The sequence below is a fragment of the Solea senegalensis genome, linkage group LG20 (genome assembly GCF_019176455.1).
Source record: "Solea senegalensis isolate Sse05_10M linkage group LG20, IFAPA_SoseM_1, whole genome shotgun sequence".
NCBI lineage: Eukaryota > Metazoa > Chordata > Actinopteri > Pleuronectiformes > Soleidae > Solea > Solea senegalensis.
Window position 1 is genome coordinate 8,587,750 of NC_058039.1, and position 141,905 is coordinate 8,729,654.

At 41.0% G+C, this 141,905-nt stretch overlaps 9 protein-coding genes across 23 annotated transcripts in view; 7 read left to right on the top strand and 2 right to left on the bottom strand.

Annotated features, from left to right (window-relative positions):
* Positions 1–232: 232 nt before the first annotated feature.
* Positions 233–7,190, bottom strand: LOC122786401 (cartilage associated protein). Its single transcript, XM_044052683.1, has 7 exons — positions 6,375–7,190; positions 4,535–4,684; positions 3,030–3,201; positions 2,812–2,940; positions 2,542–2,687; positions 1,208–1,291; positions 233–669 (listed from the first exon to the last, which is right to left on the bottom strand). Exons 1-7 carry the CDS (start codon positions 6,831–6,833, stop codon positions 622–624), a joined length of 1,188 nt encoding a protein of 395 aa, XP_043908618.1. The 5' UTR covers positions 6,834–7,190; the 3' UTR covers positions 233–621.
* Positions 7,191–8,363: 1,173 nt separating this feature from the next.
* On the top strand, positions 8,364–20,029 carry fkbp9 (FKBP prolyl isomerase 9). The gene is made up of 10 exons (XM_044052682.1): positions 8,364–8,779; positions 10,207–10,352; positions 12,743–12,932; positions 13,009–13,154; positions 14,363–14,552; positions 16,529–16,674; positions 16,844–17,033; positions 17,988–18,133; positions 18,361–18,524; positions 18,628–20,029. Exons 1-10 carry the CDS (start codon positions 8,577–8,579, stop codon positions 18,805–18,807), a joined length of 1,701 nt encoding a protein of 566 aa, XP_043908617.1. The 5' UTR covers positions 8,364–8,576; the 3' UTR covers positions 18,808–20,029.
* A 2,158-nt stretch (positions 20,030–22,187) lies between these two features.
* LOC122786776 lies at positions 22,188–43,680 on the top strand. 3 transcript variants are annotated; one of them, XM_044053251.1, is made up of 47 exons: positions 22,188–22,430; positions 26,687–26,755; positions 27,299–27,323; positions 27,417–27,434; positions 28,046–28,102; positions 28,479–28,615; positions 28,699–28,815; positions 29,968–30,025; positions 30,111–30,158; positions 30,281–30,349; positions 30,805–30,944; positions 31,546–31,674; positions 31,752–31,809; positions 31,919–31,975; positions 32,520–32,575; positions 32,662–32,730; positions 32,823–32,844; positions 32,936–32,965; positions 33,242–33,313; positions 33,413–33,552; positions 33,867–33,986; positions 34,172–34,229; positions 34,472–34,516; positions 34,621–34,677; positions 34,767–34,897; positions 35,389–35,397; positions 35,522–35,623; positions 35,713–35,761; positions 35,841–35,921; positions 36,000–36,710; positions 36,791–36,868; positions 37,001–37,107; positions 37,381–38,056; positions 38,141–38,262; positions 38,340–38,438; positions 38,707–38,776; positions 39,460–39,591; positions 39,785–39,880; positions 39,958–40,131; positions 40,201–40,287; positions 40,451–40,681; positions 40,816–40,866; positions 40,939–41,069; positions 41,170–41,292; positions 41,689–41,746; positions 41,831–41,883; positions 42,450–43,680. In XM_044053251.1, the coding sequence occupies exons 1-46, from the start codon at positions 22,404–22,406 to the stop codon at positions 41,878–41,880; spliced, it is 5,046 nt and encodes a 1,681-aa protein (XP_043909186.1). In that variant the 5' UTR covers positions 22,188–22,403; the 3' UTR covers positions 41,881–41,883; positions 42,450–43,680. The 3 variants fall into 3 exon arrangements, with proteins under 3 accessions (XP_043909186.1, XP_043909187.1, XP_043909188.1); XM_044053252.1 differs by lacking the exon at positions 35,389–35,397; XM_044053253.1 differs by lacking the exons at positions 22,188–22,430; positions 26,687–26,755; positions 27,299–27,323; ... (7 more) ...; positions 31,546–31,674; positions 31,752–31,809 and having other exon boundaries at positions 30,881–30,944.
* A 3,019-nt stretch (positions 43,681–46,699) lies between these two features.
* si:ch211-199g17.2 lies at positions 46,700–54,050 on the top strand. Of its 4 annotated transcripts, none has more exons than XM_044053401.1 (13): positions 46,700–46,834; positions 47,114–47,220; positions 47,838–47,992; positions 48,760–48,837; positions 48,915–49,057; positions 49,135–49,257; positions 49,352–49,409; positions 49,538–49,828; positions 50,705–50,841; positions 50,951–51,067; positions 51,186–51,243; positions 51,669–51,734; positions 51,852–54,050. In XM_044053401.1, exons 3-13 carry the CDS (start codon positions 47,881–47,883, stop codon positions 53,006–53,008), a joined length of 2,340 nt encoding a protein of 779 aa, XP_043909336.1. In that variant the 5' UTR covers positions 46,700–46,834; positions 47,114–47,220; positions 47,838–47,880; the 3' UTR covers positions 53,009–54,050. The 4 variants fall into 4 exon arrangements, with proteins under 4 accessions (XP_043909336.1, XP_043909335.1, XP_043909338.1 ...); XM_044053400.1 differs by having other exon boundaries at positions 47,114–47,187; XM_044053403.1 differs by having other exon boundaries at positions 47,114–47,992; positions 48,763–48,837.
* A 331-nt stretch (positions 54,051–54,381) lies between these two features.
* LOC122786850 (regulation of nuclear pre-mRNA domain-containing protein 1A-like) lies at positions 54,382–61,952 on the top strand. 2 transcript variants are annotated; one of them, XM_044053353.1, is made up of 7 exons: positions 54,382–54,759; positions 56,429–56,558; positions 56,668–56,774; positions 57,877–57,968; positions 58,147–58,273; positions 59,382–59,557; positions 60,802–61,952. In XM_044053353.1, exons 1-7 carry the CDS (start codon positions 54,609–54,611, stop codon positions 60,907–60,909), a joined length of 891 nt encoding a protein of 296 aa, XP_043909288.1. In that variant the 5' UTR covers positions 54,382–54,608; the 3' UTR covers positions 60,910–61,952. The 2 variants fall into 2 exon arrangements, with proteins under 2 accessions (XP_043909288.1, XP_043909287.1); XM_044053352.1 differs by lacking the exon at positions 60,802–61,952 and having other exon boundaries at positions 59,382–60,026.
* A 294-nt stretch (positions 61,953–62,246) lies between these two features.
* On the top strand, positions 62,247–71,053 carry si:ch211-13c6.2 (uncharacterized protein LOC100000125 homolog). 2 transcript variants are annotated; one of them, XM_044052855.1, is made up of 13 exons: positions 62,247–62,479; positions 62,838–62,906; positions 64,430–64,454; positions 66,640–66,726; positions 66,824–66,963; positions 67,073–67,192; positions 67,293–67,338; positions 67,920–68,805; positions 68,918–69,035; positions 69,487–69,546; positions 69,764–69,865; positions 69,976–70,228; positions 70,596–71,053. In XM_044052855.1, exons 1-13 carry the CDS (start codon positions 62,426–62,428, stop codon positions 70,850–70,852), a joined length of 2,217 nt encoding a protein of 738 aa, XP_043908790.1. In that variant the 5' UTR covers positions 62,247–62,425; the 3' UTR covers positions 70,853–71,053. The 2 variants fall into 2 exon arrangements, with proteins under 2 accessions (XP_043908790.1, XP_043908791.1); XM_044052856.1 differs by having other exon boundaries at positions 70,647–71,053.
* A 310-nt stretch (positions 71,054–71,363) lies between these two features.
* Positions 71,364–90,779, top strand: nfyc (nuclear transcription factor Y, gamma). 4 transcript variants are annotated; one of them, XM_044052497.1, is made up of 11 exons: positions 71,364–71,453; positions 82,542–82,651; positions 82,811–82,879; positions 83,789–83,902; positions 85,433–85,528; positions 86,477–86,650; positions 88,015–88,083; positions 88,534–88,686; positions 89,041–89,145; positions 89,236–89,295; positions 89,705–90,779. In XM_044052497.1, exons 2-11 carry the CDS (start codon positions 82,553–82,555, stop codon positions 89,822–89,824), a joined length of 1,059 nt encoding a protein of 352 aa, XP_043908432.1. In that variant the 5' UTR covers positions 71,364–71,453; positions 82,542–82,552; the 3' UTR covers positions 89,825–90,779. The 4 variants fall into 4 exon arrangements, with proteins under 4 accessions (XP_043908432.1, XP_043908434.1, XP_043908431.1 ...); XM_044052496.1 differs by having other exon boundaries at positions 71,365–71,453; positions 82,808–82,879; XM_044052499.1 differs by lacking the exon at positions 88,015–88,083.
* A 5,816-nt stretch (positions 90,780–96,595) lies between these two features.
* On the top strand, positions 96,596–139,593 carry LOC122786444 (potassium voltage-gated channel subfamily KQT member 4). Of its 4 annotated transcripts, XM_044052745.1 has the most exons (15): positions 96,596–97,775; positions 123,774–123,864; positions 125,298–125,424; positions 125,909–126,084; positions 126,548–126,673; positions 127,219–127,329; positions 127,426–127,521; positions 127,620–127,708; positions 128,701–128,826; positions 129,807–129,863; positions 131,300–131,529; positions 131,617–131,713; positions 137,244–137,375; positions 137,647–137,785; positions 138,001–139,593. In XM_044052745.1, the coding sequence occupies exons 1-15, from the start codon at positions 97,474–97,476 to the stop codon at positions 138,208–138,210; spliced, it is 2,109 nt and encodes a 702-aa protein (XP_043908680.1). In that variant the 5' UTR covers positions 96,596–97,473; the 3' UTR covers positions 138,211–139,593. The 4 variants fall into 4 exon arrangements, with proteins under 4 accessions (XP_043908680.1, XP_043908681.1, XP_043908682.1 ...); XM_044052746.1 differs by lacking the exon at positions 129,807–129,863; XM_044052747.1 differs by lacking the exon at positions 128,701–128,826.
* Positions 139,594–141,624: 2,031 nt separating this feature from the next.
* Positions 141,625–141,905, bottom strand: part of cfap300 (cilia and flagella associated protein 300) — a 2,963-nt gene continuing 2,682 nt past the window's right edge. For both annotated transcript variants that reach the window (XM_044052751.1, XM_044052750.1), the window contains one exon: positions 141,625–141,884. In XM_044052751.1, the coding sequence (XP_043908686.1) occupies positions 141,753–141,884 (132 nt within the window). In that variant the 3' untranslated portion in view covers positions 141,625–141,752. The remainder of the gene's footprint in view (positions 141,885–141,905) is intronic.

Here is a 141,905-nt window from a genome sequence, read left to right on the forward strand (position 1 = left end):
GCCTGTAATACTTCTGCACTTTCTTTTTCACACTCTTAATAACCTCCTTTTAACTTTTGCATTCTGTTGTGAGTTTTATATCTGAAATTGTCTTGTTTCTATTCGTACTATTTGTCTATGCTGCTATCTTGAACAGGACTCCCTGGAAGAAGAGATCTTGTATCTCAATGGCACATTCCTGGATAAATAAAGGATAACAACAAAAACAAATGAAGCCTGAGGGGAAACTGCATCATGTAATAATTTTATGACATTTTTTATTGACCAGAACATTAACTGTATGACAGCATTAATTGTAAAATTACACTTTTTGAAAGACAACATCACTATTAGTCACAGTAGAGGAGAGGAATTCATTAACTTAACAGTAAAAAATACTCTAATGTCTCTGTTTTCAGTATTGCCTTTAAATCATTCAACCACTGTGTGTGTATCCCTCTGAAATGGATGATCCCAAATTGTGGACAATTCAGGATTAATATTCAGGACGTGAAGCTGCAGGTTCAAACCACAGTGACCAAACAGAGCCTTTTACAAAAAAATAACAATAAATACAAACTGGTGCTGCTTGATTTTCTTTTGTGTGTGTGTGTGTTTGTTCTTCAGTGTTTCCAACGCCGACTATTTATCCTCATCCAGGAACTCATCTATAAACTCGACCACCTCCCCCTGCAGACACACAAAAACAGAGATGGCTCAGGACGGTCTGTGACATGTCACACTGTGTGGATGTGAATAAATAAACCCGTCTGTGCTTTGTCTTTCTCTGCCTTATGACACAGGTCACAATCAAAGTGTACTAAACATTTGTGTTCCATGTAGTGTACTGTATAATCCTATCTATCTAATGTTGGGTCGCCCTGAAGTCCTTGTGCTGCACCAGAATAATGTTAAGAAATGCAATGTGATGCTGCCACCCCGTGGCTGTCTGTGACACTGCAGTCGCGTAAAGACAGGGCACACGTTGTACTACTGCAGGACATCATGTGACCACACTGAAGTAGGTTTTTTTCACAAGTTACCGGAGGACACAGCCCACGGGATCTGCAGACGACCTAATCCACACTTCAACAGACTCCATGGGAATTTACTGACTGATCCTAGTGGGCTAGAAGCTTTCTGTCATGTCATATTTTTACATATGTTGTCTATGTGTGATGCAGTGACACACAAGCATCTGTAAACACACACACACACACACACATACCTCATCATCACTTGTCAGACGCTGTCTGGAGAACTCCAGCATCTGTAGCTGCATGGTGGTCTGATTGTAGTACCGCACTCCCTCCTGCAGCAGACACACACGCACACAAACACAATAATAATGTAACGTCAAACAAAGACACAATGGAGAAAGCACACGTCAAATCAGTTCAATCAATCCTTGCAGAAATAGTAACAGGGAAACATGCCGAAAGTAAGATTTGTGTTGTTGTTGTTGCTGTTATTTTTCTGCCTCAGTTTGGTCATTGTGAGCAGAAATGATGTAACATTATGGCAACATCTTGCATAATGAGTGCTTCAGCCAAACGTCTCCAGTCTTTGGAGTTCGTATTTGGTCGTACTTGGTTGTAGTCGCCTCACACACCACTGTGAACTATATCTTACACCTGGCTGGCCTTCATTGTTTTTCTGCAAAGAAGTACAAGCCCTCACGCTGCTTCACACGTTCAGACTGAACTGGGGGAGAAGAGCGTTCAGTTTTGCCGCCACCTCTGCTTGGAGTATTCTCTGAACTCAAAATGACAAAACATTTATTCAACTTGTGTTGCTTTCTGTTTTATTTTGAAGTTTTTCTCTTGTACCTTGTGCGTAGTTCTGCTTCCTGTCCTGTCTTCCCTGATTGCCTGCCCCACCCTAATGTGTTTCACCTGTGTCTTTTTGGTCACACCTGTGATTGATTGTCCCTGCCTCCCTGGAGGATAATGCCGCTCTTCCACTACACCTCACCTCAATTATTGAGATTTTAGACAATTCCGTGCTAAATGTTGGAGATTAACGCAAGTTTTCGGGATTTTTAAGAGCTTTTAACTGATCTACAGTTTGGCATTGTTCGGTTTCATGACTCGTCCAGTGATGACTGACCAATCGGTGAACAGCAGTCTGATGATGTCACACATAGTATCGGCTCAGCTTGGCTCAGCTCGTTTGGAATTTCACCAGAGTAGGTACTAAAAAAAAATACCAGGTACTATCGCCAATGGAAAAGCAAAATAACTGCCTGTCTTGGGTCATTTGGTTTGGTTTGCTCTGGTTTGGTTTATCAGTTAGTCTTTGGTTGTGATTCAGTCCTGTGTGTTTCTCCAGTTTTTTGTGTGCTCCATGTTGTTTTCCAGCTTAAGTTTCACTCTTTACATCCTGTCACGCAAATTCTTTGCGTGACAGGATGGACATTTATTTATAAGCTACATGCTATACATTGCCACATTTTCCCACTTTGTTTTTTAAGATGGATAGATGGATGCAAAAAAACAAAATCAAGGCTTTTTTTGTGCTTGATTTTGAGTGTATAAAGTGCATTTTATGAACATGTCTCACTGATCTGGGCAGGAAGTCCTCTTCTGTCAGCTGCCACTTGTTTTGGTGAAACTTGTAATAGGCAACGTTGTTCTTCATAACTTCATCATTGGGGTCAAACAGGAGGTAGCTGACCGCACATGGTACTGCATTCTTCAGGTCGTTTACTGCAAACACAAAACACAAGGACCTCGTTCCAGGGATTTTCTTAAAAGTTAGACACGAACACTACTGACCTTCCACTGAGATCCTGAAGAATAACTATGTTGCGGTCACAGGTGGAGTACTCACATTTGTAATAAGCAAACTGCAGGTAGTGGTACATGGTGGCCACAAACTTCTCAACAACAAATCCTCCGACAACTGGCGTCAGGTCACTTTCACAATTCACTTTCCTCTCGAGGACTTCAATGTAGTGATCTGGGTTGAAAAGAAATCAATAATGAACAAATAATGTTAAAGAGAGACACAGAGAGAGCCTGGAGGAGGGTCTTTCTATCAGTACTGACCAGCTATGGAGGGATAGAAGTCTTTGAAGTCCTTGACATCGCGTGGACCCTCTGATGCAGCCAGACACTCATCGTAGACTTTGAAGAAGTCCCTCAGTGCGAGCTCCATGTCCGATACTGAGGTACGGAAGTTTTCTCCATTATACGCCCTCACTGCGCGCACAAACAGCGTCTGCGATACAACGTGACAAAACAGACTGCTCAGTTTTTAACTGTCGTACGATCGAAAGATTCACACCTTGAACATTGGGGTCCTACAGTATAATAGTGGCTAACATTGTTGCCTCACAGCAAGAAGGTCACCAGTTTGAATCCCCCATCTACCGAGGGCCTTTCTGTGCAGACTGACAATTGAGTTAATTGAACACTAAACTGACCACAGGCGTGAATGTGAGAGTAAAGGGTTGTTTCGTCTCTGTATGTTGGACCTGCGATGGACTGGCAACCTGTCCAGGATCTTCCGTCTTTCGCCCCTCATGTGGAGGATAAAGCGATAGAATGAGTAAGTGAGAATATGATGGTTGTTTTTTTACTATTATCATCTTTATCACTTTCTGCAGAGACGTCTAATGAGTTGACATCAGTGTCTGTACAATCTGGAGCCGCTCCTTCACAAAAAGCGAGTCGCCTGTGCTCTGTTTTCCTCATGAATAAATGGCTCCTGACGTAGGGAGTGGGGGGAGTTGAATGCTACAGCAGACGTTAGGAAGTTAAGTGACCCAAAAGTTAGTCAAACACTGACCTCGCTGACAGCCGTTTTAAATAATGAGATGTAAGCCGTGTATTCATAGCATCCACAGTTCAATTCCAGCTGGACTGGTTTGCTGGACCTTTCTCTGGCCATGGTTCCTGTCTGTAACTACTCACTTACTGTTTCAAAAATTGAATATAGCAAGAAGGAAATATCACCAATCCAAGCAATAAAAGGTGTGCGTGGGTTTCTCTGCTTTCCTCCCACAGTCCAAAAAAACATATCAAATTGGACACTCTAAATTGTATGAGAGTGAATGGTTGTTTGTCTCTATGTGTCCCTGTGATGGACTGGCGACATGTCCAGGTTGTGACCCTGCCTTTCAACGGCACCGTTGCCCCCCCCGCGACCCTCATCCTTTATCCTGGAGGATAAAGCATGATTGAATGAATGATAAATTACCAGGATGTGGATTGACAACCTTTTTTTGTGCTAGTTATGAAATGTTTTGTCTTCTTATGTCTGCAATGTGATGTTTTACATGTGCTGATGCATGTATTGGTGAAGTGTCATATCTGTGAGACAATGAAGGTGGTAAGAGAACCTCCATGATCTCCACCTCTTTAATCCCTGCCAGCCCTTGATAATCCCGGGGAAGCACAACCTCAGTATTACCCTTCCCATGACAGCGTCCACGTCAGCAGCCACAGAGCCATTCATAGGATGGTTTGTGTGTATGTTCACACACACAGAGACATGTGGATTTATGGGTATAACCTCTCATGTGTATTTCTCACAGTATAATGTATAATACCTCGTAGGAGTTTGTCTCCAGGTCTTTGAGATGTTCCTCAGCACCGGGCAGGCTCTTGTAGTACGCCATGTTCCTCTGCATCATCTCATCGTCTGGGTGTTTGAGCAGGAAGGTGTGGGCCGCAGACACGGCCTTGGCCAGGTTGTTCGACTGAGACAAACACATATTATTGTTGATTATTTTGTTTGTGTGTGTGTGTGTGTGTGCTTCTCATTACAGTAAACTATACAAATGCTGTACTAACCCAATGTTATGCCAGATAATATGACCAAGAACTGCCAATTTATGCCAAATTACTGGATAATCTGAGGTGCCAAAATCAAACTACTACCTTAGTAGAGATTAGCTCATTTCCCAGTGCTACATTTAGAGGAGTGTTTTGATGATGGTGCCAGCCAACAAAGTGATCCTTAGTTATTATCAGTTCACTATGCTTCTTAACGGGCAGGTGGGATCACGTAAAACTGAATAAACTGAAATTATTCTCCAAATCCCGTTGGAGAGAGTTATTTACATTCTTCTTCTACTGTCTGTGTGCAAAGGGGACTTTAAAAATTTGCTTTTGTTCCTTAAATATCTTTACACATTAATAACTTAGCGATAAATGAATTCAAACCAGAATCCCACCAATGCATGGTGGGATGCAAAATGCATGAATCCCACCAATGTGGTAGCATTTGCATTTGTTAAATGTCTCATTTCATTTCATTTCATTATGATCTGCCTTTTCCCTTTGATTTAACTCATCTGTCTGTGTATTATAAGTTAATTTTACCTCAACCTCAACAACTACAAACCTCTAAATCTAATATTCCCACTTTTTGCCTGATTTAAATCTAATCCAACTGTGATCCCAAACTTTATTCCTCCACAAACCACTTGCAGACATGAGGAGGAGCTTGTACAGTCTTTACACTTTGACGATGATTAATAATTAGATATATACACATAACCAAATTCATTTAGGAGCTAGTGTAGCATGTATAGATTTATACTGATGCCTCTATTTTTGATTGATTCATTTTTACTTATTGTCTCTACCTACGTGTATTTTGATGCAGTATTATTTACATTAAGGATGCATGAATATATGCACACTTTTATTTCATACCCAGTTGTCAATAACCCTCAGTCCTAATGATAATCATCATGAACATTTGTTGATAACTTCTAAGTGGTGTTGTTACATTGTATTGTTGGTTTATCGCACATTATTTTCATTTTTATATTTACAGTTTTCATGATGTTATCTGATTTCTTTTGATCCTGGGGCTGCTTTCATCTTATCTTGTTGTTATGTTTGTTGTTTTTTGTTATAATACTGTTTGGTAAAACCTACTTCACATATGAAACTGGTGAACAAACATGTAAAACCAATACAACTTTTATTGGTATATTTCTAGCAACTTGTACTTTTACTCCACTACATTTCCTCTAACTATCTTTGTTACTTGTTACTATAAAACCAGAAGAAGAAGAAGAGTTGGTAATGGTCTGTATTTATATGGCACTTGTCTAGTCTTGATGAGCTGCTTTACACTACAGCTTTATCATTCACACTTTGCAACGTGGTGTTAAGTGTCTTGCTCAAGGACACGTATATAGAATCGAACCTACAACCTCACATTTGATAAACAGCTCGCCCTACCATGAGATACAGTTTATGTCATATAATTTAAGCCTTTTACTTGAGTAATATTATATAAAAAAAAACTGACTTCAACTTCTACCAACGTCTGGAAAGATACCTTAAGGTACATTTAAGATACCTTAATGTACGTTTTAAGGTGCTTTATACAAGACTGCCTGAGGATCCACATGCACTGGAAAGTCTGCTTACTTTGAAGTAGGCATACTGCAGATATTTGTAAGGCTCTCTCTTCTCAAACTCTTCGAGGGTGTCCCGGCTCGGCATGGTCTGTCTGAACGCGGGCAGCCCCTGTTTGCAGCGCTTCAGGCACTGCGCTCTCTTCACGACGTTCCCGAACGCACGCAGCTCTGGAAACTCCGCGAACTTCTGCTCGTCGTCCAGGCGCACGGAGCTGCAGTTGAGGTTGCAGAAGGCCTCGCTGTCCCGCAGCAGCCGGTAGAGACGCAGAGACACCTCCATGTAGTCCACCGTGTCCTTCCACTTCTCCCCGGTGTACTGGTCCAGCGCGTACTTGTACGCGGACTCCAGCGGCATCAGCTCGTGTCGGGGGAAACTCCTGAAGCTGTATTTCTCATACTGGGAGTTCACGACTGAGGTGGAAAACACGATGACAAGCGCGCACAAGACTTGTGAAGAGGACGGGGCCATTTTTTTTTTTTTAAAGTTTGGTAAATGGTGGACAGGGAGCTGCTGGGTGGGATGATCCCGGACTATCTGTGTGCGTGGGACTCAAGGACCGCCTCAAGTTCCACCACGTATCCGGACAAAGCCTTCCCTCCCCCGGGCGCTGGGTAGAATCATTCGGGCCGGCGGGTGGGGGCTGCGTGAGCTCCTCCTCCCAAAACACACACACATAAGAATCCTGTGCTAAATCAGTGCTACTGCTCTGTATTTACAGTGAAACTTTAACGTCATCATTCATCATAACTCTTGGATACTTGCGCTACACTCCGTGGTAGGAGCCACACGCCTGATGTTGTTATTTAGTTTGATTTTTGGGACCAGAAAGTGTCATAAAACACGTCCCTTTAAAGTTTAAATCTACTTCCGCTCACTCACTAATTGGACCCCGGGTGAGAGTGGATTGTTCCTCCTCCTCCTCCCACTGCCACGTAGAAACATTCCTGCTCGCGCTACCCCCTTTCAAAACACGACCCGTACACTACAAACACAACAGACTCCATGTTCAGCATCATGTTCAGGATGAACTTTTATGTGCTGTGCCAGTGGTTAGAGTCTCTGAATGTCATTAGGCGTGACTCGATGTGTGTGGGTGTGGGTGCGTGTGTGTGTGTGTGCGTGTGTGTGAGAGAGGAGTGGAGACCCCAGTGTTACCACGTTGACACATCTGAGGGGCTGCACTGCGCAAGAGCGATACGTGGTGCCAAACTATCCCATTCAATCCCCAAATCCCACAGTGCGTCAAGTTAGCGAGGGAGGTAGAGACACAGGCAGGAAGTATTTCAAAATAAGAGCACCACAACGTACGTTTTGACTGAAGTTTATTTCATACTTTTAAAGAATTAAACATAAACATGACTTCTCTAACGAAGATAACAATATAAAAAAGGAATATATAAAGGAGAAAATATTAAAATATCTGCCTTTCCTTCACAGTAATTCTGTTCACAATACACACAATATATGTTTATACAAAAAAGAGAGCTTAATTACGTCATATTTATTCAAGATGTGAATCTTAATAACGTTTTTAAATATTTTAATTGATTGTGATCCCTTTTTTTTACTAATCTCAATTTGTCTTGACTTCCTACACCGTGGCACTGTTCCTTGAAACTGGTTTTGATTCTTGGTTTTTTAAAAAGATATCTGTTCTGTTAATGTTGTAAGGACTTTAATTTATTTACATTTTCTTTAAGTTGCTTGAAATAATTATCTTGTGTGCCTTATACAGTATTTGCAGAATGAGATAATCTACTAGATCATCAAATTTCAGCTATTTCAATCTGACAAATCTTAAATATTTGTGTTGCTCAAGGTTCATTCCACATTCTCTGTATAGCTGTGGTGTGTATATCCTTATATTTTATGAATGTTATATTCCAATATTTTCCTAATATTTGTATTGCTGTGGATTGTTTAGAACCTATTTATTCACATTTCATCAATCTATCTATCTATCTATCTATCTATCTGTTATGATTTTTAATCTTTGCACTGTAACCGGATGTTGTGTTTTCTTGATTGTAGCTTGACACTCAGTCCTTCCTGTGCTGTAACGCTGGGAGGGAGTTCAATCCAAGTCGCCGTAAAGGGAACTGAGGTACCGTGGAGCAGGAAGGCCACACATACACACTCTCACACACTCTCACACACACAGGTCGTGCTCAGGCTCATCTCCATCGGTTCCGTGGTTCGTCGATAGTGAAAATGATCCAGTGCTTGCAGGTCATGTTCTTTCTGTCAATTCTGGTGGCGTTCGCCGCCTGCGACGCTCCCCCGGTACCGTTAGACGACATCCTCATTGAGAAAACTTTCGTGCCGGAGCAGTGCGTGCGCGCCGTCAAAGTGGGAGACTTCGTGAGGTATCACTACAACGGCATGTTTCCAGACGGGAAGAAGTTCGACTCCAGGTGAGTAGCACGCAAAAAAAACTCCTCTATCTCTCTCTATCGCTCTCTATCTCTACCTCTGCAGAGCAGAGCGGCTGCACGGTGCGAACAGCGTGCGCGATGCGTAAAAGTGCGCGTGAAGTGGTTCGCCCCTGAGAGCCACGCAGGCAAGTATTGGACTGAGCTGTGGAGCCACATATGATCAACTCCAGCTCTCCCAGACTTTGTTCTTGGGACGGGCTTTACAACAATGATATACCGTGATATCATTTTCGTTAATATTATAATATTAAAAAAAAGATGTTAAGAATGTTAAGATTAAAACAAAATTTGAGATAGAACACAGTTCCCATGAATGTTTTGCCTCAGATACTCAACAGTTGTGTTTAATGTTCTCTGACCATAAAGACGTTTAAAACCAACCTGAGCAAAATCTGTCTCTGAAATGTGTCTCGTGTTCAGATTTTCAATCTTCAGAGTTTTAGATCATTGCTCACTAATGTGATCATATTAGTCCTTATCTCAACTGTTAGAGTCTGCTTTCAGTCGTTCATAGGGGTGATTTAATCCTCAGTGGTACATCTGGTCGGCTGAATCAGAAAAATGGTCAAAGTGGGACCTTCACTGGTTCAGGAAGAAATTCCAGGAACATTTGCACATTCCTAAGAAAGTCAGAATGATCACTTCATCACCCCAGGACACTGATAACAAATTATGTAAATCGTGCTCCCCAAATATTATACTCTGAATATGTGCACCTATTGACCTCACCCAAATTATCAGTACTGATATCACAGTCATGGCGATCTACCAATACTGATATCAGTCCGATACAGCAGCCTTGTCTTTCTTTCTTTCTGAACTTTTTCCTTATTTTATCTCAAAATATGATCACTGCATCCCCTACTCACTCTGGTCACACAACTTTAGTGATGTATGTCAAAGTGAACAGCCTGGACTTAACTATTTAGCTGATATGTAAGGATTACAAAGGTGAAAAATAATAGTTCTTCCCACATCCAACCTCATTGAGCTCAATCGCAAGGCCTTTAAACGCATCGCAGTGTCAATGAACCAGGAGACGTCACACACCCGGAGGTTCAGGTGCAGGTCTTTGAGGTGCAGCAGGGCCCACTTTGGACTGAACCTGATTCCCTCAAACTATCACATCCCTTGACAATCAGAACTGTCTTATGTGTAAGGGTGGATGGATGTTGGTAAAGTATGTTGAATCTATTAAACAAGTGCAGTGCTGTGAAAAAGCAAAGTCTATTTACTAATATGCCATCCAGTGATTTTGACCAGTATTGAACCAATACCAACACTGAATATTGTATTGTCCCATTCCTAATTGTTACTTTCATACAAGCAATGAAACTAATATGTGTACTTCCATGTCCTTATATAATGTGCTTATATATATGTGTGTGTGTGTGTGTGTGTTTCAGTTATGATCGCGGCAGCACCTACAACGTGTTTGTGGGTAAGAAGCAGCTGATCGAGGGGATGGACAAAGCTCTGGTGGGGATGTGTGTCAATGAGAGAAGGCTGGTCAAAATCCCACCTCAGCTGGCCTATGGGAAGCGGGGATACGGTGTGTATATACAAATGCCACAGGCTGAATGAAACATGTCCTCTGCACGCTGCTTAGAGTCGTCACGATAGATTGTCAGAGGAGGGAGCACCCGGCTGGCACCGCTCGCTGCAACAATAAGAAACTTTAGTAGCAGTAATTACGGTTTTGGAGTATCAGAGTCTTTCAGGCTGTTCCTGAAAGTCCTTTAGGGAATGATGTCAGAGGGACATCACACAGGACGTAGATCAGCTGTGTTGTTATGTAACAAGGTACAAATACTTTGTTACTGTACAAACTTCACATACTTACTTATGTACTTTACTTTGTTATTTATATTTCAAGCAACTTTTACTTTTACTCCGCTACATTTCCTCTAACTATCTTTGTTACTCATTACTACCAAATCAAATCAGAAGGAATTGAACCCACAACCTTCCAGTTGAAAGACAACTCGCCTGGTCAATGAGCCACCATGGCTCAAGCCTAACTCCTAACTTCTAAAGCTTAAGTACGTTTTATATCAGAAAATGACTTTTGAAACTTAAGTGGAGTTGTCATACACTTTTAGATTTTTACTTAAGTAATATTATAAAAAAAGTGACTTCAACTTCTACCAAAATCATTTTCTGGTAAGCTACTTTACTACTCAATGTAAAGTATCCCATTTAGGTACTTTATACAAGACTGCAGATGGCTGAGCTGCTCTGACTGAGTCTAGATTTTCAGCCATTTCAAATGCCTTAACATTAGAGGCAGGCAGATAAACATTCCCATCATGATTTATATGGAAATAAAAAAGTCTGTCGGTGTGTTTGTGTCAGAACATAAGACGAAAGTGGTTTAAATAGCTGTAGGAACAAGAGAAAATAATGTCATGGCAGTGTTTTTATTTAGAGACCTGTGTGCGTGTGTATTTGTTACCTCTTATGGACATTTTCTGGAATAAACACTGACCTTGTCAGGACCAGTAGTCGTCACAGAGACCAAAACCTGGCCTCATTTCATGAGGAAGTGGTTAAGTTAAGGGCTAAGATCTGAAATGTTTTTGTTTAGACTGTCCAAATAAATTCATTGCAGTGCCCGAAGAATGTGTGTTTCGGCGTGTGCATGAGAAATACTTAGATAATGGGAGAAAGAGGGGCATGTGTGGACAGGTAAAAGCTCAGGCTGTCTGAATGTCCTCTGTATAAGACAGAACATGAGAAAAGAAAATAGAGAAATAAGATGGAGGAGGAAGAAGAGGTGGAGAGAGAGTTTTAACCAGAAAGTAGTAAAGGTTTACTGTGCTGTCTCTCACACACACACCCACTCACATACACACAGCTGCTGCACTCCTCATGCAAGAGAAGAGCAGAGAGGTTATTTTATGCCAGGGTTGGCCCGCGGGCCTCTGTCCATCCGTAACCAATTTAAACCTTTTTTCAAAGTTTCATTTTCAGTGAATCTGAAACCTTGTGACTTACAACTTCCTTCCTCACCTTCCTCGGGTGAGGAGCATTATACCAAATGAACCACACCCTCACCACACATTCGGCTTTTCTCTATTGACTGGGTAGAAACTACTTACCATGTAGTGACAGTGATTTGTTACAGGTTTCACTTTCATTCACAAAACCACATTCACATTTGTAAACTATCATTTTATCCTCTATCCTCTTTAACTATTGCCAAACCTTGAAATCACTCGGACCATGGACCTTCTGATGTATGTTTTTTTACATGGTTTGATTGGCAGTATGGATAAGGATGCACAATTTAGTTTTGGTTGAACTTATTTGATACTTGCATGGTGAAAAGAAGGCAGTGTGTGTTTTTTGATATGTCAAACTAAGTGATGCACAAATGCTCTGGAGAACTGTTAAGACAGGCGAACAGAAGTAAGATAATTCAGCTCAAATGTTAGTTTTGTGTTGATTCTGACTTTCCCATACTCACAGTAAGAAAGAAAGAAAGATGCATACAATCTCTTACCTTCCATCTCACCTTGTTACTGTAAATCCAAATAATGTCTTAACAAATGCATCGATAAACCCTGTATAATCATAAAATCACACAAGAAAGGAAAGTAATAAAGGAATTAGGAAATGAGTGCATTTTATTTAGACCTGAGTACGAACGATTTCTTTAAATGAGCTCTAAACAAACGTTAATGGTCCAGTTCTCTTGAAGTTCTTGGGATAGAGCTGATCTTTTTGCCATTTTTTTAATAATCAACCCATAAAAGATATTGACAGTTTACTAACATACGTGTGACAAAGACAGTCGTCAACGTCTCACGTTTGACAGTTGAATTTGACTGGAGCTGATATCAGAGCAGCTCAATGTAGAGCTGTATCTTCTGTGACCGGGACTGAGGAACGTGAAGACCTCTGGACTGACCTGTTTTCGTTTTTCTCTCCTCTCTGCAGCTGACATCATCCCCCCCGACTCCATCCTCCACTTTGACGTCCTGCTGCTCGACGTGTGGAACTCCGAAGACGGCGTCCAGATCAACACTTACCACACACCGTCCACCTGCTCCAGAAAGGTGGAGGTCTCTGACTACGTCCGCTACCACTACAACGGCACACTGCTGGACGGGACGCTCTTTGACTCCAGGTTTGTTCCCCACAATCTGTTATAGAAAAAAGAAAAAAAACTCGCACTCGCACTCACAAACCTCTCTCCTCCATAGTCACACACGTATGCGTACGTATGACACGTATGTTGGGATCGGCTGGCTGATCGCTGGTATGGACCAGGGGCTTCTGGGAATGTGTGTCGGAGAGAGACGCATTGTCACGATGCCTCCGTCACTTGGATATGGAGAGAATGGAGATGGTGAGTGTTCACTATTTCTTCTTAATTAATTACACAGTCGGGAAGTGGCGAGCACTGTTGCCTCACAGCAAAAAGGTCCAGGTTCGTGACCCAGGCTGACGTGTGTGCATGGGTTTTCTCTGGGTTCTCCTTTCCTTCCACAGTCCAAAAACATGCTGATTGAACATTGACCATAGGTGTGAGTATAAGAGTAAATGGTTGCAGTAAATGAATGAATGAATGAATGAATAGATAGTCACCAGTCCTTAAAACCCTCCACTTATTTGAAAGTCAATGGAAATCAGTGATAGGAGTGGGATACAACAGGTGCTGCAGTCATAGGGCACATTCAGTGGAGGAGTGTTGATTGATCGAATACACTGCTCTTTATTAAAAACTTCATTTTATGATCAAAGTTATTTGTGAAAACCTTGTGAAAAGGTTTTCACAAATTACTTTGTTTGTGTATACAGGCCGGTCATGTGCAGTAAAACACATTCAACAATTACAACAAAGAATCAAGGTCGAAAGGCTCAGAGATAAATAATATACTATTTTGACAAATAGAATTGTCAAAATGATCACTACTCAGTCGTACTTGCTTGTCTCCTAGTGCAGCATTTCCAACATTTACTGTCACACTCTAGTGACATCATGCATGGTTACCACAGTAACAGGTTGCATTGAACAATCATTTTAAGAATGACATTTATTTACTCACCAGACACGGACTAATATATATATATATATGTATGTATATATATATACATATATATACATACATATACATTTACATTGATTGTTTCTTTACATTCCAATCCAATTCAACTTCATTTATAAAGCACAAAGTGCTGTTCACCGACATGACGACAAATACAAAAGTAAAAACAATAAAAGACAAGTAAAAGCCAACACATTGAACTAAGTTAAATGTGTTTTCAGAGAGGACTTAAAACTCTCCAGTTTTGGAGCAGCAACTGAAAATGCACCTCTAAACTTCATCTTAAGGACGACCAACAGTGACTGATCTGTCGATCTGAGAGAGCGTGAGAGAGTGTGAGGCTTAAGCATGTCGCACAGATGCTGTGGGGATAGACCATGAAGACATTTAAAAGCAAATAAAAAAATGTTTAAATCAATCCAAAAATGAACTGGTAGCCAATGAAGTGACGCACAAAATTGGATTAATGTGCTCTCGTTAACCTTTTTTTTCTGTCCCGTTTCTCCAGGCAGTGACATCCCAGGACAGGCGTCTCTGGTGTTTGACGTCATTCTCCTGGACCTGCACAACCCCAGAGATGGAATCGCAGTGACCAATCAGAAAGTGCCCGAGTCCTGCACAAGGAAGTCCGTCGCGGGTGACTTTGTGCGTTACCACTACAATGGCAGCCTCCTCGATGGAACGTTCTTTGATTCCAGGTGTGTGAACTTGTTCAGTGTTCATCATCACACTCAAACAGTGAGGCTTTACATAGATGTTTGTGTTCAAATATCAGACCAGGCTTTATACAGCACGTACATTCACTTCCGCTTTGATGCCTGCTGTTCCTACATCAGTCTCAAGGAGGCAGCATTTCTCTATGCACTGAAGACACACTGTGAGCTGAATAGAAACCTAAAAACCACCCTGTGACATTTCCTGCTTACGAACCACAATAATAATGCTTTTTCACCTTATGTCAATTCAAATGACTAGTTACGGTTTTTAACATCATTTCTCATAAAGTCTCATAAAAGAGCAAAAAAAACAAACATTGCTCACATTTAAGAAGCTAAAAGAAAAAAACGGATTTACTATCAAATTATAGCTGTTGCAGGTCTAGTGTGCAGGTGTCGCATGTTGATGTGTGTTAAAAGTAAAAACGTTGCCAGTGACCAGGAGTTTTGACAAAGTTTTAATCTTGCAAGAAGGGAGCAGTTAGAGTGCAACAACACATGTTTGAATGCTACAGAGAAGTGCTGGAAATGTTACAGTTGAAGGCCCCCCCAGACATACTTCTGTAATGTCCCTCTCACATGATTATTGTATAAACAAAGTACAGAAAGTACTGAGCTCAGAGCAGTCTGCAAAAGAGCATTTCTTCTGCTAAGAGGGCAAATGTGTGGCTGTGTTTCCTGTCAGGTACAGACAAGCAGGAGAAAACAAGGCCATAGGGTGTCTAACATCAGACTGCAGTTATATTTGAACAGGCACATAATGTTGTAACATACATAGAGATGTTAGGACCAGGTCTAGGGGGAAACCTGATCGCAACAAGAATGTGGAGACTTCCTCTTCTTCCCAAGAAACTGCCAGCAGCACACTAAATAAACAATGTTAAAGGTTTACGACCAAAATTGTCACGTAAATAATCCTTGTAATCAGGATCAATCAGCTCCCAGGATCCACCTGGACTCTCTCAAACACTTATACCTGCAACCCATCACACACTCACATACAGGCACATAGGAAATTTTGGTTGTTGTTACTTTCAATCATTGAACTGACAGTAGGATTTAAGTAAGTAGTACATTTGTAAATAATTCTTAGAGAGTGAGTGAGAGCAGTCACAGAACGACCACCTTTCTGTTCCTCAGTATTATCACTTTAAGTGGGAGTCGTCCTTATCTCAAGGTCTAAAGTGTGTGTATGTGTGTGTCTGCATCTATGGGGCGATGTGTGCCTGGGAATCCACAAGTCACACAGGAAATGATGGTCTTTCCTGTGTTTCATGAGAAACCTTTTGTTGGTACACATGAGTTATAAAGCACTATCTTATCTTGCACTGACAGTTACAGCTAATAACCTCCCCCGCATCGCTGTGGTCCTAAGTTTCTTTAGTCTTTCTTTGCAGGAAGGATTTACTGCAAACACCAGGAAAACTGGGACATGATCTAAAATAAATGATGGGTTGAATGTCTCAAACCTTCATTAGCATTTTTTATATTTTCACCAACAAATTGTATTTTGCAAATGTGTATACAAAAAGTGAAACACACTCAAAAACGTTGGGACTGTTTGCAAGACTGAGTAAGTTCCACAATAAGCCGGCGACAAGTGAGTGTGAAAGGAGCGTCCACCAGAGGCTTAGGCCACGTCCAGACAGAGGAAATAAAGGGCAAATAATGTCTGTTTGTTTACGTTTGGTGCCATTTCTCTGCACACATTTAGCGACTTTACAGGCAGTTTTGAAAGCAGTTGGTTTGTTGGCCACCATTTTGTGTCAATCCTTGTGAGAACATGGTATCGTGAAAAGAACGAGGGAATCGAACGCAAAAACCGCCGCTGAATGTGTATGAACATCGAGCCCTCAGGAGGTATACTGTGTGGGATGAGTGGTCTTATGGTCTTATGAGTAGTATTTCTTCATGGCCGTATGACAATAGTTGAGTAAACGGACTTTTCTGCTCCACAGCTACTCTCGCAACAGAACCTACGACACCTACATTGGCCGAGGCTACGTGATCGCCGGCATGGACGAGGGTCTGATTGGAGTCTGTGTTGGAGAGCGACGCACCATCACCATCCCCCCACATCTCGCCTATGGAGAAGAGGGCACAGGTAGATTACATCTGCCTTGGATCTCACATATTTAATACTATTCTTCTTCTATTATTTTTACCTTTAACTCCGTTTCCAGTGTTGATTCTTTCCTGCATCCCATCACATTTGATCTACACTTTTCAATGTTTAATGAGTGTTTTTCTTTTTCATACCATGTCTCTCTTAGGTACCAAGATTCCCGGTTCTGCCGTGTTGGTGTTTGACATTGACATCATCGACTTCCACAACCCGTCAGACAGCACCGAGATCACTGTCACGCACAAGCCTGAAGAATGTAATAAACAAACAAAGAAGGGAGACTTTGTCAAATATCACTACAACGCTACCCTGATGGACGGCACATCCATCGATTCCACGTGAGTAGATGTGTTACTGTTTTGTGTTTCTACGTAAATTTTAATGACGGTTAATGTGCACCTACATACAGATGTCAATAATAATAATATTTTTAAGAGTAGCCAAAGCACAAGACACACATCATGTGAAAAATGGGTCAAATCCATTCACATGAGACATCTGTACGTCAATATCCCTACTCTCTTTACATTTGACCTAATAATATGAAACAAAAGCGGTTGCACTTCTAGATCCTGTCAACAGGGACGAGGTGTTTTGATGAATATTCAGCATCATCATGGAACTTCACCACTAGATGTTGCTCAATACTACACGTGGTACTTGAAGGGTCATCTGGTCAGTGCAGATTGCAGAACTGTGATTTAGGAGTATTTCTGCTCTACTTCCCCTCTGGATGGAAAACCTCCTCCCCCACACCTCCCTTTTTAAGCTGACTGTTTCTCATAGGTTAGAACTGCCGACCCCTCACTTCAGAGGTGACCCCCTGTTATCTCAAGGCCATCAGACTTTTTCAATAAATTCCATGTTGTTAGTTTACTAAAATAATGTTTGCTTAGCAAATGATTTAATGGAAGCTATAGCCATGGAAAAGAGGCTCGGTGTGAGTCCTTTTACTGCCGGTTGGGCACAAACATGGGGCGGTAGACTTGTTTTCATGAGCATCGGCTGTACCCACAATCAAGTGAACATATTAATATACACACGGTATGCTAAATATGAATCTTTTAAGATAGGCTTCAAAGACTTCAGGTGTGATTTACAACAGTATCATTCCCATAAAACCATTGCTCCTGGAATTATCAACAACAGGTGTTGAGTGTCTCACAAGAAATAATAGAACACGAGACCGACTATGCAAATGCTAAAGATGCTGACAGTGTCACAGCATGTTACCCTTGCCTCAGGAGAATCAGGAGGCCATGTGTTAACGTATGTGACCTCATTTGTTTCAGGCACAATTATGGGAAGACATACAACATTGTCCTGGGTGCCAACCAGGTGGTTCCAGGGATGGAGGATGGACTGTTGGACATGTGTGTGGGAGAGACGAGGCACGTTATTATTCCCCCTCACCTGGGCTATGGAGAGCGAGGAGTCAGTAAGTCAAACACAACGTCCCGTTGTCCTTGTCGAGCAGTCAAAAAACGTACTCAGAGAATAAAGAGCCCACACTGAAATTTAGCCTTTCTATGTAACATGCTATTTTCATTGGTTCCACTATTAGCATTTACTTGTAAATTGTAATAAACCCCAAACATTCATTTTTGCAGTAATGTTGTAGAACGTTGTTCAGTAGGCCATGTGTGTGTGTGTGTGGTTTTGCAGCTGATGAAGTCCCAGGGAGCGCGGTGCTGGTGTTTGACATCGAGCTGGTTGACATGGAGGAAGGACTTCCCGACGGCTACATGTTCATCTGGAATGACGACGTGTCACCTGACCTCTTTGCAGAGATGGACAAAGACCAAAACAAGCAGGTGGAGCCCTCTGAGGTACGAGATGACCTGTTGTTCGTGATGTAACACTTTTTCTTTTTTTTTAAACATGGAAACCTGTCTTATTTCACCCTCTGTGATTTCTCCTTTGCCTCCACAGTTTACGGACTACATCATGCAGCAGGTGAGCGAGGGCAAAGGTCGCCTGGCGCCTGGCTTCGATCCCTACCGCATCATCGACAACATGTTCTCCAACCAGGACCGTAACGGAGATGGAAAAATCACAGAGGCAGAGTTCAAACTTAAAGCAGATGAATCTGCCACACACGACGAACTATGACGGGAGTGAATGTAAAACTCGGATGAGGATACAGGAGGGGAGGGTCAGACAGTTTGGGAAATGTGGGTGATATAGTCGAAAAAGGGCGGGGTTGTATGTGTAAGTTAAGCAAGTGTGGAGTGATGGTTTTATTTTGAGGACTGACATGATAGTAGACTCATGTCTTGTCCTTTTAGACACAGTTTAAGAGTCAAATGTTGCAAAGAAAAGACCTAATATGAGGACTATGAAGACAGCAAATGACTTAATTCTCTTCTTCCAGCAACTTTTTTTTTTTATGTTGTGTTTTAGCTGGTATGTTTTTCGAAGGGTATAAAAGCACTCCTGTGTGATAGAACAAACCTCACTCCATTCAGTCTTGACATCTGTTGTCATTACCTCTGCTACGGAGGTTGTGTTTTTATTTGTCTTTTTGTACGTAAAGAGCAGATTTGGATCAGGTTATGGTCTAAGGAAGAAACTAGAACATTTTGTTGGAGATCTGGATCCAGATTCAGGATTGAAAAGAAAAAAAATGGGTCTTGGTGGAGATTTTGCGCTCTCTGAGTACTTTCTCTACTTAATAACATGTTGTTGTTGTTGTTGTTGTGTGAAACTTCTTTCTCTGGGTATTGTATTGCCTCTTTTCCCTGATATTGGACAGTCTTGTCTTACAGAAGCATCACTCACAGTGATATACTGTACTTATTTATAGGTGAGAATAAGTGATAATGTGAAGTGAGAGCTTTCTGTTAGAATGACATTTCTTTTTACACCATGTACATTTTAAGAACGTCAGAGGAAATCAGGATTATTGAGAAAAGCAACCAAACAATTCTGAAAAGACATGACATTATATATTTGATTTCTCACAGAGGAATCGTGATGCAATAACACATATCCTAACTCTTTCCTTTCTTATATTTAATCAACTTTACTGCCTCTCCACATCTTGTTGATTAAATTCTTAGTGGTGAAATTTACAGGGTCCAATATGAGTATTTGCCACCATTTCCAATCTAGAAGCCTATTGGTGAATGACTTCACCAGACACACGTTTACTGTTATTTGTCGTGGTTATTCCATCTCTTGTTTTTGTCTGCATCCAAGTGTCAGAGTGAGTGAATGAGTGTGAACGTAGTTTATGTTTTACTTTTTTTTTTATTCAGGAAACTGCTGAGGCTTGACGATTTCAATGTAAGCAGCTCAACCTCTAATTAAATGACCTGACCTACAGAAAACACCTTTGGATTGTGTTTATTTGTCCTTTTGTTGAGTGTCATGTCTTTATGTTCCCTTTTCCTGGGATTGGCTCGATCTTCTGAAAAGGTTAATAATCAGCAGTAGCTTGCGAGAGTACATTCATGCCGAAATCTCCGAACAACTGCCCGCCGAGGAGCAGGTCCATACTTTTAAAGGTTATCTGACATCATCACATTTGCCCATTTTCGGTATTCTATCTTAGTATAGAAGCCACCTGGTGATAGAGAAGACCAAAATGGTCCCCCTCTGTCTCCCATTGTCTAGGTGACACGTCCCATTGTCTAGGTGACACGTCCAAATAAGGCATTGTCCAGGCCTGACCTATAGACCTCTATTGTAAACCTGTTGTAAAACTGTCGATACATCTAAACCCTGTGACATCACCTGTTTGCTTCTCAATGCAATGAAATGCACATCTTTAACACATTCAAGACAAAACTTAGCTGTGTTAATGTGTTCATCTGAATCAGATACTTCAATACCTCCAAATGTTTCCCTGTTATTGTGATAAAACAGCTGAAACTCCTCCATTTACATCCTCCGTTAAGGTCTTCATGTTCTTGGCTCATGTTCATGGTCAAAACATTATCTTCCTGGCTCTGTCGTGGTGGGGTTTCTTGGGAAAAAGTTTTTATCTTGATAAATCAGCTATTTGTTGCAGCAAAAATAATAAAGAGTCTGGATCCACAATCAAACACCTAGGTGAGCACACAGCAGGACGCTGTGACACTGACTTTACAGTCGCTGAGCATCCCTCATTTATACACTGAAAGTATCCCCCTCACTTCCCCATCTTTTCCCCACCTTTTTTTTACATCATGGCTCTCAGTAAACTTTCTGTGACTTCACACACGAACATAGTCACTCAGTGACCTCTTTTAGATGCGCCTCTTTGCGGCATACCAATTTAATGTGGAGAAATACAAAAGCAGTTTACATTTATAAAGATATACAAAACAGAGTACATTTATAAGAATATAGATTATTATTAACTTGATTTCTTCATCAGCTCCTTGTTTGGTTCTTTGACCTTTGTCGTTTCTGCAAACACTGAAACACTGATTCTTTTTATCAGCAGAAGTATTAAGCTTCTGCATGTTTTTCAATTTTAGTGACCTTCAGCACAAACATCTGTTTTCCATGCTCATTAGTAGTGGCCTTGAGTTTTATCATCAAGGCCACTCGCTCTTGAGCTGTCCTTAGGTTTGTGTTAGTGTGAGAAAATGATTCACTCATAACAGACTGAGTGGCTATGCATTTCTCTCAAACTATATTCAAACTCTTATTCTTATTGAATATGTCAACTCTGCAGAAACTCTCCCTCTACATTCTCATGCCCCGTTTGAACACACAGTACATGTTCTAATGCATGACAGCAAATGTGACAACATGTTTGTCGGCTCTCCCATACTCCAGAAAACACCTGGGTTCTCTCCCATCAGATTTAAGCATCACTTTGTTAACTTCCATTTTGGCTTTTGTTTGGACTCTAATACATTTCATATATGTGTATGTGAGGGCCTCCAATTCAACTCCTCTGGTGCTTTCCTTCCTCAGAATGATGGATTCCGGACCGCATTCTCAGCGTACTCCACGTACTGTCTTCCCAGCCTCATAACAGGATACAAAAAAACGAATTAGCTGTGTTAACGTGTTCATCTTGTTCATACCACATCACCCAAAACACCGCAACTCAGTCCAACATTTCCACTACATGAGACACGTGGTTTATTGCAAGTTACGCCCAAACCACACCTATGATTAATGTAGCTACTTCAGATCAACCCATTTTAGCAAAGAGTCCATTTATACATTGCAAACCTCAAATATTAAACCCATGCCTTACATATTCTGGTTACTCATTAAAGTATTGCATATACAATTATATTATGATTTCAATAAATACAATACAATACAAAGCACATTTACTCTCAGGTTCACTTTCAGCTCACAGTCACCCCCAAACTACTTTCGAACACGATAGCAAATGATTTGAGTGTATTTCATTGTAGTCACGCGCCTCTCTCCTGTGGTTTCCTGATGCTGACTGATGAAGACACAGAGAAGAGGAGAAGGAGGAGATGAGAAGAGAGGAGAAGGGGAGGGGAGGGGAGGGGAGGAGGGGCGATGATAGAACACAGGCAGCTGCAGCTCGTTTGATTAAAGTGGAGGTGCGCGTGTGACAAAGTGATAAACCAAACGCAGCTGGCAATTTTTTAGACTTCTACGCTCGACGTCTCTTCAGTCCTGTCCTGAATAGGGGCCATGGACCAGCTCGTGTTGTACTCTCTCTAGTTCAAGAGACATTTTTCTGCCTGCAGACTTTTCGCTTCCTCAGTTTTTGTCTTCTAACCATGGACTACGTCAATCTGAGCTGCCTGGTGAGTTGAACATGTCTTTTCCCGCTTTAACAACCGAGAAATAAGATGAAGGAGAGAAAAAGAACCGTTTTTACACGTTATCTCTCCGTGTTAAGTTAATTAGTTAATGGCAAGACACACTTGAGGAAACGGTATATGGGAAAACGGTATACTACTTGCATAGGCGAGGCAGAGAGCAGAACATATTTTAAAATGGGTTCAAGAATACAAATCTATTAAAAAATAACAATTAAAAACAAGAAATTCTATGCTATTTTCTTAATTTATATTTTGCTATTAAAGTACCCTCCAATAGCAAAATATAAATTAAGAAAATTGTTGCTAAAGGAGTGCATTTCTAGTGCAGAAAAGTGATGCAGTGCCCTAAAAGATGTACTTTGTTTGCTATGGATGCACTTCCAATCAAGTGCATAACATGTTAAAAGTCAAATTTCAGTAGGACTAAGACACTAATTTGGTTTTCTTAATGTGAACAAATTAGTCTGACTAAAATTGAGCTAGTTTTAGTTGGACTAAAGTATTTGGATAATGCGATTCATAGTCCGATTACTCCTGCATGTGTACGCTTAGTCAGACTGGAGTTGGACCACGCTCTGAGCATACACCAAATTTTCTTCCCCGGTCTTTGACCCGGAAGTAAGGGGCATCATATAAACTGCAGTATTGTTGCCGGAAATCCTACAGCAACATGGTAACCACAAGAGCCATGCTCCATCTAATTTGTATCACGATTTAACATGTACAACAGGTACCATACATACAGAACTACAGCACCATCCATCTGGTCGTTCACTGTTTGTTTCTCTGATTCAATAGAAAACTGATTCAGTATGTACCAGCTGATAGAGAGATACAGCGCCACCTACAGAGGCGAAGTCAGATGGCCAATAAATCACTGACACTATGGAGATTAACCGAAAGTTTAAAACAAGTTGTAAATTGACATTGCAGGTGGTTGGATACATTCCTGTTGTAAATGTCCAGACATTACACTGCTCTGCACCAGTAAAAACAGTTATTGGTTTCAATGTTGTGGTTGATCAGTATTAGGGCTGGGTGATGTGGAACAAGTCTCTATTCATAGATTCTGAAGTGTAGTTTCTAAGCTTTCTACCTGATGATTTGGCCATTAGAATGTTGGCACTCTAATTATGTATCTGAGAAATAAAGCCTGAAGGTTTCTGTAAGATTTGGGGAGCTCAGATGTGCTGCAGTCACAAAAGCTGTCTGTTTGTATCAGATTTATATTAACCCTGCCAAAACCAACCCCCATGGTTCTGGCTGCTTAGCCCACTGGACAGCCACTATTGTAGTATCAAAAGGAGTTCTGTCAACCCCCAGGGGTCCTTGAGGAGGTACCACTGGGTCCCCAGTAGGAAAAAGTATTTAATGATGTTGGAAGTTATTTGCCTTAAGCACTTTAGGCGACAGATAAGGGAGAGTCAGGCGCCATTGCGCTTGGTCAGGCCACAGGCGAGACCCTAACCCATTTATTCATAAATGCTCACACCTGATTACATGCATATCTACAGTATGTCACCCCACATTCTTCCAATCCTGGAGGAAATTGTAAACAACATGACATGGGCCGTGACAGAGGCATAGAAGATCCAATATCACACCCACATCCTCTTCTGTGTACTCTTCTGTGCTGTGATTATTGATGCCGGGTATGTGATGTCTCGTCAGAACAGAGCAGCCTGATCTTTTCATTAGAGGTGGGCTATATATATTGTTTGTGATAGTACCGTCATTTGTGTTTTAACGATGTGCAAATTGACACTATAGAGTATGTAAATGACTTTGCAAAAGCCGATTTGCATTTTCATTCAATTTTTTCTCACTTATGGGTAATGGGTGAACATTTTTTTTTTATTATTATTTTTGTTTTACCTTACTCAGGTTTGTACCTTTTACCACCAATAGGTGGTTGGTTGCAGCACTACAACGAGTGTTATTAGAGTGACAAGGGGGTTTGTTGTCATGTCCACATGTGTCTAAACTTTTCAGCATAAAGTTGCAGTCATGATATTTTAGAATTAGAATTGTGATGTGAAGAGTGTGGTAAAAGAATTGTTTCAATAAGGTCAAGGGCAGAATAGTTGGGCGTTGTTGAGGAGATATTTGAGGTAAATTTTTTTTATGTGTTTTGAAGGATGAAGGAGACGGTGTTAAAAGATTGTGAGGGACAGTGGAGATGGTACAGGTGAAGTTCCTGTGCTGTGGTGTGCTACGATTTTGAAGCAACCAAATTACGACATTAAACTGTCATCTTTTGGATCTGTAGTAGTCCAGGTTTTTATTGGTGTGTGTGTCACATGTAAGAAGATGATTTGGAGTTTGCACTGTGAATGAGTTGTATATTGCTGAACCAGTGGCGTTTAGGAGAAGTCATGGTGTAGAAGGGGAGGTGAAGAGAGAGGTGTCTGATGCAATTGAATACTTGCAGTGTAACATTCTGAAAAGCATGCAGTAAAAGATGCTTACAGACAGTTAATGAGCAGTACTGAATAATGTCTGGGTTTCCCTTTTTGTTATTTGGCAATGTATTCTGTGTGAATGATCTGATTTAGTAAAGGAGGAGCATATCATGAATTTTGGGAGTAGATTAAGTTTTAGTGCCATGCAAGATCTGGAAATAGATGTCTGCCCCAAAATTGACTGGGAAATAATTATGCTAATTGAATTCCTCCACTCACATAAATGGAGGATTATAAGGCGATACATTTCTAAATATATCATGTGTTCCTGAAACACCTAGAAACACTATATTTTGAGGTTGCTGACAGAGGTAGATATGGACTGCTTATGTTGGAGATATGGAGGCATCCATATCTGCATTGGCTCACACTTCAGAGGTGGTGAGTGAGCAGAAAGCTGCAGAAGCAGGTGAGTGTGAACTAGCTGATTTACTTCTACTGGTGGTCTTCAGCCACAACAACAACAAAGTTTTGTTTAAATGCCAAGCATGTTGTTGTAGGCACGATCAATTGTGTACGTTCTCATGATTTAGAAATTGGTTATCGGAATCAAATCCGTGGTGAGGAAGGAGCCTCAGTGGACTACGTTGTTTGCAGGTGATATTGTAACCAGAAGTGAGAGTAGGGGACAGGTCAAAGAGAGCCTGGAGAGGTGGAGGTATGCACTGGAGAGAAGACAGTATACCTGCATCTGAATGACAGTGATACGTGATTTGGTGAAGGTGCAACGTGAATGAGTTTAAATACCTGAGGTCAAGTGCACAAGAGGGGTGAAGAGGACAGTGCTGGCAGGGTGTTGTGGATGGAGATGAGTGTTGGGGGCCAATGTGTGACAGAAGAATAGCAGTGAAAGGGGAGGTCTATTAGATGGTAGTGAGACCTGCTATTATGTATGGCTTTGAAACAGTGGCACTGTCTCATAGACAAGAGGCAGAGCTGAAGATGCTGAGATTTCATTGGGAGTGACCAGAATGGACAGGATGTCGTGGTGGGGTTTCTGAGAGAATCATTTCGTCATTGTTTTCCATTTTGATACATCAGCTATTGAAGAAGCAAAAATAATAAAGTTATTTTAAAGAGTTGAGGCAGTTGTCTTCAGATCAAAAGGTATTTATTTTCTGGATCCAAAAATCAAACACCATGGTGAGAGTACAGAAGTACACTGAAACACTGTTCATTGAGCATCTCTATCCTCTGGGTTGGGGGCCGCCTCTACATTAACACATGAACACTGACAATATAGACCAGAGTGTATTTATAAGATTTTCAGTATTTGCTTGATTTTCCCCAACAAGGATCAGAAATAAGCAAATTCATGGGACAGGAAGGTGTGAAACGGCAGAATAACAGAACTTAGAATTCTACATTAAAAAAAAATAATGGGGATAATGCTAATGCTGAAGAAGCAAAAGCCCAAACCAAAATGACTCTGTGACACACTCGTAGTCCTATTAATTTATGCACCTTTCTAATAAGCTGAAGAAATGGCTTTGCAAAGAGGTCACTGACACCGACCTAACAGTTTGCAGGCTGTGGCAGTAAATGTTTTTGAGGCCGTTTACCTATGTGACGGTCCTTATTGTAAGAGCATGTGGGTGATGTCCATTGAAACCTTGTAGGAGGTGTGAAATTACCATCGGAACAATAAGTTAAGGTTTACTGGCTAGAACAAGATTTGCAGAGAAATATGTTTTACTAATCTTGGTTAATTTAAAAAAAAAAAAAAAACACTCTTATATTGCTGATGTCTTTTTATTTTTGTCCATTCTTTTGTAGATCTGTCTCAACAAATACAGCAAGTTTTTTGAGATAAAGAACCATGTATGCACAGGGCAACATCGACAGGTGAGCATTATACTTGTACTATGTCTCTTCGGAGTGGAACCTTTTCACCAGGCACAACTGATGTCTCATTGATGGTGGATGGTGTCTCAATCAGTAACTAGGGGTGTGCCCTCCCATTTTAGTGCAGCACTTCCAGTATTCGCTTCCTTCACCTATATGGGAACGGAGAGAGTTTGGTTTCTTAACAATATTCAACGTTGACATGGTCATAAAAAGTCGCCTTGGATCGGCGTGCCATAGCCCAGCTGCTTCTCCGTTACCTGACAGTACACAAATAAAATGCATTGGTGGCTACTATAAAATTAAGGGTTTTAGCAACAGGCAAAGCATTTCATTGTTCCTCAGAGGAATGTGTTTGCTCAGGCTGTCTGCTCAGGTGAGGTCAGTCAGTAAGTCTCACTTTGAAATAAGTTTCAGTATGCAGCCATAAGCCGTTGATGTTGAAGACATTTTCACCTCTTATCCAAGAGGCTATTTAGTTCCGTAGTGAAGTAGCCCTGTGGAAGTAACCTCCCTCCGCATGTTTCCTTTGTCTACTCACAGAAATTCAAAGCAGTCTTTCAGGAAGGTAATATTTTTGTTTACAGTTAAATTCTTGTTTCTTTGCACATTAATCACACTTAATGTCCAGCTCATTAATAATGTCTTTCTTTAATTGTAGAACAGTCCTATTCTAAAGGTAAGTGCCTTTCTCTTTTCTCTTTTGTGGTGATGATACTTTAAAACAGTGCCCCTGTGTAAGTTGTTACCAAAATACTATATCTTGTCATTGAAGCCTAAAGGCTCTGGTATACTTCTGCACACGTGGACCCAACGTGCACCGTGCGCATGACAACGTGCAGGCAGGTTTTGGAACTGCGCGCAAAGAGCATGTTAGGTGCGCGTGGACAGTGGGGTCGTAGTCATAAAGGATAGTTGTCCGAGCCTTGACCTGGCGACCCTCAAACCAGCTGACACCCCCGACTCCCCTGCCTGACGGACCTTTCAGCTGTTAGCCGCTCTAACCAGACATGTCCGAGGGAGCTGTAGCATTGTTCTCTTCCGCCACCTGATGGTGAAGTGGGATACTACAGGACCCTGACGGGCGACGATATGTGCCATGTGCGTGTCGCATACTGTGGGCTTTAACCTGATTTAATCTTGCATACAGTGGGCTCTTTAGCTATAGATATCTAAGGTAACAACTATTTTATTACCGTAATGAGGAAAGCACAACTTCTGCAATGCGGCACTACCAGCGGTCTCACCCAAGTCCTTCATTATTCGTCGTCTCTTATGTTGTCTTCACAGCATGGGTTCCCTACATAGGTTTTTTGAACCCGCAGAACCTCAACCAACTCAAAGTAGGTGAGTAAAAATGTTATTAATGAAAATATTTCGCAGAAGCGATCTGCCTCCATCTTATCCATTGTGTCCTTCTATTACACCTACTTTCATGTCTTTCATGACATCCTCAAACCTTCTCTGTGATCTTCATCCTTTGTCCAATATAATCACTATCTCTCCTCTGCATGTGACCAAACCATACTTTTTTTTTTTTCCATAATCTAGACCAACAGGTTTGGAGTGCCATTGCTTGAATAACAAAAACAAAAAATATTTATTTTCTCTGCTTGTTTTAATTAACTATTTGGATTTAGGCCAAAGATATGGTGTTAAAGATGCATTATGTTTTGAAGTAATCATACAATTGTAATGTGCTTTAAAATATACTTCCTTCCAGGCGTGTCTCTACTGACGGTGTATTACTGTACAGAGTCAGAGACTTTTTTTTACCTGTGCCATGTGTGTGAGGAGAAGTGTGGACCAGTTGGGATTTTTTCCCACCTCTTTTCTACTGACCATTGTACCAAATACTTTGTAAGCACTGAACATTATTAAAATTTACCAATTTTTTAAATCTGTCAACACGATTCAAATTATGTTTCCGTGTATGTTTTCAGTCCTACACAGACCCCAATTTACTGAGTTTCTCCTGGATGCCCAGCATGGATATTAGTTCCATATTGAGGCCTTGGATCATAAAGGAATCGATTAAAAAGGAGTCTGGAACTTTGCAGGTTTGTACTCTAAACACTGCAGGTTTGTACTTTCATTAAAATCGTGTAATTAAACCTTGAAGACCTATGTAAGGGGTCACTCAAAGAGGAACAGAATATTTATCACTAGTTTCACAACCAGTGGAAGTTTATAGAATCCACCATGCAACTGTAATGTAGTGGGTTGGTGTTCAGAGAGCTTTAAATGCATCCATGCTTTCATTACATCACGCCTGGACGACTGCAACGCCATCCTGTTTGGGGGGTCCCCAAGAAAACCCCGGATAGGCTCCAACATGTCCAGAACACTTCACATCACCCCCACGCAGAAACAACGTCACTGGCTCCCCGTTAAGTTCTGGAGGTCCCAGTTTCTCCTCCTCTGCTACAAGTCTCTCCATTCACTTGCTCCACATTATCTCCTCCACGTGCACCGTCCCTCCCGGAACCTGTGGTCTGCTGACCTCAGTCTCCTCTCCATCCCCCACACCTTTAGGCAAAACCTTGGCAACAAGGCTTTCAGTGTCGCTGCTCCAACCCTCTGGAACTCGCTCCCTCTGGCTATGTGCTAGGTTATTTGCCGTTTAATTCAGTGTTGAAGCAACACTTGTTAGTGATAGTTAGTGTTTTTTGTTCTGATCTGTGTTTTTTTTTTTTTCCCACTTGTACAGCGACCTTGTGTTTTGTGCTTTATAAATCAAAGTTATCATGTATCTTGTTCTAAAGCAACATGGACCCTCATATTTTCAGATGTGATCTTGTAGAATCTACTGTACTCAGAAACCCCCACCTTGCTGGTCATCATAGTGGCACATTACACTCAGAGCTTGATGTTTGTAGCAGTTGGTGAAGACTTGAAGTAGAGCTAAAGGGGGTTGAATACTGGACTTAGATTTATCAGGTGTCCACAAACACGATTCCATATAAATGGTGATGTTGCTTTTGTAACTTGTTTTGCGAAGGTAGTGACAAAAATCAGCTACTTCCTTTTAGTTGAAGTTTGAGTGGCTGAACTGAAACCAATTACATGGTCATGGAGTTTTCCCTTATTGTCTAAAACCCGCTGCAACTGCAGTATTTCACTTCATAGCATGAATTGTGATGATCAATAGTGATTGATTTTTAAATCATGAAGGATGATGGGCTTTTTCAACACATTTTCTTTCTCTGTAGTTTTTGAACATACCTGAAAATCTGAAAAAGAAGTTTGACACTTGTTCTTACTCTGAAGGTATATTCTAAAAATTAATCAATGAAATATTTCTTAAACAAATTCTTTCAATTGTCATTGAAAATGCTGTGTTCCATATCCCCAGTGATGGACACTCTCAGAGAAAATTGCAGGCTCCTCAAGATCTTTGAAGGTATGTGCACCTCAAGGTCTGATTATGGTTGAGAGTTGAAAGTGCTTGGAAAATATGCAAATGTAAATTTTGGTGTATTTAATTGTCTTTTCTTTGTGATTATTTTTTCTTTTTCCATCTAGCTGTCAAACCACAGAGGATGATGATCCAAACATACCAGAAAGATGGCAACCGAGCGCACCAACTCCTTGGTGAGTAAATGTACTAAACCGCTCTATATATCTCTATATTGTGCAAAAGTCTCAGGTCACCACCCACTTCATTGGCATTTGGATTGAAATGATGAAAGTTGAGCCGTCAATGAGTTTAACTCGTAGGTCATGATTAAGCATGTTTTAATTCAACCTTTTTTTTTTATAGCAGTGTTGAACCCGTTCAATTCCCTGTTATTATTATTATTGTTATTATTATTATTGTTGTTGTTGGTTATTTCCACAACCAACTATTCAACCATTATTTTAGAGTTTTGAATAAAAACACAATCGTTATTCTTCCATCATGAATACAAACTCCCATTGTGATGAGTTACAAATGTCATCGTGTTCTGTTGAAGACCTGAAGTGTCCTTGATGGAGATGATGAAGATTTAAGCTGTTGTCCTACCTCCTGTTTTTTTAATTTTAAGTAAAATGTCTTGCTCTTCTAGGCTTGCAACAACTTGTTGAATGCATTTGTGTGGGGCAGACGGACAAGCGGTACTACCTTTGCACGCTCTGCAAACAAACTGTGGCCACCAACATGATCATCGCTCACGTCCTGAGCTTTGACCACATCCATAGTTATTTTGTAAGTAGTTATGATGATACAACACATTCATCAAACAAACACGAGTCCTAAAAAGTATCTGGCAATAATAACTGATGTGTTTTAGGCCATGACTGTAGCGTCTTGAAATGATGAATCCTACATTATCAAAGAATGGAATGGTTGGGGCCAACTATTTTGTTACGTTTCCTGATAGAAACGGAAAAAAAACCCAAACCCAACCGAACCATTCCATGGCATTATATACAAATAACATCTTAAAATCGGTTCTGGGCTCACTTGTTAGAGGTTACAGTCCTCACTGCAGGCGACTCCGGTTCGAATCCTGCATGGGACGGTCCTTTCCTGTCGTTCCCCTTCTCTGCCTCCCCATTTCCTGTCTCTCTGCACTATACTATCAATTTAAAAGCCACAAAAAAAAAAAAACGATTCTGTAGTGCACTGGGATCCCATGAAGGGATGCCAGAATGAGATTAAAGGAATACTTCACCGATTTGCATTTAGCTTTGTATTACTAGAATAGGGGTAGTATTTTGAAGAATCGTGCTTCTCCACCTCAGTTTCCCCTGAGTCGAGAAATATCTTCCTTTTTTTTTTTTTGGTTCGAATTTAATATTTGCAGGAAGTGAAGTTTCCCTCTACTCTGCTGCCAAAAGAGAGCTACAGTTACTCCAACTCCCTCGTCAACACAATGATTGATCTCGCAAAGCGGACAGTAGATATGGATGGAACCGCAAACGCTGAAATGAAGGTGAAATAATTAAAAGTAATGTGTGCATGTACAATGGGTGCACTTTTAACGTGAACGTGTACGACTTTGTGTTGTAGCAAGTGAGCCTGGATCCTGCTGAATTTGCGTCAGTGAATTTCACTTGTTATGAAGAAGGTGGATACTTTTCTTTTTTCCTCTTCCTTTGCCGTTTTCTATTTCTGTGAATGTGCTGAACCTTTAGTGGAATTCATAATAACGTTATACTGAGTCTTTGGCTTTTTAGCTTTGCAGAAGCTAGAATCCATCACCATGGAAAAGAATGGAAGAATGATTACACACAGTGAGTATTATTTCATGGTGATTTTGGTGAAGTTGTGAGAACATTATTGCTCATCTGTTACTTGCTCAATGTTTCCTGTTAGTCTAGAGTTAAATGTAGTGTTAAATGTAAAAACAGGAGGGACTTTTTGTAGAAATCAGTAATGCTCTTTCTTCTTTCAGTAAGCAGATAACTTTTAAGTAAGTAGGGAGGAACATATGCTTTAATGCAAAAAATATGTAAACAAACAAACAAAAATACAGGCACTTTTGAACAAATGCACTGTTGGAATTTTATAATATAATTTTTTCAATTTCTCTGTTAAAATAAAAAGCCATTAAATGGTCTGTATTTATGTAACACTTGTCTTGATGACCACTCAAAGCTCTGGCATGTAGACTAGCAGAGCTGGGAATCGTATCCACAACCCTTCGAGTCAACTTGCTCTACCAGCTCCTGTCGCCTTTATGTACCAATTTTATTTTCATTACAACTAAATCTTCTTTTTTTTAACTTGGAAATATTTAAAATTCATGGAATTGACACGTTTCATCTGTTTTTCTAGAATGTTGCAGCGTGTCGGTAAAGTCTGAAGCACCACTGTACAAACTGCATTGCCAGGTGATTCATTAATCTATGAACTTTTTTATTGTACCACATGTATAATTTGAGCTTTTTCCACACAGTGAACTTTTCTATTGTTGCAGAACTGCAAAGTCCTCTTTGAAACAGAGTCCAAGTATATGAAACATTTGTCGGAGCAGACACACACTCGGGTATCAAAGCAAATTTCACATTGTCCTACAGACTTTTATTGTTCATGATATGCTACTTGATATATTTCTAATGTTGTTTTTTTTTCTTACAGATGTGGGAGAAACTCAAAGAAGGTATTTTTTTAATTTATTTTTTTTAAACTAATTTCTGTGCAATGTTAACCTCATTTAAATATGATATGTGAATATCTGCTCTCTGTTTCAGCTGTAGGCTCTCAATGTTACGAGCAAAGAGGTACAATTTTCTCTCCTGAAAACACAAAAACCAAACCCATAATAAATCTTTTTTTTATACACCATACTAATAAACTTAATAAAATCTATGAAATATGGCTTCATAGAGCAGCCTGTGCATTTAAACATTTAATGTTCATGAATATGGTCTAAGCATTTATTTTTGAAAATATCCATGAAATGATTAAATGCCAGTCGTTAAAAGAAACAAACGAATGTACAAAGCAATAAACCTTGTTGATTTTTATTCTGCTTCTAAACCCTTATTTGTCTCTAGTAACTGTCAAATTCAATCTGGACTTGTGCTTGTATCTCCGAGAGAGTATGAAACAAAATGAACCAGTTGTTGGTGAGTTGACTCACTTGTCATCAGTGTGGTTTTTTTTTTATGTGTGTTTGACACCTTAAACATCTTAAACATGTTAAACTTCTGTTTTTGTTCATGCAGGTGTGTCCCTGGTCGTGGCATGTGTGAGCTCTCGAGTCCATGTCGAGCCCATCTATATTTGCTTTGCCTGTCAGAACTGTTTCCCAGAGTCTTTTCTCCGGCAACACTTTAAATCACAGAAACATGTCATTCTTACCTTGGTGAGTTACTGTATGTACTGGATTGTGTTTGTGATGGAACTTTGTAACGCTGGGATGTGAAACCCTCATTAAATCAGGCAAACTACAATGAACAGAAATAGTTTTAGTTTCCATTTAAAACAATTTAATATGAACACAAAATTGTCCAAGTCTTGAATGAAAAGGCGCAGAAAGAAGAATAATCTTATTTACTCTGTGTGTGTGTGTGTGTGTGTGTCAGTCAAAATTACAATAATATACACAAAATGTAAAACTCTTCTTGTGAGTTGTATAAAACACAACAAAATAACCATATATTGCATTCATCCTTTCAGCTCTACCAGAATCCCTGGCGGCTTCCTTTTGCCTGGAAGAGTCCTCAGGATTTGAAAGCCCTGAAGACGATGGCCTGGGAAGAGGCAAAGGCAAGAGGACCAGATGACATGATTCTCAAGGTAAAGTCATTTTTAAAGAACTTTAACCTTCATGTGTTTTTTTTATTTATTTTTTTAAATCCTAATGTTGGCGTTGACGCCATAATAAAAAAAAAAACACAAATAAATTAGCCCTAAAAGACAGGAACTAACAGTTAAAGTGTTGTTCATATAATACAGTATTATACATTTATTTCCCTTTTCAGGCTTTTGATATCCCATACTCGGTATTTCACTGCCTCATCCCACCAAATTACGAAAAAGGTGGGTCGTTTTGGAGATATTTGATCTATTTGAAGATAGATGAAGATGAATCGTATTTATTTTATTCAGTGATGAGACAAATCAGAGGAATATTCCCTCTGATTTGTGTGTGTGTGTGTGTGTGTGAAAATATAATAAACTAAGATTTCAGTGTATTTAGCACTTGTATAGTTGTATTAACTTAACTAATTTAACAAAATTAAAAATAGTGACTGTCTCTTTTTATTTTTTTTTGTCTGCAGTGATGAAGGCACTTGTATTATTCCACGTTTACTTGATGAATAAAGGTTTGTTTTATTGTTAAATTACGTAATGGTGTATAAAGAGGTACCGTATACGTCTACATCATTTTTATCTGACCCTGTGCACGTTTATTTTTATTCCTGCACAGTTCCACAGTGTGAGACGTACAGCCGACTCCAGCAAAATGAGAGATTTCCTCTCCTCGGTGAGTATTACTGAGAGAAAAACAAAGGTTTCCTTTGTCTAAAATCATGTGTGCTCTGTGAGTGACATGGATGTACTTACTTATTGTAGGCAAACAGTTCCTGGTCATTCATGCATGTGGGACTAAAGTGGGGTTTGTGTGCTTACTGTGCGAGCAAACAATGATGGATGATGAATTTTACGCCCATGTGTTCAGCTGGAAACATGTTGCAACATTTCTGGTGAGTATTTTTGCTTGCAACCTTTTACTTTTTGGTTTTGTCCTGACATTTTTCAATATGTTAAGTCATTTACATAGGGGTTGTGCAGTTATTACAGAATTGTAATGCAATTAACACAGGGAGCTCTTTTTTGTGCCACATAAAACTAAATAAATATGATTCCAGACTTTAATTATTTCTAAAATAAAAACAAAAACACACGGTACAGACTTGCTGAAGACCTGAGGGCAGCAGAAATTAACAATATTTTTAAAGGTAAAGTTGAAACTGCCGCTTGCCTCTCAAATTTTTAAATGGTTTGTTTATTTTTGAATAATCTATTATTTTCTCTCCTTTTTTTTATACATTTTATATATTGTATTTTCTGTTTAAACCTTATTTTCTCTTTTTTATTCTACTGACTTCTGTTCAGTCATTAGTTCTTTGAATCTCCAGTGTCTCCTCGTCTTACAGTTCTGTCTCTGCTCCTTTATCTATTTAACATGCTGCAGGAGTGGGTGGTGAGTGAGTGACCGATGCACTACTATGGCTTTGTTTTATCGTTTATATTGTGATACACTTTGAATTGTGTAAAGAGAGTCTGACTGACTGACTGATTAATTAATTGTGTGTTTGTGAATTCAGAACCGTTTCCACCCAGGTTCGCTGAGTGGAAACACTGACGCTGCAACCTTACTGGACTTGGCAAAACAGGCGGCAAATCTTCACCCCACATCTAATGAACAGGTATCCTACTGTAGGAATGAAGCCTCTTCATCGTCTTCATGTCACAACTCCTCTTTAGGTGTTTAAATGTAATATTTTGGCTTTTGAAGGGGATCAATTTGGACACGCCCATCTGCATGCCATGCCCCTATGAAACAGGTGAGTGTATTTTCATGTATGTTATCTGTATCTTATAAAAATAGAAGTCTCCTGATAATTTTTGCTGTTTTGTTTCCAGTGGTAGAAATTCTGGAAGCTGCAAAAAGACGACATGGGGGAGGACAGCTTGAACCCACCATAGCCCCTCGCTACAAGCTGTGTAAGCACTTTGACAGTTTTATCAAGGGCCAGATTTCCATTTGTTTTGTCTCATCAAGCATTTTCTCTGATTTCTCAGCCCCCAGACAATCTCTGAAACAGGTGGACAACAACACACAGGAAAACAGTGGGGCTGTGGTGGAATTGGAGAAAAAGAACTGCATTAAATCAACTGACAAGGAAAACACCATAGAAAAGGTGTCAGTTGAACCCAGTTCTAAAATCATCATAAAATGCAGCCTGAAAAGTGATGGAGCTAGCAAGGAGGCTCCCACGCCATGTGGTGCACAACCAGAAAAGACAAAAGAAGTGTATTCAAAACCGTGTCCAGATGGAGTTCAGAATGCAGTCAAGGAGACAAGCCAGCGGTTAAAGGAAGAGATAGCAGAAGACACAAAGGTACAGATGAAAATGGACATAAAGAAGGAAGTAACGGAGGAGTGTATAACAAGAGAACACATTTCAGAGGTCCCACTAAGCTGCCAGAACACAGTCGGCAGTGAACGCACGGTGGGTGAACAAGAAAGTAGCATAACTAGCAAGGACGTCCCAACACTGAGGAATGTCGTGTACAGCAACAACGAAAGAAAGAGGCCACACAGCTCGTCTGACAAATCCCCAGAAGTCACATCTCCTAACGAGGGTCTGGAGGGAGAGATTGCACTTAAAAGACAAAGAATGAATGCTGAAGAAGACTCCCCTTTTAAAAAATCAACACAACAGACACTCACAGCCACCATCAACCAGAGAGAGAATATCGAACTATGTCAGAAGACTGCCGGGACCCAAGGTACAGTATCTGAATGTAGATTTTCTCATTTTGTGTTAGAATGTTTAAGTCTGTGGCTGAAAAAGATGATTCTCTCACAGTGTCTTCGGACAAGGAAGTGCTCCGACCAAGTCTACTGTGGAATTATATCAAGAACATGAACCGGGAGCCTGTGATTGGTCAGTGTTTTCTCTCCCCTCCCGCCTGTTTTGAAATGCTTGACATTGACCTGACCTCCATTTTGAGCATTCTTTTTCTGTTCTTGGTTGAATTTAACGTAGTGTGCAATTGTCTTTATTATTCTGTATCAGCCATACAGACTGTCAAGGCGGTTCAGGCTCAACGGGACAGCAAACATGTTTTCCCTTTAACTCCAGCTCTGCAAGATACTCATTCTCACGCTGAGGTCAACTTCCTGGTCAGTTAATTAAGCGTTTCTTGTTTTGTGAAAAATATTTCCATTTCAGTCTCAGCCAGTTCTGATAGTATTGCTTGACACAGTCTGTTTTCAGATGAAGGACGTAGCATACAAATAAGACCAAACAGAGGCTGAAAATTAGCATCAACTATTTAAAAAACACTAGAACTATGCACTGCAACTTTAATTGAGCTTCATATAGTATATTAGTGTAGATATTATGTTTTGGGGTGCACCAATAAACCGTGTCTAATGTGTTTTTTCATTTTCAAGGTGGAGGAGATGGATTCAAGTGATTCAAACTCTGAGACAAAACCATCCTCCGTAACTGCACCCATGTCTGTCCCTCCTGAATCAAAATCAATAGTTTCTGTTTCCAAAAGTGTTCAAGATGCATCCAGTGTTCATGTGTCCAAAAGCAGGACAACCATGGCCAGGTTGCATTCTGACTCCACAGAAAATAACAGTCAGAATAAAATCACTCAGAATACAACTTTCAAACCTTTAGTAACAGAAACTACTTCCAATATGTTGGGGATATCTCCAACTCGAGCCATGTGTCCTCAAAACACTACAATGACAGTAAGTGCACGTCAAGAAGCCTCAAGTAAACCTGTACGCATTACTCAAACTGGATCCACTGCGTTCCATGAAACTGCTCGTATGTCTACACACTCTGAAAAAGCATCTCAAACTAAAGTGACACACTCTAAGGCTAAAACATCAGTGACAAGTGAAAATAATAAAGCCTGTGCCAAGGCCGTGCGCATGAAGACTGTGAATGATCCAAGTGCTGACATTGCACCACGTGCTTGTGTGAGTAATCCACCTGCTGCTCCCCTCGAAGCCCCGGCCACTTCTGTCAAGTCAGGACTCGTCAGTCCATCCGTGGAGCCGTCACATACCCACACAACGAAGATTAAGCCAAAAGAAAACCGACGTACAGTTGGTAAGTATTTTTTTATATATATATATATATATATATATATATATACCTACACATAATTTCATCTACTGTTCATTTATCTTCCAGGCTTTTATGAGCTGATCTTGGTGAATTGTGAAAAGAGGCGACAGGTGTACTGTAAACTGTGTTCCAAGCGGATGACTGACTCCGCACATACCTCTACTTTGACCCACCAATCTAATTATGTGGTACGTACATGATGAGTCTTGTGGAAGGAAATGTTAAAGTCTTAACAGAGTTGACTGTTCTGAATTTCTCCTACAAGAATAAGCTGTACGGGCCCAATATTGAGACGACTCATTTTGAGAAGATCATCGCGCACTTGGCTGAAGCTGAAAAGTATGCTGGAAATCGAAAGGACCAGGTGATATGGCATGAACTGGAATAAACATTTTGTACTGTATGTGTAAATATTCCCTCCCAGGACATGCTCAACCAATGAAGAACATGTTAAATAGGCCACAAATATAGAGCCTAGGTTAAAAGCAAATGCCGACTTGATCAAGGATTTTAGCAATATGCAGTGCATTTAATGTGTTATTTGGAGGTGATAATTTGATAAACTGGAAAAAGAACTGCAGATTATGTTTGGCAGACAAAAAGAAATTTATATTTTTCAACCTTTCAACCAGATTAACAGTCAGAGCGTGGAAGTAAAGAATGATGTGTACCTAGAGCTGGCTGCTCTCCCTGATGACAAAGGTAAGATGTTCTAATATCCTTAAAAGAGTCGTCAAAGTCTTTGGGTCTTACTGTTTTTGTTGGCAGTTAGCAGTTATTTTGGCTAAATAACTTTCCTTTATTTTTTTTTTAAATAGAGCATACTACCATGTTTTTGCTGTAGTTGCGTCTAGATGTCTGAGAAAATAAAAGCCAGTATCAAACGGGGAATTAATCAGTTTTGTGTGAATGTCTAAACTAGGTTGTTGCCGGGGTTAAATGTCTAAACTAAACTGTGCATAGGTGTTTAGACAAGTGTCTGGAATGTCTGTTTATGTTTATGTTATGTGGATGTCCGTATATGTTGAAACTAAGCTATGAAAGCATATACAAGCACTATAAGAAGTAAGTGTTATTGTCCATTACAGTCCCCGATCAGACCTGCTCGTCAGCACTACGCACAGATCTGAATGCTCCCATTATTTCCTCACATCTGATCACAACAACCATATGTAGATGTACCTTCAATGCTTTTTCTGAAAGTGTTTGAATATCAAACAACGGGTTATGTCAGTCTGCCCATCTGTGCTGGTTCCAAATCCGGATCTTGCTCTTGGCATAGAGAATGTCCAGCTTCAAGAGCACCTGTGCTGTGTATTCAGTCTGGTGGAAGTGGACAGTTAAATGTATACATGTGGTCATTATTTCTCTCTCTTTATTCTCAGCCATAGAAAAACTGCAAGACATTCTAAGACAGAAGGCCTTGCAGGTGCCATCAGTCTCCACAACTGATAATGCACAGGTGAAACTGCAAGTTGTCGGTTCCAGTCGGTGTGAGGTTTCAAGCCCAGATGATGGTAAATACTAGTTTTTGAAGATGTTGTTATTCCAGTCATTATGCAAATTATTATTTTGTGCTTACTTGTCAAGATGACACAAATGTTTTTGAAATTGTCTAACAAAGCTTCGGTTCACATTGTTATTTTATCGAATCTTTACTATTGATTACTGTTCTTGCGTTTCACAAATGCTTCAATTTCTGAATTTCAGGGACTTGTGTGCCACTGAATCAAACGTCTGGACTTTCTGTGACGAATCAGCCAGTGCAGGAGAACATACGTGTGGCGGAATCACTCTGCACATCGGGTAATAACACACATTCAAAAAAATTATTATTTTTTTTTTATTCTCAAATGTTTAACGTATCACTGCTCTTAATTCAGAATTGAGATCAAATTTGAAAGAGCAGGATGATCATTCAGGTGGAGCTCCGAGCGGGACTGAAAAAGGCCCAGGACCCAGTGACCTGACTCCAGACCAGGTTCAGCCTTTTTTGCTATTTAAAAGTGATCCAGACCCCATCCCACCTCCTAGCATTCAAGAGGCAGACACAACAGGTATAATCTAACGACATAAGGACGTAATGCGCCAATTAACAGCTGCACTAATGAATCATTTCTGCTCAGTTTCAGTCACAGTCAAACAGGAAAGGTTTGATCCATTTTTTGATGCCCCGGCTCATATTGAAGTCATGCCTGCTGTTCAGAGACCTGGTAAATATCAGTCCAGTGTCATCACTGATATGTTATTTGTGTTTTAATGTCAAATGAATTAATTGCAAATTCCACTGCACAAGTCAAATATGAAATGAGCCATTGTGTGTCATCATTCATTCACTCTTATCTGCTGCTGTTTCTTATCCCGATCTCCCCACAGTCCCAGGGGCACAACCTCAATGTTGTGCACACTCTGTTGCCGCTCACTCTACACACACATCACTGGTAACGTCCATCAAACAAGAGCCACTCTCTTTAGATCTGCTAAGAACAGAGCGGGAGAACGAACGGAGGCCCAGCCTCACAGAGGAACATGTACCAGCCATGTTCGTCCCAAGAGCTGAGCAGCACAGTGCATCAGTGCATCAGGTGCTCCCAAGGTCATCAGAAGGTAAGCAAAATGGATTTACACCATATGAATTGGTTGCCTTTTTTTATTTCACCCATCAAGATTATTGCTGCAATGCTTCCCCAACAGAATCATCAACAGTTCTATATATTTGTTATTTCTTGTTGGTGTCACAGGGGATACGAATCAGAGCTACATGGAAGGACTGGACCCTGAACCAGTGATAGGTAGGTGTGGGATCCTCCTTGAATGACCATCCGATTGTGAAAATTATGTCATCAATAATGTGTCCTCATCAGGTCTAGGTTTTGTGTGGAAGTGTCGAGGAACGTCTGGGAATACGTTCTGCTTGTGTGAGAGCTGCGAGGAGACGTTCTCCACCAGTCACATCGCACATGCGTCGAGTCCTAATCACTGGTATAAATACATTGTGAGTATTTTCTCAGTAAAGAAAATCGAAAACCTCTGAATAGCAAATCTCTTAACATTTGTTCCCTGGGTTTTAATGACATGACATCTGTGTCTTTCAGCGATGGCAGCACCCCGGTTTTATGAACTACTGGGAAGGTGATCATCCTCTCGAGAGGAAATTGAAAGCTTTGAGGGCCACTGCTGTTTGCTTATCACTGCGTGAGAGTGATGTAACTGTGCAGGTATTCTTTAAAGTCACATCATTGTTGTGCTTTTTTTTTTCATTGTTTCATCATTTGCTGATGCATATATACACGTGAACTGTGCATGTAAAGTCTCTTCTGACCCCACAGAAAAATGTTTTAAAAGTAGTTTTAAATTCAGCAACATTCTCTGCTCTGACAGACGATATACACTTTAGTGGTGACCAAAACAGATGAGCACCACTGAACACAATAGAACAAACTTCAGCGGTTACAAACCACAAAAGAATTTTCCCCATTTTGGTCACAGTTTAGCGGTGCACTGTGCTGTCCTGTCTTCCTTTGCTCTCTGTTCTTTCCTAAAAATGAGTTCATGCACTATTACTCCTTCAATACTCTAAAAGTGTCACGTTTGATGCGTTTTCTCCCACAAAGGATGTTCCTCTGGGGCCTGAGCTGTATGAACATGTGCACCGCGCTCCGTTCAGTGAAGGTAGCAGTGGGTTAAATTTAAAGTTGTTGCAGACTTTTGTGGGAATATACAATAATCAACCATGCTGATTTTTTGTCTTTCCAGCTTTACAAATCACACAACATATTAAGAAAGAAGATGGGAGCAGCATTTAGACTGTAAGTCGCTTTCCTCACATTACATGTCATGTAGCAGACACTTTTATCCAACGCGACTTACAAGGGAATTGAGTGCAACCACCCCATAGACAATCTGAAGCGGATATATGTAAAACATGAACAACAGCGACCTTTAAAATTGGGATTGCAGTGACCATTTTTAAAGTGTTAAACAGCATGGGCCACTATTAAAGATTTGATGAACTTTGAATCTATTGGCAAAGTGAGTCTGCTTTGGAGTCACAGATGCAGGGAAATATGTGATGAGAGGAGATGGCAAGGAGACAGTAACGGGCTGTAAAACATTTTATATGTTAAATACCCATCGATAAATCATGTGAGGCAGAGGGGAGAAAGAGGTTTATCACAATTTGGCTGAAGCTTCCTGCGGTTTCCTGCACTCCTTATTTGACCAGTCCAGCCTCTCTAAAGAGCAGAGCCATCAGTGCCAAGACTAACTGTATTTCCAGTTGTTGCAATAAATGGTTAGTTATGATGAGTGTCCTTGAGTGAATTTAAGCTTTTCCCTTGTGTTCCCTCATTGCTTTCTTTATTGTCTCTCTTAGAAGCAAGACAAACTACAGAAACACATCAAGAGATGGTGAAGGCTGGAGATGTGTCCAGAATCTCCTCAAAGGTGGACCTCCACTTGTATCTCCATATATCTCATGGTCCTGGCACCAGTCTAGAAGCCCATAGGAGCCATATTTCACTGCCACAGCTCAGACCAGTCTTCTCACAACAAAACCCTCATGCCATGTTTGCAAATGAAACACAGTGGGGTGAACTCAGCACCCCAGACTTTTCATACCACAAGCATTCAAACCCCATCATTGTCTCTCGCTGATTAATTTCATCCAAACGGAAAAGGCCAGTTGATGCTTCTGTTGAAACAGTAGATGGACCGTGCCCCAATAACTCCCAACACAAGGGTCCAGTGCCGCCAAGACCAAAAACGACATCTGAGTCCACTTCTGTATGTTCTGCTGCAACCTCTGTCCCTTTGCCTCCAGAGAAGAAAGACGAGGGACCTGGATCTGAAGATGACGATGCATCTATTGTGGACATGACACCGTTGGATGAGGGCTAATATTAAAATGCCAGAAAAAAACCCAACAACGTTGCATTCAAAGTCTCAGCCAATGAATGACTCTTAATAAGCTCTTGTTACTAACAAGACCATGTTTTGGTCTGTTAACTCATATCAACAAAGGTGCATTGTTCCTTTTGGATTTTATCTGGAAGATGAAGGAGATGACGCACATCTGTTATCTCTTAACTGCTGAAACTGCCATTGGAACAAAGTCTTTCTTTTCCTCAAAACTCATTTTGCGTTTTCATAATAGTCTCGTCAGGGCAATTCTAATTTATTACATGGGATGGTGACGATCTAGTTTTGTTTTAGAATTTTGTTAATATTTGTCTTTTAATTTATCAATCCTTTTTAGTTAATGGTTTATCACTTGAATGATAAAGGAATTTACTGATGTCACCATCTAGTTTTCACTGTGTTCATATGTATAGAGTTGTTTACATATGTCGTTCTGCTGTCTGTTACAGTTAAGAAGATGCATTCAGTACAAACTCCCTAAGGAAGTGACTTTTTAAAATTATTTTTGATAAATTTCCCGTTGTAGTGTGGTCTTGAAATCAGTTTAAAACTATTGTTGACTGAATAGGAAGCCAATATTTGGGGGTTTTTGTGAATTTTCACGTCACATTTTCAGCATTTATGTACTGTGCTTTTGGATGTAGTTTTATATTTGTCTTCAATTAAATAAAAGAAAATTGAGATTTTTTTTTTGTCTTGCCAAACTTTTTGCTGAATCACTACATAGCCAATGAACATAGAACCTTTTGTAGTTCTGCACCAAAGCAGGTACTTTTACTTATCTTTATTGAGTTGATACTTATGTGAATTATATTATACCCCGTCGTTATAGTCAGGCTTCCTCCTCCTTAGGTGATGAGTTGATGGTGTAGAAGGGAACCCCTCTGACACAGGACTTGTACCCAATAAAGGGATTTATTAAGTCGGGCATCAGACCAAGCGCTGCAGCAGCTTGTGAGAGTATATTCATGCCGAAATCTCCCAACAACTCTGCCCGCAGAAGAGCAGATCCATGCTTTTTAATGGTTCTCTGACATCCTTATCTTAAACCTTACATTCGTCGCCACTTTCTCTTTTTTAGGGCCCCCTTTTCCTGGAAAACAAGTTGTGGCAGCCCATTCTTTAGGGTGCACAACAAGGTTTTGACATTGGTGCCATTTGGTCAACACAGGAAGCATCTGTGCTTCTTTGTTGTAACCAGATTGTAGGTGATGCGTCTAAAGTCAACCCTCAAGCAGGAATCTTCTTTTAAATAGTTAGGACTAATGACTGATGACCTGTTGTCTGTGAAAGATCACAGAATGTATTTGCTTTAGGTTGAAGCTGAGATTTCCTTCGCTGTCGTCGATCATTTGCATCTTTCTTTTGTAATTGTGAGCATTGTCCAGTATTGTAATATAATTTGGTACATTATGTCCACTACATTAAAAGCTTGTCAAAGATTGCAGGTCAACTTCAAAAACCTTTTAATCAGCCTAATGTAAGAATGGCTACAGCTCTTGGATCAGATTGAATCTTGCTTTTGTCCAATCTTTTGAAAAGTCAAACCTATGCAGAACCTTTGTCGTTTATTCAGGCCTTCTTCAAATCACAACAGGTGATGATGGTGCAGGGAAAGACTCCGCTGATACGAGCTCGTATGGACATGGAGAACTTTTATTTTGCAAGCCAGTATCAGTTCCTGACTCTTGAACGTAAATATCTGATAGATCTGACAGCGGCACCATCAAGTCAGCGCTTTGGTACCTCTGCCCAAACAGAAAACATCTGGATTGTCACCAAGTAGAGTCAAGAATCCTCCTGAAAATCCCCCAGAGGAATCACCTCAGCTGACCGTTGGCCTAAGGATCACTGCTTTGTCCTGTCAGAAGGATGGATTCCTTTTAACATAACAGTGCATAACTTGGAGGTCTGAGTGGACTTGAAAAGCAACTAACATATATGAAGAACTCTCTGTATTAATATGCATTTTAAGGCAGACACCTCAACCTACTCTGCACTTATTCATTCATTCATCTTCTACCAATTTATCCTCCACATGAGCAGGAGCGCAGGAGCGCAGGTGCCAATCCCTGACGTAGGGTGAGAAGTGGGTGACAGACAAACAACCATGCTCATGCCTAAGGTCAATTTATAGTGTCCAATTTGCCTTATCCCCAAATCTGCATGTTTTTGGACTGTGGGAGGAAACCGGAGAACCAGAAGAAAACCATGCACACTCAGGGACAACATGCAAACTCCATGCATCCTTAATTTCTGCCAAATGAAAATAATGTCACATCACATAGACTGGGTTCACATTACTTGCATAAAGTTTCTCATATCTGATTTTTTGTTTCTGTTGATGTGATCAGAACTGGGAGGTTATTTCAGAGTTCAGTCATCCATTCTGATTGTGTTGTGAATAAAATGAGAACCACGACTGGGAGAGAGTCAAGAAAATGGACAACAGCTCAGAGGCACGTCAAAAATGGCTCTGGGGCACGGAGAGAGTTTACATAGTCATGAGCTCATCTGTGCTGCAGGGAAAGATGGCCTTGGTTCTGTTGTGGTAGACTTGATAAAAACAATACAGTCGTCTTATCTATGTACTTGGGCTGCCAATGATACAAGAACTCACACTGAAAAAATAACAAAGAGTTGAGGCAGCTGGTCTTCATGCCAAACAGATGTTTATTGTAGATCTACAAGTCAACACCAAGTGAGGGTACTGAAGTAAACACTGAAAACTTGCCCTCTAGCTCTCATCTTTTATATCTTATTACACATTACGTCATTATTTTCCACTATTAGACATGTGTATTGTATTTTACCTGTGGCAGTACTTTCCCATGTTCCTTTTTTTAAAACATGATGAGAGGCCCAGTGTGACATTGTGGGAAATAGCTGGTTTTCTTCTTGTTTCCTGTAATGTTCTAAGACAACAATTAACAGTCAAGCTGTGAATGAATGCTGGGGTGATTATATGATAGGGAAAGGTCACCAGAAAAGGTCAACGTGAGGGTTGCACATGATGGCATCTGGTAAAACATCAGATAACATTTACTGGGGTCATAAACACTAGGTATGGTGTTTGGTCTGTTTGTAACGTTGATGTTTGTGTATAAGTGGTGAAGCTTTTTGGAGGAAGGGGAGAGACAATTAGGACCTGGTTTTGGTTTATGAGGACTTCTGGCCCTGACAAGGTCAGTGTTTTTGCCAGAAAAGTCCTAACCTGTAACAGTTAGACACACATGCAAACTTGTTTCTATATTTTGGTGAGGACACATCATAGACATAATTAATTTTCGAGCCCTTTATCAGAACCATAACCATCACAACCAAGTACCTAACCCTAAAAGCAGGTCTTAACCCTGAAAAAGCACTTGTTGTTTTAAAAAGCTTTTAAAGTCAAAATGTCTTCACAAAGGTAGTTAAAAAAAAAAAAGTCTTTTGGACCTCACAAGGACACACGTTTGCAGTGTTGATAGTGGGGACACTCACTCAGAGATAAGCCCCTTACCCATAGCTTAACCATCACTACTAAGTGCCTAACCCTAAACCTTACCCTAACAATAACTTAAACTAAATTATAATCCTAAAACCAGGTGGTAGCCCAGAAAAAGCCCTTTAAGGATGTGAGGACCAGCCAAACACACACACAGGCACGTTGAGAGGGCCAAAGGAGAAAACCCACTACAGCCCACTACGCATGCGCCGCTCACTCACGACACTCGCTGTGGGGCAAACTTTGGCTTCGCTTGTCTTGATTACACGCCACACTAACGAGGTGTACTCGCGTGACTGGATTCACCAGCACAAAATAACACTTAGGAGGATTTTCACGGTTTCTCTGTGTCGGTGAGTGAGTGTTTTCTTTAGTTTGTTAAACTGTTAAATGAGCTTAATCCAGCTGAAGCTTGTTGGTCGTGGTGAAGATTCGACTGTCGGCCAGTGACTGAGCGCAGCTGTGGTGATTGGCAGCAGACATCACTTGTTTGACATGACGCCGCTAACATCACTAGAAAATTGCCTTCAGTTTTCTGACATTACTAATAATGCTTATAATTATATAATAATAAGTTATACTTTGTTGGAAAAAAGTGTTTACTTTGCCATTTGTGTTCGTTAATTCCTCAGTGACACAGAACAGCCCAAGAACTCGAACGCCACTGACTGTTTGTCCAATGTCCCTGCAGCGCCATCTGGTGGTGGTTAGTTCAACCTGCAGCCACAATACATTTACAGTATAAGTATTGTCTGTTGGTCTTTGATTTACATGCAGTGTTGAATTTGAGGTTTAAATAAGTGCGTACGTGAATAATATACTAGTTGCACTCCACATTATTGTACAGGGTAAACAAACTATTATCTTATTAAATGGTTAATGTAATGATAATCTGTAATCAGTTTTATCTAATATTTACTTTGTATGATCATTATGTTTGTCTTAGGTTGGTAAGGTTTAGGGCTGAAACAATTACTCTATTTTTTAATATAAAATTAATCATTAACTGTTTTTATAATCGATAAATTGGTTTGAGGATTTTTTTGAACACTACAAGTTTTCAAATTTTCTAATAGGTAACGAAATAGAAAGAATGTATACGTAATCAGTGTAAACAAACATGTAGGATATACATTATACTGGGAATATTTGGCGTTTAAAATTGTGTTTTCGTTTAACTATATAAATGAATATGTACAATGTCAGTGTCATCCTTCACCCTCTCCATGACCTGAACAACCTCTGCATCAGATAAACAGATTTCCCTTTAGAGGCCTTAACATTTCAGGATACCTATGTCCCCTTAAGGACATTAAGGGACACCCTCCTCTGTTCTTGGCTCATTTGCTCTTTCAGGCTCCTCCAACCCTATTCCGCTGTATGCTGAGTCCGTGTGCAGATGCTGGATTCAAATTTACAGCAAGACCCATCATTTGCCCCTTTGCTTAATTGCAACGGAATTGCAGCCACGTTCTACAACTGCAGCATGCAGTCGAGTGAAGCACAAAAAGGTATGTCTTTCAGTGTGTCTGTGTGTGTGCACCACTACCCCAGATTGACCAGATGTTAACACATGACCTGAGTGATCTGATCACTGGTGTGCAGATTCTAATGCACCCCTCTCTGACCTCAGTGTGTTTCTTAAACAACCCAAGCTTGTCTTTGACACACATGCTACACCTAAATGCAAATTGGACACTCTAAATTGACTGTAGGTGTCAGAGTGAGAGTGGATGGTTGTTTGTCTCTATGTGGCCCTGTGATGGTCTGGCGACCTGTCCAGGTTGTACCCCGCCTTTCGCCCTATGTCAGCTGGGATTGGAACCAGCGACCCGTGTGACCCTCATGTGGAGCATAAAGTGGTAGAAAATGAATGAAAGTTCCCATTTAGAGGAAGAGAGATCATGAAACCTTGCCACATATGATTGGACACCAGTGTTAATTGCTAGTACTGTCCAATAGGTGCCTGGTTGGGGTGATGTTTGTGTGAACTTTAAATTGTAAATACTGACGTGGTTCTGATCAAATCGCACATTTTGAGGCTTTAAAACTGGAGTGAATTTTGCAACTGGAAGATCATGTCCATTTTTAAATAAAGTCTATGTTGTTCACACAGGATGCATTTTGATGTCAGGTGTAGACACTTAAATTAGAGTTGTTCACGTGTGACAAAATCTCTCTGGACCTATGTTTAACACCTGGTCTGAACAGCTCTAATTGTGTTTAGGGGATTTAAGCATGTAATTATTATTGACTGATGCTTTCTTTCGTTGTTTAGCAGTTTCCAGCAAAAGTGAACTGTTTGAATCTTTGAAGGTGTATCTGACCAACAGGAAGAGACTACAACCTATTATTGGTAAATGGAAACAAATATCTACATGTATCTTTGTTTGTGGTGGTGTGAAAATACTCTGTCCTCTCATGTACATTTAGGCCTCGGCAGCATCGTAGAATGTGTGAAGGTGGGAGCGCACAGCAGAGAAGTGCTGTACCTGTGTGCGGTGTGTGTGTGTCGACTCGGCAAAGCTGACATGCGGAACCACATCATGGGAAGTCTCCACAGATATAACTACATTGTAAGCAGTGCTGTAATGATGGCTACTTTTGAAGGCCATGTGTCCTGTAGTTTATTAACAGATGTGTTGTTTGACAGAAAGCTTGGCACCCTCATTTATTGTCTGAATGGAAGGAAAACTCTGACTTGTCTAAACTGGCCTGGCCTCTGATGGAGATAGCCAAGAAAATCGAGGGAAAAGAAGGAGTTGGAGAAGTGCAGGTATTTCTAACTCATATGTGCATAAGTTTGTTTTCATTTGCACAAACAAGTGTTTTGGATATAAGAGCTCATATTTTTGCACCTTAATATAAAGTTATTTGAGGTTGAAGGAGCAGTATTCCAGAGGATGGCAACACTAAGCGAGAGAGATGGTCAGTGACTCGTCTTGATCTCATTTCCTTTATCTGTCACCATGTTGTTGTTTTTTTTTCTTGGCATGCTTTTCACATTTACATTTTTATTTTTTAACATGGGTCTCTTTGTCTCATAAACACTGCAGCAGTAACTTTCTTAAGAGATTGTCAGGGTCAACCAGAAAGAAATGCAGAGACTCCGCCTGTTCAGCTGAAGGAATCTCCCATTCAATCACAAAGGATTGTGTTGCTTGGTCAGAATCAACAGCAGTGGACTGAAAAATCCATCAAAGCTGAATTCATGCATGACCCACCTCTAATGCAGTCAGCTGTAGCTCCTCATATGAAGACAGAAGGCTGTTTAAGAAACACCTCAGCACCACAGTTAGACAGCTGCAGCTTTCTCAATGTCTATACAGGAACCAAGCCTATTATTGGTGAGTATACTGTAGATGGAGAGTAGTAACAATGTGCTCAGATTACAGAACATTTTAATTTATTAATGCAATATCCTTAAAACATGGGTCATGCCTCATGGGTCATGTGAGTCAGCATGTCCATTATTCTGCCCCTCTGCTGCTCAGCTTCAAGAAGCATTTATATTCCACCAAACAGCTGAACGTTTCTTTGCAGTAAAATTCACTTCTGAAACTTGTTGTGGGACTTTCAGTGTGCAGTGTGGGAATCTCGCTTAGGGATAAGAGATTCAAAACAAACACGGAGTTGCATGATAGGCTTAAAAGGCAGTTTCACCCATTTTTTTCACTTGAAGAAGAAACCTAAAAGCATTATGATGCTGCTGTGTTTGTTTAATTTGACCCAATTTGTCCAGTTTTTATTTATTTATCCATTTATTTTTACTCAAAATTTGACAATGACTTTGCCGTTGAATTTTCGTCAACTTCCTGTGTTGTGGGAATGAGACATATCTCAGATCCACTGTCTGATGATCAAATAACACATTTATCTCTGTAAATTAGTAAAAAAAAATGTTTTGGGTGAAGTGGCCCTTCACAACTGTGTGAACTCATCTGGCAGTAGAGTTAATATAATGGACATTAATTATTATTCAAAAGTTACACACTCAACAGTTTTAAATGAACATTACATTAAATTTCCCCAGAATTAGGCTTTTCTATTTACTGTATACCAACACTGTGTTTTTACAGTAGCCCACAGTGGACAAACTAAAAACCTTTTTGATTTTTTTAACGATAAAACCTATTTGGAAGGAAGGGTGAGGTGCAAAATATTCAGCTGCAACTTAACCTGTAGATGTTACTAAATCCTACTCTTGTATATGTCTACAACAGGTCTTTTCTGTGTGGTTGAGTGTAGGAGTGACAATGGCCACACATGTGTTTTCTTATGCCACTGCTGCCGCATCCGATTCAACAAAAAGGACATCAATGTTCACCTGACAAGCTCTTCCCATCTCAACAACTACTTGGTCAGTTTTTGACATACATGAGCAATTGAAATGAAGCATTGTTCCTTCAGAGGCTGTGAAGAACATGCTAAGAATCAGGTTGAAGTTCATTGAATACATTTTTGTGTAGATGGAAACTCATCCTGAGCAGGTGGAAATATTGTTGGAAGATAATTATGAGCCCAGTGAGTTTCTCCAGTCACTGGCCAGGAAAGTGGAGCGAGAGGAGGGTAGAGGAGAGCTGAAGGTATCATACTATCTTTTATGTTATTGAACTTGCTTTGGTTATTCTGTATGTGAAAGGAACTCTTGTGTCCTTCACCAGGAACATTTTGAATACACGTGTACTTGTCTTATGTTCCCAGGTGATAAACGTACCAGAATCACTCTGTATCCAAATGACTGGCAAAAGTTATCACTGGTGTAAGTACAGAACTGTGTGTTTTTATGTTCATAGTTTCTTTTAATGGAGTAACTTAACAAATAACATGTATTTTATTTGTAATCACATTATTAGTCAATGGACTTATGTCTTGTAAGGAGGCAGTGTAGTACTGTACATTAAAGCAATACGTTCTCAAGGTTTGAATCATAAACAATAATGCCTGCAGTAAAGGTGGCAACCTCTGCCACAATTGCTGTATAGGAAGTGATTCTTCAATTGTTTGGAGCTTAAAACGCTCCAAAAAAAATTATAAATTGCCTGTTTTTTTTCTTCAGTCCATGTTCTCTTTGTACTTAATAACCTAATTTCACTATCTATTAATATACCTTTTGGTTTGCCTCTTCAGTCTGCTCTTTCAACCAATGTAATTGCAAAGACTTAAGTATTTTAATTTAATTTTCAGGTATCAAGATGTTGTGTAGCAGCGGGACACAAACTAGCAGCCAAACAAACAAAATAACTCTCCAAGGTGTGCCTTTCAACTATAAACTAAACTTGAATGGGCCAAAACGTATGTTTCTCTCTTGACAATGAAATATTTCCTGTTGCTTTTCAACTTCTGTGTCCCAACACTTTTTTTTAATAGATGGAGACATGCCAGACAAACATGCTGTAATGCTGTCAAAGTGGGCACAAAAAGGGAAGAAGACCAATACTGTATTCAAGGTAAGCCTGCCTCTCAAAAGAGGTGCATTGCTGCTGGAGAGGATGTCTTTCTGTGAGGACGACTTCCCTATGGTACAATCACCGGCCTCAGGTGTATCTCCATCCTTGGAGAACCTGACAGAAGACAAGTTGGACTATGATGCTGGATCTTTTGAAATCACCCACACTGAACACAACATAACAACTTTACCTCAACCAGACTTGTATAGTCGAGACACCCATCAATACATGGAAGCAGAGATAAACAACACAGACACTTGGTATCAAGAGGTGGACAGTTACTTTGCTAACAATGAATACTTAAGCCAGTCTGAAGACAAAACATGGACTGATCAAAAGGCTTATCAGGAAAGCAACAACACCAGACAATATGGTTCTCAAGAAACATCAGGTATAAAGTTAGAGAAAGACTTGAAAAATGAAAACCCACAGAATGTGGGGTGGTCACATGCTTTGTCCCACACTCAGGACTGGTCCTCTTACAACTTTCCCCACGGACAAGAGGGGGTTTACACTCAGCAGTGGTATGGCTCAGCTTCACAGAATACCGTTGGCACTAGTCAGAAAGTGTCAAGAGACGATTGCTGGATGGAGATGAGCTCAGATGCACCTCAACTTTACCAACAACTGCCCCAGAATCAGTACATGGCACCAGATCACAACAATTATCAGACGGGTTGTGTGGGGCATCACGGCTCATCTGCTGAAGTCGCTCCTCCTTATGTAGATTCTGCAAGGATTAACATGTGTCCTTATTTGGGAGCTGTCCCTGCTCAAATTGCACCAGAGATTATACCACATGCTCCTGAAACCGAACAGAGACAAATGTATATGGCTTTTATGACGAGCCATGTCCAGACAACTCCACAAAGTTATATGATGCAACCTGTGGCCTGTCAAGCCATTCAAATAGACCATAGGGGTATGCATAACCCTAACTACTATCATGAACCCACCTGGCACGTCCCCGATCCACACAACAATAGCAGTAGCGGTGGCGGTGGTTGGGATTTGCCCCAGTCAAGTACTTTAATCCCACCTGTGCAGAGTACATATTATGGATCTTATTTTGAGTAAGTCCAGAGACACTGGGTAATCAGGGTTGGTGATTTCAAGAAGTGTAGCTGAAACTACTCCATTTGTGTGTATTCCACCCATTTAATTCTGCATTTATTGCCACTATGTTAATTGCAGTTATTAATACAGTTCCACTTAAGGGAATGCTGTCCCTACTGAAAGACCCCGTTGGTCTGGCATGGCCTCTAAGCATGCTGCTTTGTTACATTCTTTCAAAAATAAATGCTTTCTGGTTTCTGTCAGAAATGCGATTGTTGATGGAGATTGGAGGTTCCATTACTCATGTTCATGAATGTTTTTGAATGTAGTGACACTACTAGCATAGACTCTGAGATCATTATTGTTTTGTTTCAGTTTTTTTACGACTTTAGGTTTAAATTTAGTTTGTATCATTTTGACATTTCTTTTTTTTCATCTATCTGAAACTGATGGGGGTTTCATTTGCATCCATGTCTAGATGAAATTAGTCTCTACTTTGACATTTTCCTTTGGACATGGATACAACTGGTTACAACAAAAACTAAAGTAGATTTTTAATAACTTATATTTTTCTTTAAGAAAGTGACTCAGGCTATGCAGAGAATTTGAGATAATTTAAAGTCTAAAGTGCTGGAATCTATTTACCTGCAGTATTTCTTGGTTTTGTGTGTAAACCAAGTGGAGTAATGTGACACGAGCAATATTTTCACTGATTTATTATTTCACATTGAATGGGATGCAGGGGTTAGTTGGTTTGTGCTTCAGTGAATTTGTTTTGAGTACAAAAAATGGTATTATTTACCCCCTTTGCTGCTGCTTGCACTGTAGAGGACCAACAGTATTTGTTGAATGTATATCCAAATGACATGATATAAACTACTGATTTTCATTTTTGTTTTTGTTTGAGAGAGTTTCAAGTGCCTTCAGTTCAGCTAATGGGATGTGTTTGGACTCTGTATCCATATTTCCTGGCACGGCAGCATCTCTGAAGCCTTTTGTTCAGTTGTTTGAAACGTTGACCAAATCTGCGATGTAACTGTGTTGAATTAAAGGGTGAACCAGTCTCCATTAATATGTCATTACATACATGTCCAATTAAAGATGGGAATTTTGTTCATACATTGCTACCTATACTACTACTACTACTACTACTAGTAACAGAATGAAATGAACACAGTCAATAACCAAAATGTGAAAGATTGAACATACAGCTGAGATAAAAATACAAAATAGACTATACCTTTGGATCAGTCCAAAAATGACTGTAATCATGTACTTTTTTAAGACACTTTGATGCCACGTGTGTAAAAAAATATCTCAAAGATGTAGAAAAGTCAAAAAGAAAAGTGGCAAATTGCACTAACTGTAACTTCCGGCAGACATGAACGCAGCATAGCTGTCGTCGTACGGAAGCGACTGTAGTGGCTTTTCCCGATCAGAGCATTGCAACTGTTCTAGCTAGTTCCGCGTAAACAGTTTTTTTTACGCACAAACGAGGTGGCGTGCGTCATTTATTTTTGTATGGCTAAAACTCTGCAGTGACTGGTTTATTTGCTCGACATTACACGTTAACTGAGGGGAACATTGAAGCTGCTGGTGTCCCACTCCTCTCTTCGTCGAGATGTCAGCTTTCTCTGAAGTGGCTCTAGAAAAGAAACTGTCCGAGCTCAGCAACTCTCAACAAAGTGTTCAAACGCTGTCGCTGTGGCTCATTCATCATAGAAAACACTCGAAGACCATTGTCAACGTGTGGTTCAGCGAACTGAAGAAAGGTAAGGGTGGAACGAGCAAGCTAGCTCCTCGACAAACACTGCCTGCTAACATGCTATAACAACCTGGATGTAGCATCTGGCTACAGAAGCTGGTCAAGTTTTGCCTTAAGGTTATTGTGAATTTAAATATAAACGTGTTTAAACTTTAGCCGACCGTAGCGAGTTAAACAAATGCCCAAACTGTTCACATAGATTAGAACTGAATACATTCGAATTTGCCGTTTTGATTTGACCCATTTTTCCTCCAAATGAGATGCACAACAGGGATTAGGATACATGGAAACAGTGCAGGGTGAGTTTATTAAAAGTTTATTAAAGCCTTCACTTAAATGTGAACTTCCACACGTTAATCAGAAAACAATATGCACTTTGTTTCAAAAATCAGTCACCAAAATACACTGATAATTTCTTGTAAAATCTCAACGAAGCTGTAAAATGTATTTATGTGTGCACATTTGCACGGACAACAATTATGCTATTAGATGGTTTTTTTTATGGCAGGGGTCTCACACTTAAACGACCTGGGGGCCAATGAGTGTCCAGTCTGGTTATGAGGGGGCCATTCATGTGAAAAACAATTAAACTATGTGGGAAATTAGCTTAAAATCACATCACAGTATTCCATCATGATAACGCAATAACGGAATGAATGATGATATTTAAAAGTAAACGTTTTTTTATGATAAGGAACTATGCACCAATGTAAAAATTTAATTGTAACATATGGACAATTGTAATAAAAATACTTAACATGCTCATGTATTTGCAATTTTACATTAAATACATATACAAATTCGATGAATATTACCTTAGGTATTATTATTATTATAAAAATACTGCTCACTGTATAATATTCTATCTATAATCTAGCTACAGGTCATGGAGATTGTGGGACAGTTGTCATTATAACTTGATATTAAGGGACCTGCCGCATAAAATCGAGTGTGGGTTTGATACCTCTGTTTTTATTTCCTCTGTAAGTGAGACATTTAGATCTACCATACATTGAAGGCATGGTAAGAATCTGACTCAACAGCATTGATGGATGAACTTGGCATTTAACTGTGCACTCAAACACACTTTTGTTTTTGTGTTCGCTGGATAAGTTATAAATGACTGATATACAACATGCAATTTAACTCCTATTTTTTACACACTCGCCTCTCATTTGTGTTCTTAGTTGTATAAAGGGAAAAAAAGAAAGTGCAGTTACCTGTATTGTATTAGACAGTCAAATGTTACATTACGTACTGTATGCAAGTATGTAATTGCGCTGTAGGGAAGATTTCTGTAGCTTTTAATACTAGCTCACTTTTCCTTAGGGTGCTACTCTACAACCTAATGACATCTCAAGTGGATGTTGTATTTTAGGAGCCATTTTAAGGACTCAAAGCAGTGTGCAGTGGGAATACAGATGGCACAGTTCTCTGGGGCTCAATGTTTAGTTCAGTGTAGACTGGAACCTGTGTAAAAATATTACGCAATCATTGTTACATGTATGTGTGATAGTCTATGTTGGTGGATAAACTCAAAATTGAAAATGAGTACAAAAGAAATTTGATTAAAGCTCAGTTGTGTTCATTATTGTTTTTGCTCAGTGAGATTCAGTTTTGTATATGATAACAAATGCCCCACTGTAATATGTGTGTGTACATTTGAATACATCCAGCTCAGGTATCACGCAAGTTGACCTTCCTTTACTTGGCCAATGACGTCATTCAGAACAGCAAGAAAAAAGGACCAGAGTTTACCCAAGACTTTGCACCGATCATCGTCGATGCATTCAAACATGTATACAGGTCAGATTTACATAACACTACCTAATTGTGTTGTTTATTTATTAAGTAATATGTCCATTTCTAGACAATGCACAAACCTTTCAACATGAGTGTATTGTTTCCTGTGTAGAGAGGGCGAGGACGGCTTTAAGAAGCAGCTGGGTCGGGTTTTGTCCATCTGGCAGGAGAGAGCTGTGTATGAAAACAACCTGCTGAATCAGCTGTCACAAGTCCTATGTAAGTTCATGCAACAGGAAATTTGTATCTGTACATGCCAGTAAGTAGTGCTCACCATCCAGTACCATCCAATAATGTCCACATATTTTTTCATCACAACAATCTATAATTGTCTAACCTGCCAGTTTGAACCTGCCAGTTTGAAGGTGCAAGCCTTGCTTCAGGCCTTTCTTGCAAAGAAAAGTTTAGTCATGAATATTTTAGATGGAAAAATACATTTCAAATACATTCAGGAGCTAATTGCTTTATTCTTATGTCAGTCATCATCTACCGCTTTATCCTCGCGGGGGGTGCTGTGCCAATCTCAGCTACATTGGGCGATAGGCGGGGTACACACTGGACAGTTCGCCAGTCCATCGCCACACACAGATAGAGACAAACAACCATTTAGTCTCACACTCACTCCTTTGGTTAATTTAGAGAGTCCAATTTACATAATCCCCACATTGCATGTTTTTGGACTTTTGGAGGAAGCCGGAGAACCCGGAGAGAACCCACGCACACACGGGGAGAACATGCAAACTCCATGCAGAAAGGCCCTTGTTCCAACCGGGGCTTGAACCCGGGTTAGCACTCTTGATGCAAGGCGAGAGTGCTAACCACTACACCCCTGTGGGACCCGCTTTATTCTTATGTTTTTATTTAATTAATTTAAAAGGACATTATACAGATAAAGCATAAATGTTACCATTTGATGTACTGAACCAGAATATACTGTACATTAGAGTAAATTCACATCTGCATTCCCTCAGCTATTCAGAACAATGCAAAGAGTACACCAACAGCAACAATAACACTAAAAACAACAACAACATACAATACACGGTAAATAAACAAAATTGTACAGCACAATCTAGTGTAGATGATGTTCTGGAGGATCTATTGAAATTTACTGGATGAGTGTGTACAAAAATCACATAGTGGAGGCAGGGCCAAACCATTTCAAACAAAATTCTCAATGCTGAGATAAATTCATCAACATTTTTGTTTTCAAAGTTTGTTTATACAGAGTCTGGAGAGATCTTATGGCTGTTTCACCCACACAGGGACTGTGTAGTGTGTTTAGTTTCTTCATGCTCTCTTCCTGTACTGTACATCGCAGATGGAGAAAAGAAGGCTAAGAAGAGGTCATATGAGGAAATCCGACCAGAGGAGGACTTCGCCTCACAGAGTTCCCCTACTGAACCCCCACAGGTGATGTTCAGGAAACACAATGTAGTCATAAATATGGGAAGTAAATGAAATTATACTTTTAACTACATTTAAGCATTATGTTTACTGTTGAAACTGATGCATACTTATTCCCACTTATTATTGTTGATGCATTTTGGTCCTCCTCTCATCCTCTTGGCTATTTCACCTCTAACCTCAGACAGCAGAGTTAATCCGAGCTCTGCAGGAATTGGAAAACGCAGCCTCTGGTGACTCAGTGCTCCGTCAGCGAATCTCCTCCCTTCCTGCCGAGGTGCAGGACACATCACTGCTTCACAGGATCACAGGTAGGTGATAGGAGTCTTCATTGATTCAGTGTGAGTGACAAAGTACAAGTACACTGGTTCTCCAAAACAGCAAGATTTGCGATTTAGCTAGCATGAAATAATCCACTTGTCACCTTGTTAGTTTTGGTGGTCTCATATTGCTGTTCTTGGATGTTAATAACAATGATAATACCTCTGCTTTCTATAGCCCTTTTCAGGTCACTCAAAGACACTTAACAAAATGGCAAAAGAAAAGAGAACAGTAGAAATAAATTCATAAATAAAATTAAATAAATTATGGAAGTCTCAAGCTGTTGTAACTTAATCCACTTCAAGGCTGAGCATATTATTACCTCCACCGAAGATGTTATATATATGTCGTTTTACTGAAATGAAAAATACTGAACCATTACATCTTTGTTAAGGGTTGAGACATGACCACGGAAGAAACTGTTAATCTGCGTGCGTGCGCGTGCGTGCATGCGTGTGTGTGTGTTAAAATCACAGGAAATCAATAGTTTGAGAGATGCTTAGAGGAGCCTGTCTGGCATCAATGTGGGCTCTTTGCACAGCAGCCATTTTGACAGGTCACAGTAGGAAAACCTTAGGTGTGAATACAGAAATTGATAATGTGCCATTTAGCTTCCTCAGTTTCAGGGTGCATACTGATTCACTGTCCTGACATACATGAGCTGAGCAGAGCTGTCATTAATGTGGTCAGTCACATCTGTGTGTTTCCTGCTAAAACATGTCAAAATGGCTGCTGTGCAAAAAGCCCATTAATCCCACACTAGCTCTGTCCTAATCCATGGGCTGGATCCTCCTGAAAAGAGACAGTCTAGCCCATAGAGAACTTACCAGTTCTGTCACCAATTCTTCCCCTGGTGTGTGTAAATGTTGGCACCATTTGAAGGATCCAGCTCATGGATTGGGACATCACTGATGATTGAACGCTTTATTACCAATTTCACTTGTTGTACAACATAGCACTCGTCATCTTAACGAACACTGCAGAGTGAAATTCCTTTGAGCAACAGTGTTGTAAAACCAAACAATCTTAAAGTTAAAAAGTTACCTGGTTCTGTTTAAGCACACTGCCCTGTTCTTTCTGTCACTGTGTGTGATTTAGATAAAGAATCGGGGGAGCGGCTTTCCCGGCTGGTGGAGGAGGCCTGCATGCTGTTGGCAGACTACAGTGGTCGCTTGGCAGCAGAAATAGACGATAGGAGGCAGCTCACACGTACACTCACCGTCTTCCTGCAAAGCCAGAAGGACGGCTTGGCCCAGAATGAGCAGAAACTTGAAGTGCGTATCACACTTTCTTTCTTTATTTCACTTATTTCATACATGTCTGTCTTGTTTCCTTCAACTGTAGTGTCATTACCATTCGTCCCTTGTCATTCATCTGTTTTTGAAGCTGTGTACTCACAAGTCGTGTTTGCCCACATTTCAAATAACACTTTTTCCCATGTATTGCTGCAGCAGTCACAAACTGCTGAGTTTCTGTTTGGGTGTGGTGTCCTAAATAGATGCACACCTGAAGGCTCAGGTTACTCAGTCCCATGCCTCCAAATGTAAATATCATCCAAATTAGTGTGAGGAGATTCTGACCTAAAAAAAAAGTAACCACAGATTTTCTTTCACAGATGATCATTATTTTATTGTTCTGACAATAACTGTCCAGCCTTTTTTCACAGGATGCCAAGAGGATAAAGTATCTTATGTTTGTATCTTTTTGTAATAAAAAAACTGAAAATAAAAAAAATGGAAATAATTTTGTGAGTGCTTTTATTTTACTTTAACAATTGCGGTGTGAATATTCAATGCCAATGTTTCAATAAGTCAATTTTAAAGGCATTTCCACCTTCTTTGTGGTATTGACACTTAATTCTAGCTACAACTGAATTAAGGTCAATATGATCATATAGAGGGAAACTCATGTTAGTACTGGTCAAACCAAATTGTAAGAAAAGAGACATTAAGTATCTTGATTCGGACACAAATTCACATTTTTGTTTGGAAATCTGTGATTCATACTGTTGTGCTTGCATGACACATGTAGATGTCAGCAGATCCACAATTACACACAAAATGCTCTTGAAAGTGACAAAGTGAGCAACACGGGTAGAGCAGAGACGATACATTTCCTCTTTAAGGTGTCAAAATAATTGTCTATACAGTATTTGGCTCAAATAAAATCATGTGGTTGGCACACTGGTGATGTGTAATGACGTATCAAAACGTGTTAACTGCTATTTTGTTCTCCTAACTTAATTATATATGAAATAAATAGCTAAACACACACATGTAACTAATTGTCCAGGCGCTTAGAAAGAGGAAAGAGTTGAATGTGAAACAACATTTTTTGTCCCATTCAATAGAAGTTGACTGACTATGGATTCACAACAAAATTACCATATTATTTACTGATGTTATCTACATTTTTATGCAGGCAGTATATACTTGGATTATTTTTTTCTAAATATATATATGTGGTATTTATTACCGTACACTTGCTAAAGTATTTGTTCTTATGTGGACTTTTTCAGGAGTACAAACGCAAACTGGTGAGAGTAACCCAGGTCCGAAAGGAGCTGCGTGCCCGACTTAACAATCTCCCGGGAGGAATCTACAATTCTTCTGATTTCACCTCCTGAGCTCACGTCTGACCTCCGTCTTGCTGAGACATCTCGACCCGTCACTCAGATATTGGATGAGAGACTTTGCCATAGCCTTCTGTTTATGAAAGTGTATGTGTGTTCCTCTGTATGGTGACCTGTGGTTCTTATTCTGTCTCAACTTATTTATCAACATGTTTTTCGTTAATAGGAATGTATTTCTTTTGAGTTTGTGAACTCATCTCTTAGTGCTGTGTGTTATCAGTACACTACATGAACAAATATTGTCCATCACACACACACCTGCCGTGCTTTGGCCCCTTGCTCATTTAACTCTTACAGCTTTAAACTGTCATGGGTGATGCTGGTGTGATATTTTTGAGAGATTTAGACTTTTGAAGATACTGCAACGGAGTTTACGCTTATCATTAGTCTATAATATAAGTCTTCAGTATTTTTGATTGCTGTCAAAACTGTTCTATTTTGATCCTTTGTAGTTATCGGTTCTAGAGTTTTGGAGCAGTTTTTCATTCTGGGATCTCTTTCTTTTTGTTATGTTGTGCGATATGATCTCCAAAGAGTATTGTGTACTTTGTGACATTATTAGGAAACCACATTCTGAAGCTGAAACCTATGTAATAATAATTTACATAAAGCCTCTTTGTGAGAGGGCTGTATAAATCATTGTTAAGTGTACATATTAAAAATTGCATGTAAATATGATGGAGTTATACCTTAAAGTGCTCATGGTTTATATCCATGTGAAAAAGGCCACTGGACATGGTTCAGACAAAGTACAGATTTATCTCTGTGTAATGTCACAGTTGCCCGTTCGTACACAACAATGACACAATGACTAAACGGGTCTGTTGCCCCGTTTACTTGTTAAATATTCTACTTCACAGTTTTATCCTCAAGTCGACGTACTGCTGCTGTGCTTAAGCCTCTCACAGTTTAATAAGTGCCGCAGTTTACTATAAGGCAGACGTGAAAGCAGCTGTTTGTTTTTATAGCTTTGGAGCAAATTATTCTAAGAAGCAAATAGACAAAATAAAAAATAAACAAATCTATGCAGTCCTGTCTGTAGTATGCCACATTGTGTTTTACTGCAATGACAAGCTTGTTCAACAGGTAGCATAAATGGATGTCCATCTTTAGGTGCACTTAAAGTTTTGAATTTAGTGATAATTTCTAATTATGGAGATGATCATTACTGTTGTTGTTACTATTGTTGTTGCTAAACAATAATAATCATAATCATAGTTCTGTGAATGTAGTGCTATTTTCCTGCCAAGTTTCCTGATACACACGCCAGTAGGTTCACACAGTCCAGTAGGTGGCGGTAATGGGCCTTTAACCTGGTTAATAACCGCTAACAACCAAAAGAGGAAGTAAAGCAAATTGCTAGCAAAGAGCTAAACACGTTACTTTTGTTTAAAAAACAACAACACAGGCGTGTTTTTACACAGTCGTGGTTCGCCAGATAAAACGTTTTGTGAACAACTGACGGTTTCCCGAGGCGGCAGCGGTCACGCAACTGTCCCAAAACACAACAATGGATAATTTCGAAACGCCTTACGAGGTTGAGGATGAATTCATTGAATGCACGGTAAACTGTGTGATATTATTTTGGATTGTGTATATAAGGGTTCAGTTTGACTGTATGTGTTTTAATGTGAGTTCAAACTCCGATGTACACCATCGAGTTGAACCTAATGTTGTTAAATATGTAACAACAAAATTTATTAATCCATATAAAACCCTAAATCGCCTTTATCTTTCTATCTATCCACGGACTCGATTCACAGATTAACGTTGCGTTTGTAGTTCTGTTGTATTGTGAAGTACTTCAGTTTCGCTGTATCTACCCAACACAACAAACTAGTAACTGAATGTTTCACATTCTATGTAGCTATGACACTGCTAGTTAAAGGTGTTCTTGTTTGTCTTGTATGTTTTTACTACAGGTCTGTGAAAAATCCATAAGAGGAGAAACCTTGTATAAGATACACCTGACTACGCTTGGACACATTAAGGTACACAGCTCCATGTCCTGGTGCAGAAAGCAGTGCAACCTAAATGTTGTGTGAACCAGTGCAGAGCCAAAGCATCCAGTCACTAACATCACAGGTCTTCCACTGTTGTGTAACAGTAAACGAGGAGTGATATTTCACTATCTATCCAGGGTGTTGGAAACATCAGTGGATTGTTGGTTGGTTTATTTATTTTTTTCTTTTAGTGTATTTTTTGTGCCCTGTGATCTTCTGGTACACTTATCCCTCCAATGACGGCAAGAAGCATCGGATTTCTACTGCTTGAAGCTGAAAATCTGCAGATTTTTCTATGCAATGTTTTGCATTCTTGCCATCATGACTTAATATCTGCAAAATGTGCACTCCCTTCTTTAGCACGAAGAAGCAACAAGACAGATAAGTACTTCCCAGTTTTTTTTTTTCAATGGCCATCTTAAGAATGGCACATTTATCAAAGACTGACTTGCAGGATTTCCTCCATCTTTCACTCATGTAGTCTGAAATGGACAGTTGTGATGGACACAACTATTTTTTTCAAGAACCACAGATCCTTTCGTGGTTTGTTACATACAGAAGATATTCTTGAGCCACTTTCTCACAGTAACTTGCATACATTTTCTGACCTTTTTCTTCTTGGCTTTCATATGGAAAAAATATTTTCCAAAGCATCTGTAAACCTAGGGTTGGAAGATTCCTGGAAACCTTATGCCATAAACGTTGCTTTGACCAAAATTGAAACATGTCATGGTGAAGCACATGTTGTTACATATCATGGTTATGTTTTGAACAATAGCCAATGATGACACTCTGAAGTTTTGTTTTTACAACTGACTTCATTCTCAGTGTTTTTGCATTCTGTACCACTGGAATATCTACACTGGAGATCAATAATAAACAAAAAAATACAGATGCAAAGATGTCTTCTACACTGGCATGGTGGCAAAAGAGCCACTTCAGTCAGTGTTCAGTGTTTATTTACACTTCTGCTGTGTAATGAGCTGCACTATGGCAGAGCATACAGTTGACGTGTGCTTCTCTAATTTTATAAATAAACCTCAGTTTGGAGACATTCAAGTCTTACATGAGTAAGACTTATTTCATCTGGAAGGATAAGTTTTGATTTGACAACAAAATGTTGTGGTATGGAAGACCAATGCACCTCTGCAAAGCAATTTTCACATTGAATTTAGTCTTTCATTGTTATTCTCACCTCTTGGTTAGCTGTCCTAATACTTAACATGCTGTTACTTGCAGGAGGATGTGCCCCCTTCACTGTAAACTGCTTTCTTCCCCTAATGTAGCTGTTATTAAAGAAACGTAACTTTTAGAAGGCAGGTAAGGATATGTACATTCACAGCACATCCAGTGAGCTGTAGTTTTTGGTCAACAATTAAGTGCAGAAAGTATGTTTGTGTACATGATATAACCTGTTCTCTTTTTTTAGTAGTGGTGAACTCTAATCAGTGACCTGTTCACGCTACACTGATTGACTGATTGAATAATTGCTCTCCTTTCATTTCTGGCAGAAAGAGGAGGGCTTTGTCACAGGGGGTAAGTAGAAATCATCTTTAGCTTTGTAATTTTGTTCTATTCTGGCTCTAAGTATTACGTTTTCAGAGTTTGCTCTCTGCTCACGTTAAGCTACTTTGTGTAGAATGTTTTATGAACTCAAAGCAAATCAGAGGAAATACCAGGACCATGTTACAGCGTCACGAAGACAGGTATGGAAACCTGTTCCCTTTCGGTGTCAATAAGGGGAATCTTGACACAAAACCCAGACCTTGTCCCTTTGAAAACCATTGGGATGAATGGAATCCCCAAGCTCAACAGCAAATCACTGACAGGTTAAAAAATATTGTGGGGAGCTTTTCCAGAGGAGCGGATGGGGCTGTAGCAGCAGATATATGCCATGGCCTGGGAATCTCACAAACATAACATTGTGTACAGTATGTTGGACGAAGCTGAAGAAGCCTTTTGGATCAGAGGTGAAATGTCTTCAAGAAATCTACAAATCCAAATTCAGCGATATTTGAGAACTACAGAGTGACCTGGATGAACGAGAATCTACACGGACATTGTGTTGGGCAATAATTCATCATTGTTTTTTTGCCAATTTGGCTTAACAGCTGAATAAATCCAACCCACCTGATGACCTGATTAATGCAGATCTTGTAATAAATAGTGTGCCAGAATTGGCATAGTTACACTGGTTTGTTACTGGGTACTGAAATTGGTCAAAGCTTGCCAGAGTTTCTAACTGGAGCTGTCTGATCAATCCATTCTGCATGCCCAAAACAGTGGACAAGAGGTGTTGTGCTGTGATCACACTTCACTTCATCCTCAGTGACTGATGTATTGGGGTGCACTCCTTTCGTTGTGGTGCAGAAAATCAGTCAAAATGGCCTCAATTTAGGCTGACAGGCTCTCCCATATACAAGCAATGGAGCACTTGCGGGATACCACTGGATCCAGCATCGGATGGAGTGTTATCAGGGACCTGGTTGGCAGATAAAGTTGCCTTCATGTGTCATGAGTGGTGCAGAATGGAAGCTTTGTTTGCTCTGCCTCTGTGCTTTCAACGGGCAATGCAGGAGTCTGTTTTCACATTGTCCCTCTGTCCACCAATCCATCTTATTTTCAAAACTGCATTTTGTTTGTTGAAGTATTGTTCTCTTGGACTCAAAGATATAGTCGACGTTTGAAGTGACGAGTTTTCCAATCACCAACATCCTTCAAATGGATGACCATCCACACTTACACGGCTGCACCGAAATCTAGTGTAGCATTCAGTTACTCTGTGGCATCAGTGACTGCACCAAAACTGATCTGATATCATCCTCACTCGACTGGTGACTGGCTACGTAATTAAATGAAATGTAAGAAGATTTCTCTGATAGTCTGTACAGTGAAGTGTACTGGGGAATTCTCGGTGGAAGAGACTTGGATGGGAGACGATTTTTACCCTAAATGTCAGAAATATATCATGCGTCCTGCACAACAAACAAGCTGTTTGATCGACTATCGGATGAGTTCAGAGTCAAAAGGAAAAAAACATACATCAATGTTCCCTGTATTAACCCTAAAAGAAGCATCCTGCGGAAGTCCCCTGTGCATGTTAGTAAACATGCAGCCCGGAGAAGCGTGTTCCAGAGATAAAGATGATGGTGTACACTCAAATGCTTACCAGAAGACTACTACAGGGCAAAATCAAAGATGCAGGAGGCTCGATCCTATTTTTGTTTTTAAAGGTGTCTCTTACTTGCTGATGTAAGTAGAACATAATTTGAGCTCAGAAGAGTTCAATGCTGTACCAATAGCTAATTTTCAACGGTCAGTTTTCTTTTTATGCCAACGTGTAAACAGGTGAAATCAACTCTTATTACTGTAGTTACAGTACTCAGGCTTCACTTATTACTTCTCGCACACATGCTGGCCTGTTGTATGCATAGAATATGAGATTATCCTCAAAGAAGGCTAAAGGGGGCCACATGCACATTGAATGCTCAGTTCACAGCAAATCTCATGTAACGATGCCTCCATTCTAAGCTTTTGGTGAACGCACATCAAGTGCAGAAGATACTGTGGTACTGTTGCAGGTATAACAGAGTTACAATAAAAATAAGGAGCAGCACACTAAATGCATTCTACATTTAAGTTGAAAGCATCCTATTTTCATGTTCTGTATCTTTAAAAACACAGGTGTTGTTTGCTAACTACCAGTGATTTGGTTTCTTAGGGCGTGGATTCAGAAAACGTGCCATACCGGATTTCAAGGACATTTCAGAATATCTGGATTACTTGAAGCTTGATGAGCCCATCATTGGTGAATAGCCTGTTCTATTTCAAATTGTTTCCCTCAGATCCACATTTAATCTTTTCTCCTTTTGTTTTTTTCTTTTCCTTCTGCTTTTGTTTCTTAGGTTTACACTATCTGGAACAAGTGACAGCTACTGACCCGCAATCAGGTCCCAGATATTTATGTAAGCCATGTCATCTGACTGCAAACCTGGCGGAAATGGTCCACCATGTGATTGGACGTAAACACAGACAGAAATATGTGGTAAATCGTGTGAACATCTTTAAGTAAACATCAGCTGAACTGGTGTTTTTGCTTTTTGATAAAGAGGGATTAAATAAATCAAAAAGCCTTAATTCTTTTTTTTATGTAGGAAGTGCAACGGCCAGATTTGGTGACCTGGGATAAACAATCTTTAACAAACCAAGGAGGAAAGATCATGCGAGCCAAAGCAGAAATAATAGAGAGACAGGATGGACGAGGACAACCAGTGGTGGGACATTAAAATATCATTCACAAGACATGATGAATATTATAATGTGCTGTTTAAATTAAGAGAATTTTGCTAATGTATGTTGTTTTTTCTGTTGCAGCCAATAGCAAGCAGAGGGAGTGAAGGCAGGTTAAACATGTCAAGAGGTACATATATATTATATTCATGTCCAATTCACGGTTTTGTATTTAAAAGGTTAAAAGGGCTAGTTTTGTCTTTCATTGCACAGTTGTTTAAAGACAGAGTGAAAAAAAAACTTTATTCTGTCCTTAAAAGTATGACTTTTAGTGCTTTTTAGGTAATCTACTTTAATGTGCCCTAATTAAAAACAGCTTGCATGTTATGGTTAACAACATTCTAGTTGCCTTCTCTGTTTCATACATGCCATGTATTAATGTTGGGTAGATGAACAAACCGGACGGCAGGGTTAACATTGAGTATTTCACTTCCTGACAAAGCGATTGATCTGGAGTCTTTTTCCTGAAGTCACATTCTGTTTCAGGTTTTTCTAGTTGCATCCATCTCCCATCCTCTGAGTGAACAGCTGCAACACACACTGTGTGTGTACAATATTAGCGCGAGACACATGATTATGCAATTGGCCAACAAAAGCCACTCCATCTTTAAAGAAGCTATTTTTTTTTGTTTTCTTTTTTTTAAATACTATTCAATTGCACCTGTATTGGTTTTTATTGATGTATTAACTTTGTGCATTCCTCTTCCATAGCTCTGCCAAAGCAGTATAAAAATAGGGACCAAAGATTTTTACAGACCCGACAAGATGTTCCATCACGCTTAACAGGACCCAAGGACTATGAGAATGAATATGGCCATCAAGAATTCTCAGACACACCACAATTCCACCAAGAGGAACCTTACAGGGAGACAGACAGAATGGTCTACCAATCGGAGGATGATCGCAGTGATGCCCACATGGAGGAGGAGCGGGGCAGGGTTGATTACAGAAGAAATAATTACGGAGGAGAATATGTTGAAGATCCTCAAGGAAGCACCGAATATGAGCCAGGTGGTGATGCATGTTATTATCCTCAGGAGAAAGTGCCAATGCCGCATGGCCATAAACCGCATGTAGAGTATTACCCAGAGAAGGCTGCTTCTTATAGAAGACCCAACACAGAAAGCGATCCTCTAAAGGAATTCTACTCGGAGGAAGTTCGGCGCCAGCAAATTCGCTCTGAGCATCAGCGCACACAGCGGATCTACCCAGAAGAGCAACGGCAGTGGTCTCTGGACAGGGAATCTGTTAGACATACGAGTAAGAATAGAGCGAGTATGCAGGGATTTAGTGAACCGGAGGCTAAAAGGCACTGCATTGCTCCAATGGAGAATGACCAATCACATCATCATTTGTTTAATGTCATCAAAGATTATCAGCACACATTGAGAGAACCGCTTGAAGAGCCAGGGCCAAGTATAAATGCCCTTCCTTCCTCCGAGAGAAAGATGCATATTACTAAAAGCATGTCTGGTATCCCTGAGCCCTTTAGACGTTTTTTGACAGGTGCCACAGGTGAAGAACAACATGGCAAAAGAAGGAGAAAAAGTCGCTTCTCTGATGCCACAGCAGAGGAGGTGGAATTGACACAGGAAATGTAAGTGATAATGTAACTGATCTTTCAACAGCAATACTCCAGAAATGCCAATATTTCATGTTTTTGTCATGCTTTACACATGACTTTTCTCAACATGTGTAATTCCTCAAAGGATCAGGAATGAATTTGGACCTCCAAATCCAAAGTTTGCCAGACCCTCTAGACTAAATGTGCCACTGAGACCCGAAACCCATGCAACACATAATGCTGAACTCTACACAGAATCACAGGTAGCTTGCTGCAAAATCACATTTTTTCTTCTTTCCTAGTTAATTTACAGCAGTGGTTCTCAAATGTGAAAATATTGAGCTCTCAAAGTAACACCACTATCACCAAAAATAAAATACAGTGGTGTAAATAGGTCGAGCAAAGTCTGCCACGGACTGTACGGGCAGATTTATTCCCAATGAGATAATTTGCTCTCTCATCATCCTCCTCTTCCTCACATATACAGTACAGTGAACTTAGATTAGGATGGAGCAAGAGATAAATTGACTCTATTATTATTTTATTTTTATTGTCATTGGTCAAAATCCCTAAGCTCCTCTCCGATCACATACCCTACAGTAGAACAGTATTCGTACCACATGGGGAAGCTCCCAGTTTGAGAACCATGCTGTTACAGTGATCAGAACCAAGTACTACTTTAGTATAATGGATAACAAACCTTTTGCTTTCCAGACCCCACATCATTCTGAAGACTACCATGGAGGGGGCTCAGAGAATGTGTTTGATATGCTGGTAAAACCATTCACTTTAATTTTACTTGTGAGACTTTGACAAGTGTCCTAGTGTCTTTTGTTGCTTTATATGTTCGGCATGCACACTGTTGGTTCACCTTTTTTCAATGTGCTCTATAAATATAATTATTATTAGACCAGTGAGGTGTTTTTTAGCCTTAAATCTAGTCTTAAATCAATCCCTAACTCTTTTCCCTCTTCACTTTTACCCCTTCCAGAAAGGCCTTGAAATTGAGAATGCAGAAGATGCCAACTTCCTGAAGAGCAAACTTTGCAACCTTTTGAAAGAATTTAAGGCCAAAAAATCAGAGAAAACTGTGGTATGTGTCACCCTGCACAGGCCACATTGTCTAATAGATACATACTTTATATTCTCTACCTGCAAAATCATATTAAAAAGGGATCATCTTTCTTCTTTTTTTAACAAAAGACCCAAGGCGGCACAGTTTTCAGCAGGGATTACAACAGGTTAAACACTGATCCACAGCTGTCTTCAGGACTCCAGTATGATAGACCCCTTGATGAAGATTTAGACCTTAGACGGCCACAAGACTTGAGCTTCAAAGATGACCACAGAAGACAAAGCTGGAAGCAGCAGGAGTATACACCTGATGAACAGCTTCAAGAACACCATCATTCTGTACGCAGGGAACCTGAACACAACTACAGGGGCCGTTATGAAGGTAAACTGTAATATACAATACTGAACTCTGTTTACTATTGAGATTTTCTATGTGCTAAGAACCAGGCATTAATGGGTCAGATCATACATACCTTAATAGGTTTTTAGTTTTAGTGTTTGTTAATATTTAACACATTTTTTATTGAAATTATTCTATGGAATAACTTCTTATACTGCAAGAAAATTCTCTGCTCTTATATTTTTTTACTTTAATCATTTCTATTTGAGGTTATGTGTAATCATGAAAGCACTGTGAAGAGTGTGCACAGTTTATGTTCACGATGTGATTTTTTTATGATGTGATAAATACTGCATATTCTCATTCCTTTGTTGCATCAGTGCTCTTTTCACAATATTTTTTGTTGCAGACGTTTTTGGGTGCCCTGGAATGTCTCATACCTTTCCTGCTACTTGTTCAGATGAGACGGTACAGTATACTGAAAGGTTGGAAGAACCCATGCACCCCATTGACCACCGACCTGCTGCTAAGAGATACTTCGACTCCCACTCTCCTTCACCTTCCCGACACATGGAAGAAGGACGCAGGATGCACAGGATCCCTCGTTACTCCAACAACCTGGATAAAATAACCTCCACTCTTCTGGAACTTGTGGCGAGGAAATAATGACTTATCAGAACATCTTCTGTAAAATACATATCCATAATGTATATGGAGTACGTATTTGTATCACCAGTATTTGATTATTAATTTTATTCTTTTACTTAGCAGTTTGATTTAGACTTGCTTTAGTTTGCCATAGATTTTAGACCATTCGATGCAGGCATTTTGTGAATAATTCCATTAAAGGGTGTCCTGAATATTGAATGTGTCAAACTGCCACTTAATTACATTAGTGAATGCATTAATATATAAATATCACTTATTATAATACTGTTACACACACGGATATGTATATAAAAGACTTTATTTAATCGTCAAGTGTGCATGCGTTTAATATATGATTGAGAAAATGATTGGTAACAGATTATCATATATATATATGTATGTGTATATATGTATATATATTGAGTTTTAAAACATTTTTATTGCAAAAAGATTAGATTCATACATTTGAACTGCCGCTCGAGGAACCTATAACGTCATCACGTTCATACGTGCAGCTCCTTCCGGTTCCAACAGCAGCAGCCATCTTGTTTCCCAGTGCTAGCTAAATAAATTAATTATTACGCCGAGTCGAGACTTCTCTTCGAACCCGTAAAACAGAGTGAGTAAGACATTCAAATTCATATTGTTTGTAAAACGTTTACGTAAATTGGCCGGTGCCGTGTCAAAGTAGAGGCAATCACGGTCACTTCATTTCATTTGCCGTTCTTGACCAATAGACGATTGTTTTGGAAGATGAACATAGGCGCCATTTCCCTCCCCGCTGTCTGAGGCGCTTATTGGTGGCCCGCTGAAGGGATCACGGGTGGTCAGGAAACCGATGCATACTGTCCACCATGTTGGCTCTTGTCGGTGTGATAGTTGGATGGAGTGGCCACTTTGACTGGGCCCCGAATGGCGTCAGTTGCAGAACGAACTTAGCCCTAAAAACCTTGATTGGTGGAATCTAGTTCGAGGTTTGATTGGTCTGAAGGACAGATCCAAACGTTGTCTTTATTGGTTAGACTGGTTCTTCCAAGCTCTGGAAAGCTTTGCAAACTTTCATTAGGTGTCAGGACGCATTGTCTAGGGTGTGATTGTAATTACCTACATTACCTGCACGGCAGTCGGCAATGTGCATCACTAGCAAGCTAACAATAACTTAACAACGTCAGCACCGATCCACAGTCAGTATTACTACCGTGACGCTAAATGTATGCTTTTCGGGTAGATGTCAAAAGTGTTACTTGGCCGTTATGTTACAAGGCTAAAGTGCATTTCAGTGTTTTACCTTTTAGCGACAGCTGTCTGAGTAATGATTAAACATGATCTCGCTTCCACTTGATACCCTGGGAATGTTACGTTGGTTCCGTTGTCATCAGCTAGCCACTTTGTTATCCTTGATTTGAAATTTAGCGACCTAATCAGCGTGCGACACAGTCTGGTACGTCCAAGTTGTCCCATGCCTAGTAAATTATTAATGGATATTATTAATATCAATCGTGTCTTTGTTTTCTCACACGGCTAAGTATTGGCAAATCTCCTCACCTTGATAAACCTTGATGTACATATCCTATGACGCTTAAATAATGAAATATTATACCGCAGACGGGACAGTCACCAAGCTGCACTCAAGTGCTTTGACTGCATTTTCTTCCTGATATGTACGTAATATTAAATGCATTGGGCCTATTCTCATTCAATCAAAAAACACATCTGTTAATATCCCCCTGTGAACATGAGGTTCAAAGATGCAGCCTCTTATACAACTACATTTACATCAGGATTGTTTTATATTTGATTTGAATTAATATTCCAATGTTCTTCATTTATTTGATTGAGGATTGTTATAATCTTTTAATATGAATAGCAAATTATATTTAAATGACTGAATGAGTTGCATTTATAACACAGGGAAAACCAGTCAGATAACAGGTCACGTATTTATGTATGCACACAAAGCAGCCAGATTACCCAGAGGGTGCGCTGTATTTATGAAACTCATGGTAGAGGTTTATCTCTAAACAAGCATCAGAGTGAGCAAACATGTCCCTGCTACGGGCAGTGTGGGTCATGGGAAGGTCTCATTTGTATGGTGACCTTGTCAGGTGTCATTACTGAAGCATTTTGGGTAGCCAGAATGCACCTACAGAGAGAGAACTGTTCTGGCCTAGTGCCACACCGAAGTGATGGATCTTTGTGCTATTCCACTGTAATCATTAACTGGATAGCTGTAGTATGCCTGCTCTAGTCCCAATGCTCCCTTCTAAAATAGAAAAGGGAACATTTAGCTTTGTTTCTCGAGTCTCTATCCTGTTCTTGTGCCTCACTCCACTTGTTCCTCCCCTCCCATCCTGTAACAACTCTCCTCTCTGTCCTTCTCCATCCTTCCGGTTCCCCTCCCACTCTTGGTTTTTCATTGATGGGGCTCTCTTTTCCTCTCTCAGAAGCCTGTTGTATTTCTCACTACCTTTTGATATTTGCAGTAATTTTCAACATGAAGCTTTAGGTCATGCAACCATACTTTGTACAAAGTAGCGGCTACAGAAAGGTACTAATTACAAAATGTGTTCACACCATAAAGTTCTATTCCTTGTCCACACCATTGCCTTAGACTTGTCTTGTGAAATTAATAATATGGTAATGATGCCTCAAAACGACGGATGTTTCACATGAGCAGCACATTGGTACTCCGTCTTGGTATTCCAGAGTTGGTGTTAACTCACCTTATAACCTTTACTATCTTGTAAGGCAACCTTGAACAAGAAGGTCATTGTTTGTTATTGTTGACTTTTCTTGAAAAATGTATTTTTAATATTAGAAGTTGCTATGAGTGAGGTTCTGGAGTCAAAACAACAGTGTCTTTGTTAATAGACTTTTACCCTTATCTCTTAAGCTGTGTTTATCCACAAATAGGATGACAATCAAATACGTTTTGTTTTTTTTGTTCTGACTCCTCCTTGCCATTCAACTCATGCTTTTTAATTTTTCGCAAATATCTGTTTAGCACTGTTTTGTTTGACACCACAATATTGCAGTAAGGTTTCTAAGTTCCATGTTGACTAAAATGTGATCCAACTAATTCATATTCTAAACAAGTAATGAGTAACCATAAATGGAGTGTGTTTTTGTTGTTCCTGTGTTAGCTCATGAATATCATTATAACAAGTAGGTTGGTTAAAGGCTAGATGCCTCTCACGTGTACCAGTGGCTGAGAGCAAGGATGAATGTGAAAGCAAGGACAAAAGGTGCATGTGTGTGGATGGGCTTGTATGCTGGTGCACACGTATGAGACAGCTAGTCTGCCTAGGATGCTTTTGTACTTTAAATCATGTGGATGCAACATGCAGCATCCATTCTGGCACTTCTTTCAGCCAGTGAGAGCCTGCGTGGCTGCCTGCATCACTGTGCTGTCAGCCTGTCGCGGCAGAGAGAAGGCGGGGAGGAGGGAGACATTTAGTTTGACATTGTAAATAAGCAGAGAGCAGTTGTCAGAGAGCAGCCCGTGGAGCCTTTCTCATCTGTTCAGCCACAGAAGAGCCAGGGATCGTGAGAGGACAAACCATGCTGAGGCAAGCCACTATGAGCACACCCGCACATACCTTTCCACAACTTTATTTGCTCTTTTTCATCTACTCTCCCCGCTTCTCTCTCTTCCTCTTTTCTTTTCCCTGACCCCTATCCTGCAGCTCAAGGTAACTTAGAGCAGGAAGTTGGCTGTCTGTAAAAGGGGGTTGGGAGGAGGAAATGGGAGGAGCAGGGGATGTGTCAGAGTTGATTGGTGTGTGCAGTATCCAATAGTATAGAAGGACCCTCTCTCATTAGTGGTTGCAAGTGTAGGACAGAGGTGGGAGCTGGGTGGGAGGCGGGGTTTGAGTATCATGTAGCATGCTAGATTGATTACTCTTGAATGTTAAAGGGGAAGGAGGCTAGAGAATTTAGTCTGAAATACGGGAGTGCAGTTGTACTGTTTGCCTGCTGTTGCTCTGTTGCCTGCCGCTGTGCTAGCTTTCTATCCCCCCCATGCCAATTTCTCTGTGCTGGGCCAGGGGTCAGCTGAAAGACAAATGCACAGGTCACTTGTTGTAGAGCAAGGGACAGGAGTTACAAGGGTAAAAAAGACAGAGGTCAGCGAGTTGAGGATACTTGCTCAGAAAAGAAACGGGACAGACGGGGCTGTGTGTTTATGCAGGAGGAGGACACAGGGGGCTGCTGAAGGAGACAGGGCAATGTGTAAAGGGAGAGAGGGAGAGAGAAGGGGGAGGGTAAAAGAGGGGAGGGGGGTGCTCTTCTCTGTTTGTCCGGCTGAGAACCTTTTTAAAGCCATCCAGTGGAGCCAAAGTGCCTTTTGTCTGTTGATACTATCAGGGGACTAGAGGAAGTGAAGGAGCTTGAGAGAGTTTTTCTGTCAGTCTCTGTGCCTCTTCTTCCTGCTGCTGCTCCCAAGGAGACTCGGACAGTGCTATTCGTTTCCCTGTGTACTGCTCTGCTCCAACAGGGTAGACCACTCACCATGAAGGGCACAGGGGTAAGTCCAATTCCTAAAAACACACACAGTTAAAGAGACTTGTCAAGTTGGTTTAGTGCAGATTTTCTGAATAAAGTCCTCTCCACTGTTCACTTTTTGATGTCTCTCTCCATCATGGTCTGCAGTGATGAGGCAGTGTCTGTCCTTACAGCCCCGTTCTGTAGTACTCTCCTTGGAAGACAGAAGTTGAGCTTTTTGTCTTTGTGTGTTTACATCTCATCCATGCCCTTCTGTTGTCACTTTGCAACAACATTGATGCTGTTAACAGAACATTTGAAATATTATCAGCATTTTTGTCACATGTTTTTTATCCTCAAAGAAACAATATCGTATGGTCTCTCTGCCTATGATGGTCATTGTATTTTGACACATACTTGAGCACTCATCCCGTCATTGGGCACATGTAAGTACATAGCTGCCAGACGTCAGCTTTTTCTTAGTTGTGCTTCACTGCCTTGGTGATATTGATCTCTTGAAGGCCACTGTACCTCAGGATGCTCACATAGCCCTTGCTTTTTTCAATATGACGTCAATGTTTATATGTTAGCTTCCGACAGTAATGCAGATCTCAGCAGTGAAGTATGTATCGGTGTTTGAAAAGAGATTTGATTTATGTGGAGGATATTTCTCCGTGTTGGTGTCATTGTTGGTGTCAGGGGTCTCCAGGGGTGGAGGTGCAGCTGGTTGCAATGACCTCAGGACCCTTCCCTTCCCTGACAGGGCCAGATGCCCAGATGGGACATACTGCGAGTCTGTCAACTTCAGGGCCAGAGGAGGCTAATGGTTTGATCTGATCTCTTCTGATGGAATCTTTGGAGGGTGCTCTGTTCTCACTTGCCTCTGACTAATTTTCTTTCTCTCCCTTCTCTTGCTTCTTCATTGAAAGTTTCCATTGGTCCCTTTTGACAAAACAAAGTCCCATTGGGGATAAAGAGTGAGAGAGTGTGTTTGAGAGAGACAGAGAGGGAGACTAAAAATAAACTTAAGTTGAAGCCCTTGCTGCCAAATCCCAGGCCTGGCTGCTGCATGAGATTTGAATATAATTTGTGCCCTCTCTCGTACCGTAGCTTGTGGGGGGGACACACGAAATGCGCAAACCACTCAGCCATAACTAGGCATTTATTCTTATCACTAAAGTGACCACAACTGCCGGTGTGCGCTTTTGTCCTTGCCTCCTGTCTGTTTTTACATGTGTCCCATTGTCACCAAGGACAGTGTGTGGGGGGGTGAGTCAGATGTATTCCAGTATGTAATATGCAGGTAGCTTTAAGCCCTGCCTACTTAGACGTTAGGGACTGGGCTTAGCAGTGGATGAAGGTCACAGGAATGTGATATTGGCTCCCTGCAGTCTCTCTGTCAGCACTGAGAAGAAAATGTTGCAGGAGATGAGAAGCAAAACTCAAACTGGGATACAGAACACATCTAATATGTTAAGTATGTGATGTTTTCACTAAGCTTCTTACAAAGTACATAGCCTGAACCGCTGGGGTCACTTAAGTGGTGCAGTGAAAGTTGAAAAACCTGTCCTTTTCTATCGCCCCCTTTCCCTCCCCGTTTCTCTTTCATCTGGTGCGCGCTCTCTCTCTCCCTCTCTCCCTCTCTCCCTCCCTCCTCCCTTTCTGTTCTCTCTCTCTTTCTCCTCTGTTGAATGACCTTGGGAGATCAGTGACTAGCACTTCCTGGAGTTGGCTTGAAGCAGAACCAAGGGCAAAGTTTGCAGCTCTGGTTGGTTGGCTGGGTCAGTTCTTCTCCAGCCAAAAGGATGTTACACTGCAGGTCACAAGAGAGCACATCTGTCATTATAAACCTGTCTGTATGCTTTTAATCCCAAAACATTTGTAATGGCCTCTGTGAAAATGTGCATTTTGCAGTAGTTAATCTGTAATTCCTGGCTGGGAAATTCTAGTTTTTTGTTTTGCCTGAGTAAATCATTTACACTGTATGATGTAACCATGCCAGTGTGTGGCATTTGTGATTGGTTCATCGATGTAAACACTTTCATAGAAGATTTGTAAATTTACTTCCTTTGATTTATGTCATCATTCATATCGATTGTTAATATAGTATAGTGATGCATTTGTTGTAAACAGAGTTGCATTTATTTTCTTTCTGCTTAGGAAGCCAGTTAAATCCAAGCAGCCATTGACCTTTATTGACCTTCCTGCAGAACAGTCCTTTCTGCATGACTGACAGTTTGACACAGCAGCCTGTGGAAAACTGACTTCTTGCTTAAGAGAGCAGCAACACTCAACACATGGCTGGTGTTTAAAATGTCTTTCACCTGATATCATAATTTAAAATGAAACTGAGTGATATCCATCCATGTGGTTGCATATTTGCTCTTTGTACAGCTGGATGCGTGTGTGGAGGGGTGCTTTAAGGTCTGACTGTATAGTTATTTTTGTCTCTTTTATTCACTTGTTTAATGTGCCCTCCTTTTCTTTTGTCACAACAAACATGTCCAATTTTTTCATCCATGTTGAAGAACATTCACCAGTTTTTGTAAAAAGAGCCATGTAACATACAGTTATTTAAAGCACTGTAGGAAAATCATATGTATCTCATCCACCTGCTTGCTTTGAAGTATCTCTCTGTGTTTTTGCGTGTGGCTGTGTCTAGATATCACGTGACTCAGTTTGTTTACGCCGCCATGGTTGCAGAAAAACCATATAGTGAAAATAGTTCACTGCACACTTAAAATCCATGGAGATTGATCAGTATCTCACTGACTGAATAAATTTGACTCAATATCCCTATGGTGCTTTTCACAAGTGTGGAAATAGCCGGAGCAGTCATTATTCCAGACCTGCAGTATTCTGACATTTATAACTTTCTGATAATACTGATACACTTTCCCTCACCCTACTTCAAGGAACACTTTGCACAACATTGCAAGGAAAGAATATACAATAAACAAGGTATTAAAGCTAGTAAGCATTGGATTCTGTATCAGATACAAAATAATCACTGCACAGGCAGAATCTGTTGCCTGTGGGCTCCCATTGCTCCATCTAGCTTGAGGTCATTTTATAGCAGTGATACACACCTGCTGCCTCATGGGATATTTGCAAATATGGTAAAATGCTCTCCCCTATATTTGTCCCCACCATTTTGGTATCCAATGGCACAACAGTTATACACCATCTCGGCAAAGATGAGCAGATCCCTCTGTTGCACAAATGGGTTGTGTGTTGTCAGCTACTCTATAGGCCCTCAGGTTGACCCAAACTGCCATGCCTCATTATCTGCCAATGACACTTGGCAAAACTAAACAAGCTTTACATCAATTGTTAGTAGATCTTTGGGGGAATGTAACATTTCACCTTCATTGATTTGCTTAACTGTAGTATCTTTCCAATGACATGTGGAATTGCTTGCAGAAAACGTTGTTTTACTCCTCTAAACATATAAATCAATAAGTGTATGTTTAACTGAATCTTTTTCTGTTATTTTGACTGTCTGTCTGCACTGATCCAAGGTCCTATCAGGATTGTTTGGACGGAATTAAAGGCTGATCTGAAGTTGTCTCAGAGTTGGAGTGAGTCGCCGTGAGTCGCCGTGAGTCGCTGCTTTAAGTGCCTACTTGATGTGACGTGCCAGTAAGCGTAACAGGGAGGGAGGGCTGAGAGAGCAGAACCGGGAGAACATTAGCGCTGATTCAGCTGCTGCAAGTAGAGCAACATTGACTTTCCAAGGGTTAGTTAGAAGAGAGGGATCCAGTGAGAGTAAGTATGACAGGAAGAGGAAATGCACAGCTATGAATGACAAAGAGCAATGGGAAGTATTAGAGAAGAGACAGCGAGAGAGATATAGAGCTGCTGAAAGAGGAAGAGCAAGTTGCTGTGTTAGAAAATGTTGACAAAGCACAGACATCACATTTGTCCTCAAAGATACACACACACATACACACAGAGCTTGGTTCGTACGAAACCCAACACCAGCATCTCTCTGTCACTATGACCTAATCAAGGACAACAGAACCGCAGGGAAGAGGAGAGATGGATAGGGCAGAACACAGCGTATCCTAATAGAGCAGCAAAGACGACCAACAGCATAGATGAGCTTGTCATTTTTATGGCGAATGATGCAGTGCATTATAAAAAGAAAAGATGACATGAAAGCAGAGAACATTTATCTAGAGCAACTTGCGTTGCTGACAACAGTTAGCAGGAAGTGAGCTGAATCTAAAAACATACTTTCAAACCTAGCATAGACTGAAGATCTGAACTTGAACTGCAGAAGCAAATGGTATATACTGTATCACTGCAGATACAGTAAACCATGTGAACTCTGGCTTCCTCTGATATCAACGCCTGGGTTCAACGTTTACGCCCTTCATAATGTTGACTTTTATTAGCTCCCAGGGAGTTTCATAATGAAATTGATTTTATTTGTGTATTGGATCGCCCTTCTCAGTGTTTACGTATTTGACGAGACCAGACTCGGACCATAGAAGGTGTTGCATACAGTCTGCAGAAGATATAATGTTCTGCACTTTTGTGTCAAGATATTTTCTTGCACACAAACATTCCATTGATGGAAAACCTTGGTAAATATGGCAACATTGTTACAGGCAGTGTGTTTCCATGCACAGTTAATGCTATGGTTGCAGCTACTCTAGGTCCTTTAATTGGTCTCTTGTCCTTGTCTCAGTATACACACATGAGTGGGGAATTTACTAATTTTATGAAGTGTGTCCGCCTCTGCTGGGCTAGGTGGGATATGTCCCCGTTTTGCTTGTTAGTGTTGGCTATTATCTGGGTGACCTATTACGTCACAGACTAAAACTACTTATGCTGGAGAATAGTTGTAGTATGTCAAGTGCCCTTCCAAGTATCCATGAACTTTAAAATATTCAATTATTTGAGCTGGCAGAGCATAAACCTGGTCTCTTTGTCAGTCCAAAAAAACACATGCTGAAGTAGCAACACTTGGGGACATTTTGACACTCATTCATACGTTCTTTTATTTTTGACTCTCACACTTCAGCCTGTCTCTCATCACACTTGCTTGTTACCCCCATCCACCCACTGCTGCTGCGGTTAGTATGTGGCAGTGTCTTTTTTATGTTGAAGTTCACAGGGTCAGAGAGAGGGGGGTTGGGATCTGTCTGATTTAAGAACAGCCGTCTGCAATATTTTTATATGAGAGGCAGGCATTTAAGGCAGTGTAAGAGACGTGATGTATACTGAACATGAGAGAGCAGACGGAGCTGTGGCGCCTTGTGCATGGTAGTCATTTTTTATATCAATTGAATCATCTGCTAGTTTAGTTTTGCACCTATCCTCCCCACTGTTGTTACCATGGTAATTAGTCTGATGCTTGTTATAATGCTGTTAAATGAAATGCCTAATCATTTATTTTTACCAGACTACCTGGTCGAGAGAACCGTACAATCAGATGTGTTGTTCAAAATGATCACAAGTGATGTGGGTGGTCAAATGTTGTTTAGCTAGAAAAACAAATGGTTGTCATTGAGTTTATTTTGTTCAACCTTTGCTTGGTCGTGATTCTGCAATGTGACTTCAAAAGAAGTGGTTCCTATCAGTTCACCCATTTAGCAGATGAGGAATAACGCCAATTCCCATCAGTCACAGTCATTCCTGCCTCATGGAATGCTGGGGCTGTTCCAGTGACTACAACATTTCAGTCACCCTTGAAACGAAGCTGGACACTGGAGCATCAGACAGAGAAGGGGAGACATTGTCAAGGTCAATCTAGCCTGACATGTCATAGCCACAAGCATCCCGATTGATTTATATAAAGCCACACCCACTGCCATTCTGTCGCATCGGTTTAGGTTACTTTCTGTCTCAAACTGAACAACAGAGCAGGAGCAGTGCAACGGCGCTTCTTATAAACAGATTTCTTTTTCTTTTTTTTTTTAAACTCAATCGGGTTGAGACGTTGTGTTCTGAATTTCTAATTTAACCGTGTAAAATATTTACAGCTTCACTTAACTGGTAAGAATAAAGGAGCTAATGTCGGCTGAAAGTCAAAACAATCCTCTTCACTGCCGTAACTGAAGCTAAAGTGGGAAACCATAGATGGTGTTTGAATGGCTGTCTCTTTGTATTGTATTCATCTGTCAGTTGGAGCGGTGCTGGCTACATTCATGGTTGTTGCCCAAGAATGTGAAAATAAAAAGATTCCCCATCCTTCTTATACTCTTTTTCTTTGTACTGTCATGTCTCTGTGTGTCTCTCTTTCAGTCTTCTTTGACCCACATATCTAGTTTGCACAGCAGTATGTCAGCCCTGTCTGTCTCTTACCTCCCTACTATTAAAGCCTTTGGCACTTTGTCTCAGCACTGAGTTAATGCCGACTTGGACAAGACCCTACCCCTCGCTCAGTAACATTCACAAACACTCTCTGTCTCTCTTGAGTAACTCAACACACTTTATCTCTTGTTCTGTTGCCCCTGTTTCATTTTCTTCTCCTTGCTGCTCAATCCACTGAGGTAGGGAGGAAAGGCAGAGAGTGAAAGAGAGCGATCCAGACACACCAGGCTCGGCATGCACAGGCAGGCCAATATTCCCCTAGCAGATTCCTGGCATACCATAGTAACCTGCTGGATCATCTTTCAAACTGTCAAGTCCCCTTGCAGAAGCAAACTTTTATATTTACTTGTATAACAATTGGTTTATTTAGGTTTAAAACTTTTTAGTAGTTTGTGACCACATATCTTCGTCTGTGCATCCCTTAGGAGCTAGGAACCTAAGGGATGTTGTTAGATGATTCCCTTGTTTCTCTATGACACAAACACGTGTCCTCCCTGCATGGTGTCGCCAGCAGCAATTGACTTGCACATGACATTAATGTTTGCAGGAGGCGGAGCTGCAGCTATGTGCTGAAGGTGAACAGCGCCATTCATAATCAGGGAATGTACCACCAGTCTGGTGTTGGGTTCATGGACATGTCAACATCCTATAAGGACAAGAATAGAAACCTGTTGGGGATCTATTTTAGATTTCACTGTAATATAATTATAGACTGTAATAAGTGTTTCTGAAAAAGGAAAAGAGCTCTGGGCACTGGGCTGTCACTGATACAGATGACTGACACTTTAGTTTGTGTCCTCCCAACTTAATGATTGTCCTGTCTTGGTGTCATTGTTCCATCATTTTCTAATGATTGTCATTTTGTTTCTTCCTTTCTCCTCCTCATCATCCGTCCATGCAGCAGAGTAGGAGATGTCTACAGACACATTTGGAGCTGCCGGCAGCGATGCCCAGCAAACCTTGCAGTCCTTCTGGCCTCGGGTTATGGAAGAGATCAGGAACCTGACTATGGTATGCGAATAAAATAGAAATATGTTTTATTTTTTAAATATAAATAAAATATTCATAACAGATAGAGTGGTTTTATATGGTTTCAAACAAAGTTAATTGTAGACACTATAACTGTGATCTATTCTTCTGTAACTGACCCTTTTCGGTTCCTTTCAGAAGGATTTCCGTGTACAGGAGCTGCCCCTGGCTCGAATCAAGAAAATCATGAAGCTGGATGAGGATGTCAAAGTAAGAGGAGCGCCTAAATAAATTACTCTAATGAGAAAATGATTATTATCACTGCCAATGCCTCATAGCATAGTGATAACATTGCGTATTGTGGCCATGTTTTGTCAGACCACTTATTGTATTTTTTGTGGCCTTCTGGATTTAACAGTAAAGATTACTTTACAATGGAAAAAATATAAATTGTTCCACAACTACCTAATTGCTGTTGTTAAGTCACTTATTTATATCAAATGAGCATTGTGGTATCTGGATGACTAAAGAATCATAACAGGAAATTATGAAACAGATTTTGTAGCTGCACATATCATTTTGCAAAACAATAGGATATAACCGACCGACTCAAACTCTTTTTAAAAGACGTGTTTGCCTCTGTCCCTATCTTCTAACATGTCGAAGGTTACTCCACATTACATCATTTTATTGTTTCACCTGTTGCTCCAGAATATCAGTCGGCACTGTTCATGGTCTCTAAAGATAAAGTCTTGGAGTGCGTTTGTGTCCTGTCATGTCAAGTGCACTATCCCCTTAGTTAAGCAGCAGCTTAAAGTGGTAACGAGATTGGGAGCTCGCTAACATTTCTGAAGACGAGATCCTGCTGTCAGCTCTGATCTATTCATTTTCACTGCATGTATGCAAGCACATGTGAGTAATGTGGAAACACTACGTTATGTAATCATTGAATGGCTCTCAGGCTGAAGAAGAGGCAGTTAAGCACTCCTAAGTCGTTAGGGATAAATACGGGTTTGCATGTGGCTTGTAACTAATAAAATATAGTCTCTTTGAATAGTGTTTTAGGCTTGTGCAATATAGTTTTTACATACATATTTAAAAACTGTGAATGATGTGTGCTTGATGTTAACTAGCCTACAGGTATATTTAATCAAGTGTAATTCCATCTCCTTTATGTAGATGATTAGTGCAGAGGCTCCAGTCTTGTTTGCCAGGGCAGCTCAGATCTTCATCACAGAGCTCACCCTCCGAGCATGGATTCACACCGAGGACAACAAGAGACGCACGCTGCAGGTCAGTTACTTGTTTTACCTCGATCAAATCTCCCTTTAATGCACTTAACGTCGACTGACCTGTCAGTTTTCAACCTCTCTCTTTCGCTCTCCCCACTGTCACCTTACACTCATTCTCGCAGATATGTTTCTTTACGATGTAGTCATTCCTCCTTTTGTGCACATGCTTGTTTTGCCACCCTTTTTTCTTTTTTAAATCTTCTCCCACACCTTGCACTTCATTGTCTTTTTGGTTTGTTGCTTTTTTATTTACTTTGTGTCTGTGTGCATACACAAGGAGAGGCTCCATACTAGAATCCCCTTGAGAACAATCCCTCTCTTTAGTTCTTTCTCCCGCTACTGACTTTAAAAACAAAGCCAGGCATCTGCTGGTGACCCACATTTCCCGCTGGTGCCATTTTGTCTGCACTACTGTCCCAAAGTTGAATAAGATGGACTCTGGGATGATACAAAGAGAAAGGAAGCAGAGGGTTGATGAGTGCTGAGGGATCAGCTGGGAAAACCAGGCTAGAGGCTTTGTCTCACCTGGATGTCAAGAGGGAAAAACTGTGCAGCAGAACATGAAAGCCCTTAAGTCCACTTTATCCATTCACATACCTATGAGAGATTAGCAGCCCATGGATATATGTGTATTCCAATACAGGTAAAAAAAAAAAGGCTGGAAAAAAAGAAGTCTTATATTGAAGGCCTACTTCGGAAGGTTATTCGCTTTCCTGTTGTCTTGGTTTATAGTCGTGTTCTTAAAGCACAAAACTTTCCATTGTAACCCCTCATTGTCTGTGTAGGTAAAGTATACTTACTATGCAGGTTTACGTGTTAATTGCATTTATACAACAGATGGAACTCGCGACGCTTCACCTCATGAATGTGCGAATTGTTTTTTTCATCCCTTTCCATGTGTTCGCACATACACACACATACGAATAGCCTGAATCCTATTGTGAAGTGGGCACGCCATTTGGGGTCACCATAGCAACGCTCATCAATAGAACAAGTGTAGATGTGACCTGGTGTTACCAGATATTAATCAAGCCACTATAAATAGACAGCAGTGCAGGGAGGGCCACAATGGGGGTCCCGACAGCCAATATCCTGTGGAAAATTCCACAGAGATAGCACACTGCTATGGATATAGGAAGGTGTATAGCAGCAGAGTGTTTGTTTAAATATAGCAGCTTGGGTTTATTCACCCATTTGCCCTAATCTATGGTTAAAATACGTAAAGGTCTGCTACTAATTGCATGTCAAGCTTACAGTATAAGGTTATTTGTTATAAGAAAATGTGCGCAAAACTGTTGGTGAAGGTGACATGTTGAGACTGACCAATGGTTTAAAACCAAAATATAATTTATTTACTATCAAAGAATGAACACACAAGTAGCCACACACATGTTGCCTCTTGTGTGGCTATTTTGAGAGAGTTGACCATATGCACTGTGGCATGTTTATATATAGGTTGCTGCATATATTGAGTTTGCTTAATTAAACTCTGACCCCATCTTTTGACCTTGTCCATCTGTTATGTTTGCAGAGGAACGACATTGCCATGGCAATAACAAAGTTTGACCAGTTTGATTTCCTGATTGACATCGTGCCTCGGGATGACCTGAAGCCCCCAAAACGACAGGTAGAGATGCATACACTTCCAGGGTCGTCTCTCAACTTGCAGTATAAGTCAAAATGTTGGTCTATCCAAAGTGCTGGCATGCAGAGTAAAGTTACAGTAGAAGCTGATCCTTTTGAGTTTTTCCATTGTTGGCAATGTGGAGGGGCTGTAAACATCCTTGACTGGAAGCTGGGGTTTGGACACTGAGGGCTTTCAGTCGGATGTTTGCAGCACCTTGTTGCCTCTGACAGCCAACACTAACCTCAGCATGGCTACTAGTTATATCATAGCTTATAGTTAGAACTGTAACCATAAAGACTCCAAACATGTTTCTTCCTTGGAAGTTTTTAAAACACAGCAGCATGTCATGTTGTTTTGCTGAAGAAGAAAATTTGATGTGCGGTATAATAAATTGCATACCAGATGGAGAGTGGGGATATTTAAAAATGAGTTGTCAAGTAGACCGTCTCCAGGCATGTAAACATCCTACACTCTCAGCTGTGTTGTCATGGAGCTGGGAGAGGGGTGTTTACGCTCCTGGTGATGGAAAAACCTCATCAAGATGAAGTCTAGCTTAGTTACAAAGTAGAATGACACAGGTCATGTTGACTGACAATTCAGTTTTCCAGAAAACAAATGTATATTACACTGGACATTTAATACAGTTTTATCATGTAGATTACTCCTAGCTCATCAGAGTGAAACTATCACTACATTCCACCTTGCATGGTCCAGGCCTGCAGTGTATGGTATTGACCCGTATGAAGCCTGTAATGGAGCTTACCTACAGATTGCATTACTCCTTCCCAGCCACATCCCATCAGTTATTTATCACACTGGCTCTTCTCTACTGTTACACCTGCAAAAATAATTCATGGAGATGTAATAGACTGATAGGCCATCTCTGATGCGTGTGTGTGTGTGTGTGTGTGTGTGTTTACAAGCATTTGTTTTATGCCTCGTCTTCAGGAGGAGATGCGCCAGTCAGTAGCTCCAGCAGAACCGGTGCAGTACTACTTCACCTTGGCACAACAGCCGGGAGCTGTACAGGTGCAGGGAACACAAGGTCAGCAACCTGGGGCACAAACGGCTACGACCATCCAACCTGGACAGATCATCATCGCACAGCCTCAACAAGGACAGGTACTGCTAAGACCTTGTTCCAAGATGGTCTTCTCCTCGAAGTTTACCGCAAAGCACTTCCGGGTACACAGGACATGCCATAATTTAGACAAGCAGCTTCAAAATGAAAGCATACTGCAAAAGGCTTGTGAGTGAGGGTTTGCCTCTTTGCACTGTATTGTTGAAACATACATGTACACCGAGAACACGCAACAAATACCATGAGTTGCACATTGCCAATAGTGCGGTCATAACGTTTTTCAGACCACACAATAGCAACTCTGTGTCCATGTTGCCACTGAGCAGCGCCACCTGAATGAAATGAATGAAGCAGTAAAAGTTAGTTATCAAACACTTTTTATGACTTTACTGCTCTTCCTCATCAACTCACTCACCGACACAACTATCTCTGTATAGTTGTGAGGATATAATTCCTTACCTTTCCCAGTTTTTAACCTGTTCGTCAGGACTGGCCAAAATATCCTCACAAGCATAGAAAAATGAGCATGCACTCTTACAAAGACGAGTGAGAGTACAGAGTTCAACACTTTTTCACTTCGCAGTAAGATCATATTAATGCACAATTAGGAAGACGGGCATTCTTTTCCTACTGCTTATGCTCCAAGGCGCAAGTCTCTCCACACTGTCTCTTTACGTCATGTAGCTGTGCTGTGCTGCCGTGGTTCTTCATGCTGCTTCAGCAGACTGCCTTTAGCTGAGCTGTCATAGTCATATACAAGTGGACTGATTCACCAATGCTTCTGCTTCTGCTGCTGCTGAGTGTAGAGAGGCCACACTGTGATGCTCACCATACACAGACCTAATTGACGCCTATTTACGAGGTAACTCCTTAACAGTCAGGCCTCAAGGTAGCAGGTGAAAATGAAAACAATTAAAGGTGTCTGGTTTATATCCTCCCTGATAGCTTACCTGCTATCCAACTTTTCTGAATTGCTCAGGGTCAGCTTCAGGTTTAGTCTAGATTCAATTGTTGGTGTTGGAATTTAGAAGTTTAAAGAACAAAAAAGGTGTAGAGATCTAAAATAGTGAACAGTGCTATCCCCGTGTATCCGTGCATCAGTATGCAGAGCTTCCAGTGTCACTAGTTGTCACTGTTGTGTAATTGTCATTTGTACTTTTTCAAAACCTCAGTTGCTTTAATGTATGCCACTGCTAACATCACTGTGAGGTACATGCATTTTAAAAACCTCATCTATACCCTGCTGTTAGGTGTCATTTACGGCTAATGTCACTGTTCGCTGCATTGGCATTGAAGCTTTCAACGTATACACACCCCACACATGCTTATTCATGCATTCAGTTGTCGCTGCTTTCTCACTGTGTGTCTTTGTCTCATTTTCTCATTCTATCCCGTCGGCCATCAGATGCTGCAAGGTGCCACCATGCAGCAGTTACAACAAGTGCAGTTGCAATCACAGGGCACACCCATCACGGTAAACACTCATGCACACAAGCATTTGTATGTTCATTAACCCCACACACAAACTCCCACTCTCTCACACACACACACACACACCCCACAACACTGGTTGCCTGTTGCCTGTGAGCTCTGTCCTGCTCAAATGACTGAGGTTTGCAGTGATGGATGCAGCCTGAGATCAGGTGGCCTCTCCTCCTGGATAGTGTGTCAGACAGAAGAGAAAGAGACATCTCAAAAGCTGCATTGTCACCTTATGTCCCCTCGTCCTTTGCGTCTGACTGCTGACAATAGATATGTGTGATATTTAAAGACACATGAGCTTCATGCTTCTGGTTTAAGTCACGTTTCAGGGAAGTTGGTGATCTTTACGCTTTACAGCATATGCTATGCTTTTGTCTCCTTGTTTTTCTTGCTCTCCTTTTTAACCTTTCCTTTTCTGTCTCTTCTTTTTTCCCTCTGTCAGAGTGCACCAGTGACCATGCAGGTGGGTGAGGGCCAACAGGTACAGATTGTCCAGGCCGCGCAGGGTCAGGCTCAAACAGCTCAGGCCCAGGGCCAGACCATGCAGGTCATGCAACAGATCATCACCAACACGGGAGAGATCCAGCAAATCCCGGTGAGAAAGGACACCATGCTGTAACGCATAATTATGGGAACGATGGTGTTAATAGAGCAAAGAAGGTCATGCTGTGCATTTCAGGATTTGGTTAACACATATGGAAAGAGTCTGTGTTTGTTGCTGTTTGTTGTGGAGTAGTGGGACTGCACAAACATGGTGTTTTTAAAAAAAAAAAACACAAAACACTCCATCCTTCATTGTTTGACATACAGTTTATAACCTTTATGAATTGAGTGATTGATTCTTCTTGCTGCTGCTGTTTCGAGAAGGAAAATGGCTGTGACCTCTGCATTTGAATGACCTTTTTGCCTCAACTACGCTTTGTCTCCCTCTTGTGTTGCTTGAGTGCAGGTGCAACTAAACACGGGCCAGCTACAGTACATCCGTCTCGCCCAGCCTGTCTCTGGAGCACAAGTGGTCCAAGGACAGATTCAGACTCTTGCTAACGCCCAGCAGGTAAACATGGTCAGAAAGGAAACTATCCAGTAAACCACACATTGACGTCGTTGAATTGTTTCTTTTATTAAAAAATGGTTTTGTTTTCAGATCACACAGGCGGAGGTACAGCAAGGACAACAGCAATTCAACCAGTTTACTGACGGACAGGTAACAACTGCCACAGATATGTCCGTTGTGTCGAAGCTGTATTAATGACAGTGACATTTTGAGCTACACATTTAGTTCTGTATTTGCTTTTGCTGCCAGGTGGCACTCTACTATCATTTCAAGCTGCTAATCAGTGCTTTTACAGTTGTAATTTTCTCCTTCCTGGCTAAGATACACAGTAATATCAGTAACTTATAATCAGTTATTGTCACAGTAAGCACAGTCATTCTTAGATGGACATGTATTTTGTGATCCTGAATAGAATTTGTAATCCAAACAAGTAAGGTGTTTTATACCAGAAGCAACCTAAACGGCACCTTCATGAACCCAATATATATATTTAATATCCTCAAAGACTCCAGCTACAATTAAAAACCCTCATCCCTTTTTCCGTCTTTCTGTTTCACAGCAGTTGTATCAGATTCAGCAGGTGACAATGCCAGCAGGACAAGAGTTGACGCAACCAATGTTCATTCAGTCCACCAACCAGACAGCTGACGTACAGGCCACGCAGGTCAGCACTGAATGAGTCCATCCCAAAACCTTCACTACATGCACACGCACACACACGAATGCACACACACACACACACACACACACACACAAACAAACACCAGCCCATGTGGTGCCAGATGCCACCACCTTCGACAAAGGACACCCGAAACTCTTGATTTAGAGCACTGCTCATTTAGATGATAGACATGTAATCTTGTAATGCTAATTTTCCTGGAACGAATCTGTAACACTGGATCCAAAACCAAAAGTACACAGACGGACTCATTTATGATCACATGCTTCAATATTGTTTACATTTTTTTTTTTGTGTACTTCTTTCATCCTGAAATTATGCATCTACTGCCACAGTCAGCTGTCTCTCCACCAACCGACTATTCTTGTCTCTGTCTTGTCTGAGCTCCACATCATTTTTATTTTGTATAAACAAAGTGAGCTAAATTATGCCGCCTCATTGGAGCTGAACTGGTGGAAGTGCCTGCGTGCACGATGTTGTCCTGTCATACCTGTGATCACTGAAGCCACCAAATCCTTCGTCTCCACCTTCCTTATTGTTTTTCATGAAAAATATGAATAGAAATTAAGCCATATACCTCACTTTTTACGGACACTCAATCTAAAGGGATCATGCAGCGTTTTTGAGATTAATATAAAATGTCATGTAGTTTAATTGTGTTCCTCACAAATGATGAAGCATGACTTTTGGTTGCAAGAGCATCAACCTGTTAATGTTAACTGTGTATGTGTGCACGCTTCTGGTCTCAGTCATCTTTATGCTTCCATTTTGTTCCTTAATTCACCGTGTTCTTTCACCCCAGCTCTTAGAGCAGTGAAGCTCTTCTCTACATTTGTGTGGTTTCACACAAACTTCTTTGACCAGTTGGGTTTGGAGTCTGGTTTAAGTCTCATGTAAATACACATGACTCCATCTGGAGAAAAAAAAACAAAAACCCACACCCCTTTTATGTATTTTTTTTAATGCAAGTGTCATTGGTTTTGAATTGTTTGACCTGAAATCTTCCCCATTGTCTTTTTGTACAGTAATGATCTCAATGTTCTTGTTGTTTTTGCATGTAGTTCCAACTGCCAGCATGACATGCAATAGATAGGTACAATTTTTATTTTTGATGTTCCTTTTTGTAAACAAACTTTGTTTGTGAGAAAAAAAAAATAAATAAAAAGAACTTGTCTAAGACTCGTGTTTTTACAGTGTTGTCTGAGTTTGTCTTGTCATGTAGTGATTGTCTTTGTTCATTGTTTATTCTGTTGTAGGGAAATTAAGGTCCTTGCTATTGTGTGGAGTGTAGACAGAGAGACGAGAGAAATTCTACAGCCCATCAAGAGAAATGATTTCATCCCCTCAGACCCCCACCTTATTTCCAGGTAGACGCATCACGATCTCATTGATTTTGTTGCCATACAGGAACTTTAACCTCAAGAGTATCATGTAGAAACAACAGCATAAAGCTTCATTTAAATACTAAATGTTCTACAGCAGAACTATTCTATTAGAAACTCGGTTGTGGCGTATTTTCAAACCAAGAAATTCAGCTGGGTCAGACATTTTATGCAGCAGTTGAGCACAAATAGTACATCAAGAAGTGCATTAAAACATAATAAAAGAACTTGCAATAAATTGATTTAGGTCATATCTGTCAAAGTGCACAGTATTAGTAACTGTAACTATTTTAAATAAAGAATAAAGATAGATAAATACTTAATTGATCCACCATGGAAGAAATTCACATTGTCCAGCAGCTCTTAAATATGATGTATAAACGCGTTTATCATCGCAAAGTGCATAAAAAGAAAAAGGTTGGCATTTCTTTCTCTTTGAAACAAGGTAAACATATGTCATATGACCCACAAGCATCTCACATTTCCTTTAACAGAATACAAAAACTAGAAAACAAAACGATCAGTGCTATCAAACCTGTCAGATTACTGTAGGAATTTATTTAGGAATCTTTGAGGGACAGAGAAAAGTTTTTCTCCAGTATTTTCTCACTGTTTCTTGTGGAACCACACTATGAAGTTGGCTATGGGCCGCCATTTGACTAGGTTGATTCTAGAGCGACTCGGATGCCTCTTTTTGTTTTGTGTGAGACCTGTGCTGTTTTCCCAAACAACCACAGGAGGGCAGCACTTATCTAAAGAAATGGAAATGCCATTGACCCAAGGCAGCAGCTGATTTATTGCAAAAAAAAGGTGTATAATTTTTCACCAGGGGCATTGTTTAATGGGTATGGACATACCCAAAGTGCACAGCACCACAATTGTCTGGTGAAAATGTGCAATCAATATCCACCTACATTGCACCCAGACCACTGTATATGAGCCACTAATCTTATTTCTGCTGCCGCCCTCAAACGCTGGAAAAGCTTCATGTGCCACAAAGGGCAAAGTAGTTAACAATGGAGTCACGAGTTATTAGGCAGCCGGCTGCTCAGCTCTCACAGATCAGACTGCATTCCTCATCCGACCTAAATCTTAAAAGGAAGAGAAGTAACTATGGCGGAACAGAAAATTGGATAGACGGAGCGATGCATGGGGCTCATAGTGTCCCACTTTTCCCCAAGTCAAAGGTCACATTCTGCATGGTGTCGGCGTTATAAGTCAAAGTTCAAATGTTTCAAGTAGTTCTTTGAACTGAACGTGTGAAATGAATTTCCCCACACACATGCACCCATTGTGACCACTCACCACACTTAATCCTCAGGTAATCCTCAGTAGGCCAAGCCATAAGTAATCGTTATTCAAACCTGAGGGCCATTACTTAATTGAATTAATCACCAAAATAATAAGTGCGTTAATGATTGCACGACCCATGCAACGCTCTGTCTGACACGAGTAGGGAGGACTGTGAGAGTGTTTGAGCTTAAGTCAAGCATGAGAAGGATTGTCTGCTGGTATTTTTCTTGGCTGACCCGTTTGGTCAGATCAGGGCAACCTTGGCCAGATGAACTGAGGCCGACTGCCTTGGCAGTAGCCTGGACATTGCGATTGAGGCGCGACAGCAGTTGGTCTCACTAAGTGAGCATAACAAAAAGACAAAACCAAAAATGAGAGTGGTGTTGAGTGCATCTTTATTTTAATCACTATTAAACAATAACTTTTCCCAGGTCTGTGAATAATGCAACAGCTGAGAAGCCTTAGTGTGTTTTGAGTCTGGAAAACCTTTTTTCCTTGGTCAGATTTGGATTTGTATGAATTTTCACGTAGACAGAAAACTACCCTTTAACTTTACTGGATTTTTCCCCTACGACAAAGGCATTAAGCTCTGTTCCTGTGTCTTCTGTGTGTGTTTTCACTCAGTATTTTCATAGACATGTGTGGTTTAGGGTTTTAAGGCTTTTTATTCGGACTGAAGTGAGGTAGTGTCTACACTACAGCCTCCTCCACCCTTCTGAATGTTTGTCAGTAACATGGAAAAGCATGCTACAGAAGCCCTCAGAGTGGTCGTGAGCCACAAAGAAACCTTTAGACTGCTCATGAATGAGCCATAGAGTGAGGTCTCTACCCCAAACTACTGTAATTTCCTGACTTCTTTCCTGAATCACTGCGTGCTGTGTTTGACAGTTACTCATTCATGCGTTGTGTTGATGCACGCTGGAAACCTGCTTCGCGTCAGCTGACATTTTTACAGGGTCTACATGATAGTCGGGAGCGTGGTAGCTCAGTGGGGGTTCTTGCTCTAAACACAGGACTGTTTGTAACAATGTCATTGTATGTCTCCAATGACTAAAACCAGACTTATCACAACACCACTGACCCACAACAGACGCCGTTTCAATAATTCATCTGCCCCCCTCTCCTCCCTGATCCCTTCATGTCTCTATAGAACAGCAGTCCCTCTGAGGTTTTCCATTAATGAAATCTGTGTTAAAGAGAAGGAATCAGATGAAAAAAAATGAAGGCCAAAAAAGAACGTGTTCTGGGAAAGCTGTTAAGGAGTGCAAGTAAATGTCCAAGTGTGCAACGGAAGCACAAGGTTGGTGTGGGGTCGTGGAGTGAGTTTGCACTGTACTATATGTAGTGCACAATTGCTGACGGGAGTATTTTTAAAGTTCCCCCTGAGTGGCTGTCGACTCCCGGAGCTCAGCGGGCTCTGTGGGGCGTGAGTGAATGCTTGTGAGTGAGGAGTGCTGTGGAAAAACAACAGAGATGACAGAGGTGGGCTCCAAGAGAACACAAGTGACTCTTAACACTGGGCCCCCCCCCCTTCAACCTTTCTGGGTCATCCCTGAGTGTAATTCCACCCGTGTACTAAAGTTGTCGACGAGTGCTACAAAATCTCTTTATGTGTGTTTAAGTGAGCTCTTTATTATGGTGTGCTAGAGCACATATGTGCATAGAACCATGCGTTCACATTTAACAGCCTTTGACCTTGCTCAGCTGTTGTGTGTTGTCACACAGCGGCCTTTAGTCCAGGGGCCATGTTGGCCGCTCCTCCCAGCTCCAAGTGTTGATTACTAAATGAAAGTAACGCTGCTGCAGGCCCCATACAGTAATAGAGAGGGTGTGGCGGGGGCTTTTTCTCAGTGAAACTTTGATGTAAATCTCTGAGGGTACAAGCAGAGCTAGCGTGTCTGTCAACAGGTTGCCCCCGCCTGGCTTCGCCTTGGCTCATTGAGAAGAGGAGAGGCTGGAGAGAAAGTGGAGGAGGGACGGAAACCCCACTAACAGAGGGAGTGTTGTAGTGGGAGATTCCCAGTACAGGATGCTGCTGTGTTGATGTTTAGTTTGTACCTCCTCCTTTAATCATGGAGTGGTTAGGATCCACAGGTCTCTACTATTAGATGACCTTCTTCCCAAATTAGATCCCTCCCCATCCTTTATTTTTCTGTCATTTACATTTATATAGCCATTCAAGGAAGGCAGAAAAGTGTTAGCCCTATGCAAACACAAGTTTCAATACTAACAAAATACAAATGTGTGTTTTTGAAAAAGTAAAAAAAAAAAAAAAGTTTGAAAGTATAATGTTTTTAAACCTGGCCAAACATTTGATGCAAGCAATACTTGGTGCTATAGTTACACATTTATGGATGTGTCCTATCAAGACAGTAATTGAGTGCAAACTGTCCTTTAAAGGGCCTTTCTGCATGGAGTTTGCATGTTCTCCCTGTGTGTATGTGGGTTTTCTCCATGTTCTCCAGTTTCCTCCCACAGTCAAAAAAACATGCAGATTTGGGGACTAGGTAAATTGGACACACTAGATTGACCACTGGTGTGTGAGAGTGGCTGATAGACTGGCGATCTGTTCAGGGTGTGACCTTGCCTTTACCCCCTTGTCAGCTGAGATTGGCACAGCTTCCCCCGCAGCCCACATGTGGGTGATAAAGTGGCAGAAGATGATGGATTGATGGATGTTTCCTTAATCTCTAATACACATGTCTTACATATAGCTGCTATATAGTAGTGCAGCCATAACTGTATACAATTCATATCAATTCCAAATACACTTTTTAAACACATTGAATTTTCTCATATACATTAAAAAGTCATGTTAACCACTGCCAACACATTGCCGCCAAACATTGATTCAGTTTTATAGCTGACAGTAAATCCGTCAATGTATACGTTTGATGCTAAAGTAAAGCTTTAAGGATTAGTATTGTTGAGTCGTGTAATGGCAGTGGGCCCTGGGAAATAATGTCCAGATTTGCGACTTGTGAGAGGCTCCGGTTGCATTCCCACATGTCATTCCACAAACCTGCATGTCCCACACACACGAGCAGCCACAATGGACAGGAGTGCACATAATTAGCTCGAGCAGCCTGCAACTGCTGTTGTTATGGAGCGTCATAAAACCTACACAATATCAAACACATGTCTGAGGCACACAGTCAGTCTCTCTGTTTGGTGCTCGCAGTAATAAACATTTCATTCAAGACTTAAATCATACATTTCACACAAATGAGTGCGTTCTAGCAGGAAAACTCCGTTTCCTCTTCCTCTTTCAACAGGTTTACATTTGACTTTTTTGTGTTTTGATGTCATTGGTTTGTGGATTATCTTGGCATCAATGTCACTTTTGTGCATGGGGACAGCAGGAGTTTGGGAACCACCTCTCACTGCATTCCCTCTGAGGCCCTGTGACAGGTGATCTCTGCACAGGCACCGTGCTCCATGACCACAACCACAAGCCTGTGATGTGTCACTGCAGTAGATTTAGAAAGTTCTGTTCACTGAGGAGGAGGCAGTGGTGGTCGTGTTGCTGGGTCCTCCTGACCTGTGTTGGGCAAGTTGTTCTGGAAAGTATCTCATTGATTTATTACATGGCATTGAAAGTAATGCGTGATATCACTTTTTACTTTTGTAAATTCCCTTTATTGAAATACAAATCAGTAAAACTGGAGAACAAACAAACGTAGCAGCATCTCAGACTTAATTCCTAACTTAATTTTCTGTATATTCCTTATTTGGTTTGCCATGACCTGCTGTGCGTAATTGTCATCATAATATAACATCTAAAGCATAAGAAAACATGCAAAACACAGTAACTCAGCATTACTTTGCTTTATAATTGGAATATATATATTTTTAATCGCAATTCCTTACACTACTTCTGGGTAAAGTAGTGATATTAGACTTTTTGATATTAGATTGAGTAAGACCGTACTGACCAACTCACCCCAAACACACTATAGTGACACTTGTGTCAAACATAACATATCTAAAACTTTCCAATCAAACTGCAATCATCACTTCTGTCAGATTGCTCTGAATACACTGCACAACACAAACTACCCGGTGCGCATCTCCCTGTCCCTGCGTGCCTCCCATGTTCACACTCACCCAGACTCCTCGCCTCAGCTCAGCATGTACTTCAGCTGACCGGACAGAGAGAGAGGGAGAGAGAGGAAGGAGGTTTCCGTCTTGGTGAGCGTGTATAGACCAGATGCAGACAACGGAACGAGTTTTTCCTTCCTCTCTGCCCTTTCCACACACTTTTGGAAGACTGCGATTCTTGACATCACAGCGCTGCTGATGGTGCGCACTTGTGCGCGCTCCGCTCCGCTGCTGCTGCTTCTGCTGCACCCAAGCCTGTCCGTCCGCCGCTGCCCGTGGAGCAGACACACGCACGCACGAAGAGGGGAGAGAGCAGAAGCTGGTGTTAGCGGCTGTGGGGGTTACAGCTGAAGAAGAAACTGCCGGGAGGAACTTAATGAAATAATTTAGTCCGGTGTTGGCTTAGACCCACGCCGCGTATCGAGATTTATAACGCGCGTGGCGCATCCAGCACTGGATGGTTGACTTGATTGGGGCTGTCATCTGTGCAGAGTGATGGCAGCTTCTCAGCAGCTCATGTGAACGCGGGTGCACGTGTAAATGACTTCTCTAGTCTCTTATCTGACTCTTAACAATGATCGCCCAAGGTCATGTTTCTGCGCGGCTCACTCGTCCAACTATTGTGCATCTTTTCTTCTGCGACCGTGACCTGATTTACAGATAACTTTCGTCTGTCAACAGCACACACACGCTGGCGGACTGGCTGTCAGAGAGCAGGAATGACACTCGTGCGTTTTGTTGATCGTCATTAACAACTTTAAAGCCGAGACAAACCCTGGATTATGACTTGGAGTAAACTTTGCTCTGCGCTCCCGCCGAAGACCCAGTGAAGTGTCAGGTCTGAATGCAGCGAAGTCGCGTCAGCGCACGAAGATGTTAGGAAGTCCGTCCAACAACGGCGGCCTCAGAATGCTGTCGCCCTCGGCTCCGAACGACGACCGGCGGGTCGAGTTCGTGGCTCTCACCGCTGTCCACACGGAGAGGAGCGAGCCGTCCACTCCGGAGCGCGGACACCCGTCTCACCGCACAGGTCTGCTGGGCACCCCGCTGCCGGGGCCACCGGGACCCCGGGCCAACTCCTCCACGTCCAGCAAGAGAGCGAGAAAGTTGCAAAACTGCCTGTACAACGTGCTGGAGAGGCCAAGAGGATGGGCCTTCATCTACCATGCATTCATGTAAGTTTATTTATTAACATCACCATTCTTCAAAAAGAGTTCATGTGACCAAATGAAAAGTTTCATGGAGTTAGTGAAAGATGTGTTTGCATCACTAGACAGCAGCAGTCGTTTGATCCGTTTTCCAATTAACCCAGCAGAGATGCTTATGCTGCAATTATCATGGTCATATGCCATACATCATCTCAACACGGGGTATACTGTTCAATTTCCCCCTTGTCTCTGTCTGATTAAATCATGACAAGATCCTTGAATGTTGAACTGAATTCATCCAAATCCACAGGGGGTCATTTTTTTTATATAAACCAAATCATCAAATCATGGAACCTGCTGGTTGTCCTTTAAAAAAATAAAAAAATGTGTGAGTTTTTATGGTCATAGTTGTAGTTCAGAAGTGGGCTGCACTTGTTTGTTACAGCTTTTAAGATGAAAAAAAAGAGGACTTCAACCCATTCTGAGCCCAGTTTTTTTTAGAGCGTATTAACTCCATGAGGGAGAATCTCACCAATTAAACACACAACAGCACCAAACATAGATCTCAACGTAAGGCAATTCCCTGACTGTGGAGAGTGTTCTGTCAAGATTATTAACTACCTCTGTCCCATACGCTCTGTAATGTATACAACATGTAAACACTGGAAAAGTATGAGCTCACTGATGGTGCCTGCTTCCCACTGAGAGACCAATGACCCAGGACTCGCATGTAAAGCATCAGAACGTTAACTCACACTGTTGAGTGAGGTCATCTGCTGGATTTTTAGATGAATCTCAGAGTCACATCGAAGTCTTTTAACGGCTTGTTAGAAAACGTGTCGTGGAAGACGGATCTCATTGAAAGTCAAAGTTCAATTGGTGCACATGTACTGTTGCATGAGTGTGTTTTTTTTTTTGTCTCCTTTCAAAGTGAAGGCCAGGGCAGTTGTGGAGCAGCAGCTGTCTTCCAGCAGTGTCTGCTGCGTCTGGCACAGGGTGGACAGAGCTGTATGTGTGGGAGCTCCTTAGACCATGCTGTGCTTTCCATGTCATTGTTTAGACAAGTACAGCTGTCCCTCTGCCAATGCCATCATATGTTTATAACAGAGGGAAATCCCTTCTCGGGGACATGACTCTCGCGTGTTCTCTTCTTACACCAGTGACACATTATTACTAAGTGCAGGTTGACAAACTCTTGCCACCGCTTCTTTCACTTCTTACTTTCTCCCCCCCCCCCACGCTTCCACAGCATGTTGCTGGTGACATTCTCGCTGACATTACTGGGTGGATGGCAGCTCTGCCATTGTTGTTATTGCTTATTGCTCTGAGTGAGAGGCAGTGCAGGCACTTGGGGGGTGCCCAGATCATGTTTCAGATGCCATGGCCTCATAGATGGAGCTGGACTGACTTTAGACTGTGTTGTGAAATGTCGCCTTCTTAACGGGTTACAAACTTTCAACTCGAGACTTAAACTTATTCGGTTGCTCTTTGACATGAAAAACTGTACCTTGGGTGCACATATGCCTAACTGAGTACACTATTCCCATGATTCAGTGTCACCCTGTGCTGTGGATTTGTTTTGATTAATTACACGTGGGCTGCTTACCGTGCTGAGAGCTGTAAACCATGTGTGAGCCAAATTCATTGTAAAACGAAGCTCCATTAAGGCACCGTTGATCTATTGTAATTAAATTGAGCCGTACGCCGCTGTGTAGCATGCTGTGTTAACTTCCCTAGATCCTTTAATTATTCCTAAATTGTAACAAGGGATGCTGGAACAGATGCATCGCTTCAAAGAGCCTCTCTCTCACAGGTGCATGCTGGAAAAGCAGTGAGGTAGCGCTCCACAATAATGTCTCTCCATGGACACGCACTTATGTCCCACCGCACTCCTCAAACTTCCATATTGCTGTCACGGCTGTGCATAAGAAGCACAGACAGACTCCTCTTCTGGATAAAGGTGTTGGTGAGCTTTGTCAGTTGTCTCCATTTGGATGCATCGCTTCTTCAGACACTCACAAGTTTGCAAGTTTAACAGTTGTATGGCAGTAAAGCAGTCAGCCTCTTCTGGGAACTTGCCATCTGTTATGCAAACAAAGTGAAAAGCCTTGTTTTTTCGACTTTACCAAGAAAACAAGGACACCCATTCACTCACTCACTCACCCACCCACTCACCTCTTTGTCTTCCGCTTGAGGGTTGTGGGGGGGCGCTGGTGCCAATCCCAGCTGACCTAGGGCAAAAGGTGGGGGAAACTCTGGACAGATTGCCAGTCCATCACAGGGACACATAGAGAGAAACAACCATCCACTCTCATGCAAAATCCACGCTGGAAGTCCCTTGTTCCGACCGGGTCACGAACCCCAAGTCTTCTTGCTGCAAAGGCAAGACAAGTACAGCATCTGTGTGGCCCGAAAAACAGGCACAGCACTTGTTAAAAAGATACAATAGAGTTCCCAGAATCCCTATGACCATGAAGAATTCCTTTGCTCACCATCTCGATCAGTTGCTTGGACACACAGCGGGTTTTTGGACATGCCAAAAGCTCTGGTTCACATGACTCATGGACCATTGAGAAGTGTGTTTATGCCTCTTGTAACAGTCCATTCAGTTATTCGGTGGAAAAGCTTGATGCTTCTTTGTCCCTCCTTTTGTTGTAGCTGCTGTAAATGCACAACGTGACTGCGAGGGCCGCAAGAAAGTCTGTGTGGTTTCTAAGAGTCTTGTTTTCCACATGTGTTAATGGTGTGGGTAAACTAGCTATTGGTTTGGGTTGTAAATGCTGATAGTTTTTATTGAAATCTTTTTGAAAAGTTTGATAATAGCAATCATTTTTTTTAATAAAAATATTAGTCCCACTAATAGTTTGAAACGTCTAATGAACATGTAGCACATCATTTCCTTGCAACTATCAAAATGATTGCAGATTCATTTTTGGTCTGTGTTTGTGTGTAAATGCACGTTCAGTGTGTATATGTGTGTGTGTGTCTGCGTGTGACTGTAAACTTGCCGTCTAAGCACGATTGCCGACAGTCAGAGGGATTGGTTTCAGTGTTTGCCTTCACCTTTGACCCCTCCTCCCTTTTTGCCATTAGCAGTACCACATATAGCCGATCATATGTGGCTGTGGGTTGTGCCTGTGGTAATTTGTCTTAGCAGGAGGTCTTGTGGGACTCCACCAGTCTCTCACTGGACATACCGACACAGTTAAATTCATGAAGGCGTTCGATGGCACGATAACCTGCTAACTTTGACTGTCAGTACTCCATCTTAGCTTGATGTCGCGTTCGTCTGGACCCCAGTAACACAACACTAGAACATGTGCATGGAGAGGGTAAAGAGTCAAGACTGAGTGATTGATTGCTTCTAAAGAGGGTGAGAATATAATGGTCATATATTATTAAACTCTATTAGAGGTGGAGCGTGGACATGTGGTGCAAAATTATACATGGCACTAACATGGAGCTTATAGACCTGAGCTTGAGCAGCATCATCTGCATGTGTAGGGTTGAGGAATGTTGTTGTTTATAAGAAGCAGTGCTGGTTACTGATTAGTGTTCAATACAGTATCTATCTGGACTTCAGTTCTGATTCCTGAACGAAATCTGAAACCTTTAAGCTTGCAGTCAAACGCAGAGCAGAACCTCTGCAGGATGTAGATGAATTGAAGAAACCTATTCACTTTCTTCACATCACACACATGCAGTCACCTAACTGAATGCTTTCTGCTGCTGCTACCCTGTGATGATAGGTGCAACCACAAATTTTGCAGTACTGTGTAAAACTTCTGAATGCTGTAAAGGGAAAAGTGAAAATGCTTTCACAAATATTAATTCTAAGTGTTTAAAATCATACAATACAATACAATAAATTGATACTGCCCCAATGCCCCCAAACGATTACAAAAACGAAATAATAGAAACAAAGCGATTATTAATGGCGTTTGACGTCCTGTCCTGCTCGTCATCCGTAAAGAATTTCAGTTGAATCCCTAGGTTAAACACGGAGCATGAGTGCATATATACAATATACAATAATAATTTCTAGTTATTTTAAGGTAAATTCAGAAGGTTGATTCAAAATTTCATGTTTAAAGACATGTTTAAAGACACTGAGTTTCAAATTCAAGTCAATGAGTGTGAAATAATCGTGATTTCAATTTTGACCCACATTTTCTTTACTATTATTATTATTATTATTATTATTTCTATAATGAAGCAGCCCTAATTTACATAAGGCAAAGAGAAAAATCTACTAGGTACTTGCACAAAGTCAGGGATTTTGTTTCTCTTCCTCTGTCATAGTTGATGTTGATTGTACAGCAAGCTGTTAGGAATTCATCCATCCATGCATACATACACACATGCAATCATACATTCAGAAAGCCCATGTTACAAACTGCTGGTGTGGAGTTTACATTTTACAAAAGGTCGAGTCGCTCTATGACAAGTGCCGGATCAAGTGTTTGCGGTGCCTTACCCATAATAGAAACTTAAACTCAAGATATCTCGGCATGTGCTGCTTCAACGCTGACAGTTCCATTTTAAACGTATCTCTTCATTTATCTCTTGTAACCTACTGGCTCTTGTAATCCAACCCATTGCAAGAGCAACACAGTAAATCACTGTAGATTCTCTTTAAGATGTCTTCCTTACAAACTACTATTTGGGGTGTCAACATAAACAAACGGCAATAATTGAATGCATCAGAGAAGACTTTAGTGCTTGCAAATCTGTTGTTGCTTTTTAATAATGCATTATTTATGCTTTAAGGGGAATTAACATTTGTCCGACTGCCCTGTGCACGTCTTTCACTGGATGAATTTTTCCAAAACAAAACCTTTAAACCGTTAAAACCCTTACCTCAACCTTTAATGGCGCACTTAGCAGTGATGGTGACTGTTTATGAAAGCCTGAGCCTAAAGCTGCCTTATTTATAAATGTGGAGGGAGTCTTGACGTACAGTTGTGGTTAATTGATCTTTTGTGCCGCATCGTGCTAGCTTTTCATTGAAGTTCAATTGCTTTTCTGACATTATTAAAATCTCATTTACTTCCAGCTGTTTGTTGATTGAACGTTTTGCTGCTGTCTAGTATTTTCTCTCTCTCTCCCTCTGGTAGGTTTTCAACACGCAACGCAAAAAAAAATTGTCCAATGTTACCGCTCAGCATCTTCCAAAAACAACAAACCTTTTTATTATTAATGGTTCGAGCAAAATCAGAAAACAGCTTTTTTTTCTTTTGTTGTTTGCTGTTTTAGTGAGCACATGAATGTGTTGTTTTTTGTTGATGACTAAGTAACAGAGAATGAAGGATGGAGTGGGGGAAGTGGCACCATAAAATGATGATGGGTTAAGGCCACTCGACACTTTGCGTGGGGTTTTAACTGGCTCGGGACTCTAGATTGGACGGTTGTTGCCCCATTTACCGCTGCTGTTTCCTTTTATCTGTTCACCTCAGCAGGTTGTGTAAATTCTGCTCCATTAACAATCATTTACGGTCCAAATGCTTTCGCCTTTTCCCTCCTATCATTCCCTCCTTTTCTTTCCTCCTGAGTGGAAATAATCTCTTATTTGCTGTACTACCCTCTCTAATTGACTTCCGCTCCCCCACTTCATCTCACTGTCTTCTCCTGTCTTTCACCCAAACCTGATTGGCTTCTTAATATTTTCCATAAAACGGGCTATTTTTATGTAAACAAAAGAATATACAAGATATTGATCATCAGGACATCAATACTTATATAGATATGTATAAATATGTAATTGGTATTGATATTAATCGATTACTAAATGAGTAATTCATTGATTAATCAGTTTGAGTGTTATTTTAAAGAAGTTTTAAGATTTTTCAGCTTCTTAACTGAATTTTTCTGGAAATGATTACTCGATTCATCGAGAAACTAATCGCCAGATTAGTTGATTATAAAAAGTAAGCGTTAGTTGCAGCCATAGATATAATTATCGCCAAAGATTTTGAGCAATAAAGTCGCCATTTCAACTGGTACAACTTATTTAGCACAGTCATTACAATGGAAATAGATAGATAATTACTTCAAATGTGAAGAATCTTGAGTAGTTAGAGTTTGATGCCGCCTGAGTGATCTGTCTTTGATTGAGCATCTTTGGTATTTCCTGTGATTTAACGGCAAAGACAAACTAACATGCACTTGAGCTGCTAATAAGTCCAGATTAACTGGATTGGTTTTGAGATTACAAAGACCCATTATCTTCATAGTATCATAGTATCTTTAAGATCTTTATGGGAGAACACCGTTACATTTAATTCTTCAAATGTGCTATTTTGATTTTCTTATAATATGTTTGACTTCTACATTTACATGACTAAATTATGCTCATGACACTCTGTGCTCCTGTGTTATACAGATGTTTTTTTCCCACCCTGCACCACCCTTACACCTGGTCTGTGTGTGTGTGTGTCACACTGTGCCTGTGTTGTCCTGTACAAAGCCGTATTACCTGCGAACACGGACATGTGACACAGAGGACAAACAGAACGAGGGAGCGCGAAGGATGAATGATAATAATGATAACGTGATACTCTATGGATTCCTGTAGAAATTTTCTATTTTTGCTTGTCCTCTAGTACAACAGCAGCAGCTCAGCAGCTAGTAGGTATCTCGTGTCTTGCTCAAGGACACTCAAGCAAGGCTAAAATCTTCTCTGTCTTATCTGTCTATGAGGTAAAGGCTGTCTCTTAGAAGCCTAATGGGAGAATAAAAAGAGGCGAGAGGACGTGTCAGGAACTCACAGAGAGGCGAATTACAAAGAAAAAAGTGTCAGTTTCCTGGTGTTTATCATCTTATCATCCTTCAAAAGAAATAAGGACTTGCAACAGGATGAGTGATGTTGTGTGTGTGTGTGCGTGTGTGTGTGGAGGGAAAGGTCTAGAAAGGAGCACAGCCGTGAGTTGGAGAGAGGGGAGAGTCGAGGTTAGTTGCTGTATTAATTTCTCCTTTCGGGGCAAAATGTGTCTCCCTGGAGAGGGGACTGTCTGTCCTGGGACGGCTGACCAAGAATCAGGTTTCTCACCAGTATCCAGCCGTGCTCATTGTCCTCACTTTCTTCCAAGAACAAAACACACAAACATTTTCACATAAATACTGCTGTTTTTTTTGGTTAGTGGGCAAGGCAGAATATGTAAAAAGGCTGAAGCTGTAATGCAGAATACATGTAAACCCACACACACACACACACACACACAGTGGCCCTGTTTCATTCTCCTGCACAGAGGTGACCAGTAGGAGTGTTGACATCACTTAATCTGAGGCAGTCTGTGTTTATGTAATGTCATTGTTGCTAAAGCAGAACGAGAATACAAGTGACTTTTGGCTGAGGGAGGGTCGAAGGCAAATTCAAGCGTTTATTTTGACGAGTCCAGGCCCTTTTTAAATACTCCAGATCTGTTTTCACAGAAGCGGCGGACTCCCTTCAACTTTATATCTTATTATTACGTCTCTCTGTATCTGCAATATATGGCACGGGCGAGTTCTGCAGTGGTGGCAAGTCTGCTCAAGTAGACCTACTACAGGAGCAGTAAATGCTAACAAATTATTGCACCATTTTCTTGTGGCACTCATTCATTCTGAACATAACGCTGCAGAAGACAAGGGACGTGCTAATTTTCTTGTACTTGTGCTCTCCTGTGGTCTCGGGATATTGTCTGTATTGTATGTTTGGCAAAATGGAGCAAAAAAAAGAAGAAAGAAGACGATTTCGCAGCATTTGTTCAGTCCTGTATTGATTTTATAACTTAACCTTGCCCCTCTCTCGCTGTAAAATTTCACCTTTCAGCTTCGCTGTTCTGGAAGCTTCTTCGTGAAAGTTAGTAGAGTGCTGCTGCTGCTGCTGCTGCTTTTGTTCCCTCATTCTTATACTTTAAATCAATCTTACAGTGGACTGTCAAAACCTTGCAACCCAGCCCGACAGGTCAAACACGACAATTAGGACTTTAACACAAGACCCTCTTAAGACTGAAATTGTAATGTGTCATGGAGAACCTTTGTTTTACTTATATCTTTTATAAACCTAGTACAGTTTCAGCTGTGATATCCTTGTTTTCTAAAGTAACCAACCCTTTCTTTTCCCCATTTTGGACCCATACAACCCCTGTGGGTGGCTCATTTCAACACACAATTAGGTGTGTACAGAAAACTTAAAAAAAAGTACAAACACCAACCCACAGTGTGACGTAGCAAAACGAGGAGCTAAATGAAGCAGAGCATACAAAATAAACTGGGCAGAAAACAAATGAAAACAAAGTGGTGTTTGTAGGGAGTTTGGAGAAGTGTGGTTTGGGTTTATTTCAGTTGGGTAAGGATTTTGAGTCAACTTTGAGGATTGACTTTCAGAAAGAGATTAAAACTAAACAGTTAAACTGGCCCAACTCTGTTGAAACTGGTAATACTGTACTACAATGAAAACCAACAACACAAACAGAATACAGACACTACAGTGAAGAGGACTCAGCTGTGGTCTTTCAACAAATAGCTGTGAGAATAGTGTGAAATAGAGGTAGTTGCTCTAATATGGTAAGGGAAGTGGTTTTAGATGTTAGTGTGTGTGTGTATGTTTAAAAAAAGAACATCTCTGACTGTAGTTCTGTTTGTAGGAAGTGGACGAGATGCAAGAGCTATTGACGTGATTACAGTCCTGACATACATCATTCCCTCGCCTGTTCACTGACGACACGTATCAGCCAGCGCGCCGCGTGTTCATCAAAGGTGTTCAGTGTGAGAGATAGCGTTGGAAGAGTGCTTAGAAAGCAGGGCCTGTGTGTCGCCAGCGTCTGTGAAGACCATAACGCAGACAGGAAATAAATCAATAGCTTCAGCTCTGCCATTATCTCTCAGCAGCAGCACACTTAAGGCCTGACCCTAATGGGTGGCTGCAACCGAACATGCTGAAGACCAGCAGATCCTGAATAATGTGGAAACCCTGGATTTACCCTCTGACCAGGAATTCACATGTTCCTTTATACAAACATGGGGGAAAGCCCGGTCCCTCTTATCTAACTAAGTGATGGATTTTAAAAAGGTGAAAGGTTTAGCTACTTGTGCGTAACTCAGATAGAAATCGAAGTAAAACAGGAAATTCTGTTTTTTAAAAAAGAGACTGATGAGAATAAATGATTCTCCTGTTCTCTCACAAAAATCCTTACATTATGTTATACTTTCATATTAATGTGTCAACGTCCATCGTGATGTTGTTAGTTGAATGGAAAATCAATTACACTCTTTATTATAACGAGTTCATACAAAAATAGTGGGGCCGTCATATTGTTCAACCCATTGTTGTTCACTGGTTGTTTGGCTGTAACCGGGGCAAAATAAAATGAAATAACTGAATAAGTGTTAAATGGATTTGGTGTCAGTAAATGCAGGATTCACATCCCTGCAAACGGTGGGCCGGTCTCATTGATGTTTGGTTTCAAGGCTGTGTACAGTAAATCTCTTGTCTTTTCTCTGCTCCGCCTATTTTACTGGTATTAGATTTTATTCTGTCCATGTGTTGGTAATTCGAACCCCATCAGGCACGTGAGCGCTGTGGATATAGTTTTCAGGATGAGGAGGCTGCATGACTGTGCAGGCGTACTCAACATGCATATTTGTAAAGACACACACACACACACGGACGACTATCACTAAAGCGTTTCTTACTTTGTCAAGAGCTGCCTAACATCTTACGTGCCGTGTGAAGCAAACCATGCTCGTTCTTTCTCTCAGTCTCTGTCTCTCGTCCCTATCCCGGGATAGCCCGGGTTAGGCCTCTCTCTGTCTTTCTGCTGTTGTCCCCTGCCTAGCTGCGGCCTCATGCACAGCCTAGCTTAAGTTTTGTTAAGATAATTTTAATTTATAACGGCCGTCACTATAAACATGTGAGGAAGGAGCGCCATGGAGACGGAGCTCAAACAAAATCACAATGTAGGACAGTATTTATAAGGGCTGCCTCGTCTGCAGAAAGCGCCCCTGCCGTGTGTGTGTATGCGACGGGCGGTTTGTGTGCGCGTGACACCGCTGATGTGGCTGAGTGTGCATGAAGTCAGAAAAGGTCTTGATTGGCGTGTGCACATTTGGAAAATGAGTGCATGTGCATTCATGCAGGTTTATGGAGATAGTATGTGTGTGTGTGTGAGTGCCTGGCCAATGGCACTGCGGGCAGAGCATAAACAATAATCAAATGTTAACGATGGAGCTATAATTACAAAAGCTGCCTGCTACTCCTGTGAGATTGTTTTTCATGCGTCCCGCCCCCTCCTTCTCTGAAACGTCCTATTTGCACAATTGCAAATAAGTGTTATTTCCTCTATTCTTGTGTGTCTGTGTCTCTGTCTAATATCTGCTCTGATAGATCCATCGATGCCCTCCTCATGTTCTTTCTCACTTTACTCACTTTGTCTTTACTGTTTTTGCTTTTTCCTTACGTCATGTTGCACGTGTAAGTGTACTATATATATTATAGAAAAGTTTGTCCAGTACGTCGACCACTCAGAGTACTTCATGAAGTATGTCTGTACGCACTCAAGGACACTTCAGCCCAACAAAGAACCCTCCGATCACTAAACGAAGCGCTCTACCTCTGCACGTCTGTTGCTGCCTGTGTTGCAGCTCCGGCCCCCCATCACACTAATTCACAATTATGATTAACGTGAGCGTAGTTGAAGTGTTATTGGTGCTAAAGAGCGTTTCATGTTTTGGTGTAGAATGTGCAGAAATGTGTCCTAATAAAAATGGATTGAAGTGTGATCTACAAACAAACACAACAAAACATAAAGCTGTCACATTAAACTGTCCTCATTTTTGTGTGTTATGATGTCATACAGGAGTCCTGTCGGACTTTTATGTATTTTTCTTTCCACGCTCGTGCTCCACACACACACACAAACACTCAGTAAATCTGTCCGTGTGTGTGTGTGTGTGTGTGTGTGTGTCAGTGGACCCTCTGGTCTCCCCTTGGCCCTGAGATTAAAGCGATGTCAGCGAGTGTGTGATGAGACCTCACAGACGATACCTTAACTCTCGCTTCTCTTTCTTTTTTTTTTTTTCCATTCTGGCTCTCTTCGTCTCGCTGTCCCCTCATCTGTCCAATCCATTATTCAGACACCTTCCTCATTATCTTCCTCATTTTCCCCCATTATCTATCCATCCGAGACTCTTCATGACTGTGGCTACTTTTTTTTCGGTTCTCCCCCCGTGTCTGTTTTTATGTCTTCATATTGCCGTCTTTTCTCAGCGCTCGTCTTTGCTACTTATCGTTGCTCGATCAAGCATTTTGACCCCCAGCTGCCAGACCACATGGTTTCCTGTGACATCAGAGCAGTGTCCTCTGTCCCACAGTGCACACACTAAGCCATAAACTAAGGGCATTTAGTAGTGCTCAAAAAAATGCTTGCTATATAATCAAATATATAAATCAATTACTCTTGGTAAACGTAAAGGCATGAGTTTGGCTAGTGCACAGTGTTGTTTTTTTGAGGCTGAAAAAACAAGCATGCCACTTCACACAGTCATTGGCCAAGCATGTGGAAGTGAGAAAGTGAGCTGGGTTTAAAACTTCTCATTTCATTCCTCAGAGAGTTGCATCAGCCACAGATGGACGTATCTGCGGAGAAAATAACTGATGTATCTGTCCAACATTTTTTTAAATCTGACACGCCCACTCTCTCCCCTAATAGCATGTATCTTTTGTCCTGCAGTTAAAGCTGCAGTACGTAACTTTTAGTGAGTTTTGTTGTTGTTGTTGTTGTTGTCGACGTTATTATTCTGCCTCTGTTTGGTCTTCATGAACCGAAACTGTGTAACGTTATTTGTGTGCTGCGTACTTCATCTGAAAACAGCAAAATTATCAGACCTGACTGAGGGAGCACTTGTGTGTATACAGTAGCGGCTCAGGGGCGAGTGAAGTGGTTATCGCGTCAAACTGCTGAATGACTGTGATTTTTTGAGCTATAGACTTCACCTCTGAATCGTTTTGTGTGTGCTTCATTGTATTTTCAGCAATGTTGCTGTGGTGTCTGCTTGTCTTCCATAAAACATATCACTTCCTGTGCACAGCACGGGTCTGGCGACATAAGATCTAAGGCAGGGTTTCTCAGCCCTGGGTTCCTGAGGACCCAGGGCCCTGCATGTTTTAGATGTTTCCCTGTCGACCAGGGCCGTTTCTCAATACCCAAGTAAGCAAGGATGTACTTCCTACATTAAAAACAAAATAACGTGTCAACAACAAGTCTATTGATCACACCAAGCATCTGATGACAGAGACAACTGAGCCAGCGGATCATTTCAACAGGACAGTCCGAGGTAACGGCTCTGATTAGACTAAAACATTGAAATATGCCATTTCTGATATCTTCACATACTCAAAACGGACAGGCAACATAACACAGACGCGCTGTGATAGGCAAACTTGCTGGCAATCTTTGCATTCGACTTTTTTATCGCCATCTATTTTTGTAAAATGCTGCCACGCTGCCGAAGTCTTTGACGTAGATCTTAGAGGAGGACTGACTGTTGCCGAAAATGAAACGCTCAAAATTAAATAAAACCGCCGGACGTTCTTTAATCTTTCTGTCTCCTGTGGGTTGGGCTAATCCAAAATACTGAAAACAAGGAGGGTGTTCTCTGAAGACACGCTGTTACCTGTGGAACAGGGGTGCTTTGAAAACACCCCCATTAGTACTTGGTACATTCCTCCAGATGAAACCAAATTAACCATAGACTGTATGAAATTAACACGGAAGAAAGTCGACTTATCAGAATCTGAGTCGAACCAGAACGTATCGACTCATAAATCGACCAGTCGACCGGGACTTTACAGCCCGAAATTCCAGAGAAGTATGCACATTGTGAAACGGCCCATGATTGAGAAACCCTGATCGAAACACTGTTATTCTGAGAAACACAGTCATGCGGAGTTGACTCACGCCATCAGTTCATTCGACAATGGTTTGTGCCCGTTTGAAAAAGTTGCCAACACTTTTAGCGCACTTTGTTCAAGGAGGACTGTCACCCTGGCCTTTACGGGTGACAGTCAAGTGAGGGACTGAACAAAATAGCAACAATAGGAAAATCAGAGCGCAGGACAGGCGTGGATGTAGGGAGAAGTCCGGTAGAAGGATGAATAATTCAGACGAGTATTATCTCTGTGTGCTCATCTGCCAGTGACTTCCCTGGCCTGTCAACTAATTGGCTATAATTAGGTAAAAAGGGAGGCAGGCCGTGTCAAGGAGGCCTACGAGCACTCTGGCACTGGCTCTGCTTTAGCTGCTCTATTCAATTCAATTTTATTTGTATAGTGCCAGATCACATCATGCATTATCTCAAGGCAGTGTACATTGACAGGCAGAAACCTTTTCAGTATTATAGAGAGAAGCAAAACACAACAGTTCACACAATGAGCACTCCTTTTAGCGGCCATCTGCCTCGACCGGTGGGGGTGAAAGGGGAAAAATGGGGGATGGAGGAGAGCAGGAAGACCAGAAGGAGGGAGAGAAATGAAAAGAGGGAGGTGAGTTAGACATAGAAGAGACAGTTGTATCAAGTTATAGGTTTAGAAAAGACTGTTCTGAAGACGAGTGGAGTAAGGAGAGAGTGTAAGTTAGGTTGAGGGTGGAAAAGAGGCTAAATGAGAGGCACAAGGCCAAAATGTTATGTAAATGTAGGAGAGTGTGTGAGCAAGATGTGGGTACATGTAGAAAACTGATTTTCTGTCGCGATTCTGATCACTGGAAAGCAAATCTTGACCTCCGTGGGAGTTTTGTTTGAGTAAAACCCTGTAATGTTGAGGAGGAACTTGGTATCTGGACAGAGAGGATAAACGTGAATGAATGAATGCTCTTTGTCCCGATTCATGTTTTTGTTTGTCCACAGGGGGATGTGTGTCAGAGGGAAAAAATAACACTCCACTGTACAAGCATGAGATATTTATGACCCAAAATTTAGGCAAACAGAAGGCTAAGTCCACGCATTGAGAAACACTTCCTTTGCTGTACTGAGTCAGTGAACACGGGTCAACAGTTTGTACTGAGTGATAAAGCGAAACAGCTCATTTCTTTCTTTTTTTTTTGTGTTGTTGAAATGAGTCAGCATGGTGCAATGTTTTTTTTCACTGCTTCTTACTATAAAAAGACACAGCAGCGTGTGAGGAGTATCATAGTATAGCCTTCATCCTACAAAACAAATCAAAACAAAATCAGCAGAACATACAGAAAAAACATGCGTAATTTTATATGTAATTATATGTATTTTAAACTATGATACCCCACCACAAGGTCAAGACCAACTGTCATGACAATTCATACACGTCATTACAAACTGAAACTGACAGTTATCCAGTGTCTTAACTGACTGTGAACTTTGTCCAATAGCTCAACATTCATTGAACTCATGTCTGAAAGTTCTGAGTGAAAATGAGATCCGCCACCCCCCTTTAAAAGACCAGTACTTTACCAATACTTTAAAACTGTAATGTATTAAAGTATGGTTTTGTGCTGTCAAGTAATCCACACCAAACTGAGAAACAGAGAAAACAAAATGTAATATTGTTATTTCAAATGTTTTTTTGTTATACTTTTGAATGAATTTCAATGCAATGTAAAGGTGACTGGCAAACTTGCAATCAATAGTACAGATAATCAATAACTAGAAATTAACTAGAAATACTTATCAATAAAATAAGTAGAAATGCTATGAATTTAATTGAAATGATCTTTATTTAAAAGAAAGTGCTACTTAAAGGAAGAGTTAGTTTGCTTGACAAGATAAATCAACTTTCAACAGCAAATTATAACGTCAAACAACTTGACCTTCCATACTGGAGAAAATACATGTTTTTAAAGCAGCAGGTGATCTATAAATATGTTACATGGACGCAACTTATGGGTTTAGGTCAGAAAGTGCTTTTGGAAACTGTCACAGCCCCTGCAAGTGTAGTATACTCGTGTGGGAGGGCGATGCAAAATCTTTCTCATGGCTCTGGACTCTGAATTTAACTCATCCAGATTGACAGATATACAAACACACAGAGAAACACAGACAGGCAGGGATAGCAGCTCTGTCACTGGTCTGAGCGGTTACACAGCTTCTCCCTGTGATATGAGCCGGTAACAGTGTTTGACTGTAATAACAGCTAAGATAACGATAGCACACAGATAGCAAGGCGGACTCTAGGTCCTCGGCACAAAACTAGCTGCTGCCTATCAGTGGCTACCACCTGAGGGTTCATCATCAAAGAAGAAACCGCGATCTCAGGGCCATGGGGTTGTTTCTGTGGCAACCAAAAGGAGAGCTGACATAGCGGTAGTGCTGCGGAGCCTATGAACACATTTTCTGTGGAAAAAAGGGTAGAGTTTATGGCATACAACAGATTAAATAGTTTGTACAAACAAATCCCCCAATGCCATTTGTGGAGGTGGGCGTGGTTTGGGCACACATCTGTATGAGAGAGGCGGGGTAGAGCTGGCTCAGCAGGAGCAGCAGCAGGTGTGTTGATTAGCTCAGCTGGGGTGAGTTCACTAATCAACCTCTCTTTGTCTCTGCAGTAGTGAAAACTGTTAGAATGACTCTTGCCTTTGTTTGGTCCCTGCTGAAAACCTCCTCTGTGGCAGTCAGTGTGCTTACATGCGTGTTAAAAGTCCGATCTTATTTTATTTTCGATTTTAAAATTCTAAGACGATAATGTGGTTTTCTTGATATCATGTAAACATGTTAGTCTGACCAAAATTGAGCTAGTCTTATTCGGACTAACTTACCTGGATAATGTGATTCACAGTCTGGACTGATGAGGAGATGAGATTAATGCTTTACAACCACAGCACGATCCATCTCTACGTCCATCTCGCCAGTCGCATTTATCTGTGACGTAAAGGTCAACAGGAAACAATACGCACTAGCTTATACAGAGATACAGCGCCGCATGTAGACTCGCACTCTGCAAGTTGTCTGATTGCCTGACTCAGTCGGACTATGGCCTTAGCCCGATGAAGTGACACTGCTACACAATTCTGCACCTATGAATAATGAGAAACACAAAAACTACAATGGAAAGGCTTATTTTTAAGGCTATGAAAACAAAATCATTTTTTATTTCAAAAGAATTTATAGGCATACACTTTGTATCCTGTTTGTGGTGTTTTATAAAGTAAAGTTTATTTAAAGTAAATTTAACTAAATATAACCACATATTTTTCAAAAAAACAAAGCTACTAATTTAGAAGCTGTGTTGTCACTGTTGATTATCCCCCCTGAAATATCGCCTGATAGTTACAGTAATACTGTAGATCTGCACAAAGTGTGGCAATACCCAACTCAGATGGGAACGTAGATCATTTTCCCACAGTGCTTTAAATGACCTCAACCCTCACTATTAGTAACACTGGTCTTAACATTACACTGACCATTGTGTCATATATATTAGGTCCTCTTCAAGATCTGCTGACCACCAGGGTTGTGTGTGACCCCTGCTCACATTCTCACACCCCTTGCCTCAAACTTCGGGGGCAATCCTATTACCCCAAGTTCAAATGTTACAGTCACTGTGTTATTTTGTTGTTTCTTAATCGCGGAGAGCTGCCTCTGACCCCCTGTAATCCATCACCAGAGATCCCCGCTGCCATGGTAACAGGATTAGACCTGTCACAGAGTAATGATGATTGGCCAGAAATCCAGTCGTGGCCCCTCGTCAAGGAGGGGGGTAAAATAGTGCAAGCTGTTTGTGTGTTTTGGGTCTTGGGGCGTTTCACCTCCAATAAACCTCTGACAAGTCACATGACTGCGACCTGACTTTCACTGGGACATTTTTTGGTTTAAGTTTCAAAGCTCTTCAGTGCAAACGTGTCACATGGCCTTTTCTGTCTCACGTCTATTATCCTCACTATCAACTGTGACTCTTCTCCAACTGACTGATATTATACAAGCACACGGCCGTATGAAATAGCAGCTGATACACCGAGTAAAGGGTTTGCAGACTCTGTGCTAATAGGCTTGCCACAGCTAAATGTCAGCGCTATCTCAGCATTTTGCCTTCACCCTGGTCTCCCTGCTCTGTATAGTACTCTTCACTCCATAAGTCCATAAGCAGCAGAGAGCAGCAATGAGAGACAATGGAGCGCATCCTCTGGATGGGTGTGTGTTTGGCTGCAGTGTGAGGCTGTGTGTGTGTGTGTGTGTCCATGTGCCTGTCTGTGATAGGCTGTGAGGACACATTTTGTTTTAATTTGTCTTTGTGAGCACATTTTGACCTTGTGAGGACATTTTGGTTGGTCCTCACAACTTTAAAGGGCTTGTAGTGAGGGAAGTTTGGGTTTAGGGTTAGGCGAAGGTGCAGCACTCTATTGAGTGCTCTGAAGGCACAAAACACTTGGTGTTAGGGAATGCATTATGTCTATGTGTGCCTATTGTCTCGCCTTGTCCCGGACTCAAGCACTGACGACTTGCACTTAGACTCGGACTCAAGCATTGACTTCATTCAGACTTGGAAGTTGGAAAGAAAGAAAGAAAGAAAGACTCTTTCTGACTGTTTTTCGTTTTTGTCTTTTACTATGCCCAAATAATTTGCCATAGTAAATGTATAGCTATATTACCACCATCGCACTTCACATGTGTAAGTGCGATGGGCATGCAGTTCTTGGCAGGCAGCAACTCGGCATAGCGGCATAGTGTAACATGGACTGGTGACTCTATTTTTGCATCTAATGGCACTTTTCCCACTATACAGTTCTAGCACTACTCGGCTCGACTCTACTCGGTTTGGTATCAGGCAAGCCGTTTTCCATTTCTATAGTACCTCCTCAATGTAGGCCGATTCACCATAGCACGACTGCACGAAACTGCAGAGATGCTATTTTATACGTGACAGAAGCTATAGTGACGAGCAAGGCTGTTACTTTCAGTGTACTGAATCATTAGACTCAATTCATTCCAAATATTGGCTCACAATCTGTGTGTCACAGTCGGTTTGTCGTACGTTGTGTTCATGACTCTTCCGGTGACGACGCTCTCTGACCACTCAGTGGCCGGCAGTCTGCCGACGTCACAGTTTAGTATCGGCTCAGTTTGCTTGGATCCTCAACAGAGCAGGTGCTAAAAAAGCACTGGGTACTAATGGAAAAGCAAAAAAGTCAAGCCGTGCTGCAACTTTATCGTGGAAAAGCACAATAATAATAAAGTATTTGGGGATGATGATGATGTAAAAAACATGTATTTTGTCTATAAGTCACACATGATGTAATTTTTGAAGCCTCTCCTTGATTGACTTTGTACATTTACTAAAAATAACGAGAACAATTTTGCAACGCGTTGTCCTTCTGTTGTGAAAAACATATTCCCACCAGGTCGAATCACCGCCAACAAGGTCACTTTCACGGTCTCGCCCAGGCATTTATCCTTTCCAATATGTGGTGCAGCTTTAATTTCACTCCATTATGTGACCACACATATTTCTCTAGTCACTAACCAACCGCACCACATATCTGTAAAGACATGTGTCAGTGAGGCTCCAGAAAAACAAGTGGACGTTTATTTCTCTAGGTTGGAATTTACATTTTCCTGATATTTGTGGACTAATGTGTCGCTCGTTTCAAGAAGATTCTTACAGACCTTACACTCTGTATTTTCTCTGATAATTTGTTAGTATTAACATAAATTTAGAGCCTCCAGTTAGTCATTGTTTAAAGTGTCCGGCCAAACCAATGCTGCTTAGAGTCCAATCTGTGACTTACTGTTCCAAGGTCCATTGTGATAGATGGTCAAGGTGGACCCTTCCGTTCAAGAAATGCATGCTGGGATAGGCCATAGATAGATATATGAATGTCGTTTTTACATCTCTGATAGTTAAGTTGCTCTATTGTTTGGATAGTTTATACAGTGTGACCAGGATTAAGAATATAAGTTTGCTCTAGAGTGTTTTCTCTCCCTCTTGTGGTCTAATTACTCCCAACATTTGGGATAATGCCTTGGAACTATAAACTCTTGGAGACAGCCAGATCCGAAAGACAACTATCAATAAAAGTGTCATTTGGAATCCAAAGATTTTTCCCACATTTTAAAGCCCCTGGAATAGACTCGCTGAGATCTTTATTACCGATAAATCCCCAAAATCATGACATCTGTTTAAAAATAATTTAGTAGATTGATTTCGCATCACTTGTTGTGTGATTCTGCAGTGACTGAGTGCTCAGAGGTCAGGACATTGCTTCTGTGTTATTTAGATCCAGGGAAAGGAAAGAAGTCCTGACTGGTGACGCAACAAAAGAGACTGTTTCAATGAATCAAATACTTGGAACAAAGGACTCAATTATGATGTGATGTAACACTGGCTGTGTGTGTATGTAAGAGAACGTGTGTGTATTTGTTACCTCTTGAGGATAATCACTGACCTTGTCAGGATCAGTAGTTGAAAACCAGGTCGTTATGAGACACAACCTTATTTCTGAGCCTTTCAGTGGTTAAGGTTAAGGCTAAGGTTAAGGCTAAGGCTTTTGAAATGAATGGAAGTCATGCAGTGTCCTAAAAAGAACAGCCGCACAAACCTGTGAGTGTGTGTGTGTGGTTGTGACATTCACCAGCTTGGAAAATGTATCAGTGCAAACCGTCACTCTGTTTGAAATGCATCATCTGACGACAGACATTGGAACAGTGTAGCAATCTGTGGCTCCTTGTCGAGCGTGTGTCTGTGTGTGTGTGTGTTTGTTTTGCTGAGCAGTGGACGTGTCTCGGTGGTGGTTGTGTGTGTGAGCTACGGTTGTGTTAGGAAGAATTCTGTATATGTTTATAAAGAACATTATTTGTGCTGAAGCGTCACTTGTGATGCAAACTGCCAAGGTTGCACCTTTTCTGAGCAGTATGACCGACACTCATTACACGAGTGTGTCTCTCTCACTTATGTTAATAATTTATCCTGTCTCGTCACTTTTTTTTCCTGGAGGTTGTGGCATTCGTTGGAAAACAAACACATTCCTCTTGTTGTTCCACAACACTCCGATGTGTCCCCCCCCCAGGCGTTACTAGAGCTTCTGAAATGCTCACTCAGCTTCTTTCCTTGTGAAAAAGCACTTTTCATCCCTTGTTTGTTTGTGTGTTGTTTCTATATTTTTGCCCCTGCCTTGAAAGTTCTGCTGTCCCAGAAGAAGAAGAAGAAGAAGAAGTGGGAGTGGCTAACTAACGGGTCGTAAGATTGGCCAGCTTGAGTTGTGCTGCGTTAGCTGTGCTCTGCACACTACCTGCACACATTTTGTCTGCAGTCGCTATTTAAGGAGAGGGAAACACTATTAATATCTTTCTCCTGTTTCCACCTTTCCTCTCTCTTCCTCCTCTCCCTCCCTCCTCTTTCTCAGCTGACGATACGCTCACTCCTCTTTCTCGCTCTGCTACCTCACCTTTCTCCTGTCTTTACTCCTCTCTGAATGGGACGCAGTCGTTTCTTTTCTTCATCTTTTGTTTCTTAGCTGCTTTGCTGTGCCCTGCATGTTGTGGTTACACCTCTGTAGACACAGCAAAGGTGTGAAGTTCTTCATTACCATGGTGACATTTGACATCAGATGACACACGTGTGCCCGTCAGACTCTCTGCTATAAATACATTTCATGTGCCTCCTGTGTGCATTTGTTTAAGCACATCCATGTGTTTACTTGCGCATGTCCTTGGCGACGGTGTCGCTGTAAGTGAGCATTCAATAATTGGACTGTGCATGTGCTCTCTTTTTTTGTTTGTGTATTTGTGCACCTGCAGCATGTGCACAGATTGCAGGTCAATGCCTGAAAGTTGTTGTTAGGTCACGATTGATCTAGGTTGACGCCGCACACACACACACACACACACACCGGCAAATCTACACATACAGGTAGAGGTAACATGACATGACTTATGGCTCTTTCCCTTAATGTCTACCTGTTCTTCTCCCTTTCCTTTTCTAGCTTTTCGCTCATTTACCAGTATCATTTGAAATCTATAACTCTTGACACCTTTTATGTGACTTTCCTCTGTTTCTTTACATCTTTCCTCCCTGTTGTCTTCATCATGGTGACAAAGCCTCCGCCCCCCCCCACCTGCCTCCTCTGTTATGTGAAACTGATAGCTGCTTTATCATCCAGCGAAGATTGAATAAAATGTGCATTCTCCCACATTCCTGCTCTGCCTCTCTCTGTCCGACTGAGTGCTGACCTCACACGGTGTAATGTAGCCTCTACACAGTGTCATATATGTTCATTAGCACTGGTAATAGCTATTTATCTCACTTCAGTATTTTCAGTAATGTGAGATCTTCCTTTTCACTTATAAGTTTACAGGAAAACAGCAGTAAGAGCATCCAGTTCAACGTACATTACAAGCAGTCAGCTCGCCCTGCAGCCTGCTGTGCATTTGTTTGTTGTCTGCCCCACCAGCAGCCCAATGGCCCTCTGGAGCTTTACATGCCTTCAGCCAAAGTATATGTGCACTTTATACAGTATATACAAAGGCATGTGGTTTGTAACAGTGATCAGTTATTGTTTTAAAGGAGAGGTACTCTACTTTACTGTACTGTACTTCTTTCTTTCTTGCTTGCATCTTCTTGATTCTCTTGCGTCCGTGAGACAAATTACTCTCGGCCATATCTTGGAGAAAACTTTGTGTATATAGCAGAGCATGCATTATCCTTTCTAAAGAAGTTCTGCAGCCATTATTAACACAGACAGCCTTGCAGTAAACCTCCAGCGGGCCTGACTTCTATCAACCAATGTCTGTCTTTTTACAAGTGCTGGATCTGCACTATATTGTGATGACGTCTCCGATCATGATGTTCACTTTGTCTCCTGTCTACATCCCAAATAATGAATGTTCGACCTTTTCCAATTGATGCAGAACTGTAAACCACACAAGTCTGAGCTTCTTCTGATGTCCTCTTGAGAACTATTTGGTGGATTTTTCTCTTTAAAGATTGATGTATTTGTTCATTTTTTCGTTCCTTATCCCCTTTAGACATCCTAACAGATATGTACAGATATGCATCATTTTAGCGGGTGTTCCCAAGTCACTTAACTCCACATGATGAGCTATAGCTGAAAGAAAGATGTATTAAAACTGATTCCCGTTGGGACTGTCAAGTCTAAATGACAAAACTCAAGGTCAAACTAATATTGCATGACACCCTGCGTGCCTTCTCATCTGCACACCCTCAGAAAACCACAAAGATGACGCCATTATTTATTCACTCTCCCACGTCACACAAGGTTGAACACTCATTGTGCTTCTGTCACCCTAACAGGTGACAAGCCGCATGTTTGTTTGTATCTTTGACATCCATGGTGAAAAATCTGAAACACATATTTTTCTGATGTGGCATTCAAAGTGGATCTAAGGCACTCAAGAGTTTCCTACTCTAGACTACACAGTCTGATGTGCTTCTAGGCTGTATATCTTAAACATAAAAGGGTTTTTAAACATTAATTTAAACTCCAATAGTGTCACCCTCTTTTTACTTCTTCTTTTTTGTAATCGCAATCTCCTGCTTTGGTGTTTTACGGCAGGTGGCATTAGGGATGGGTGTCGGTATCGGTCAGTATGGGTCCGATACTGGTCAAAATCTCTAGATCGGATATAGGAAATATAAAAATGCAAAATCCGATACACAGGGCGCAAAAATCTTTTGTATCTCATGGTTCACTCGTCACAGACTGTAAAAAATGTCAATAAAACAACAACATTTGTTATACAGTTGGGGAATTATGTCTTTGTAATGGTTGTTAACAGCTTCATAGTTCATAAATGGTCTAAATTGACTGTATTGGACAAATGATCTGTATCAGCAGATAGAGTTTTTGATATCAGTATTGGTATTGGACACAAAAAAGTGGTACCTTCCCATCCCTAGTTGGTATACATGATATTATACTGCTGCACTCTTCTCTCTGAGCTGTCCTCTGATTGGTCAAAGTCTAAGTCAAAGACATATTGGAGGTACAGAGGTCTGGTCTAAAAGGTTGTTATGGAATAATTGATCGATAGCGCCCAAAATATCCTGCCTCCTGTACCTTTAATAGCACTGGTCATACTGTATACATATATTCAGTGTCGCTTGATTATTAAAGCCTACAGAGCAGCATTTACTTGAGTGGAGGACTTGAACATAGATGGGGGTGAGTGGTATTTTACAGCCGTGTGTCATGTGTGATTTGAGGTCTGTTTGTGGTTTGTGGTCTGGATTAGCTGAGCTTTTGTTACGTGACACCCTACAAAAATCTACTCTTTGTTTATGCACACTGGCTGCGCACAGGCGTTTTTTGGTTTTTACTGTATATCGGGGATTGTTTCCAGGTAAATGCAGAGTTGCTCTGAAAACTCACTTCTGTGCGGGAATGTTGTGTCGGCATTTTGTGAAAACTGCCAAGCTGTCGATCCGGCTATCTGTGCTGTAACGTGTCTCCTGTCATAAAGCACCTGAGATGCTGCCCCAGTGCATCTCCTTCTTATTGAAAGCCATACAGTGGTTTCAGTCAATTGAGGGGAAAAAGACAGCCGCGTTAGTCAGCATATTGCTCTGCTGATGAACGACTGAAATGCATTGTTTGTGGAAAGTCATCTAAAGTGCGTTTTTTCCGAGCGACTCCACTGTGGCGTGAGCACAAACTCTCCTCCTTGCACACATCACTGCGCTGAGGAAGCGTACAGTAGTAATTAAGCGGTGACTGTTCACACTTTTCACACTAGTCACACTTGGTGTCCAGTGTCTTTCTGGTCATCTTAAGTTGACTCTGTTGTCTATTCCTGATTATTGACACCATGCACTCTATGAAGCGACAACAGAAACCAGACTTTTCAGGACAGCCGTCTCTAAGTTGCAGGAAACATCCACACCGTCCTGGACACCACTCACGTCCTTCCTTCCTGTTGTCCTCTGTCATTAGTGGTGTAAAGCTGATGCAAGGTTACATATAGTATATCATTTCACTTGGTTACTCAACTGATTTGACCCTGAGGGTGCGGGTCTTTCTTATTGTTTCCTCCTCTGTTCAATCAATACTGATGAATGTGGTCTTCTGTTTGTGTATTCCACATTTCTTCTCTTTCTTTCGGTCCGATATTTCCATGTTTCCCAGTGCAGCCGCTCGCCTGCACAGTTGCTTCATTATTCACAATTTTTTTTCCAATGAGATGCTTTTGATTTCACTTATCGCGTTGAAAGGGGACGTCTGTGCGAGGCCACAAGAATCAGTTTAGTGTCCAACAAGTGCTCTCTGACTTTGGTCTCTGACATGTAGACCAGCTGGACATGCAGCTGCCACCTGGCTTATCCCATCTCTCTGGATTCACATGGCACAGAGAACAGGCAGCCTCACTGTGCGTTTGGGTGCAACTCTTTTCTGCCTCATGTCTCTCGGCTCTAATTTTATGTTTTGTACAGTCTGTCCTCTTGCAATTGATCTCCGGTCGTAGATCCTTTGTTCGGGTGCTTTGGTTCTTTTTGCTGAGCCGCTTTAAAGGTGTCGTACGTGAGGAATAATGGCAAATGAATAAGTTTAGTCGTTTTACTGGGATACTTTACATTTAGATATGACCTGCTGACACAGATATGAGACGGTCATGCTGTCGTAGAGAAATTTAGAAAATGTAGATCAGAACTCGTACAGTTTTAGAGTAATTATACCTTTTGACGTTTTGTTACATCAAATCTGTTCACCGTTACCCCTTATCACCACTCTCTATTCTCCTGTTTCTGACCAATAGCTACTAAATAAAAAGAGATAAGTTAACACATATAATCTCTTCTGCTGTCTCCTGAACACTAAAGCTCTTTTTAACCTTGCCATAGACACGTCCACTGAAACAACGTCTAACAATAACTTTTTCCACAGATGAAGAGGGACATGGTGGGGTGGTTACCTCATTAGTGGGAACATAGTTCTTTTTAGTTGCGTGTCTTACCTAACGTGATTGTTTTTACTGTATGCATCGTCTTTAGTCTTTCAGACAGAGAACTGCACAGTTTGAAGAAGTCTCTCACAGAACTGCTTTCAAGTGCTTTGCTGAACACAAAGTGTAAACTATGCTCACGTCCGTCTTGTGCTGCACCTGATTATCGAGGGCGACAGTGCAGAGACTTCTCGTCACATCTCCGTTTCGCTGAAGAGAAGTGTTTATACGAACGCGAGAGTGCCGAGAACATACGACAACTTAGGAAAATTTATGTTGTATTTTATTCTGGAGTAGTTCTCAAACTGAAGTGGCTATTGCTGTCACGGCAGAGATTTACTGTCGTCTGTTCTACAGGTGAAAAGTGTGTGTTTATAGAGCACATTTAAAAACCTCACAGTTGCCCAACATGCTGCACAGGAACATTAAAATTACATAAAACATAATAAGTAAATAAATAAAGAAATAAAAACGCATAGGCCAAGGAGAAGAAGACACAACTCAAACATAGACAACAGATCATATTAAATAATTCTAATGAAAAAATAATAACATTTGTTTTAGCTACATTTAAGATGGATTTAAAGTCTCACTAGCAGTTTCTATGTTTATCACAATGTTAAGTGTCTGTCTATTCGATCTAAGTAGTAAAACATATATATATATATAATTTAACATATAAAACAGACAGTCAGACTTAATGATTAACCTCTTCATAGTAGTTTTTCTTTATTTTATTTTATATATTATAATAACATAATAAGGTTTATTTTCAGGTAGATATGTGTCCACTGTGTTTGGCTTTGTGTCAGTTTACTTGCATACAGATACAGACAAAACTGAATTTGGTTCCATTCTTCGGATTCTTATGCCAACTAAGAATATTAGTGAGCGTGCTGAGTTTTCATTTGGTCATGGATCAACAAATTTCTTCCTGTTTATTTATAATTTACTTTTTCTCAGTTGGTTAATCATTCAGAGAATGAACAAGGCATATTTTAATGACTTTTATTTTGTTCATTTGCGCCCTTCTCTTAAGGGATTAATGTAAGGCTTCTTATTTCTATTGTGTGTATTTTGTAATTTGTTTATTGACTCTGTGTGTGTGTGTGTATGTGTGTCTTTCAGATTTCTGCTGGTTTTCAGCTGCTTGGTGTTGTCTGTATTCTCCACCATCCCTGAACACCAGAAGTTTGCCAATCAAGGCCTCTTCATACTGGTAAAACCTCGCCTCTCTCTCTCACGCACACACACACACACACACACACACACTGATGACTACATCAGCATCTATTTTCATGCTTTTCCACTCACACACACACACAACCGCTCATGTAGTGCAGTGCATCTGCATGTGCTCACGTGCTATTGTTATGTTTGCCACGGGAAGCACTGACAGCGAGGAGCGCAGGTGCGAGGATTCAGGTGTTGTTGACTGTGCAGGAAGTCTCAGCCACAATCCACTAACCTTAATAGCTATCCCATAATCTCTCCTCCTCCTCCTACTGTACTTTAGGTAATGGACACTTGCTCTCTCCTTCCTTAACCTGACTTGTCATCTCTAAATTGCCCGTTCTCCCCTCTCTTCCCACCTTGCTCTTCTTTGCATGTTATTTAATGGTCTGCTTTCACTCTGTTCACTATTTCCATCAATCAGCCGACCATTAGCAGGCAGTCACCCATTAGTGGACTTAACTTACACGGTCATTCACTCTAATGACATTCAGTGCACCTTAAACTGCCCGTAATAAAGACGAGACTGACTGAGTGTTGTGTTAATGGCCTTTGACTGTTATGGTATAAGCTTTAGGATGTTGATGTAGGGATGCGCCATATTTGACTTTTACCCGATATACCAAAAGTGCCTGGGCCGATAACTGATACCGATACCGATACATATACATATATCATTGTCGCCCAGCTGCAGAGGTTTAGTCTCTTCTGTCGTCAAATGAACACAATATTTTTCATACAAATGTCGCAGCACATGTGGATATAAAATATCTCTATTGTGCAAAATTAAACAAGCAACAAAACTATAACAGCTGTCGGGGGCGCTAGCATAGAAGTCAAGGAGGGAGCAGCTTTTTCAGCTTACTATTTTAGTCATTAGTCATACATCGGTGTGTTTATCGTTAGCCAATAATACTATTTTAAAGCCAATATCGTGCCGGTAATATCGTGCATCCCTATTTTGATCTTTTAATGAAATCTTATGTATGAAATAAATCGTTGTTACTTTTAAACCTAAAATATACAGTACAATTCTTGTGTGTTAAAATGGAGGCGTGGTAGTGAAGGGCCACATGTCAATCATGTGAAGAATATACACATGAGTAGATATTTGTGTGAAATTAAGAGCATTTACTCACAGAGGGATGTATGTTCATGCCTTAAAAATGAATCACATATTTGATGCCTCAACATTTGATTTTCCCCCTTATTTTGACGATAAAGCAGTAGATAATGAATGAAGTTTAATCTTCATTGCACGTGACATACTTCATATAAATGTATGCTGCCACACTCACATGATCCTCCACAACATTAATGTTTGATCTGCCTGTAAATGCTGCACTCACTTGTCACATGACCTGTCCTCTTTTGTCTATGTGTGTGTGTGTGTGTGTGTGTGTGTGTTTGTGTTGGTAGGAGTTTGTCATGATTGTGGTGTTCGGTTCCGAGTACTTCATCAGGATCTGGGCGGCGGGCTGCTGCTGCCGATACCGAGGATGGCAGGGGCGGCTGAGATTTGCCAGAAAGCCCTTCTGTGTCATAGGTTAGTATTTGTGTGTGTGTGTGTGTGTGTGAGTGTCGCACAGTCCTGTGGACGACAACAAGACTGACACATAATAATAATAATAACAAGTAATAAAACACTATATAGCATGGTCTTGCAAGCAAGATTTGCAAGAAAATAAAATAAAATAAAATACTCAGTATTAGTATAGTAGTATAGTAATACATTATACTAAATGGTAATAAAAGTAATAAATACAGAAAAAGGTCAATTAAACCAAACACTGTTACATTACAGATCATTAGATTTGACACGTCTGCTCTGTCTAACTATTATTATATTATAAGGTATGTTCATTTGTTCAGTGGAGTAAAGCGCCCATGTGTGGGTTTTTATTCATATACAGTGCACTATGCCGGCTCTGTGTGTGTGTGTGTGTGAATGTGTTTGTTTATGTTTATTCTCTGTGTGAAAACTAAACTGTGAAACCACCTCATCATCAGTCCTCTCTCCGTCCCCGCAGACTTGATAGTATTTGTGGCGTCACTGGCGGTGATCGCTGCAGGAACGCAGGGCAACATCTTTGCCACCTCAGCTTTGCGAAGCATGCGCTTCCTGCAGATTTTACGCATGGTTCGTATGGACCGGCGCGGAGGCACGTGGAAACTACTGGGCTCGGTGGTTTACGCTCACAGCAAGGTGGGAATCGAGAGCCTCTTTTTTCTCACCGTTGTCTGGTTTATAGCTGAGGAGGATTTACATTTATTGACGACTCGCACAGACATTGATTGTGTTGTTTGTGTTTGTGGTGTGTTTGTGTGTGTTGTGTGTATTTGCAGTGCATGCTCTCACACTGATTTCTGTTGTTTTTTTTTTGGTTTGTTTGTAGTGTTTACTCTCAGTGAGGACATACTGTGGACACTGTGCTCATGTTTGACAGTCAGGTGTTGGTGTACAGCATGTGCTGCAGATCACAGTGCAGATGTGATGATGAACTGATGCGTCAGCTGTTTAAGCAGAACTGTGCGGTCCAGATGTGATGATGATGATGATGGATGATGGGAATTGAATCATTAATGATAATCAGTGTTAACAACAGAGGGTATGATGATGTAAAGATGCTGTTCAGCTGTAATTGATACCTCCTCTCATGTTCTCTCAGGAGTTGATTACAGCTTGGTACATCGGTTTCCTGGTGCTGATCTTTGCCTCCTTCCTCGTCTACCTGGCAGAGAAAGACAACAACACAGACTTCAATACCTATGCAGACTCCCTCTGGTGGGGGACTGTGAGTATTGCATAATGGGCACAAAGTCTCTCACACACAAACAGTTCTGTCGCTTTGACTTTAGAGGAAATTACATTATTTCCTTTTTCATTTTTTTTCATTTCCTGAAGTCTTTCTTACTACATACAGTAAAAGAACAAACCTGAACCCAGTGAACCATGGAGTTCATCCACATCACATTTGAAATCCCCGACTCTTACCCAAACCTCAATCTTACCTTAACTTAAATCTCACCTTCTTAAAGATGCAGTGTGTAACCGCTGAATGTCTGAGCTTTTTGAGCGAGCAGTAGAATTCACTTCTGAAACTTCCTGTGGATGCCTTTTTTGTGTTTTTATTCATACCAACTCAATTCTGCTCAATTTGTGTCGTCGTAACACTGAGATACTTATCAGCATTGTGTGAGCTGATTTGACAGCGCTTTGAATCTTATTGACACAAGTTTATAGTTAAAAGCTCTGCTTTATGGTTTACATTTTAGGGACACTTGCTCTGGATAGGTGACATTACATTGTGTGTGTGTGTGTGTGTATCTTCTCTTCTAGATCACTCTCACGACTATTGGCTATGGTGATAAAACCCCTCGTACGTGGCAGGGACGACTCCTTGCTGCAGGCTTTGCTCTTCTTGGAGTCTCTTTCTTTGCTCTGCCTGCTGTACGTCCCCCAAGATCTTATTTATTTATTCATTATTCATTGGCGTACCCTGTTTGCTTGGTCAGTGTTGACTTAAAGTTTGCCTCTAACCCACAGGGAATTCTAGGGTCAGGTTTTGCCCTGAAGGTTCAAGAGCAGCACCGACAGAAGCATTTTGAGAAAAGGAGGATGCCTGCTGCCAACCTGATACAGGTGATGACCACAGTGAGATTCATTCATATCTTTATTTGATGTGGAGTTGTTCCGGGCGGGTTGTTTCTGAACGTCTTCTGTTTTGTGGCTTTGTTCAGGCTGCGTGGCGGCTCTACTCCACAGATGCCAAACACTCCTATCTCACGGCTACATGGTACTTCTACGACAGCATGCTGCCCTCGTTCAGGTAGGCGCTCACATCTCGAATCTCAAACTTGTCGTTATGTTTCTATTGTATAATAAATGAAGACAGAGATAATAGTCAACCGCCAAAAATTCATCTGCTCATACATTTATGTTATTATGTTATTTTCATTTGTGGGCAGTGGTGGTTTTGACAGAAAGCAGTACTGTCCATTTCCCTAAGATTATTATTTCGGAATTAAATGGTAGCACTTTACTGTACAGTCACAAGAGTATGGTGATTATTTTGTAACATGGGAAACCATATTATGGTGATTTCTTCTTATTTCTATACAGTAGTAATCACTTTAGTAAGTAAGATATTGGCAATAACAATGGGAAATGTAAATGAGGCTTAAGGGAGTGTGAATTTCAACTTAATTATACAGTCATTTGATTCCCAAACCTTTTTATTTGTCATGTCTGTGAACAGCACTTTGGCCAACAGTGTTGTCTTTAAAGTGCTTTATAAATAAAGTTGGATTGGAATGGATTGGAAGGTATTGACATGTAGCCTATGGTAATTCTCATCACCATGTTATTACATAGATATTACTTTGGAAATACCATGGTATCATATACATCATTAATAAGATTGGTATTGCCATAATATTACATGTCATAACTCCACTGTGATGTAAAGTGTTACCATTTTAAGTCTATTGTCATTACTTTTGTTCTACGCAGTGGTTTCTCATATTTTGCATTCATTTTTTTATATTAATTTGACTAATTGTTTTGTTTGCTTAAAAGGAGAGGAACATGAGAGAACACGTTTCACATTAAAGTCAAGTCACCTTTCAATAACTTAGACTCAAAGTTTAGCATTCTCTTATTTTCCTCACGTATCCCTCTTCTTTTGAGTTTTTGGACCATTGATTTGGCCTTTTTGTGAGGTGTTCATTATTTATTGTTTTTTTTTTGTTGATTTGTCATGTTTTTTTTTTTGTTGTTTTTTTGTTTGTTTCTGGTTTATTTGTGCACGTGGGGTGTCAGAGAACTGACTCTACTGTTCAGTCACCTCCAGCGACAGCGCAATACCAAGAAGGTTCTCCCCAACTCCTACCACACGCTGCTGTCTGGGCTGCGGCCCTACAGCTCCCCCTATCTGTCGGGGGACAGGTATGCACACCGCCACCACCACAGCCTCGCAGTACATCCAGGTGGCAGAAACAAACTCATGCTCACACACGGCAAGGACATACAGGAGGACATATTCAACACATGCACTCTTAGCAAAACCTCAAGGCTGACTGCTTCCGGAGCTTTCTGCATGGTCGTGTTTCGTGTGTAACAGTATTTCACTAACATCTAATCTGAGACCACTGTGTTGCAGGACCCCCTGCTTTCTGCATTTCTGTCTGCTTCGCTCATACCCTCACCATCTCCACCACCTCCCGTTGTTCACTCACCAATTTCCTCTTCCTGTCTTCCTCCCTTCTTCCCCTTTACATCCATTGTGTCTTTTTCTATGCCATCCATCCTCCATCCTCCACCTGTTCTCAGGAAGGCAGAAGTTCCGTGCAGGTTTGTTCTTCATGAGCTGTGTTTGTTGTTGCCAGGATGTCCATAACAAGTGTGAATTTCCTGTATTTGTTAAGTGACTGGTAATGTAAAATGGACTTGTGCATGCATTAGACATGAGAAGTGCAGTGGTGTTTATTGATAATATGCTGCTACTGGTAGAATATCCTTGATTTGAGGAGCTGCTCTGAAACCATGACGTTTAATGGGATGTCCTGATGAATATACTCGGGTAACGACCTTGGCATGATCCTTCCCCCCCACCAATGATCAAAACCTTCTTCTTCATTCGTCACTAAGCATGTCTCCGTAATCCAAAATGCCTCTTGGAAGCACAGTATCTGTTTTTGTTAAGTTGAAGAAACAAGAAACGGCTATTTGGACTATGGAGATGTTACACTTCACCCTTCCACCTGACCTCACTCTCATTCCCTGGTCCTTCCCCCCTCTATCTTTACTTCTCATTGGTTCACCATGTACCCAGGTTGAGTCTGAGAACTTCTCATCCGCCTTCACCCACTCCTTCCATTCCTCGCTTCCCCTCACCCTCTCTCCCTCTGCCTTGTGTGTGTCCCCAGTCAACTGCTCTCTAAAAAGCGGGGTTTCTTCCGGATTCACGCCGGTCGCAAGCAGAGGTATCCACGGCAACAAGCCTGTGCACGGGGCACGCTAAAACGTCACAGATCAATAACACCACTCCCCCCCACCCCCTTCCTACACGTTCTTATCTCTTTGCCTGAAACCCTCAAACCTTTGTGGGCCTGTGCTGTGACAGTTGGCTTATTTGCAGTGATGGATTAATCCAAAACCTTTAATAGGCACAATGCTCAAGTCCACAAATGCTTGAGTGAGGTTGTTTTTTTTTGAGTGCTGAAGATACGGCTGAATTTCATTGCTTTGGCTTGAAGTTACAATGAAACCATGTGTTTAAAACATGACAGCAATCGTTACGACTGTGACTTATAGTCTTTTACTTCCATCAGACATCTAAAAAAAAAAAAGTGAGCGTCGACCTTTCAGAAACTGAATGATTCAGCATGTTGTTCTGTTTCATATAAGTCACATGGGCCTTTTCTATCCAATCAGTCAGTTTGTGCTTTAAAAGGTTTTTAAAGGGCAACAAAGCCTCCGTTGCATGCGATATTCTTTCAATGATTTGGAACGACTGAGCCGAGTTACGGTGCTGAATGCGCCCAAATCATTTATTTGCATGCAAAGGTGTTTTCGCTCTATCCCCACCCTCCACCCCCACCTTTCCTCCATTCCACCTGAAACATTTCAGCCTGCTCGTATGTTATGGTGTTTCTATTAACATCCTCTCACACTATTTAAATTTTTAATTTAAATGGCCTGCTATAACACACGCACAACAAAGAGTATATCATCGTAAAAAAAAGAACATGTACGAGTGAACAACTGCGTCTGGAATTGCTCTGTGGTGCATGACATTTGCATTTCCTTACAGATCTGTGACAGTGAGTAACATGTAAGTGGCTGCAGAGAGGTTAGTGAGAGTTAGCAGAGTATGTCGGAGAGAGCTTTACTGAGCCATGGTTGTAGTGAGTCGCTAAAGTGCTCAATGAGGTGCTTTTTGTACGGCTGCTCGTTGAAGCCGATATTTTGATGCTTATCCACATGGTTGGAGGGATAAAGGAAGTGTATCTGGGTCTGATGGTGGGTGGAATGCGATCCCAGCAGTACTGCAGGTCTTGAATCAGGTCTGATTTTGCTGAATGAAGTGCATGTCAGAAGTAGAACCTCACTTCCTCCTCGATAAGTCAGCTAGTCTGGAGTCAAAAACATATCTGTTTGGTTCGTGTTAAGTTTGTTTGTCTCAGTAAAGACGTTTTTGTAAAAATCAGGGACCAATTTGTTGTGTCACATCACCTTTACTAACAACTTCTTTTCTAACAAGCTCAGGCCGGCCCTCTGCTGTTTCCCTTAACCTCCCCCAGGATTACACAGTTTAGTTTTCCCATGAAGGTCAAAGGCACGGACATTGTGATCATTCAGAAAAAAAAACTGCCATGGCCTCACAGATGTTTGACTGTTTTATGTTTTCACCTGCCAGCGGTAAAATGGGCTTCCGCGATCGTATCCGGATGAACAATTCCCGATCGTCCCAAACCATTCGAAACAAGGCGTCGCCACAGCCTCCGGGCTCCGGGGTCCGACGCTCTCCCAGCCAGGAGAACGTTCCAGAAGTCACCAGTCCAGGAAAGGTCCAGAAGAGCTGGAGCTTTAATGACCGCACACGCTTTCGCACGTCGCTTCGCCTCAAGCCACGGCCCCCGGCTGATGGTAGGCAACACTTTTCATCAACACTCACAAGACTCTTTGCTGCGTACCAGTATCTTTGAATGACTTCCATATACCTTGGTCTCGTAGAGGGGCTTGGCGAGGACAGCGTGGAAGACAAACCATATTGTGATGTGGCCATGGAGGAGGTGATCCCAGCTGTGAAGACACTTATACGAGCTGTCAGGTGAGTTTGACCATTTTTCACATTTTGAACATGATATTAAAAAGCAAAAATGAAAGAAAGAAAAACAGAAATTGTCAAACATTTCCTTTAAATCTTTGCGGCCCCAAAAAAGGAAAAGGCAGAAGAGGCCTTCCCCCCTTTCAGTTTTTTTATTTTTATATTATAAGCTGTTCTAATATTACTGAGCGTATCCTGCAGTCTATATCCAAATTAAATTGAAGAAAATAATATATTCACCCATATAGGAAAAAAAACAACGGTCTGACATTCATGTTACTCCTACAACAAAACGAAAAGAAACCAAAACAGTACAGGTGGGAAGTCTACATCATCATATTTCCATCCTGTATTTCTTCGGTATATTTTTTCTAGGTAGTCTTTTAAATTTGATTATTGTTCCACATGATCTTGAGGAAAGTGTACACACAACTGTACACACGTTGTACAGCTGTCTATAAACCATCAATGTTCCCACCACGTAATCTGTATTTAATCCAAATGCGAAAAAAAAAATTAAACCAAGAATTCTCTGATAAAGCACCACTTTATGTTAAACTTATGTAAAACATAGTAATAGAGGTGGTATTTATTTTGTAATATTAAAGTATTGATTTTATTTCCAATGCAAGTTCCAGCTTGGTAATAACTAAATAACTCACAGTAATACTGTGGTATTTTCAAAGGTATATTCAGCTAATAGAGAATTACTATTACTACTATCAATGCAATATCTTTACATGAAAATTGATTATTGCCATATTATAAATTAAATTCCTTCATGTCCCACACACAAATTGCCCACTGTAATTACCAAACTATTATGTGGGGAATAGTATAGAAATAAGATTAACATAATATTACTTTTTTACAAAATCCTTACCATACTATTAGCGTTATAGCTATTCTATATTACAATTGTAATAAAAATAAATACATATCATTTAAAAAGGGAGGTAACAGTTGTTGACAGACATTATAAACAATTCAAATTGCCTGTATCCAACCACATTGAAGATTGGTATAATAATTGTATGTAATGTGTCTAAAGTCTAAACAATGCGGTTTAAATCTTGATTTAAATATAATTTTGATCTCTTCTGACAGGCAGAGTATGATCTACAGGCTTTTACCAAATAATAAGATATCATTAAAGAGAAAAAAAAAAGAATCTTTTCGTCTTTACATTGAGCAGGAAATACAAATGTTTCCAGCTGTCACGTCACATCTCCACCTCTTAGTGCAAACCGGAGGTGATGATGAGCAAAACAAGCGCACTTTGGCCTCACAAACATCCCCCTGCGTGTGTATTCAGACAATGGGCAATTCTCCTGGTATTTACAGCCTGCAATAATAGGCGAACATGCTGCTCCTCCATTTAGAAGCTGGCGTGTGCAGATTTAGCTGACAGCGTGGAAATGTCCACTTAGGAGAGGTAACTGAGCCCTCGTGCAGAGGAAGGGTTAGTTTTCCCATGTGACCTTGTCCCTCAGAAAGCCCAGCTCATTCAGGCCAGTGATGTGAAAGGTAGCTATGATGGGATTGCCTCTGAGAGAGCACACACACACACACACACACACACACAAAAGCACATGCTCAGAAATATGTAACATATGATCACAGTTCAGTACGACTATGTGTAGAGACATACGATACACGGTTTGGACAGAGACGACGCTAATAACAGCAGATGTGCTGTCAGCTTTGGCTTCTTTTTCTGTTATTCAGCAACTGTGAGCGGTCACATTTCTGACCGTAAACATAATTATTCACAGAGACGCTTAAGGGCAGGTTCTTGTTTTACGTGAAAACAATGTACTTATATTCATAATCAAGGAGAGTGGGTTTGTGTGTACTTGTGTCTGTTACCTCTTTCTGACCTTTTTCAGGACCAAAACCTGGTCCTTATGAGGCTTTAACCTCAGTAGTTAGGTCAAGGTTAGTGATGATCTGGTCCTATTAGGACTTTATTAGGTTTTGGTCTCCATGAGGACTACTGGTCCCATCTAGGTCAGTGTTTATGCCAGAAAAAGGGTCCTAAAGTGGATAATAAAGTGGATTTTTAAAGTATGTCATTAAAAGATCTCGAGCAGTGGTTCTTAAAATTCACAGTCTTGTACCCCTTCAGACAGTTGACCTCCAGCCATGTACCCGCCACTCCCACATACTCTGCGTCACAGGAAATGTTTCTTTTATTTTTGTATGGTTGCAGTGACTCTACTTGATCTACTTACATTCTTGTGTTGTGTTGTGTTATTTATTTATTTATTTAAGAATAATTTTTTGTTAGTGTTTGAATGATACCACATGATAACTTGTTTCATGTGACATCTTTAGGATTGTTTTGGCATTTTATTCATTCCTCACATAGTTGTGGGTCTGAGCTGAGACTCCCACTGGCTGCATGTCCACTAGCCCTGACCGAAAGGTGAAGCAAATGCCTTTCATACCCTGGAGTTTCTGCTGCTTTTAGTTTGTGCTTGGGGTGGTTCAGTAGGAATGCTGTTTTGGGTAAAAGCTAAAGGATTAAGGCGACACTTAAGTTAAGTTAAGTTAAGTTAAGGTTTCAAATGAAGAATAAAGTTAAAATCATTATGATGCTGCTGCTGTTTTAATTCACATTATATCCATTCTAATATTTTACTATTAAAACTTGACAGAAACAAATTATTATTCTTTTCTTTGAAGGAAGTGACTGTGACATTGACTTTTTGTCCATGTTATTGTTGTTGTGGGAATGAGACACATGTAACACATTTATCTCAGGAAATTCGTTTTTGGGTGACGTGTTCAACAGAGTCTTTGATTCTCTGTTTGATTTTAAATCCAGCCACTGATGGACGCTACTTTATTTCCTTGTCAAAGAATCATACAGTTTATGCCAGTGAAGATTTTCAGCTGGAATTATTTTATTTGTTCATCAAGTTTTCACTTGTGTGATTTAGGTGTTCCCTTAATTTGTGTGAGCAGAACATATAAACACCATCCATTCACATCACGTGGACTTACTGTCAAGTAACCAGGTGCGTTTGAACATGAAAAACCGGCTTCCTCCTCAATGGACAAACAGCCGAGTATATTTTCCCTTCCACTGTTGTGCCGCTGATAGGATATTATATGATCCTCCCTCAGCTTTGCACTTGACTCAGCAGCTCGGTCTGACCTCAGCTGCTCTGTGCCGCAGACAATAGAAGAGAGGGAGTTCCTATAGATAGTGCAGGTGTGTAAACAGCAGGTGCTTCACTGTACTAACTCACACACTCACACACACATGCACGTACTCGTGTGGCGTCTTCCAAAACTTCTCCAACTGATGTCTGTGAAACACAGGATTGCACAGCAGCCTTTAGTGCTGAGACTTCACTTTGGAGAGATGAATGCAGTTTCTCAGCTGTCTGGATCCGTGCACACGGCGTTCTGTTTATGAATGCACGTTTAGGGCAGGTATTGGGAAGCAAGAGAAGAAGAAGAAGAAGAAGAAGAAGAAGAGGAGGAGGAGGAGGAGGAGGACGGTAAAACAAGCCTCTCTCTACTGTGAAAATCCAATACTGCACAAAAACAACATTTCTGCTCGTTTGCAGTCGTGCATGGCAAGTCTCCTTTATTAAATAGGTAGTTTGAACATGCTTACTTACTTATTAATAACTGTTTGATCTTTGGTCAGCGTCATCACTTTTTCTCGTGTTTCAGCTGTAATATTTTTGAAACACGGTGATTACGCAGTGCATTCCTCTGCAGGAATGATTGAACTTGTTCATTAACTTCTCCTCACTTAGCTGGTAGCTATAGCCCCTGTAATGGTTCACTGTACTTGGCCCAACTAGCATATGTGTCAGCATTAAAGTCATTTTTAAGTCTCAGATAAACCGTTGCCATTGGAAACGCTCAGGGATTCACGTTTGCTGAACTGCAAGAAAGACTGCATTGGCTCCAGTTCTGCAAGCATTTTGACACTTCCTGTCTCTCCGTTGGCCCGGTGCGTTTCTACATCTCAACCTTCGAACATCAGGAAGGAACAGTGTCTTTCAGTGAGCAGAGCCAGCTGTGCTCAACCACTGCCAGTGACTGTTGCCCAGTTGCTGGAAGTTCTCTCACTCAGGCCGCGTATAATAAAAGACACTTCATCGACTAAGAAGGAATCAGCGTTTTATAGAAACCCTTGGAGGATTGGAAACAAACCACTAGCCCCAGCCTTTTGCTTTACCTGCACCTGAGACCCACCCTGGCAAAAGAAATCTGCATCTACCTGCAGAATAAAAAAGATCGCCTACAAAATACCTCAAATGCAGGAGTCATCAAGAAACCCAGAGTGCTGTGCTAGGGGAACGCGGGCGCTGACAGCTGCTACAGCACCAGCTGTAGAACGCTACTCCTCCTCCTCCACCTCTCGCTCCTCTTCTCCTTTACCTGCTCCTTCTCCTATTCTTTCCTTCGTTGTGGTGCCAGTCGTGTGTGGCTTTGGTAAATGCAAGCGCTGCAGGGCCTGTGGACAAAGGTTACAGTGGTTATTTCAGAAAATGACCCCTCTTACGGGTTCAGGTTTCACTTACTCGTGCTTAGTTGGTGTGTGTTTGTGTTACATATTAGCGTGTGTGAGTGTGTACTGAGATTTGCATTTGTGGCATTCTGTTTTGGCGTGTGTGCAGTTGTGTATTTTTGATGATGTGAGTACATGTTACCTTCTCACTCTTTCACTTCCTAGACCTTTGATGTGATTCCTTTTCTTCCCCCCTGTGAATGCGAGTGGGAGTATTACAGTGGACTTAGTCATCTGGGAGAGAGAGATAGGATTTCCTTGTTAAAGAAAAGAAAATACTCCCCTCCCTTCCGCTAACTCCTTCAGCTCTGCCAGCTTGATTTTTTTTCATGCAATCAAACAAATGTTGAGTTGACAACTTAACTGTGCGCGGTGCATTTCGTCTACGTCATAGACGATTTGAAAGGAAACAAATGATCCACTCAACACGGACACGTCCCTCCCTCCACTCCCGTTTCGTACTATATTTGGTACATCCTTCACTCTCTCCAGCCTAACGTGTGACCGGAGAGGAGGATGTTTTCAGATATGCGTTTGGCGGATACAGTAGTGCTGGTTCAACATTCTTTCCCAGTGGGCTGAGGGGAGTGATGATGAGCTGTGCACACTGGGAGCAGGCGCAGCTGTGGTCCACCAGTGGCTCCAACATGGCTGTCACACTGACAAAAGAGCAGAAACAGGGCCGACGCGCTGACAATGTGTGTGTGTGCGTGTGTCTTCACTGTGGGTTTATGCTAATTGCTGAAACAGCAAGAACTGATAAGCAAATGTTTCTGGAAGATGTTGTCACCATCACAATGTATACGCACGGTTAAATAAGGGGGTCGCTCTTCTCTCTTTATGGGGCTGTTTGTGAATGATAAGGTCCCACCGACTGTAATTAATCTTATTATCACATTACTGTCCTGCATCATACGTCCATATGAGGGGGTGTGAGGCTCCACGACGTCCACCATAAGCAATAAGGTTGTTTTTTTCTTATGCGCGTGTGTGCAGGATCTTGAAGTTCCTCGTGGCCAAGAGGAAGTTTAAAGAGACGCTGCGTCCCTACGATGTGAAGGACGTCATCGAGCAGTACTCTGCGGGACACCTGGACATGCTGGGCCGCATCAAGAGTCTACAGATGCGGTGGGTTTTACTAATGTTATTTTTTTTTTTGTTCATTCATCAAAATTCAAAACATTTGAATTCTGTGTTTGTTTCGTCTCATTTCAATGTGGACGAGAAACCAAAGAAATGTGGCATGGTTGACGCAGGATTGTGTGAACTCCATCCATCCATCTTCTACCGCATGTGGAGGACAAAGCGGTAGAAGATGGATGGATGGATGGATGGACACACTACAGTCTTATGTCTCATTGCAAAATCTTATGGTGAGAGGTGGTGCTTTGTGTAAAAGGGTGGACCAGATAATCGGACGAGGAGCTGTTCAGTCCGATAAGAAGACTCGCCCGGAAAAAGGAGAGAAGACTCCACCAGAACTGGATCCACTAGATGAGCTGAGCATGATGGGACGTGTAGTAAAGGTGGAGAAACAGGTAACCCAAGTTTAATCATATACAATCTGTCAAAAGTAAATCTCTTTTGCACACTCACGAGAAAAAGCTCTTTACAGCTACCAGTAGGCTTTATTAGTAAATGACGCTTAAACAAGACGCTTAAATCAATACATTGAGGCCCAGTGTCTCCACACATCAAACAGCTCCAGCACAAATAAAATAAAAAGGTCATTGTTGTGTGTGTGTTTTCTTAGGTACAGTCCATAGAGAACAAGTTGGACCTTCTGCTCAATTTCTACTCCCAGTGCCTAAAGAAAGGCTCCTCCCAGTTTACCCTGTCCTCCCTTCTGGACCCCGACCTCACGTCCGACTACCACAGCCCCACGGACCAAAGAGACCTGTTCCCCTCTGCAAACACACTCAACATCTCCCAGTCCGACACCGGCAACCTGGACTGTCCGTGAGCTGAGAGGTCTGTGGGGTCAGTCTGAACAAAAAAAAAAACCCCCACAGTTCATCTTCCTTTGGCTGAGTCCTCTCTCTGAGCAGCCACTCCCCTCACTCCCATCTCAAATCTACATCCTCATCCATTTTTCTGAATGAGTTTCCATAGCTGATACAGACTAAAGCTGACAGAGCCTCAGCCAAAGCTGCTCACCTGCCTCAGACCACTACATGAGCATGGAGATGGAGAGGACACTTGATTACTTGACTACTGAACCACATTCACCCACTCACCTCATGCTTAATGTCTATACTTACATTGAAGCTGCGACTGTAGATAATCTGACTTTGAGTTTTAAAGTTTTGTAAACTTTTGGAGAAAAGTTTTCTCGTCATTATGTCAACCTTTTTTTTTTTTTTTTTTTTTTTTAAAGTGGCGAGCTTGAATCAACTGACTTAACTGACGGTGACATACCAGCCATAGGATATAGCATCACAATTCTATACTGTGGTGAATGCGTTGAGAACAAAATTGTACATTCACACCTCGAGAGAAAATTAAGAAAAGAAAAACCTCCACACAATAGGGTCCTCACACTGTGTGTGTTTGTTCCCTGACCAGAGGAGCCGTCAACTCAGAAATCAATCTGCAGACTTGGACTCGGACACGCGACCCGGCCTGAGAGCCAAATCTCACCAAAGCACCAAATGTCCATGGCACCCAAACAAAAGGAGTTTTTGAAATGTGCAAATCCCACGCTAAGCGTCTAAACTCGTCACACGAAAACAGCTCGGTGAGTGCGTTGGACTGACTGATATCTACTGTACATTGTTGTTTGTTTGGACCTTCAAGCCCTTCCCTCAGATGAAGTGTCTTCAACAAGCCCACAAGCAAAAAAAAAAAAAAGAATGTTAGGATTTAATAGAGACAAAAGGTTTGAAAGGCGTTTGTTTTTTTGTCATGCAGCCCCCTCTCAACTCTGTAGAGAAACCATGGTTTCTGCACTGCTCCTTGCAGCTCACATCAGGTGTCAGATCAGGTCTGGACAGTCACTAACAACTTTTCCTATGAGAGGGATTCCTCTCACGTGTTACATGCACTGCAGAAAACGGGAGTTTTTTTTTTTTTGAGCCTTAACTGTTTCACGACAGACGAGTCGATCTCCGGTGTCACTGACTGTTGTTGCCAGTTTAATGTACAGTCAATGCTCTGTGCTCATGGACAAAACTGGAGAGTGCAAACACAAACACACACACACACACACACACAGATGAGTTTCTTTCACTTAAATACTTCAGCACTTGACAATATTACCTTTTTTTTCTGCAAATCAAATTATTATTTTTCTGATTTATTTTTTAATAAACTGTAATTATGTTCATACACTTGATTTTGATAATAGCAAAAAAAAAAAATTTCTATGTTTTTAACTCTGTTGTTAAAGTGAATTGTAGGATTTAAGTTAATGCATTATACGTAGATGAGATTATGATCTTTTAAACAAATGTAGCACTCGTGTCGCGTCAAACCGCCAACGACGCAAAATGCAACCACACGCAGCAGATCAGGTTCATTCTCACACACACACACACCGGCTCACGACAAAGCATCATATTTGTACCTCGCTCATCATTTTCTATATAACTCATCATTTTTAAACGATTGCTGCCAGCTTCATCGAAGGAAACCATACCGTGTTTGTCCAGTGGAAACAGTGATTCATTTTGATTTGGTTCAGAAAAGCCAGTTGACCTCAGGTGCTCCACTTCTCCATCAAACCAAGCCTCGACTTCACACAGTGAATGTACTGCATCGCTCCATCTAGTGACTGTACACCCATTTAGGAACATTTTCCGCGTTTGTTTCAAAGAGAAAATACTAGGTACGTAGCTGTATTCTTTTGGCCTAAATGAAAAGTTGTTGTTTAGAGGCATTTCTTTTTTGTCTTTACATTGAACAGTACTGTCATTATTTCATCGTCACCTGGAATGTTAAGCTCTATGAAAATGTATGTGAGACCCTTGTACTGCATGTTGTTGTTAGTGGCGGCCCCACAGTATTAGAAGAATGACTGTAAAGTCTTGAGTCAAGACATGAGAGGAAATGACTTGTGCCTTCTGTGTCCTCGTTCTGTGACTGACATGGTGCGGCTTTCTGTCTCAAACGGTTAAATATCACGACAAGTGTTTCATAGAGACGTCATAGCCATGCTCTTTTCTCTTTTCTCTTTTCTTTCTGCAAAATCTGACGACCGAAACGCACTCAGAGTTGTTATGAACGCACAGTTATAGTCTTCCATGACAACGTTAATATTTTCAAGCCGTATGTGAACACCTGTCAGATCTGCAGGCTGGAGGCATGGACATTTCTTTGTATCAGCACAGGAAACTCTGCAGGCATGTCTCCTTTCCTTAACGCATGTCACATTAGATCAGAATGGCTTCCACACAACTACCTCTGAGGCCACTAGGGGGCACTAGTCTAGGAAACCAAGTATGAGAAACAGTAACTTGATTGTCTGAAATGACCGAAATCTATGCATGACTCAATGTGCACGTTCTCTCTCTCTTTTCACCCTGTTCTTCCTCATGATGACGTCGTTGCCATCCATCGTTGACTGACTTGCTGCCATTTGACATTCCAGCTCGTTTGCCCTTTAACTGCTCTCTTTAGGTTTATGGAGCTGTTGTTGAAAACGAATGAAACACAAACTGATCAAAGCAATAAGCAAAAAGATACTGACCTTAACAAAGTCTTCCGATTCCAAATGATGTAGCGACTGGTTGCTGATGACACATGGCTCTTATCGTATTTTCTAATATAATTCACATCTCTGTTTGATCTTTTTGAAAGAGATACAGAAATAATGTGTATCTGCTGAGGATAAAACTAACTCACGTGACTAACTTATTAATTTATTTGTTTCAATAAAGCTCTTTGACTGTATATCGACTTCTCTCTTTGCTTTAATGGGACTTTTTTTTCAGGCACTGTAATTAGACGATACATCAAATTGGGACGACTTTCTGGAACGGATGTTTTAAGAATATGATAAAGATTGAACAGGAACAGGATTTGGCATTATTTAAAGGGCCACTTCACCCAAACATATATAAAGTTTATATAAAGTTTTTTTTTAATAATTTCCAGGGATAAATGTGTTATTTGATCATCAGACAGTGGATCTGAGATATATGTCTCATGTAGAGGAAGTTGGGATTGAAAAGCATGAATAACACTGACGAAGGGACTTCCTTCAAAGAAAATAAAAGCCCTGCACTGCTCTTCACTGTTTCTCTCAATTAACACGAGTAAAGAATGTGAAAATAATAAAATAAATTGGTCACATTTAATCCAACTCTGTAATAGAGTATGAGCCAAACAAACACAGCAGCATCATAAGGATTTTAACTTTATTCCCCATTTGACCAAGTGGAAAAAAACATGGCCTTTTATTGACATTTGTGCTTTCTTTGCTCTGCATTTGACAAAACAGTTGCTCATATTTGTAGTTTGTCCTGACAGCATCAGCTGCTGTGTTTGGATCATATGATTCACACGTCAGAACGGGACATTTCCAACGCCGTAGAAGTGGCAGAACAGAGTCACGTGTCGTTTGAAGGGATCGATAATCAAATAAGCAAACGTCTGCTCCTCCTCTTTTACCCCGGGGAAACATGGTCCAGATTCGTCCTGCGAGGAAGAAAAACTGCA

Bases quoted from the DNA above. Each gene is read 5' to 3' on its own strand.
- si:ch211-199g17.2 (XM_044053401.1), top strand. From the start codon at position 47,881: ATGCTGGATTCAAATTTACAGCAAGACCCATCATTTGCCCCTTTGCTT. The intron at 49,410-49,537 runs GTCAGTGACTCG...TAAACACTGCAG, and splicing joins AACACTAAGCGAGAGAGATG to CAGTAACTTTCTTAAGAGAT. The intron at 51,244-51,668 runs GTAAGTACAGAA...TTTAATTTTCAG, and splicing joins TGGCAAAAGTTATCACTGGT to GTATCAAGATGTTGTGTAGC.
- LOC122786776 (XM_044053251.1), top strand. From the start codon at position 22,404: ATGGACTACGTCAATCTGAGCTGCCTG. The intron at 32,576-32,661 runs GTGATTCATTAA...CTATTGTTGCAG, and splicing joins TGTACAAACTGCATTGCCAG to AACTGCAAAGTCCTCTTTGA. The intron at 38,439-38,706 runs GTGATATGGCAT...CCTTTCAACCAG, and splicing joins CTGGAAATCGAAAGGACCAG to ATTAACAGTCAGAGCGTGGA.
- LOC122786850 (XM_044053352.1), top strand. From the start codon at position 54,609: ATGTCAGCTTTCTCTGAAGTGGCTCTAGAAAAGAAACTGTCCGAGCTC. The intron at 57,969-58,146 runs GTGATGTTCAGG...CTCTAACCTCAG, and splicing joins CCCCTACTGAACCCCCACAG to ACAGCAGAGTTAATCCGAGC. The intron at 58,274-59,381 runs GTAGGTGATAGG...TGTGTGATTTAG, and splicing joins ACTGCTTCACAGGATCACAG to ATAAAGAATCGGGGGAGCGG.
- si:ch211-13c6.2 (XM_044052855.1), top strand. From the start codon at position 62,426: ATGGATAATTTCGAAACGCCTTACGAGGTTGAGGATGAATTCATTGAA. The intron at 67,339-67,919 runs GTACATATATAT...CCTCTTCCATAG, and splicing joins CAGGTTAAACATGTCAAGAG to CTCTGCCAAAGCAGTATAAA. The intron at 70,229-70,595 runs GTAAACTGTAAT...TTTTTGTTGCAG, and splicing joins CTACAGGGGCCGTTATGAAG to ACGTTTTTGGGTGCCCTGGA.
- LOC122786444 (XM_044052745.1), top strand. From the start codon at position 97,474: ATGTTAGGAAGTCCGTCCAACAACGGCGGCCTCAGAATGCTGTCGCCC. The intron at 123,865-125,297 runs GTAAAACCTCGC...TTGTGTTGGTAG, and splicing joins ATCAAGGCCTCTTCATACTG to GAGTTTGTCATGATTGTGGT. The intron at 125,425-125,908 runs GTTAGTATTTGT...CCGTCCCCGCAG, and splicing joins AAAGCCCTTCTGTGTCATAG to ACTTGATAGTATTTGTGGCG.
- LOC122786401 (XM_044052683.1), bottom strand. From the start codon at position 6,833: ATGGCCCCGTCCTCTTCACAAGTCTTGTGCGCGCTTGTCATCGTGTTT. The intron at 4,685-6,374 runs GTAAGCAGACTT...TGTTTGTCTCAG, and splicing joins TGCAGTATGCCTACTTCAAA to TCGAACAACCTGGCCAAGGC. The intron at 2,688-2,811 runs GTGAGTACTCCA...TTGTGTTTGCAG, and splicing joins GCAGTTTGCTTATTACAAAT to TAAACGACCTGAAGAATGCA.
- nfyc (XM_044052496.1), top strand. From the start codon at position 82,553: ATGTCTACAGACACATTTGGAGCTGCCGGCAGCGATGCCCAGCAAACC. The intron at 82,652-82,807 runs GTATGCGAATAA...GGTTCCTTTCAG, and splicing joins AGATCAGGAACCTGACTATG to AAGGATTTCCGTGTACAGGA. The intron at 89,296-89,704 runs GTAACAACTGCC...TCTGTTTCACAG, and splicing joins ACCAGTTTACTGACGGACAG to CAGTTGTATCAGATTCAGCA.
- fkbp9 (XM_044052682.1), top strand. From the start codon at position 8,577: ATGATCCAGTGCTTGCAGGTCATGTTCTTTCTGTCAATTCTGGTGGCG. The intron at 14,553-16,528 runs GTGTGTGAACTT...TCTGCTCCACAG, and splicing joins GGAACGTTCTTTGATTCCAG to CTACTCTCGCAACAGAACCT. The intron at 18,134-18,360 runs GTAAGTCAAACA...GTGGTTTTGCAG, and splicing joins CTATGGAGAGCGAGGAGTCA to CTGATGAAGTCCCAGGGAGC.